General features: G+C 37.3%; 6 protein-coding genes and 1 long non-coding RNA gene across 14 annotated transcripts in view; 3 read left to right on the forward strand and 4 right to left on the reverse strand.

Moving 5' to 3' along the window:
• Nucleotides 1-1,698: 1,698 nt before the first annotated feature.
• LOC135479031 (phospholipase B-like 1) lies at nt 1,699-10,348 on the reverse strand. Its single transcript, XM_064758743.1, has 10 exons — nt 10,263-10,348; nt 8,972-9,191; nt 8,475-8,700; nt 8,099-8,260; nt 7,549-7,693; nt 7,115-7,315; nt 5,168-5,308; nt 4,535-4,720; nt 3,691-3,794; nt 1,699-3,232 (listed from the first exon to the last, which is right to left on the reverse strand). Exons 1-10 carry the CDS (start codon nt 10,315-10,317, stop codon nt 3,059-3,061), a joined length of 1,614 nt encoding a protein of 537 aa, XP_064614813.1. The 5' UTR covers nt 10,318-10,348; the 3' UTR covers nt 1,699-3,058.
• Nucleotides 10,349-15,643: 5,295 nt separating this feature from the next.
• LOC135468518 (polycomb protein suz12-like) lies at nt 15,644-42,406 on the forward strand. Of its 4 annotated transcripts, none has more exons than XM_064746813.1 (15): nt 15,644-15,780; nt 16,064-16,110; nt 16,262-16,326; nt 25,229-25,294; nt 25,628-25,680; nt 26,210-26,280; nt 26,974-27,196; nt 28,408-28,613; nt 28,978-29,137; nt 32,517-32,743; nt 33,667-33,824; nt 34,426-34,515; nt 34,897-35,002; nt 35,468-35,547; nt 36,060-42,406. In XM_064746813.1, exons 1-15 carry the CDS (start codon nt 15,681-15,683, stop codon nt 36,262-36,264), a joined length of 1,857 nt encoding a protein of 618 aa, XP_064602883.1. In that variant the 5' UTR covers nt 15,644-15,680; the 3' UTR covers nt 36,265-42,406. The 4 variants fall into 4 exon arrangements, with proteins under 4 accessions (XP_064602883.1, XP_064602892.1, XP_064602900.1 ...); XM_064746822.1 differs by having other exon boundaries at nt 25,634-25,680; XM_064746830.1 differs by lacking the exon at nt 16,262-16,326.
• A 2,684-nt stretch (nt 42,407-45,090) lies between these two features.
• On the reverse strand, nt 45,091-52,767 carry LOC135482301 (methyltransferase-like protein 22). The gene is made up of 10 exons (XM_064762218.1): nt 52,407-52,767; nt 51,230-51,404; nt 50,694-50,935; nt 50,274-50,314; nt 49,488-49,632; nt 49,104-49,250; nt 48,344-48,421; nt 46,464-46,563; nt 45,854-46,022; nt 45,091-45,476 (listed from the first exon to the last, which is right to left on the reverse strand). Exons 1-10 carry the CDS (start codon nt 52,558-52,560, stop codon nt 45,441-45,443), a joined length of 1,287 nt encoding a protein of 428 aa, XP_064618288.1. The 5' UTR covers nt 52,561-52,767; the 3' UTR covers nt 45,091-45,440.
• Nucleotides 52,768-57,026: 4,259 nt separating this feature from the next.
• On the reverse strand, nt 57,027-67,668 carry LOC135473447 (ubiquitin carboxyl-terminal hydrolase 22-like). 2 transcript variants are annotated; one of them, XM_064753308.1, is made up of 13 exons: nt 67,449-67,668; nt 66,697-66,829; nt 66,081-66,209; nt 65,452-65,553; nt 64,820-64,992; nt 64,326-64,473; nt 63,659-63,761; nt 62,866-62,960; nt 61,924-61,981; nt 61,237-61,363; nt 60,852-61,015; nt 60,242-60,391; nt 57,027-59,852 (listed from the first exon to the last, which is right to left on the reverse strand). In XM_064753308.1, exons 1-13 carry the CDS (start codon nt 67,566-67,568, stop codon nt 59,810-59,812), a joined length of 1,545 nt encoding a protein of 514 aa, XP_064609378.1. In that variant the 5' UTR covers nt 67,569-67,668; the 3' UTR covers nt 57,027-59,809. The 2 variants fall into 2 exon arrangements, with proteins under 2 accessions (XP_064609378.1, XP_064609370.1); XM_064753300.1 differs by having other exon boundaries at nt 66,054-66,209.
• A 109-nt stretch (nt 67,669-67,777) lies between these two features.
• Nucleotides 67,778-88,979, forward strand: LOC135481778 (uncharacterized). The gene is made up of 5 exons (XM_064761482.1): nt 67,778-67,982; nt 70,556-70,939; nt 80,061-80,087; nt 84,469-84,495; nt 88,885-88,979. Exons 1-5 carry the CDS (start codon nt 67,844-67,846, stop codon nt 88,977-88,979), a joined length of 672 nt encoding a protein of 223 aa, XP_064617552.1. The 5' UTR covers nt 67,778-67,843.
• Nucleotides 88,980-110,577: 21,598 nt separating this feature from the next.
• LOC135475976 (uncharacterized) lies at nt 110,578-114,993 on the forward strand. Its single transcript, XR_010445083.1, has 3 exons — nt 110,578-110,728; nt 113,263-113,430; nt 113,955-114,993. It is a non-coding gene; the product is annotated as an uncharacterized LOC135475976 (long non-coding RNA).
• A 10,468-nt stretch (nt 114,994-125,461) lies between these two features.
• The window catches only part of LOC135479356 (heparan-alpha-glucosaminide N-acetyltransferase-like), a 35,764-nt gene continuing 17,046 nt past the window's right edge, over nt 125,462-144,179 (reverse strand). For 2 of the 4 annotated variants that reach the window (XM_064759200.1, XM_064759183.1), the window contains exons 16-18: nt 144,086-144,179; nt 142,531-142,725; nt 140,349-140,480 (exon numbers count right to left, since the gene is read on the reverse strand). The exon at nt 144,086-144,179 is cut by the window's right edge and continues 19 nt beyond it. In XM_064759200.1, coding sequence (XP_064615270.1) covers nt 142,547-142,725; nt 144,086-144,179 — 273 coding nt within the window. In that variant the 3' untranslated portion in view covers nt 140,349-140,480; nt 142,531-142,546. Of the gene's footprint in view, nt 126,084-139,222; nt 140,481-142,530; nt 142,726-144,085 lie in introns of those variants that run through there. The other 2 variants (XM_064759207.1, XM_064759192.1) reach the window with 2 other exon arrangements.

The raw sequence follows: 144,179 nt of genomic DNA on the forward strand, positions 1-144,179 counted from the left end.
TAAGCGCACCAACATAGTCTATAGAATATCAGCGCAAATTGCTGATGGTAATTTGTGGGAGTCCGCATCGCCCCCCCCCCCCCCTTCCCGATGTAGATAATAACTAGGTCAGGTTTTGCCTCCTGAAGGAGACTTTCCAATCTTCCAGAGTATCTAAGTGTCCCAATTCTAGCTCCCACAATGCCAAAGAGCCGAGTGTCCTGGTCTGTTCTAAAGTCGATTCTAGAGTTTGGGATCGAATTTCGAAGGATACTATTCTCCAGCCTATGGACGTAACTGCTGCCGATAATTAAAATTTTCATCCTTGTTTTTTGTTCCTGAGAAAACAAATATACAATATAGTTGTTGTATTTTTGAATAGCGAAGCGGTTTTGTTTATAAGATAATGTATATCTTAAGCAAGAAGATATTTTATCAAACAGATACTAAGGAGCAACTTAGTGTTATAGCTACCAATCAAAAATTGATAGAGGGTCTGCCCTCGTATGATCATATACACATTTATAAATAAATAGGATTTAAATATCAACTAATAAGAATAGATAAATAACCACAAACAAGTGGGCAGATTAGTAAATGGAGAATTGTTATTAATCACTACAGTCATCAGCTTTTGTGGTTACATTGTTTTCGTTTGCTATATTTTTGCAGATCGGTTTCATAGACGTTTTATCGGCCCTCAAGATCAAGATATCGCCGTTATAGTCGGGGATAATTGTAGGAAGGAATTATTTATAAACGGCCTTCAAAATCAAGGTATCGCCGTTGTTAGTATATATGTTTGGTAATTTCGGAAAATGCAGTCTTAAATCAGAGAATAGTGACTTGTTGACCAGAGCAGGAACGGCCCTCGGGACCATTCAGGAGTCCTATATAGTGGAAAGTACCGAGTCAGATTTAGCTGAAGCGGGAATAGATTTATTTTCATTAATCAATTGGTAGTTTAAGGAACTGGGAAGAATCAAGAGGAATTAACCATGCGCTATTGAAATCCTCTGGCATAAGCTAGGAGATGCCACCGGATTTTAACTGTAAACGGCCTTACTGTTCAACATGTCCACTGGTTAAATCATGGAGGTATATATATATATATATATATATATATATATATATATATATATATATATATATATATATATATATATATAGCTATGAGCTAATTAATACTCATTCAATCATCGTTTAAGAGCAGTGATTCTGAACGTAATAAGGGAGTCTATTTCCATGTACCTCTTCCTCCAATGATGGTACACAATGATGAACCTCTTCCCCCCAGCGATGGTACAAAAAGTAGGTATACAGGCTTTTCATTTAGAATTAAAGCAGGAGGTTAAAGTTCAAAAATAGGCCGCTGATTTGAAAGTAATTGTGTCACAATTACTATTGACTTGAATAGAAAGCATATCCAAAGTAGGCGGCTACATGGACGGCAGTAGACAGCCGTCTGCAGCTTGCTACTTGCCCTTTTTGAACACACTGGGTATAGGCGCCGATTAGCAGAACAGCTAGTGCATTGCATATGCTTAGCTGTGAGCTATTCTGTTTTTCACAAAACTTCGCAAGTCAAATTTCTCGTATTTTTTTCGTAAAAGACGTTAAGGGCGAAGTCATTTACGAGAACAATAAAAACTGCTTTCGCCTCATACAAATGAAAAATAACCAAACGAACAAAAAAAACAGGACACTTGATAAGAAATTAAGGGAATTGTATTTTTGTAAAGTTTTGAGTTGTCGAACGTGCAGAGGAGAAAAATTATCAATTATCACAGACGAATTGCCATTTTGCAAGACTGCCATCGCATAAACAGAACTATTAAATACAAAAAATTACCATCACATAACCAGAGTTATGAAACAGAACACAAGCCACATCATGTGATTTATGAACATACAGATGTGTTTCAAAAATATTTACTACATAAAAATTAAAAGAACATTACATAAAATCCTACAATCTCCAAAAACTTAAGAGTACTGCATCGATTGGCTGGTATAAACTTGATTTAACAGAAGTCCAGCTGGTCATCTCTTTATTCTTCTATAGTGCCGCGAAGTTTAAGTGTTGAAGGACTCGTCCGTTAGCATTGTCAAAATAGGAAAGCGTGCAGATCAACCTTAATTTTATTATTTACAATCAATTTACAAATCATTCATACAAGTAACATTCAAGTGTTACAAAATACAGTCGTGATGAATATGTATATTCATATCCTAATTCGTCAACCTTCTTATCACATTTCAAGGCATATAACTGAGGCATATCCTCGAGGCATCCTTGGCATTTCTTTAATAACGAAAACAAAGACACAAAAACAGAAGAAAAAAAAACAACCCCCCCCCCCCCAAACAAGTCTTATGCAAGTTGTTCACTTCAGCACTAGAGCCCCAGTACAAACATATGAAATACATACCATCTGTATCTGACATACAGTTTCGTCTATGACGCAAATTCATTTTACCTGATTCTGAGTTCTATTGATTTTACAAAGGCGATTTGGTGTTCATTTAGAAGACAGGTTGGCGTTCCACAGGAAAAATATAAATTTTTCAGCTCCAAAAGAAATTTTATGACCTTTATACGCCTCAGAGAAGCTCACAGAGTGAATTTTTAAGGCCAATGCATATAAAAACATATCTCTGCAACAGTTTAATTCCCTCAAAATACGTCACAATGCATTAAATAACACGTAAGCATATAGATTAGGTTCATTATGTTAATGTATTTTACTGGTGTCCATCACTATACTCAAGATTATGACTGCTGTCAGATTAAACTGGAGTTCACAAAGTAAACCACCACGTTTTCCCTGGTACCTGACAAACCCTGGACTTAAAAATGCAGCTGATATAAGTAAGAGTTGAATTCGAACAAACACCTTCATTACTCAAGTGGCTGACAACAGCAGCCCAAGTATGATGAACTCCACATGGTTTTAATCTTAAATCATGATCACAGGCTCTTCATCTCATATGGTAGAGTACCCAGTATACAAGTCTACAGCTGTTTAATGTAGATTTATATACATGTCACTCCTCTTCTTGTTTGACATGAAGGTTTCTAAACCATATTTTTTGGCTTTGTGTTTATAAAAGAGAAGTTATACACAGGAGGCAGACCTATATGCGAGGCATTGGCAAACTCGGACCAGCGAAATGGCGGCAGATCAGTTCCTAATGTAGGGCCGTTAATAATGTCTGCCGAAAACATCAAAGCATTCCAGAAGTCTGTAACCTGTAACCAATACAAAATATAAACTTTGCTATAGTAAAAGAAAAAAAATCTGTATCATGCAAGGCCTTAATTAATTTGGAAATGGTGCATAATCTCATGTGTCAGACCTATAAAGTCAAGAGTAGTTATTTCTTATTCTGCTGGGATTGTAGTTTGAGGACATACTGGACACAGTCGTGTAAAGAAACAAAACTTGTAAGTCAATGTCCAAGATCAGTAATAGTCACTGGTAATAGTCAAGTGGGTATATTTTGGAATGAAAACACGCTTATGTATATGTTCGAATATGAAACACTGAAAGCCTTCAAAGTAAAAATAACCTTCTTAAGAAGTTTTTATCTTTCTAACTTTCAAGCATTGAGAAAAAAATCTATTAATTATTGTATGCATTTTCAGACAGTACAGATACAGCTGTACACAACTTGAGATCAGGCTGTCTTTTGACCTTCCAAACTTACTTTTGTGTCATAACAACCAAGAGGCTCCGGCTGGCCTAGCAAATCACCACGGCAACAGATTGTATCGCAGGCAACGTTCTCAGAATATTTGTCATGCTTAAAATCTGTAAGTAAAAGGGAAATATTTTTGAAAAAAAAAAAGTATGACTTACTCAAGAATGTTTCATTTACAACATAATCAGGTTTATGGGTGGAGGGAACTGGACAGATCTCAGGGGATGGGGTGGGGACACTGACTTGATGTAATGCTGCAGGTGAACCTCCACACCATTCATCATGAACTACATGTAGTTGCTTTGGTAGTATTGATTTGATGCCATTGTTCAAACAACCTTGGTTGACAACTAATAGCTGAGTGGATGGCCACTGACAGACTACTGTCATAAAGTAGTCAGCACAATGTATTTTATTGTAATAATTTATTTATTTGTTTATGTATTGATTTGATTGATGTTTTACACCGTACTCAAGAAATATTTCATTTATATGACCATGGCCACCATTAAGCTTGGAAGAAACTGGGCAGCAACCAGGACAACCCATGACCTTACGCAGGTTGCTGGCAGACCTTCTCATGTAAAACCAGAGAGGAATCCAGCATGAGCTGGGCCTGTGGCTAAAAAAAGTAGCTAATTTATAAACAATGTATTTCCAAAACAGACCCAAGGAATTATTTTGTCAAGTCTAGCTCCGCATTGCTCAAACATAAGCAGACATATGGCTATTGAACTTGATTTAAAATACCATGTTAAGAGAGAGAGATGATCACAAATTTTGAATGATTTGAGTTGTTGTAGCTGACTTTTGATATAAATGAAAACACACAGTGTCACATACAACTTGCCATTGTATCTCATGATGCGTTTCATAGTCTCCATGTCTACCACCTTGTCGGCATCTCTGCGGAATATTTTGGCCCTGGGTGCCAGTTGATATGACATGTCCACACCCTTCTCAGCCACAATGTCTGGGTAGCCGCTCAGGTTGTACACGTCTTCAAAGAATGGTACGTTGTACGAGGGCCAGTAACCTGAGATCAAAGGGAGTTAATTACTACATCATTCTCAGCAGTCATATACTCCAATTACGACTAAGGGACTGGCCTCCCTTTATGAGTTCCCAGGATGAGCTATTTTTTAAATTTTAATATGATATGAACTGCACTAAGATGAAGACTACTTAACACCAAGAAATGCTTCATGAAACTGGGACCAGGGCCAGAAATTCCTGATCCTTACACAATCATAAATAATCTTATCTACGTTCAGATTACATGATAGTAGACTAAAATGAGGAGTGACTGATCCTAATATCAGCCACTTTAAAAAGTTCAAATTTGGTTATAAATATGTCAAATGCTTTAAATTTAAATGAAATATTATTACAGGTATTTTATCGCTTAAAAACTGGCAGGAGATTTGGAGAACTGTTAATTTCATCAGAATACAGTAATACAGATCACAGACAATACACAAACCTGTTCTGAGAACGTCTGTCTTGTCAGCAGCAGCCACCAGAGTAGGGATCTGTTCCACAACCCACAGGGCATTGTCATGGAGGGTTTTATTCAGCTCAATTTGCTTCAGATCTATCACCATGTACTGGTTATTGTAAGTACCTGTGGAAAATCATAACATCAAACTAAAACTGAGAGGCACAAATATTTCGTTTGGTGTGCCTTAAAACAATGAAAACAAAAGCTACATATATTAGGGGGCAACAGTTCAACTTAATGCAAAGTTATCAGTTACAAGTATCATAAAAGACCACATTATCAGTTTTGTATTAATTTAATCAGACAAACATAAAAACAAGTGCTGAAAAAAAATTCTTTTGGAAAACGTGGATTTTATACAGCACAACAATAAGAAAAATGTACTTGTTTATTTACTTGAATGCTGTTTTATGTCAAATTCATGAATTTCAATATGTAAAAGGAATCAAGAAAGAACCACAAAGGAAAGTGTTATTACATAAGTTGGTGAAACTGAACATATTTTAAAGGGATACAGAATGGATTCTGATTGGCTGGCTTGAGAGATAGGCAAACCCAGGCTATGGCGTCTCTAACCTGAATTTCAGCTTGGTATGGTACATTTATTCCAGCCTAACTAAGGCTACAGGATTTAACCCAGGAAATCCTATCTCCACTGTCAGCCAATCAGCATTGATTCAGTATTCCTTTAAGCCTGAACAGTCATACCTGAATAAAAATATATCTAAACCTTAATCAATGTTTAAAAAGACCACTTTAAGACAGGTTCTCTGGTGTTGCAAAAACTAGTCTAGAAAGCCCTTTTCAATGTACAGACCTGCCCCAATAGCACAGTTGATAGAGCGTCCACTTTGGGAGAGGTAGATCCAGGGTAAATGCTGGGTCGAGTTACACCTCAGACCTTAGAAGAGGAAGTTGTACCTTCCTTGCTTGGCGTTCAGCATTAAGGGGCGCCATAGTGCAACGACTGGTTGACTCGTATCAGTATAATGGCTTGGGTGGGGTGGCTTACTTGCCTTCGGTACAACGTCTCAGTGAAGCAGCACTAGATAAAAGACTGGTGGAAATCCGTCCTGCACCAAGGAGGCACATTACGTACACTCTAAGGATTCCTTCATCATCATAAGACTGAAAATTTGATAAACGTTAAACCCCAAGCACTCACTCACTCAATGTACAGTAGTTATGCTGCACCTGCTTCCCACTGTTCATTCGTAATACCAAAGAGTTTGTTCACCTACATGGAAGTTTTGCTTTGCTTGCTGTAATAACCTGTCTTGGAATACCTGCTCGCCTTAATTGTAGTGAACTGTAGTGAATGAACACCTGCCAATTACTCTACCTGTAATACCTTGTCTACGAAAACTTCCTCACCTGAGTTGTACTGAGCCACAGCCTCTGCTCACTGTTTACCTGTAATTACTTGTCTATGAAGACTTGGTCCTCTGAATCGTAATGAGCCACAGCCTCTGCCCACCGTTTACCTGTAATTACTGGTCTATGAAGACTTGCTCCTCTGAATCGTAATGAGCCACAGCCTCTGCCCATTGTTTACTTGTAATTACTTGTCTATGAAGTCTTGCTCACCTGAACTGTACTGAGCCATAGCCTCTGACCACTGTTTACCTGCAATTTCTTGATTATGACAGGTAAAAGCCACAGCCTCTGCCTTCTGTTTGCCTGTAATTACTTATCGGTGCTGAGTTGTATTGAGCCATAGCCTCTTCCCTCTGTTAGCCAGTAACTACCTGTATACAGATATGACGACTTGCTCACCTGAGTTGTACTGAGCCACAGTCCCTACCCACTGTCTGCCTGTAATTACTTGTTTACAGGTATGAAGACTTTCTCACCTGAGTTGTAGCCTACTGAGCCACTGTCTCTGCTCACTGTTTGCCTGTAATTACTTGTCGGTGAAGACTTGCTCACCTGAGTTGTACTGAGCCACAGTCTCTGCCCACTGTTTGCCTGTAGCAGCCATCATACTAGCAACACGGACCCGATGCCAGGCTAGCAGAGACTCTGGCTGTACATAGTTATACAAGGTGGTGTTGAACACATTATTAGTTGTCTGCAACATCACCATCTTACTGCCCAGAATGTAGAAGTCATCCAGAGACTCCAAGAAACCTGCAAACGAAAAACGGAAATCAACTGCAGGCACCAAGCATTTTATTAGTGTCATCAAAAATATCTTTAAGCATATCTGTTACATTCTGTGACAATAAACATCAAAATAAAGACAAACCATAGTCATGATTGACCAGGAGAATTGAAGTAATAATAGTTTGATTTAAAAAAATTATACCAACAAAGCTACTCACAGAATTTTTGCTAAAGTAAAGTTTTAGGTCTTTCAGTACCTGGATAGCTGGAAAAGGACATTTTTTTGGCACTGGTGGCTGGGTCAGCAACATTGAGATCATAATGTTTGTAAATCCTCATTGTGGCAGAGTAAAGAAACCAGGAAGAATGGGACATAAATACATTCTCATATCCAGGCAGCACCTACAAAAAAACCCCACCTACTTTCACTTACAGTAAAAGTATCACAATTTTACAAAGTAATATCCAATATTTTTGTTGTTGTATTTTTCACTTTTTTTATTGCTCTTCTAAATTTTCATTTTCCTTTCTTTTCTATGAAAATAATCAACTTTGAATTGAAAAGGAAACCAAATCATAGGCTTTCCAGCCTAAAAATATATTTGATTGGTTTTGAAACACCCTACTCATGAATTCTTTGCACACATTAAGGTGGGAAGCCTTATGGTTTATGGGTGAGCCCAGGAAAAATACTTTTACTGGGTTTACCAACTTTGAATGATCATATTTAAAACATTATCACAAAACTAAAACTTGATCAGGCTTGCTACAACAAAACAAGAAAACAATTTAGATTTTATACCTTACCTTAACAAGCGCTGAACAGCGACTGTTTTTGAGAACATAATCCTTGAGCTCTGTCTTGGTCATCTTGGAGAAGATGGGTCTTCTGCTTAAGTCAACAACTCGTAACAGATCTAGCAGGTCTCCATTTCCATTCAGCACTTGGAAAGCAAACACATCTAAGCTCTGCAGAAGAGAAGCAACATCATGGGTGTAAGAATTTCTTCACTGAATCAAGTCAACGTTAATGAAAATCAATGAATCAAGTCAATGTTAATGAAAATCGATGAATCAAGTCTATGTTAATGAAAATCAATGAATCATAAAAACATATGCTACAATATCAAGGACAAAACGGCTTACATATTACAGATGTAGAGAAACACTAATCCCCATTCACCTGATTTTTGAGAGCGTTGTCCCTGTAGCCTGCCACTAGCCCATCAAACTGTGCCAGAACGTAGGACACATGTCTCCATAGAGGATCAGAATGGCCATGTTTCTTAATCATCACTCTCATCCACTCATCCTGAGCATCCAAGAATTTCTTCAGTTTGGCTATAGTGTCAGCAGAAACCGTTCCCAGCAGAGCACTTCTCAGGTTAATGTAGTGTTGGTAAATGCGCCTAACACAAAACAAAATTTTAACTGAATTTTAAAAATATGAAAAAAAGGATATTTTCAGTTGCTTACTTAAAGTAAATGATAATAAGTTAATGATAAAAAGAGTCAAGAAAGGCTTGAATTCTGGAAATTTTAAATACCTAACTTGCTGTTTGACAAACTATCATGAGTTGTGGATGCTTAAAAAGTTAAACTTATAATGTTAGCATACATGAGTGAAATTGTGCACAGATTTGTGTGAAAACAAAAAAACAAACTATGTTTAGTACTGACGCTGCTGTCATGGTACCTTCCAAGTACCCAGCACCGAACATGATGTCATCATTGGTGGAGGGGCGTCCATTTCCTGCGTTCACGTTAAGTATCCCCCAGCCAGTCTCCAACAGTCTGTCATCATAGGATCCTGTTGCTGTAGAGCCTTTCACATCAACTTTACCTTCTTTGTATGTACACATCCGTGACGAGCAGTACACACTCCCAGAAACACCCCAGGCTGGGACATATATAAATACACAGATTAACACCCAATATGTAATAGACGGAAGATTTACTCTGTAGGTCACATCAGGATTTGAATTCAGACCTTTGCAGCCAACGCCCAGCACTACCAACTCAGCTAAAGGGAAATTCATGCTAGCCACTGCTGATATAAGCATAAAAGGACTACTCCGGTTACACTCTTTCTCACTTACATATAAATCCCTCCCCTCTCTCACAACGTATCCATGCTCACAGGCCTAGAACATAAAGCTTCTTCGAGCCTGTTTGGTCAGGCCGCAAAATGGGTGAAATATCTACCCCAGGATTATACTAGGAGTTGAACTCAGATCTCCATGGCTGACGTCCAGCATTCTACTAACTGAGGTAAAGGGAACTTCCCACTAGTTACTGCTAGCATAAGCACCGGAAAGCTGCTCTTGTTTTGAGCAAATCTGAAAGGGCTTTGCAAACATACCATGCATCTATAACAACTTGCTTTGTTGGAATGTAATGCCCCCAGCCCAATATGATAAATCATGATAAATCAGTACAGTATATATAGAATGATCCTATAATCACATATAATTATAAGCAGCTAGTGTTATGTGGCTATCAATACCAGGTCAGTGTAAATGGTTTGACAAATCTGGCAGCTGATCATTCTAAATAACATATGGCGCCATTAAAATTACATCCACAAGGAAATTCAACAAATGTAAATCAGATCACTGGAACCTGTTATATTAGTACCAGCTGGAAAATAAAGTTATAGGCTTCAACACACTTTAGCCTCTTATATATAGTACAGAGTAAGCTACCACGCAAAAATACAGTTTATTTTCAGTAAACCTTAAACTTTTTTTTTCAAATAAGGTCAAAAAGCCATTAGGCAAAAGAAACAACTGTTCATCTCTGAACAAGAAGGTCTAAGGTGGACTCAACACTGAAGACTAACATGTAATCGCGTCAGACATCAGTCCCAATTTTTCGTGTTCTGTCTTGCTACTTTCACAACAGGCTACAACCATTTGCTGAATTTTGATTACTTTCCAAATGTAATAGTCCAGTGACTTAATTTACAAACCTTTGGCGCTTCTAAAACAAATGCTGAAAAACAGAAACAACAAGTAGACATTCATGACTGCAGAAGTTTGTTTCCGGTTTACTGGCTTTTCGTACGACCACGAGTCATCTACCACATGATCTAGTATCGCACGTGACCAGGTCACATGACCGCACATGCACACAAACACACTCAAAGAGGCACATGGCAAAGGAGGACAGTATCAAGCTTCCCAGCCGACACACCCATCTGTTCCCTATCTATTGATAATCAACACACATTGTGGTTACTAAATCACTGGTAGTAGGCCCCTACCTAGTAAAACTAAAGAAATATTTTACGATGGAACCTGATGGGATTTGATCAAAATACTTGCACAATTTTGGCACGTGCGTACCAGTATCATGAATTCCACGAAATTAGTAAGCCTTGTCCAAATTTTATATCTTTCACAAATATGTATGTATTATATACCAATTTTTTTTCAAATTGCACCTCCCCCCCCCCCCACACTTTGTGATTCTATTTCTCATTTCGGCTAACAAAGCAATTAGGCCTACTCGATCGTCACCTCACTAGCGTCAAAAAGAATTTCACAATGTGAAAAGCGTTGATTTTTTCGGACTTGGAGATCAAGTCTTGCATCAAGTCTTGCAAGCATTCTATATATCAAACTAAACGTTAAATCTTACATAATGTAGAAAATAAAAAGAGGTTTTTTATTAAGATGTTAGGGATTAAAAAATTCATAATTCATATCCCAGTTGGCCTACATTTTTCTCAACACCAATTTAATTCCTTCACGAAATTTTAACAAAGCTGCTACAAAATGTTCGATTTCTGTCAGATTTTTTGCGCAAACCTCCTGTGAGAAAGTCAGATTGTACATAAGAAGCACAACTTTTCAGGATGTATACAAATTCACTTGTAGGCCTAGATATGCGTGACGGATTTACATTTTCAGACATGACGGAGTTACATACATACGTAGTTCCGTCACACTCATGCTAATAGGATGAAAATGTATGTAATAGATTGATTTCGTTCGAAGTCACTATACAAAGAGTTTTTCCCCCTATACTGCAACAGAGGCAAAAAGAATGTCCCGAATGAGTGAAAGCTGATCCAAGCTATGTAAACAACAGTTAGAAAACGAAACGGAGAGAAAATCCAAACCTTGACTGACTGTGACCTCGTGCAAACTTCCACATACAAAGTAATGTTTAAATTGTCTACTCTTTACCATAACTTGCAAAAAAGCTCACTGCAGAGTGCTTCACCAGGAAGCGAAAATGAAGAGAAAGGCTTTGAAACACTAACCAAACAGATCAAAGCAAAACGCTGCCCTTCTCTTCTTCACGTCTTGAAGATTTTTCAGACTATCCGACTATTAGTGTGATGCTATCCACAGCCATGACGGGCAAAATGAACTACCGGTACTGTAGATGTCAGGCCCTTTAAGACATAAGAATGGTAGCAAAACACGTGTTATTGTCTGTTAAAGGGATGGGAATCAAATTACTTTGCAGACGAAAGCATGATCTGACAATATCAAAACAGTTCTTTTTATTGAAACAAAGGAGAGTGGTGAAAAAGAGCTTCACTGAAGACTGGGTCTGTCAAAAAAGAAACGAAATTGGTGATGCAAGCGTTGAGAGATGACTGGGTCGGACAACACCTGAACAATTTCAATGGTGATGACGACGTCTGCAGTCTGAGGAAGAATAAGCACTGGAGAGATAGGCCTACTTGCGCAGAAACTTCGCTTTCTATCGCTTTCACAGCAGCTATACAAGATCTGCTTCAGCATATAATTAAATATAGGTGCTTCTAGCCAGGTTTTATATATTCAAGGCATGATGCAAATATATAGTCTCAAAGAACAGTATAAGGTAGATAAGGCAGTAAATAACAGTCTCTTTTACACAGTTTTTTCAAATCATGATCATGTACTTTCAAATGGAAGCATAGATGAACATTGTTATCTGGTCAACTCCATTCCTGGGCAACATCTGGCCAACTTAATTTTCCACACCAGATTCAAAGCTATCTATAATTTCCCACGCTATATATAATTGCAACCAGTTGCTACCAATGTCATCAGATACAATACATTTCTTTAGATGTTCTAACGTCAAATCGGACGCTATTAAAGCAGAACAGTTGTTTGATATGCACATTTTATAATTTCATATATTTACCTTCAACAATTCTATGCACATTTAAATGTACATGGAAAAAATAAAACTGTGTTAATCCAGCACTTCCTCGGAGCCTCATTTAATAAATGGAACATGCACTCCAGTGAAATTTTTAGATGAAACTTAAAACTGAAACCAGCCATGAACATAAAAAACGAAAACCGACCATTTTCACTCCACTCTTCGGTATATACGCGTTAGGTTACTTTTTTGTTTCAGGGCTCGACAAGTTTGTTGTAAATGCTGTCTTGGACATTCGTATTGCGATAATATTGCTCAGGAGGGTCACCTTATATGCATAATTAATTCTCATCCAAACCAGTGCAGCTGTTAATTAAAACCGGGGGCACAATACTCGATGTTAGACGCTTATCGGCGTCTGCATGATGATCATGAATGTTCATATTCATGCGTATAGTCTACGGCTTTCACTCGCGATTTTGATTCCGAATATCAAATATATTCTGATACCGGCGATCAGTATGGCAACAGCAAAGGTATTAACGTATATTGCGCACTATCAACCTTGCTGGTATAAGGAAAATGGGCAAGTTCATGCAGTTGCCGGCGATCAAAATCGCCGTGGTCACAGCGGGTATACGCTCTGTGATCTTCGGCCGCTCGCCTTGCTTACCGAGCTTTTGAAATATATGACAAATATCGCCTATGTATAGTACCATAGGGTTAATGCTCGATTACCAACACCAGCGCTGCTATCAATCAGTGCTCGCACACGCCGGCTTTGTTTGGCGTGTTATTGGTCACCGATATACTAGCTCTGCTATATTAATGCTCGCCCAAACCGGTTTCCCTTATGGTCGCCCGAAACGGCGCTGCTGTTCGATAAAGTTCGGCCAAACGAACGCTGCTCAACAATGCTCAGTGTTTGTGGACTCTGTAATTGACATTATAATGCTCGCTCAAACCGGGTGTTGCTATAAGCCCTATTAATGCTCCGGGCCAAATAGGAATTGTTACCATGCATATAACGTTCACCTATAGTGATGCTGCTATAAATGCTCGCCCAGGTCCGAGCTGGCTATATTAATGCTCACCCAAACCAACGCGTGTCTTTCCGGCATAACTGAAAACGGTTGATACGCAAACTAACTTCGATTTATTTACTTATTTATTTGATTGGTGTTTTACGCCGTACTCAAGAATATTTCCCTTATACGACGGCAGCCAGCATTATGGTGGGAGGAAACCGGGCAGAGCCAGGGGGAAACCCACAACCATCCGCAGGTTGCTGGCAGACCTACCCACTTACGACCGGAGAGGAAGCCAGCATGAGCTGGACAAACTCACAGCGACCGCATTGGTGAGCCTGGGTCATTACGCTGTGCTAGCGAGCTAACCAACTGAGCCACGGAGGCCCCAACTAACCTCGAAGAATTCTGCTGGGGATGAAAACATGAGATATCAATGGTAGTCAAACTGAATTTCTCTGGAATTATTTTGCTTAACTATTATGTTAAGCTGTTCAGTGAATCCAACAGATTCTGACTTAAAACAGTTGATTTCGTGCATGCTTAATTCTTTTTACACCATTCTCTGCATGCCATTCCCTTACTCTATGTATAGATCTGCATTTCACCGGTAACGTACATGTGACCATTTGTCAATCATCTCACTGTCGTCACTCAATAATGCTTATTATAATAATATAATGCTCGCGCCCATGCAAACCGGCGCTGATACGAAGTAATGCTCACCCGTGTAATCGGCGCTGATATGAATTAATGCTCGCCCATCATGCAAACCGGCGCTGGTATGAATTAATGCTCTCCCATCATGCAAACCGGCGCTGGTAAGAATTAATGCTCACCCATCATGCAAACCGGCGCTGATATGAATTAATGCTCTCCCATCGTGCAGACCGGCGCTGATATGAATTAATGCTCTACCATCATGGAGATGGCATGAATTAATGTTCGCCTAAACTGGCGTTGATATTCAACAATGCTCACCCAGACTAGTGCTGGTATATTATGCTGTAGCCAAAATCAGGTCCGTTACTGTGTATGTTCGCTCATGCACGGCACTGTTTCTATAGTGAGCGTGCCAATGTCCACGCAGTCAGGTGCTAATATTAGTGATCGCTCAGACCGACGTTGTTTTCACATATAGGCTATGCTGTTAGTCCAAACCGGTGCCATATTATATAGAGCCTATAATAATGCTCAACTAAACCGGTGCTTGCCCCTTGCATGTCACTATAATGTTTCCTTATTTCCAGTTGTGCTTTGATTACGTCACAATGCTCACCCTTATAAACGAGCGCCACACTGTTTAATACTAGCCCCGTGCAATGCACATACAGATCGCTATTGCTATTCCGTAAAGTTCGCATATTCAGTTCCATTTGCTCCACAAGGCTCACCCAAACTGGTACATCATCTAGGCCGACACTGTGCGTAGACCCATATCATTTCTCGTCCGGTTATAGACCTAATCGGCATTTGTTTACTTAGTTTTTTATTTGATTGGTGTTTTACGCCGTACTCAAGAATACTTCACTTACACGACGGTGGCCAGCATTACGATGGGAGGAAACCGGGTAGAGCCCGAGGGGAACCCACAGCCATCCGCAGGTAGCGGGCAGACTTTCCCACGTACGGCCGTAGAGGAAGCCAACATGAGCTGGACTTGAACTCACAGCGACCGCATTGGTGAGAGGCTCCTGTGTCATTACGCTGCGCTAACGCGCAAACCAACTGAGCAACGGAGGCCCCTAATCGGCATTTGAGATGTGGGCCTACGCACATTAGGGGCTCCATAAATATTGTACAGTTTTCATATGATTGCTGCGTGATTATGAAAGGAATATTTACATAAAGTATAATTCGTTTCAATTTACTTTAAAAGCTTTGTTCCGTGACCGATGAATAGGCTATGTGCGGCCTATATAATACCATACGACAATAAATATCTATCACGTCTCACTCTCAACAAATTGCTCATTGTGCAATATATTTATCATATAAGCAAATGTAGAACGCCTTCACATATCGGCCTTAATTTTTTTTTTTTTTTTTTAGGTTGAAGGTCCGCAGACACTCGGCCAACATTCACGGTAACAGCTATTCGATGATATTTAATTTATCGGTTGTATATGCCTGCCGAAAGGCGTCTGTGATTACCTCCCATGCTTCAGCGGTACCAATGTGCTTTGTGTACGATTAGTTCCCGCGGAATTGGAGAGGTTGTTGGGTCGGATCGTACGATTTGAAGAAGTATGCGGCCCAGAAAGCGAGCCAAAGAGGGCCATGATGCGGCGGAACAACAGTTCGAAACAGTACAGGCTGATCATGAACTGTTCTTGCAAGCTTTTGAGAGTAAGCCATGTGTTTGTGTAAGGCTGTTTGCCCTGTGTTATAAAGGGGACGGTCATGGTTGGATGTACAGTGATCCTTTCGGCCCAGTGACGCCGTGGCCTTAAAATAGTTTAAAACATGGCCTTAATATGTGGCTACTTGACCTGCGAAATACCGGATCACATCATGTCAATTTTACCCAATCAATTTTACCAGAGTAACCCATAGTCTTGTATCTGGAATTACAATCCCAATGATCGTATTAATGCCCCTGGTTTTTCTGTGTTGTTTTTTTTTTTTTCAGAACCCACCCAGATCTATAGATATCTCCGCACACGTAACGCTGTGTCTGTGAGTATGGTTTGTTACAGTTTCATTTAGTACTTTAGTTTAGTTTAGTATAGTATTTTAAGCTTCTGTTATTTAAAAGATATCTCAAAAACTAGTGATAACAATCATTATAATGGGGTGTTGAATCAATTTCTCTATTTTGACATTTCAGCCTATTTTCTTAACTCGAAATCTGTGGTATATGAAACACAGACGATCTCTCAACAACACGAAAAGGTGAGATTTTTGTTCAGTATAGCACAAAGAGGCTTATAATGTGCATGTATCTTAGTTAAGTATTAACATATATGGAGAAAGTGTGAGTATGTAATTATTTGTGCATCAAAAAGTTCGTTTATCTGTTCTCTACTAGCTTAGAACTAAACTTTGACAGGTTGCTTATTTAGCGGTGAATAGCCCTGTCAAATTCTATAAGGAAGTAGCAAAGCTATTGGTGCATGGTATTCAGTGAAGTCGCATATTGATGTACATATTGAAGGAAATGTTAATCTCATATTAATATCAGAGGATGTTAAATGTGATCTTAATGGTTTAGGTTATGGCATTCTTGTTATGTTGGCCAGGAATGTTTTCTGTATCAAATGAATAAAAACTCTCTGAATACCTCAATGATAAGCCATTTCCTGTATAAAAGAGATCATCTGATGTACTTAATCTTTTGGTATATATAGATTTTAGGAAAAACTGGAATGGCTGTAGTAATTGGTTTCACTTGACAGATAGGTAGAGGTTTTCAAAATTTCATTTATCTGGCATATCAGATGGAGCAGTTCATTTGAATTGTTCCTTAATATTATTTGGATGTAAAAATGTTAAAAATCTGGTAATTAAAACTGACAGCATCAAGATGTCATCTGCTTAAATTAACAGACAAGCAAGCAGAGATGTTTGTACTGATCAGGCACCAGGATCATGAAATGATCTTGATCTTAGGTCAGAATTTTAGTTATTAAATGTGGTGTGCTCTTTCGCGTTATTTTATTTGAAATTTATTCTACAAAAACCTACCCAGAATTTATGTTGTCAGGCAATATTTTGACTCTGTTTCATCAGAAATAACAATTTTAAAGTGGTGTGAAATTTTGACTTAAGCCTAAGATCGCTTTGTGATCCTGGGGCCAGCCTCTCAGACAGCTTGACATTATTCTGTAAACATTGTAATCCATAATACATGAGAAGACAGATAAATATTATTTAAATGTAAATATTTGCTTAAGGCCAAGAGATTGAGTGGTGGTCACATTTGATTTAGTACTTCTCAGTGATCAAGATCTAATGCAGTCTGGCATGTCACATTTAATTTCGCACTCTAAGAGGGCTATTGAGTTTTGTAAGCTGTTAAAAGTGGAATTGTATTTTTAACACACGTCAAATGTGTCCAGTCTTGTCAAATGTGCCAGTATGTAGACCCTAGCTAGGAACCAAAAGGGGTAGGGTGCAAAGGTACATTCTTTAAAAAAAATGACAAACGACAATTCTCACTGTCTGTCAGTTACTGTTGTGACTGACCAGAAAGTGTCTTAGGTTAGTGGCAGGGTGCGGCATCGCTGTAAAAATACCTAGCTAGAGGTATATAGTGTATAAAAAGTCCACTAAAGAATATTTATTTAAAATCCATGATATAAACTAGTTCAAAAAGAGGTACAGGTTGTCTGATTCAGTTATGGTTTACAGAGGTTGCACACATAGGTTTAATCAGTAAAGGTGACTCAGTGTCTTTGAGACGCTATATTAAGACAATATAAAATGGGAAAGATCGGGTCAAGAAAGAGAAAAAATGAAGATAACAAGCTGATTTTTTTTATTTTGGAGAATTTCTTAATCACAGCAAAAGTCAGGGCTATTTTTATTTTTTTATTTTTTTGGTAGTGGGGGAAAAAGTATTGTGCACCTGCCCTTGTACTGGTCTTTCTATGTCTTGTGTAGACTTATGAGACCCTAATGATTCTGCTTACTCTTGAGTTACCCGACCACAATTCTAATATGCAAGAGACTAAGCTAAATATGTTTATGCATCCCAAGAACTGGTGTTCAGTCAGTTAACTTTTACTGTATTCAACATATTCAACCCATTTTGAATTTAAAAATATTGAAAAGACATTTTTGCAGTAGTATATCATCCTCCCTTTCAAAGAAACCTCAGTTCACCTTTTTTAAGATCAGTACAACGTTCAGAATCAAGAAAAATGAATAATTTAATCATGAACCAAATTTTGGGTCAAATGTAGTAAATGTAGAATCATAAACTTGGCCTAAATTTTTCGTCTCAAACCTGATTTCAAGTGTGTACTGTTTAGCACATGCCCTGGGCACAGATCATGCTTTTGTTGCAGACTTACAATTATTTACATTAAATATTTGGTAAGACTCTTGAGATAGGTTGCTAGGCTATCTCAATGTTTTCCCATTGTAATGAACAGAAATTGACCTACCAATGAGTAACTTGGTTATTATTTGGTATACTTCACTCAACTGTGCAGAAAAGAAACACTTAGTATTGTGGAAACTTCTGTTTAATCATTAGTCAGTGCTGCCCATTGCTTTATTAATAAAGAGTATATACCTTACTGTACTAGCATTCATCAATGGGGTAGCTGTGAGTTCAAGTCCAGCTCATGCTGACTTCCTCTCCTGTCAGCAGCCTGCAGATAGTCATGTGTTTCCCCCAGCCTCTGCCCAATTTTGTCCCATCATAATGCTACCCACTCTCAAACAAGTGAAATATTTGAGTACGGCCTAAAATAGCAATGAAATAAAAAAAATAATCTCATACTGACAAACAAACATGCTCAGCTGTTACAGTAACACACATAAATAAGTTTATTGATGACTTGAGCTCCATTTGTTTGGTTCTTTTCTGCAGGTGATTTACCAGATAACCCTTAGGGGACACTTGTTTTTGCCTTCTTTTGGAGGCCTGTTCAGTCCAACTAAAGAATAGATGAGTAACTTCATCAAGGTGAATCTACAAAAATAATAAATTTGCAAGACAAAGTATGTTGAGCTCTGTTCACAGAGGAAAATTAAAAAGGACCCTGCTGGAGAATGTCTGAATTGAGGTAGTAAGCCATGAAAATCACTATATCACTCATGCTGGCTTCCTCTCTGGTCATAAGTGGGAAGGTCCTCCAGCAACCTGCGGATGGTCGTAGGTTTCCCAGGGCTCTGCCGGGTTTCCTCCCACCATAATGCTGTCTGCCGTCATGTAAGTGAAATATTCTTGAGTACGGCATAAAACATCAATCAAATAAATAAATAAATATCATTATATCAATTTTGACACATTAAACCTGAAAACCTTTTCAGGACAATTTCCCAGAAACAAAGTTACTAGAACCAATGTGTGCTTGTCATTTGAAAGGATTTCCTAATGTTGTAAAGTATAATATATATATAAATTTTTTGCCTTTGACCAGTGAGGTCAAATGGTTAGTCCAGCTCTTGGTAGCCTTATTAAAGCTGAGAGTTTGGTGGTGATTTCCACATGGCAGGTTCTCATGTGTGGATCTACAAATATGAGTGTCCCTATGCATGACTCGGTTAGCTCTACAGGAAAGGAAGAAAGAACTTGCTATACCCAGAAGTCTTGTTTGAATTTTGCTGTTACTATGCCATAGTCAGATGCCATGTGAAATCAGAAATAATTTAGAAACTATTTAGAAGCTTCATTAAATTGTGCCGATATGCTACATAATTATGTTGACGTGACACTCAATGATTTTATGGAGAAAAACTGTAATGTCGCTTGAAAACTGCTGCAGTGGAAGTTTATGGCCTCGGATTGCAGTTAATTTTACAGTTATTTAGATATTAACATTCATTGCCGCTGAGCAATCCCTATAAAAACGCTCCTTTAGCCAGTTAATTGTCAACCGACTCGTGAGAAATTACTGCACCGATAAAATTTCAAGGGACCATGAAGGGTGAAATTTTTTAGATTGAGCCGCGCAAGAGAGGTTTTGAGGTGTCAGATCGACAACCTGACGGAGACATTTGACACCACCTGTGAAGGTGTATGTATCCGCCTCAACTAAAACTCACCAGAACGTACCATGTGGTAAACGTTCGTAGCTTATCCCGTAGAATGACACCCAAAAAAGAGAACAGTAGACCCCCCCCCCCCCCACCAAATAATAAATCCCAGAAAAATGGTGTTAAAGTAGCTGAAACTACAGTAGCCCGAACCAGAAGTAGGTAATGGTAATTGTGGTCTTGATTCTTTTTTTCAGTTCCATGAAATGAAACCATTTTTGGAAGATAGAGTATAGGGTCGTGTCCATCGTGCAACTCGAACCTGGCCCACTGGGAAAGTGGAAATTTGCAGCCGGTTAATTGTTACAAATTGTCTTTTTCTGTCATCGCCATACCCAGAATCCAAACAAATCATACACTTTATAAAAAAACAAACATGATCGGCCATGAATTGGATGTGCATGTAGCCGTCATTTGACGAAGGTCATTTAAAGCCGTCAAGGAAAACGTTAAGGTCTGCAATGGTTTACGTTTGACCGATTTGTGCCGGAAAGACGCATGATTAGTTAACTTCTATTAGGGTAAGGTGTAATTCTTGCCTTGCATGTTGAAGTCGGTCAGCTGTTGATGATGTGTGTGTGTGTTTACCTGACTTTTCCAAGGCCAAAAGTGATCGTGTAGCCATAGTAACGTCCCCGAATCACTAGTCTACCTGTATGGCTTCTAAAAGGCAATGAGTACAAGACGCGGTTTATGAGACGGTTTATGTTATTTGGTCATAATGGGAATAGTTAAATTTAATAGAATTGATATTTTTCCAGAGGATAAATATTGCATGCTTGGGTCATGGTTTAAAGGACAAATTGTTAGTGCTTCATGTTAAGATGCAAGGTGATGAACCTTTTTTTTTCTTTTTCTGTACGTTATTTGGGAGTTGTGTTACTTCATGGTAATCTAGCTCTACTTGACGCTCCTTTCTCTCCAATATGATTTTGACGTTACCACACCGCACTGTATAGTGGTTTCAAAATCATATCGGAGCCACGGTGCCGTAAATGGTAATCGTGCTTTGAACAATAAACACGAGAACTTGGATTTTGTAGGAAAGTATCCACTTTATTTTGGCGGGCATGAAATCAAGAACAACCCAACATGGATGGGAGGATATAATTATTATAGTTACACGGATGATATTCTAATAATCATTTTTTGGAAGCGTCACCTGTCCATTGAATGCTACATTGGTGTCAAGGTGGATAAATGTACATGCTCCAGCCCTCCTCTAATTTAATGCTGAAGTGAAAGTGAAAGCGACGTTGAGAAGGCCTCCAAATCGGTTGTTTCTATCGAATCATTTGCCATGCAGGAAGAGCATTTCATATTCTTTGAAATGTTACTCTTTATCTGTATATATATACATTTATATATAGTATACATTTGGTTGTAATGTGAAGAATTATAAAATGCCGTGATAGACTCGTGAAGTCCCATATGTGAGTTGGTGTAGGCTTGACGTCCCTATATGTAAAAAAACAGCGTGGAATTGTACATTAGTTTTGGGCGATTAATCCTTAAGTAGGACACAAAATGTCTGGGAGAACTGTCATCTCCCCTGATCTTTATATACCACACACGCGAACTTCACCAAATCTGTTTTATGCCAATTTCGGTGGCCGCCTGAGCATTTGGAGATAATGTGTATTGCGTATATTCCATTTCAGTTGTACTACTGGCTCGGTTTCACGGACGACTGGTCGTGTAAATATGCCTCTACATATATGGAACACGCAGCCTTATAAGTCAAGATCAGGGATTGCACGTGGTACTGTTGCCAACGTGCAAATTAAATATCGACAGCTGAAAACTCTTAGTTAATAGTGAATATAAAGAAATAGTGGGAATATATTTAAAGTAAAAATGAAATGAACAGAATTCATGGACGCGTGTAAAAAGCACATGACATGCATGCCGACGTTATTGGTCACTTCGAAATGCCGGACATTCCTGTAAAATTATTGTCATTTGTATGTAGTATTACTCGCTACTCTGCTCCGGCCTTCATTATAGCATCAGAGTATACTAGTATAATATTAGATCATGATGTGTAACCCGTCTGTGGATGCTCATTTTGTCGAAGAAAAGAATGCATTGTAAAAACGGCCAAACTTTTGTCGTCGTGATTCCTATAGTGGACAGTCACGAGTTGGAATTCTGAGACCATCATTTTTGTATCCTCCTTTGGCGCCACATCCTGTAGGCATAGACCAATACTTCAGTAATGACTATACATGTCGGCTGTATCAGAAATGAAGTGGACTAAATAATGAAATGTTAGGTGAATATCACAGCAGTAATGTAATAGTATAGCCTACAGTGTATACACACTGTAAGACATCCAGTTTTCGTGCGTTTGGAGTTCTGAAGCAAATCGGTACCTTTATAGTTCATTGAATTAGTCCGTCGTGTATCCATACATCACATGCTGTATGCTCTAAAGTTTTCCGTATGTATGAGTATAAACCAAAGCTTTTACACATATGTACGAATTGTTATACTCAGAAGATTTCAGAATATGTATAATTATTTTTTTCATATTTTTATGTAATGAGGCATAAATAATGAAATGTTAGGTGAATATCACAGCAGCTATTACAATATCAAGACGGCTTGTCATACTGTTCATTCTCTGAGAAATAGAAGCATCCGGTGTATACATACATGTAATTAAACGATCAAAGAACCACTGACGTAAACACATGCATAAATGATTATTGAGTCGCATTAGGGGGGCCTCCGTGGCGCAGTTGTTTAGCGCGCTAACGCAGCGTAATGACCCGGGAGACTCTCACCAATGCGGTCGCTGTGAGTTCAAGTCCAGCTTATGTTGGCTTTCTCTCCAGCCGTACGTGGGAAGGTCTGTCAGCAACTTGCGGATAGTCGTGGCTTTCCCCCGGGCTCTGCCCGGTTTCCTTCCACCATAATGCTGGCCGCCGTCGAATAAATGAAATATTCTTGAGTGCGGCGTTAAACACCAACCAAATTAATTAATAAATGAGTAGCATTGGTGTCGAGAAATTGGATGAGATAACATACTTCAGCTACAATGTCTGCTAATCTATCGCAAAAGCATATGTATTATTGAAATATTCAAAAAAGTCATTTTCGTGACATTCTGGATAGAAATTTTCAACCAATTTATATTTAGATGTCTATAAGCCACACGGTAGTTCCCGCATTTAAACCATTGAAGAGAGGTAGTGGTAAATGCACGTGTTATGTGTGGTGTCAAGTGATCGTACATGCCAATGAAAAATATCGTTTCCATAACGCTGTCGGTATATAGGGGACTAAATAAGTTGTACCATTTGTCGCCACCGATCGATATAACAGCGCGTGCGCTCGTTTTATCCGTGGAAGCGACTGTTAAAATCCCTCGATATGCTGATGCGTCTGTTATATATAGGCCAGCCTCTAAACCGGAAAAGAACGCAATCGTATTTGTTGTAATTTAGAGTTGCTTAATTTTGTTTAATGTTTTTCTTCTCTGAAAGAAAGAAAAAACGAGTTTGTGTAAGTAGGCCAGCCACTACATATCAATCGAAGGATACACGATATAATAGATGTACTCATAAACATATAATCTGAGTGAAGGCGATATCTTGTGAGTGAACAAACGTGTAACACGTATATACCAACACATCGGATATAGGACTTGTGTATATAGCATAATAGCTGTATAGGCCTACATGTTTGTGTACCGGTAGGTGAACTGTTGCGTGTGGGACCGTGTAGAGTCCGCCGACTCCATAGATTTTAACGGCTGGATTGGCACTGATGTAATATGCTTACAGGCCCACAAGGCGGGCAGAATAGGGAAAAGTCCATTTACAAGTGCATCCTTTATTACCTTGTGCAATGCAAATCCACTAGTACACTATACGTATAACTTAGGAACATTTACCGGAAGCATATACATGCAAGGGGAATGTACAGATTTGTGTGTGCATGAGTGGTGTTGGTTTAGGTTGCCTAAGCCTATAAGCCGTAGGTCCAAAAACACAGTCGACGTTTGCGATGTCGACCTGAGGCCAGATAATTTCGTTTTAAATTTGAATGTACATTTGAACTGGGTTTCGCCCAGTTAAGAAACAACAAAATATAAGAATGCTGTTTTTCCTCGTAGCATACTGTGGTTAACACAAGGAGTCCTACATTTGCATGGGGGCCTACAACGAGACCTGAGGACGGAGATTTTAAGTTTTTTTTTTCTAGTGTAGGCCTAGGCCTATCTCACTGTTATGTACAGGGCTCTTCCCATACATCATCCATGTGCTGTATTTAAATTGTACTTCTTCGATCTCAGGTGTCAACACATGTTGAATTGCTCACGGAACACAGGTTGAAGTATAGATACAAAATTGAATACCGACCGTAGGCTTGCCATTAATCCAAACGTGTGCTTGTTGGCGGAGGCCTACTTTTGTAACCTCATGTCATAAATTTACACGTCACCGCAGGCATTTAAAACGTTGTTGTGCCGAAGTTGTCGTTGCCGAGAAAGCACGACGTACATGACGCATTTCAAGGTAACGTTTTGCCTTTTTTTTTTTTTTCGATTTATTAAAATAAAAGATGCCGCGATTTTCTGAAGCCAGAAGCCATACTTGGTCCGTGCACCTGCCGACTCGTGGGTCGGCTGCTTGGTCATTTCAGTCTATTTAAGTTATACAAAACATCGGACAAATAAAGTGTGGCATGCATGGCTTTTGCTAGGTAAATATTGTATTGTGGACAAGCGTTCAGCGTTCAACGTTCAAAGCCGAAAGTTCAGTGTGCATGAAGGCCCAAACCGAGATCACGTAGATCTAGATATGTTCACGTGCTCTTCCGGCATGGAGTATTTTGATTTATCGGTTGTGTTAGCCTGGCAAGGGAGCAGTCAGTGATTTCATAGTGTTCCTACATATTAGTTTGGAAGGGGCTTCCCTTGAGGGGATCGAATCTGGCATTGGGTTTTATTGAAAACTGAATGTTTTTTTCCCCCCTTTGTTGTTGAGAAAATCTGAAGAACTATCACACAGCAATTGACATCTTGTTTTGTAATGTTATTTGTCCAAAATTATATTTATATATGTTTTGTCACCAGGAAAAAGTTCAGTATAGACTCTATCTTGGAGAAGACAGAAGCAAAGCAAAAGGCTTCCCAAGCAAGGTGAATGGGTTATTTTAGATTTGCATTATATTCTTCTCTTGTGTTCAAGCAATGACAGAGATTTATAGATGCAAGTTGCAGTTCATATGAAACAATACTGCCACTTGAAAATCCTGGATTAGGAAACAAATCCTAAACTATGTTTGACTAATGTATAACCTGACTTGAATGTTCAGCTTAGTTCTGATGACAAAATGCATGCAAATACATATAATATCAAATTAAACTGTACTCATTTTATTGACGTTATATACACTACATGCCAGAACATGCTTGATGAGCAGAAACAGTATGGTGATGTGAAAGTTTGTTCTATAGAATATTTTTGATTAGTTACAGATCAGAATGCATGAACATCCTCTTCACTGGTTTTATGGACAAACATGGTAGGTTATCCTGTTTTAAATATTTTTTATGACTTAATCAGTATATTGTTTTATGTGTTAATGAAAAGTAAAATAGGTAATCTTACTGTTGTTCAGATGAATCTTTTGTTATCTTCACTTTTGCAAGTGTTTTGTTCGGAGGTATTTAAAATATTGTTGAAAAAATGCAATTCTAGGAATTATGAGTTTCGATGTTCGAAAATCCTGGCAATGTCATTGCTTTACGGCACATGCAAAATTGAAAAATATTCATAAAAGATCACTTTTATTCATTGAATTACTATTGAAAACTCATTGAACTAAATATTTTAGGAAATTAGTCCTCATTTGTGGATAATATTATTTATTGTACGTACCTTCTTGAAAACCACTGATTAGTTCTCCAGTGCCAGAAAGCATCGTAACTGCACAAAGGGATGTTGCCATGCATGTTTTCATGTGTTACTATCAGTGAAGCAGTGATTGCTTTGCAAAGAATATTAATGAATGTTATTGACAGAATGTAAGAAACATTTGTTGCCTTTTCCAGCATTCAAAACAGATGGTGATAGGATTGATGTGGAGGCTTGTTTGCTGAAAATGTGCCACAAGAAAAGAAAGGTTTGAATTCAAATTAATCCTTATATTGTTTTGATAATCAAGTGCACCATAAGGATAAACATAACATATTTTGCGTGGCTTCATACATTGGTAACTCTTGTATCAGTCTGGTAAAAACTGTATAAAACTCCTTTTTTTCTTATTAACTTTGTCACGTTCCTAACTTTGAAATTTTCCTCCACCTGTAATTTGACTTTTGTTTAAGTAAATTATTATTGAGTATATTAGAGTACTTTATAGTTTATTGATGTATATATTTGATTTGTGCTCTACTCCAGAATATTTCACTTATATGATTGAGGCCACCTTTATGGTGGGATAAAGGTTGGGAAAAGCTCATCCATAGGTTGCTGGCATACGTTCCCACGTACGACCAGAGATGAAGTCCATCTCAGCTGGCCTTGAACTCCACTACTGCATTGGTGAGAGGCTTCGGAGCCATTATGCTGCGCTAGTACATTAAACCACTCAGTATATTTGTGGGTCATATTGATTCGAAAACATACTGTCACATTATAGCTGCTTTGATATTATTGTAGTTAGGTGTCCTATCTATTTGTCGGTGACATGATGCACCATGGTAAATTCTGCTACAATGTGACTGTTCTGCAGTAATGATACTGAAATGAATGTTGAAGCCTTGATTCGATCAATTGGTGATTGAAGATAAGCCCTTGTGTCTCTCTTCTATAGGAAGTTTCATCTCCTCAGCAGACAAGTTTAGGTAAGGTACAAGTATGTGTCAACCCTAGTCCTCATAACCCAGACCTCCCTGATCCTATCTCCGTGGGACCCGAAAACTTTCAGAACAACAACGGCCATTCTGTCAAGTCCGATGTGCTTGTGATCCGGGTGTCGTGCCCGGTAAGACGATCTCTGCCCAACGGGTTGTGTAATGGGGATGCTCTGGATTCAGGTGAGCTCACAACATGTGGGAGTTACTCAGCATCAGCTTCACCCATAAGTTTGAAAATTTAAAGACTAGGCCAATTGAAAAGTACCAGCCGTGAGCTTGTAGAGCAGTGTACCGTAATGTGGGAGTTGAAAGTACCTTGTGCTTGCTTGTTATTATTCCTTGGCCCGTTCTGGCTTACCCATCGCTAGTACTGATCCAGAGGTGGTGTTGTAGTGGTGTGCTTCAATCCATCTGTCTATTTTATATGCAGCATCTTCTGGGACTCGAGTGAAATCATATATACCAAACTTAGGCAACACATCCATAGAGGTATAAGTGACCTTGACCTAGTTCTTTAAGGTCATTGTAGGTTGTTCAAGTTATACTTCAACATGTGATCAACTTGTAAACATTTATCTCTCACAGTCATATTTGACTTTAGGGAAGAACGTTATACATTTATTATTGTGACCTTGACCCATTTTTTCAAAGGTAATAAGGACTGGGGTATCCATTTTTTATATTGTTTTCTAAACACTTTCTTGAACTGTTTAACACATGTATATCCAACTGTAGCACAACCTTGGGAAAGAGCCTTTCTAATGTTAAGTGACCTTGACCTTTTTTTTAAAACCATGAGGAACAGTACATGTATTTCCTTAGTACACTTCATCTCTAAACATCCTTAGCGATTTATTTATTTTCAGTGGCCTTGCTCTATTTTCAAAGGTCACCATGGTCAGTATAGTAATTTAATGGTTAAGACACCATGGACTATGAAAGGGATGATAGCCTATTTACACACCAACCTAATTATGTTGAAGAACCCTATTGGAAGTTGTGCTGCACCCAGATGCTGTGGTGCATTTACTTCCTAGTAAGAAAAAGGCCTAAATGATACCATTAATACTGTTGTCCGACTGTAGTTATGTCGAGAATATTTGATTGATTGTATTTTGTTTCTTAAAAGTCTGTTTAGGGATTTAAGAAAATTTACTGTTGTCAGCCGATTGGGTAAAACCCTGATATATTTTGAGTAACCTTGATGTCCTTAAGTCCATCAGGTAAATAGGTACGATCATATATCTTGTATGTAAGTCATTAGTTTCAAAACATTCTGGTAATAATATATAAAGATAAATGTCAATCCCTGTATGAATGGTGTTGTATATTGTTAAATTCAGGTTTGGTTGGTTACTATTTGCTTTTCTGTTGTATCCTGATGTCATCAGAGGAACCTCAAACAAAGAGAAGACGAAATGGCAGAACATCTCCGTTTGAGGAAGATGTGCTGCTGTTTGGCTCAGAACTAGTCATTTATGATCGTCACAAGCGATGTCAGCTGACAGATGGAGAGTATGAAATGGCCCTCCGCGATCTCGGCACAAAGGCCTTGCCTAAGAAACAGGCAACCTGGGAGACAGTTTTGGACGGCAAGGTCTCCCATTCTTTTGATCCACTATGACCCACTCTTATTTTATGTGTAAAATACACACACCTTCAGGAGATTGCAAATAAGCAAGAAATTTATTGTGTAAAAATACCTCACAGTTTTTTTTGTTTTGTTTTTTTTTTCTCCACTACTGACTGGTTTTAAATGTTTGGATACATGGTTTTGTATTTTTTATTATCCACTTTTCAAGGAAAAAGAATAAAAGTGAAGATTGAAGTTGATTTCTGAGTGTTAAATATTTCCAGTGACTTTATGTATAATAGTACTATGGTACTATTTAGTACTTACCTTGATGTTATTGCCCAAATGACATATTAATAGTAAGAATTTATTTCATATCCCCTTGCAGAGCGTAGGACCATTTGAGGTTTTTAACAGAGGGCCGACATTAAAGTTCACGCTGGTGTGGAAGGATGTGGTGGAGAATGAGCAAGGAGTGGAGAGGACAAGCACTAGGAATCATTATAATAATCATTGTATAAATAACAGTATAGCCAGAGATGGCAAAGGTGAGACATCCAGGCCAGTGTGTCAACATCTAGTTTGGTCATGCTCAGCATTTTGCACTCTAGCACAGGACAGAAATAAGCAAGCTATATTATATGTTTTTTCCTTAAAGCATACACGAAATGCATAGCACCCCATTCAGTGGTCACCTCAGAGTTTTACTGTCATCATTGACATTGGTCTGCCAGCAACCTGCGGATGTTTGTGGGCTTCTCCCAGGCTCTGCTTTCCTCCTATCATAATGCTGTCAGCCGTTTTATAAGTGAAATATTCTTGACTAAGGTGTGAAACACCAATCAAATAATCATTGACGTTGAACTGTTGCATGTATGATTTAAGCATGTAATAGTATTCAGCATTATACATGCCCACCAACACACCTGTCTTAGTGGAACCAAATTTTGATAGCCACTCTGTCCGTGTTATGTTCCATTTGATGTGCAATCAAGTTAATGGCATGGAATAATTCGGTTTGCTGAACATATTCATATTTTGTGAATATGTCACAATTAATGTTAATGTATTTAATGCTTCACAAAGCACCTGTTCTCATATTACATATATTGTCTGGTAAAGTAATTTCATGAGATTAACAGGGCTCAGTTTTAACTGTTGTCCGGTCGTCTTAGGTGACTGAAATGTCCAGCGGGCAACTGTAAATGCCTCATTAGACAACCAAAAAATTGCTTCTACTGTAAAATCAAACACCGGCTGGTAGGCCTTTGGCATAAGTCAACGAGCTCTGTAGCGGTGAATGCCCACTCTCCAGATGTTAAAACAGTCTGTCCTCATTAAAGTCTGGCAGTCATCGTATCTGGACTCAACCTTCTTTTGACATCAAGTACCGCCATTCAGACAACAAGCTTAGTTTATCTGCTTTATGGCCTGTTCTTTGTTGGCAAACTGGACAAGCTCACTGGACTCCTGCCCCGTTATTCCCCGGTGACGACGACGTCACATTACACACGGCGCCCTTTAAGTTTTTACAACCGTATGTGTCGCACTCAAATTAACCGTGTCTGAATTTAGAAGTCAATAATACTTCTGTTCCTTGTGTGTAAACTTAAGTTCAGAAACTTGAATGCTGACTGTTATGGACATTTCATTTCAATTTGGAAGAGAAAAGCCTTTTAAACTTGCTACGTTGGTTCACAGGCTCCTGCACTACATTGTAATATGAAAGTTTGGAGGCATGGGGTCTAGAAACTAGCTACAATGTGTAATGTACATTAGGTGTGGAATGAATATAAAAAATACAGAAATGTTACACTTAAAACGTAACATTGTACACATTTTACTAGAACAGTTTGGCAAATATTTTTAAAAGAAAAAAATGTATATGTGTTTTTAGAGCTACACCCATAACTGATAAGCCTACAAGCCTGAACACTGTTAACTAGTTTCTGCTTTTCTCTTTCTGATCAGTCTAAAAAGTCAGCAGGAGGTTGAGTAGATGTGTTTGTCTTTAGAAATTGGTAGCTTACCCAAGGCTTACTATTGTTGCCTTTGTGGCACAAAGAATGAAGACGGCTGGTAAGCTGATCTTTTAATAAGCTCACATGGTGTGAAAAGGCCTCACAAGTTCAAAGTGTCTTATTAAAAGCCTACGATTTCATCTCTGTCATAACTAACCGCTGTCCTGTGATAATTGATGCTAATCTTTAAGGATAATAGTTGCAGTGTTTTGTACTGTCACTTCTATGACAAAATCTGTAAGTGAACGTTTGCAGTAGTTTCACTTTCACCCGCATGCGGCAGCAACAAACATGCTACATGCGCAGAGACAGTAAAATCACTCCGCTGCGCATACGGACGAGTCTATTTTTTCCGCGGCCAAAACATCTACACACGCACATGTGTGAAAATGTAAAAGAGTGTGTTGAACATCTATTTGGACAACGACAACGTGCAGTTCCATCCGCTAGCCTACAATATGTGACGATATTTGCAGAATGTGAATGAACCGCAGCCAAACCGAAGATAGACTACAGTGGAGAAAACAGCGCTAGAAAAGTTACGAGAATAATCAACGGGTATGAAAGTTCCAGATGTCATGGTTATCAAGATGCCAGCCATGGTTGCGGTTTGATAGGGACAGACAGCTTATGTTTTGCACAGTATGTGAAAAACATGCAGCAGCAGCAGATCGAAACTTCACCAAGTTGGTTGTTCATTGCGTGTAGAAAGCTTAAAAGTGCACGAGCTGAGCAGAGTTCATGCCAATTTCTTGCAGGCTGCTGAAGCAGCCTCTGTACAGCATGGATGTACCCCTGTTGAGAGGGCAGTCAGAAAAATGAACAAGATGGCCCTTCGGAAATTGACAATTTTATTCAGAACATCTCATGTCGTCGCCAAGCATTGTCAGCCGTTTACCGACTACGTGTGGATGAGCAAATTAGACCAGAAAAAGGGACTGGAGATAGGAGAGTCCTACCTCATTGATGTGAAGTGCAGAGAACTTGCAGAATTTTGGAAAGACATCAGTATTAAGTATGGTGAAGAGTGTTCAAATTTCATGGCACTCGTAGAATCGGTGGTCACCTTCCCTGCCCATTCAGTGGAATGAGAGAGCGGATTTAGTCTCCGGAAAAAGGTGAAGTCAGACGAGGAGTTCCCTCAACACTGACACCCGAAAAGATGTTTGACCCTGAGCCAGCTATATATCACTGGAACAATTTGTCAAGCAGGAAACGGGGGCCACTCCAGCCTCCATACAGAAAGGCTACGACAGAAGTCTTATCTGAACATGACACCGAGAGTGAGACAGAGAGCGATAGCTGCATATTCCAGGATCCATAATCCAGTTTCTTTTCCAAATTTGAAAGCCTACCTTTTCTAGAAAAGCACAATCGCCCAAGGGCTATTACATTGCTTATATTAGCATATGTATTTCACTTATGACATTAAGACACTACCTGGGCCTGTTTTGTGTTGATCATATTCGTATTTATTATTTTTTAAACCCCTATCAGAAGACAAGGAGTGTGATCTGTACACCTACATCTATACTGCCTACAGTCTTGCTTATCGTATGTCAGACATGGAATGTTATTAGCAGACCTAGATTTTGTTTCAGGAGTGGTTAGGTGTGGGAGTGTGATAGTTCGCCTCGTGTTTGAAGGCCTGGTCACCCAATAAATCTCTTGATTTTACAAACTGCTAAACCTTGCTGTTTGTTGGTTGTTCACTTAACTGGAGTTTTGTGTCACATCAAGGATTGCTGGTTGGTGGTTTTAATACCTATTTGGGAAGGTATATGTATTTCATTGAAAATGTTGAGACATACATGTTAGAACAACCAAATTGTGTGAGGGCAACCTCAAAGTCGGGTCATCCTTAAAATTGAGCGGTGATTAAAATTCAAGTTTTGTTTCTGTCCAGGCTACCTCAGGGATATACCATCCAGCAGATCACTGAACAATTCACACTCGTCACCAAAGAAACGACTACGTATATTTTATCAGTTTATGTACAACAACAACACGAGGCAGCAGACAGAGGCCAGGGAAGACCTGAGGTGTCCCTGGTGCTCCATCAACTCGGGGACCTTATACAGTCTACTCAAACACCTCCGACTGTGCCACAGCAGATTCACCTTCAACTATGTGGTCAGTAAGATTATTTATGTGCTACAACTACCTTTTCGCCTCGCTTGGCTTTCAGCATGAAGGGGATAGTGCAACCACTGGTTGACCCGTACCAGTAAAATGACTCGGGCGGAACATTTTATTTGCCTTCGGTAAGGCGTCTCAGTGAAGCAGCACTAAATAAAAGAGCGGTGCAGCAAGGAGGCACATTACATGATCACTAAGGATATTCTTTGTAGTCATATGACTGAAAAATTGTTAAGTACGACATTAAACCCCCAAGCAAAAGAGAAAAAAAAAAGATACCTTTTTACAGATTTCAAACGATTGGCTGAAGGTTGGATTGGATTGGCAACTGTGGGTCTTAAGTCATACTCGCATTTTAATATTCCTGATTAAAATGTTTGTGAAAAAACACATGTACCTTGTATGTCATTAAGAATCCTTGTTAAACTTTTTCTTATTTTCATGGATGATGGAGTCCTGTTTACATCTCTTTTTTTTATTTATTTATTTATTTATTTGATTTGTGTTATACACCGTACTAAAGAATATTTCACTTATACGATAGCGGCCAGCATTATGGTGTTGGCAGACCTTCCTACTTACAGTCTTTTTATTTAATTTTATTCTTTTATAACTGACGTTCCTATCTCTTTTTTTTTTGCACTGGAAGGAGATCCACTGTCCTTCGTTATCATTTGAGATAGTATGGAAGACTTATTATTTTTGATGTTGCGAGATGGTAAATATGTTTTAAGAAATATTTTATCATTGTTAAAGTGTTTTTGTGTCTTAAAACCTACATAACAAGAAAATTTTACCTATATAAATTTCATTCCAAGATATTGTCGGGGACATTTCATTGTTATCAGTATATCCCATTGTTTAAGGATGGAAAGATGATGCGAATTGTATTTATAGAGGATTGTTTTGTTTTGAAGCCTCATCCTAAGGGTGCTAGGATAGACGTGTCCATCAATGAGCGGTACGATGGCTCCTACGTGGGCAACCCTCAGGATCTCCATTCCCACGTGGGCTACGCCTTCAGCCGAAATGGCCCTGTCCGTAGAACACCCGTCACCCATGTCATCGTCTACAGGTGCATTGTCCAGGTTGACAGTTGTGTGTGTGTGTGTGTGTGTTAGGGGTGGGAGAGGCATGGGAAACAGTGTGGTGTATAAAGTGCAACTGGAGTTCCCTTGAGAAAAATCTGTGCAGTTGACTGCTTGGTGCATGATTGCACGCTAACCGTGAAAAGAATCCCTGGTCTTAGTTTGTTCATAGTTTCCTCTGTTTAACCCACAGTTCAGTAATTTTTTCATTGTCATTTGTACAAGCATTTTGTACTGTTATAGTTCAGTTTAATTCAAGATTACAACCTGAAGTGGAATAGGTTGCCTGTCAACAATTTCTCATGACAGATTCTTGTTACTTCTAGAAATGGTTTGTGGCTGAATATTTATCAGTCAAACTTTTTTGGGTTCTCTTGACATTCAGGTTGTGTAACCTGTACATAGGCAGAACGCGATCCTTGCCATAATATGTTGCCTGCGTTTCCTTTACAAGTGGCTACCCAAATGGCTACCAGGTAAAAAAGTATTTTATGAGCACATGGGTTCGAACATTCTTGTCGTTTCATACTATTGTGTTTATAACCTGCTCAGACAGCATGAAAGTATTACTGTTTTTCCTCCCCTCAGACCAAAGCGTCACGAGCCATACCTGGCTGAATTTCTGGAGCCAGAGTCTGAGAACCGGCCCAGCAGGCAGCTGTTACAGGGCCACAACAGGTATGTGCAGGTCAGCTTCTCTGACTGACAATCATGATCACTTGACATGGAAATTCACTTCAGACATTAGGAATAAAATTAAGCATTAAATTTCATGAAAGGTGATTAATTTTGAACCATATTGTATTAATCTACCAAATGACATTGAAGTTTTTATAACTAATTTTTTTGATGATCCTGTTTCATTGTTTGTGCAACAAAACATTGGGACTGTTGTTGTCCACTCTATTTAAGATATCAGTTTACACTTTATTGTTGCCCCTCTCACGTGTCTGTGACACTTGTCTGATGTGTTACTGTTACTCTTTTGCTTAATGTCTTACTGTTACACTTGTCTGTGTCACTGTTACTCTTGCTTAATGTGTTTTCCCCCTGTTTCAGGTTGTACTTCCACACCAGCACCTGTCAGCCTATCAAACCCTGGGAAATAGATTACGACAGTGAGAACGAAGAGGACCCAGAATGGCTCCGACAAAAAACCATTAACGTAAGAGCATCCTGTCACAAAGACTGTGTTCAAACTGCTGGTACACTAGTATAGTATGACAGGCTTTTCATAGATAACAGCTTTTAGGTTTATTCATGGGTTTTGAAGTATTAGTTAACAGTGTCATCATGACTGACAGATGCATAGATAACGTAATAATTGGTGCAGATGCAACCTGAGCGAAAATGTTTGTGATTCCCTCTCGGGCCTTAGTTGCAATATTTGGTTAATTATTTGATTGGTGTTAAACACTGTGGACAAGAATCTTTCACTTGTATGACTGTGGCCAGTGGGGATGAGGCAAAGCACACGACCCTCCACAGGTTGCTGGCAGACCTTCCCATGGACAATCGAAGAGGGAGCCAGCATCAGCTGGTTTTGAACTCACAGCTACCACATAGAATTATAGGATACAGAATAAGTATACGAAGACCTACATGTGATGGAGATATGTTCTGTTCACAGATGATAGATGACTTCTCTGATGTGAATGAAGGGGAAAAAGAGCTCATGAAACTATGGAACGTCCATGTTATGAAACACAAGTAAGTGTTTTTTTTTTGTTGTTTCTTGCACCTAGAGAAAGGCTGCAGTTAAGTGCCTTATAATAATTAAGTGATTGTTAAGAGCATCTGCTTAGTGAGTTTGAGACCTTTAGACACCTTGATACAATTCTGTCGTGGATATCAGCATATGGGCAGGCCAAGTGCTGGTTATCCCCGTGTCCATATACTGTGTATACTTCATTGTCATGTAAGAGTTGGGGTCTCTAGGAAGGAATGCTGTCATGTAAGAGCTAGGGGCTCTAGTGTGGAATGCTGTCATGTAAGTGAAATTTAGTACTGCTTTCAACATCAGTGACAGCAAACAAAAGCCTGAAATGCATAGGCACTTGACTACTATTTATACAATGTTCCTTTTATGCATGGATTGTAGTGTTGCATACCAGACTCTCATAACCGTGGTCCATGATATAAGTACATTTGTATTGTGTGGTTTTTTCATGTAATTACTGATCATTACTGATGTGGACATTCTAACTTTTCATGCATTTCAGTTACATATCAGACTGCCAGTTGCCCGTGGCTTGCAAGGAGTTTGTTGCTGAGCATGGACCAAGTATAATACAGAGAAAACTATGCAAGAATTTTTTATTGCACTTAGTAAACTTGTTTGACTTTAGTTTGATTCGACCTGAAGTGGTGCACAGGACATATGCTATGTTACAAAACCTGAGAGAAGAGATGGGTGTGGATGAATGAGGAGCCAGGGAAAGCAGCACAGTGTGACTGCAGCAAAACCGTGGAATATGGATCACAGAGACACCAGTTAAGGGTTGTGTTTGAGCTGAGAAACCATGGTTGTCAAGAACATTGTGGAGCCCGTTAGAATTATTTTTTCGTGTGATGGACTGCAAGTCCTTGCACAAGAACCAGTACACATTTAGGAATGTGTCGTCAGTTTTTACAAGGAAATTTCTCTGACTTAATAGTGTTTTTGTGGGATGAAATTGGTAAAAAAATGAATAATGTTTATTGGAAATGAGGCCATGGGTCGCAGAAGTTTATCCTGAGGGATTACTTTTGTGATAGCATGAAGAGAGTGGGCAGAGCTTAAGCAGAAGTGGAAAAGTTTCTTAACAGAGGAGTAAAAAGTGTCCGAGAATTGTGTGAAATACCATATTGTAGATGTGTGAATGTTGATGGCAGAAATTGTTCATCCAATGAGAACTGATCGACAGATTAAGAAGAATTATACAAGCATTGAGAAGAAGTGGACAGCTAGTCAGTTTTGTGTGTGGCTTGGAGTGCCAGGTGATATTGAAGGACGGAGACGTGTAACTGTTGTGCCAGTCACAGGTCATTCAAATGAGGAATTGTGGACATTTGCATAAGGTACTGATATTGTTTCTTCGTTTGGAGTATGTAAATTCTTTTTCTCCAAGAGTATGCTCAAGACTGATCCCAGAACACCGTGATTTCCTGAATATGTCTTGTTTATACCTCGCTCAAATGTAACTTCCTGAGAAATGAACTTCAAAATCATTTAAGGCGAAGATAGTTACTGACTTGGTTCCAGACTTTTACTTGAGTTAAATGTAAGGAAGAGGTTGAATTCAGCAGGAGATGTTAAATGTGCAACCTGTCATAGGAGTAGTGTGTCTTTGTCTATTATCAGAACAGGAGTGAAATGACTGATGCATATTGCAGTCAGTTTTCAGGTACAGCTAATACCAGTTAAAGTTTTGGTGTCGAATGATACCATCATCAAGGAAAACCAAATCTCTAATAGGTAAACCAGTCGTGAGGTGTAACCAAGGTTACACATGCAGCTATATGGTGCGACAAAGTGAAGAGTGCAGCGAAGACGGGCACAACTGGCTGCATGGTACCACAAAGTGGATACTGCGACAAAGATAGGCACAGTCAGCATGGTACCCCCTAGTAAACAGTACAACCAAACAGGCATAACCATCTTAATGGTGCCGCCAGTTGAGGAGTAAAATCAGAGACAGACAACCAACAGCATGGTGCCCGCCAATCACACAGTACAACCAAACAGGCACAACCATCTTTATGGTGCCACCAGTTGAGGAGTAAAATCAGAGAGACTAAACCAACAGCATGGTGCCCCCCAATTAGACAGTACAACCAAACATGCATAACCATCTTTATGGTGCCACCAGTTGAGGAGTAAAATCAGAGACAGACAACCAACAGCATGGTGCCCCCAATTAGACAGTACAGCCAAACAGGCACGACCATCTTTATGGTGCCACCAGTTGAGGAGTAAAATCAGAGAGACTTAACCAACAACATGGTGCCCCCCCAGTTAGACCGTACAACCAATCAGGCATAACCATCTGCATGGTTTCCACCACGTGGAGAAGACAAGTTTTGTGCTGGGATCTTGGACTTTAGAGCAAAGTTATGAGTTAAATTGAACCTGGGACTTAATATGCAAAAGAAGTGGTGTGATGGTTAATGCCTGGTGTTAATTCCATCAGCAAAATACCTCAACACAAACTGTGCCATACTGGGATCAGTTGTGTATTCGATGCGGCATTCCAGCAAATCCTGCCATCGCTTATGACCACTGGCTGTGACTTCTCTGCTCTCATAGTTCATCCTCAAAATGGCATGCCCACACCTACATCACATTGTTCAGGTGGTAACTCAGGAAGCAACACTTCCACCTTTAACCTTTGTCCTATTTTTTTAAATCACCCACATGTACAGGTTACATGGGTTTATAGTAGATGTGGTGGTACACTGTCATGGCTGACACAGCCTCAGTTTAATTTGTTTATTGACCAACATTACCAGTATATTGTACACATGATCATCATGAAGAAACGTTCATTAAGGGTTCAAGTTACACTTACAGTTAGCTGTGGCAAGCAGCTCTATAGGTCACCTGGTTGGTCAGTCTGTGTGTTGGTTGGACCAAATGTTGTGTTCTTGAATGCAAAACCATGACTTTCTGTGGATGTCTTGAGTGTTGCAAATTTGCATTTTGTTTAAAAGTCTGACAAGTTTTTCTTCATCTTGTCTGGAATTCTTCATCAGATCTGCTGGTGTATGTATAGATATTTTGTGGGTTCATTTTACCTCTTGCCTGTCATTTTGCATTGGAAAATGTCTGCTATTTTCATGTATATCTACTTGATTGAAATCAGATGTGACTAAGTCCATCTTTTTGTTAATCAGTCCAGTTTTTGACATCCTGTCTTTTAACATGGGCCCCATATCTTTTGGTATGGGCCATTCATTGGACGAAGGGCTCGGTGAAAGGCGTAAAACAATAATGTCGTGGCTATTGCAGATTTATTCTTGATTTCCTAACAATGTTAAAAAAAAAAGAAGTGTGAGTTTAAGCACTGATTATTCCATACATGAATAAAGAAGGTCTGGTGTCAAACTATCAAATAATGGTTAAGTTTATGTAACACTGCTCTTACAAAGTTTAAGGTCAAATTTTGTAAATCCACTTATAAATCAGTAAACCTCTGTCGAAAGCAAATTCCAGATATGCCCAATTTCCCACAGTGCAGATTGGCTGGTCAGAGCATCGTTGTGCAGATTAATGAAAAAAAATCTCCTCTGACATTTGTCATTTACAAAGGGTGTCTGCGTGGATCATTTTCAGAGGACATTGTCCTGGTTCATTTTCGGAGGGAACCTGCCAGGGTTATTTTGGGTGGTCATGTGGCAATGTCTGATATTTACCTGGCAGGATATACTCAGGGATGCTTGGTTCCTTGCCAAAAACAAACCATTTGGTTAACAATCATGAACAGATATACATCTGAACATCCATATTCATGATAGGAGATGTAAGATCAGATTAGCCATTTTAAGATATTTTTTATCTCGTTTTTATATCTTTCTTACAGTACCAGATTGTCATATTATTATTTAATAGCACTTAAGATAACCTTTTTAGCTGTGAAAAGTAGGTAGGTGCACATTGTATCATTCTGCATAAGGCTGAAAACTAACGAAGTTTTGTAAAAGTGGCTCCTGATATTGTTGCTTTGAAATCTGGGGAATGAAATGCCTAAGGATGATCTTGCATTGAGTTCTAGATAATGACAGTATCTGATATTTTTAGGTACTAAAACCAACAAATTTAGAGCATGGCAATGTGCTGTAGATATTAAAGATTTGCAGCATCTTGCACCTCTGCTTGCTCCCTACATTGACAAAGGCTAATTGTTTTATGAACATGTAGGATTTGGATATTGATTTATGTCTTTGATTGGTGTTTTTATGGTGTAATGGGTCAGGTTTGTGGGTGGAGATAGCTGGAGTAAACCAGCACTATTTACCAGAAATACCTAACAAACCTCATGTTTCCCAGCTGCAGCCAGACCAGTAAGCTGGTCACATGGTCACAATGGTTGATCTGTTGTTTCATGATGCTGTAGCGGACTAATCCAACAAGAAATCAGATGCGGATATTTATGTACACAAATAATAATGCTAGATGCTATCGTGTAATATCTTAAAAAATATTTATTAATGTTTGCCTATGTCATACACTCATAAAAAAAGGATGCAGGCAATATGCAGACCCTGCTCATCAAAGTGACTTTAACCCTTTATTAACTTGGACCACACTAATTTAAATTGGTGCTTTACAGACAGAATGAATCTTTTTTTTTTTTTCAATGTCAGAGGCAGGGGTATAAAAATAAAACTTAAAAATCATCTAATCTGTTGGAAGTGAGGACTGTTGTGATCATTTTTCTTGTTAAGGAAATACTTACATGATCAGAAAGCCTTAACGTATAGGAACATCCTAAAAGCATTAAGATTGGACAGAAGAAAAAGGTGGATTTTCAGTGTTACATTTATTCCATATTTGTTCCAAAATTGTCGCTTTAGTCAAAATTGTAACATAATTAACATTATCCAAGTTCAATGTTTTATTCTGGTACTTAAGGTGGTCTTTGTGTCAGCGTCTTTGTATAACAAGGCCTGCAATGAGAATGATACCTTAACAGGTACAGAAGGTTAATGTACGTAGTAATGTTAGTCGCGCATTACAACAGTTTACAAATTACAACTGCCAGTCAACTGTAGGTCTAATTGCTGTTACCTTGCAGAGTTATATGTTAGTTTTTTTTTTTTTCATGTTACAGTACATGTAATGGCATGGTTGCCTGAGTTTCATATAACATCACAAGATCACTGTACTTTCACTTGAGTCATGACTGATTCATTATTCATGCAAACTTCAGCACATGTACACGGCCGGCAATTTTACTCAGGAAAAACTCTGCGAGCAACAGTTTGATGGAATATGGTAGAGTATTGTATCGGTATAAACCTGGTACAAGTATAAGCTGAAAGTACTACACTTCTCACTAGTGTCAGAGTGAAGTGAAATCATCACCCAGGAAATAAGGTCTGGTGTAAGGGAAATGGTATGACTTGACTTAAGTGTTCAGGTTGTAGAGGTACAGCTCTTCTCACATGGAATAGAATGACTGTGTATATTACAGTAGCAGTATAACAATACCAGCTGCATGTATATCGTGGCTATAAAGGAGGAAGTGGAAAATGTTCATTTTTGTCAAATATCCTCAGAATCGATTGGTCAGGTTGTGGTAAAGAAGCTAACACACCTCTTCTCCAAGATATGTCTGTCGTATTGCCAGTGTGATGTTAAACCCTTATGGTTCATCCATTATGTTTCTACGTGTTGAGCATTTCTCCTTAATTTCTGTCCGTCTTTACATAGGAATTGAGGATGACATAAGCTGGCATGATAAATTGAAAAGATATACATTATGTGACTAATGTTCAACTACCTGCTTACAGTAGTAGTGTTAAACATTTTCAGATACATGTATCTGTCCTTTGTTAAGTAAATTTAGTGTAGTTATTTTTTGACACAATATCTAACCTGCTAGTTGTTTGTTGACCTGGAAAGTCCATGTTCTCTTTGGTCTTGTTGCTGTTTGGATTAATACACTTAATACAGATGTAAAGTCAGTGGTGAATCAACTAGTTTGCTAGTGGTGTGCTAGTGGTTTGCCAGTGGTTGGCTGGTGGTGTACCAGTGGTTGCTAGCAGTTTACCGGTAAATGCTATCAGCCACCTGCCACATTGTTGTACCAGGGCCGTCTTCTTATCACATAAAGGATATACACCACAGTATTTTTAATGCAGACAAAGTGTATTGCAAAGTGTTAAATGTACAGGACACACAATTCATTGTTCACAGATGCCATGTATGCTTGTAATTTGATTTCTAGGGAATGTACATTGTATATTTGAGTAACATTAGCATTTAATTTAATGCATATCTTTTGAATATGGCCTACTTGAGAAGGCCCTGTTTTATGCTTAACATGTTAGCACTGTTACTATACTTTAAAATTTAAGAGAAAAGAATTCAGTTTGACATTGTAATCAGATGTCCAAACAGCTTTGGAGCTATGTATAAAGTGTATATAAATTATGAGACCAGGGACCATTTGCATGCATCAGATCAGTTTGGTTTGGCATCACCAATTGCTGCTGTTTCTTCATTTTTATAGTCTGTTCTTATTATGGTCACTTGTGAATCTGTATGAAAAAAGAAATTTGCACATTTTCATTTTTGATATGTATATTTAAATAAGTATCTAAATGGAGGAGGCTTGTGTGATAGAGAGATAAGCTGATAAGGTGGGAAGGGCCTGTAAATTGACAAAGTTTGTCAAAGTTTGAAAGTAAACATAAGAAGGGCAAAGTTATGGGTTGCTATTTTGAAATTGCAGAGGGGGAAGTGTACAGAGCTTAAAATATTTACATTTTATGATTTAGAATCCATGTGTGTTTGAGGGTTGTTTTATCATTTTATGCACAAACTGTAATCATTCAGAAATAAACAATTTGTGGCCAAGCAATATGAAGGAATGTGCAAGACTCAATTTTAGTTGATCAATCCTACTGAATTCAGTGCGCTGATCTGTATGTATAGATTTGCCCGACAATATAGTTGATATAAGACATTCTCTCGTTATTAACCTCAGCCACTGCTAGCTGTAAAAAGACTGATTGCTTGAAATTTCTTTTGCCTTTCAACGTTATTGTATAGTTGAATCATACCAATCAAAATCCCTTTGCTCAGACAGCAGTACCTTCATCGGGAACTGGATGCTACATTGTGCACGTAGTAATCACAAGTAAACGATACAAGGTACATCTGCCTGGTTTCCTCCACCATGATGCTGGCCGCTGTCTTAAAAGTGAAATATTTTTGAGCACAGTGTAAAACACCAATCAAATCCATCAAATCAAATCACATCTGACTGCCACTGTGTTATTGCCAAAAATTCGGAAAGTGACAGTATGCTGTCAGCACAGATCACTCACATTAAGCTCTATGGAAGCCATGGTGCCACTGATCTCCCATAACCAGTGGAAATGCATCCAAGGTCACCGGGGAATCCTTGCATTCCCTAAAAGGCATCAGACGCTTGTGTTCTGGGGTTAAGCTCTAGGTCCTCCTTTTAATGTCATCTTCTGGTGCCCAAGTTAACATTCCCATCCTTGCATTAAATAAATGAGAACCATGGTATTAATACAGGAGACACACCATATTAAAAGTCACAATGAGAACTTATTCCGTAAAACTTTTATTCACTTCAATTCTGATGTAATAACAATTCGTTATTTGGGGGAAGCTGACAAGCTTGACCTGCATGAATGTGAAAATAGAATCGGCCCACTGCCTTCTCCTAAGAGAGGTGGCTTGAATAGTTTACATAGCCAACTTGTTTTTCCAACTGAAGTGCTGCCCATCAAGCAGATCCATATTTACTGAACAAAAATGTGAATGCAACACTCAAAATCAACTGCATTATCAAATTCCTTTCACTACCGTTTTTCGGTGGGGTGGCATGAAATGGGCTCTTAGCAATACATTTCCATAACTGATGGCAACGGACAACGGATTGTAAAGCTGAGTATGTCCGCCATTTGCCTGCTGCACTGCTACACATCGTCGACGCATAGACCTGATGAGATGGTCAGTTGTGACTTGTGGAATGTTTTCCCACTCCTGTGAGAGGGCTTAAACCGAACTCTGCGATGTTACCCAGAGATGGAAGTCGCCGATGAACATGCCGGGGCGAGGACATCTCGCAGGTGTTCGTTTGGAGACAGTTCAGGTGAATACGCTTGCCAGTCCAGCACTGAGAGTACTGAGAAGTTGAGAGCGATGGCTTATCCTCGCCCACACAAGTACCCGACCACCTCCATATTGCACCCTGTGCATGAAGGCTGTGTTAGCACAGCGCTCACCGACCCACCACCAATACCGGCTGTCTCCCTTCAGCTCTGTTTTGATGCACACTGGATTCAGCTAAAAACATAACATGCCGCCATTGTGTCAAAAGCTAACGAACATGAATGTTATGCCAGTGGTCTACGGGCTCGCAAATTCGCTTCTCTGAAGCGATTCCGAACTGTTTGAGTGGAATCCGGTTATTATGGAGCCCGTCTGTTTCATTAGCTGTGGCTGTCGCTGGCCTGAAATGGTCGCCGAAGAAGCGAATATGGCGTTCTTGGTCGGGGGTAGTTACACGCGGTCAGCGGGAATGCAGGCGATTAGCTGTCGTACCGAATTCTTCATGACGTCTTCTGAGACGACCAATCATTAATAAATTAAGTTTAAGGGCTCTGGCGATAGCTCTAAGGGTCATGTCAGCGTTGGCACAACCCGTTGGTTTTGTCGCACCTCTGGCGTTGTACCTTTTGACTGAACTTGTACCGTAGGGGTGGCCTTGTGTACACCTGAGGGTAAGAAGTGCCAGGGAAGACCTTACAGATAACTGAATACTACAGGTAGGGCCATACCTGTCTGACAGGTAAAAATGGTGAACAGACTTGAAGTCAACATTGGTTTTGGAGACTGGAATGTAAACTGGGTAAGGCGTAAAACACCAATCAGATAGATAAATAAATGAAAACTGGTGTAACATTTTGGTCTTAGCCATTCCTCCGGTATTATATTGACAAAAATCACAGCATTATCTTGTGAAACATCGCAAAAACAAGAGTGTTTGCATTTATATTTTTGTTCAGTATATTTAACGAAAAGTCAAATGGGACAAACCTGCATTTGTCTGGTTGATTGAAACAAAAAGTAATTTTCATCACACTGTACCATTTGTGTGGATTTTTAGCTTTTTAATCAAATTTAAATGCTTGTGATGTCACTCTATTCAGAAACTCTAATTTATCTGTGAGGAAAGAACGGCAGCCTTACTTTCTTACATTCGTCTGGCAGATTAGGTAATACATGTCGCTGTACATAAAGAATCACAATTAAAACACATCCTCAGTGCTGTCTGTGCACTTCCTATTCCCTGCCACCCCTAAACACAGAAATGCTTTATTATGTAACACTAATGCAACTGTTTAAGTGGCGGAAAGGCCTTGTAATTGTGGGTTCCTGGATAACTGTCCTCGGTGCTTTGTGCCTTGTATTTTGTCATCCAGGATTGTACAGTTACTTCTCCTTTCTCCACACCAGAACACCTTGAAAAACAGGCAAGTCATAAAAACATGAAGATCAGACAAAATAAATAGGTGGATTTTCAGTTTTCTTTTTATTTCATTTCTGGATTTTTTTTGTGTTGTCTTGCCGGTAAAAGTGAATACAAAATTGGTGTCACATAATGAGAGACAAATAACTGTGCACAATATATCTCCATCAATGTCAGATAACCTTACTATGAGAAGTAAGAGTGACATCACACATTCTTACGGCCAAAGACATTTTCCATGTGACCATATATAATAACTACTCCATTAAGACAGAACAATTCGGTCCATATCAGCGCAAATAGTGAACTCCTATTCTTCCTCCCCTTGGTCAACTCAGAGTTATCTCCCCTTAGTCCACTTGAATTTGGTACACACGTGCATAGATAGATCTAACGTCTAAATGTTGATGAGATTTTCCAAATTTCCTGTGAAGTTTAAGATAGCATTGTTAATAATTATATTTTTATAACAAATAACTGCAAAGGATCTAAAATTTCGCCCCAAAATATTTAGAAGCAAATAAATGTCACAAAATACAATATAATATTTAGTGTGCCGAGCCTTACGCTTTCCAGTGGAATATCATCCTGCCTTTCAAATAAACCTCAAGATACCTTTCTAAGATGAATGAAAATCTTAGAATTGGTAAAAATGGCCAACTGTGTCATGGTCAATATTTTGAGTTATTTAGAGTCAGTTCAGAGATGAAATAAAGATAATATTGTACGAGTAATGACACATTCATGAAAGTTTTTAGTCTGCTTCAATACATACACATAGAACTACCTCATCACATACCTACCAGCTGAGGTGTTCTCTTATACTGGAAACACTGGGGGAAGTTTATCTCTACTTGTTCTACTTCATATCGCAGTCCGTTGTCTGTACACAAGTGCAGGTCCTTCAGACACTGCCTGAAGTGATCATAGGCTGGACACACCACATCACAGTCAGTGATGGTGAAAACTAGCCTAAAAAGCAGAGAGAATATGCCCAATCCAAAGTAACTTTTTAAAAATATTTGTAATAAGTGAAAACTACATTGGATGATGTTTATGCTTCTCGCCTAGTATTTTAAATTTTGGAAGATTTTGATAATGGCCAAGATATAGCAATGATCTGTGAAAAGAATTTGCCCAGTTATGGAGATGCACTTATCAGAAACTATGTGAGACGAAGCAAAATACTGAAGGAACACAAAGCTTTCTCCATTCACAACATTCAAATGAAGCCATAACTCTAATAAATCATGGCTGACCATGTCTCCAACACAATGTGCTAAAAGCAAGCCTTATGATAGCAACCTATAGCAATACCTAAATATTGTCCACATCCTGTCTGTCACTGATAGCATCTTTAGCTATACTCTAAGTAAGCATAAAAATAGCTGCCAGACATTGACCTAAACTCACCTTTTCTCCAAACTCAGGTAGAGTACTTTAGCAGGTGGTTGTGACATGAAGTGATGGAAAGTGCGGAAAAAGCCTTCTGTGAGATCCTCGTCATATACAACTGTGAACGAACCATATGGCAGTGTAATGTGGCTTAGCTAATTACTGTGTCGTAAAGGATACAGGAAACATTTGGTGTTTACTTCATAATATTCAGCTTAAGATGTGCTATCATAACATATAATTTATTCACTCATTCGATTTATCTGATTGGTGTTTTAAGCCATACTTAAGAATATTTCACTTATACGATGGTGGCCAGCATTATGTTGAGAGGAAACGTAGAAGTATACCGTGGCTCTCGAAACTCACTTATAAAAACATGCATATACACTACATACTGGGTAATAAATGTATATTCTTTTTATCAGTTACTATTATTTACCAATATATTCTGTAACCCTCGCCTGTTTTAATATTGCATAAGACTCCCATTAGTGTGCATGCAAATCGCTTGTCTCATAGAACTGACAAGTCTGTTATAAAAAAGAATGTTGTTAATTATAGTCATTTACAGGTAGTAAATCTCAATGGCTTATGGCATCATTATGGTTATTTACATGTAGTAAATCTCAATGGTTTATGGCATCATTATGGTTATTTACATGTAGTAAATCTCAATGGCTTATGGCATCATTATGGTTATTTACATGTAGTAAATCTCAATGGCTTATGGCATCATTATGGTTATTTACATGTAGTAAATCCCAATGGTTTATGGCATCATTATGGTTATTTACATGTAGTAAATCTCAATGGCTTATGGCATCATTATGGTTATTTACACGTAGTAAATCTCAATGGTTTATGGCATCATTATGGTTATTTACATGTAGTAAATCTCAATGGCTTATGGCATCATTATGGTTATTTACACGTAGTAAATCTCCATGGTTTATGGCATCATTATGGTTATTTACATGTAGTAAATCTCAATGGCTTATGGCATCATTATGGTTATTTACATGTAGTAAATCTCAATGGCTTATGGCATCATTATGGTTATTTACACGTAGTAAATCTCAATGGCTTATGGCATCATTATGGTTATATACATGTAGTAAATCTCAATGGTTTATGGCATCATTATGGTTATTTACATGTAGTAAATCTCAATGGCTTATGGCATCATTATGGTTATTTACATGTAGTAAATCTCCATGGTTTATGGCATCATTATGGTTATTTACATGTAGTAAATCTCAATGGTTTATGGCATCATTATGGTTATTTACATGTAGTTAATCTCCATGGTTTATGGCATCATTATGGCCATTTACATGTAGTAAATCTCAATGGCTTATGGCATCATTATGGTTATTTACATGTAGTAAATCTCCATGGTTTATGGCATCATTATGGTTATTTACATGTAGTAAATCTCAGTGGTTTATAGCATCATTATGGTTATTTACATGTAGTAAATCTCAATGGCTTATGGCATTATTATGGTTATTTACATGTAGTAAATCTCAATGGCTTATGGCATCATTATGGTTATTTACATGTAGTAAATCTCCATGGTTTATGACATCATTATGGTTATTTACATGTAGTAAATCTCAATGGTTTATAGCATCATTATGGTTATTTACATGTAGTAAATCTCAATGGCTTATGGCATCATTATGGTTATTTACATGTAGTAAATCTCAATGGTTTATGGCATCATTATAATGGTTATTTACATGTAGTGAATAATAAAATGATTTGATGGCATACACAAACATACACCGGCCATTTACAAAGGGGACAAACCATTTTGCAGACAGCTTTTTGTCAGAGGAGTTTCAAGATTTGTTTTCCTGTGTACAAGTCTGCTGAACACTTACTACACTTACCATCAGCGGCTGTCAGAACCTTGACTGCCTGGATGTCCTCAAGGTCAGTGCTAGTCCAGCCAAATTCATCCTCTGGATCTACACAGACAAACATAAGTGTTGTGTACAGCAATAGTTTGGGACCATATAAGCAAATTTGATAAAGATGGTAGTGGTGAGGGAGGGTAGAGTCTGGAGCCAAAACGCTCTCTAACCTTTTACCAGTTAGGTGATCTGTTTAAGTCCAACACTGACACATTCTCCAGAAACCTTTCATCAAGGGCCTAGGCTACTATTTATCAAGCAACTTGAGACTTAAGTCATACACTGCAAGTACTTAGAAAGATGTACATACACTGTACTTAAAATAACTCACACATTGTGCAGAGATAATTATAATCTGTGTATACAATTGCAAACTTACTAGAGCAAAACCTTTTAAGTGTAGCTGTGTTCGTAGTTCTTTAGTATTTGCTGAATGTCAACTGAGGTAGTTCCAACACTGGCAATTTATTCATTAATATTTATTTATTTAATTAGAGTTGTGATCCGTACTCAAGAGTATTTCATTTATTTGATGGTGTGAACCATTACAGTGTGAGGAAACTTAACAGAGCCCGGGGCACACCCACAGGTTTCTAACATACATTCCCATGCATTAGCACTCCTATCTAGAGATTGCCTACCTCCAGATTCAGCAGTTTTTTCTTACTAACTACACCTGCATCATGCAATGTGAAGCAGACTCCATAGAACTCCACATCACACAGCTAATAATTACCTTGATCAGCTCTGACAGGGAACTCCCAGTCCCTCATCCAGTCTAAGTGCCGCACTTTGACAGGTGCAATTCTCTCTGCCCTCAACAACAGCTGACTGTTTATACCTGCATTATGCTCAGCCAATCTCAGAATACTGTTATGGACATCTGCAAAACAAACTAACTTTATGATCTGACATAACATATGGCCATCAACACACTAAAGGCCATCCACTTCTCAGTGGGCTTTTTATATTCAAGACAGAGAAACTTTTACAAGGGCCAGAGTTGAACCCATAATCTGCACTTCTGAGGGGCTTCCCAAAATGCTGAGACCAGTGCATAAGTACTTGTTTAGTTGGAGAATTACTGACACAAGTAAACTACTGCTACAAGAAGGCTTACCTGTACAGAAGACCTGTTTAGCAAACAGAGCTGTGACAATGCTAGTCAGTCCCACCCCTGCCCCCAGCTCCAGTGTCACATGACCAGTAAACAGATCTGCATTTCCAAGAATGTACTCGCATAGTAACAAAGCTCCTAACCAAACCTGCAAAGTGTACGGTAGATGAGGAGATTTACTTGGAAACTATGCATGTACATGGACACAGGTATATTTATTTATTTACATGGTGTTTCACACCATACTCAAAATTTTTTCACCCCTATGATGGCAATTAGCTTATTAATGAAACTGACCCAAGAAAACCACTGCCCTTCAATATGCCAGATGTGTACCTGACAAACCTCCGGAATCAAACTATCACATATAACACACTGAATGCATATGTGGTATCAATTAAAGACACTGACATGATTGTATCCACATTAATTCATGACAAAATATATGCAGAGGGCATTTAGATATAAATTATTTTCCCAGTTTAATCCAGTTGCAGGTAATAATCAGCTCCATCTTGAGTCTCTTCAAATGTAGCTTGTAAAATTTCACACTTACAGATGCAAATATCTCCTAGAGAAATAAGACTTTATTTTTTTAAACCTTCATATAAATGTGACATGGTTACACGTCACATGGAAATAATCAAAATAATTGAAAAAATGGAGGACAAATCTGTGGTATGAGAAGACCACCAAGACCACTAGGGAATGTAATAACATAACATAACAGCAAAGGTGTGGAAGTAGAGCGAGAGAGAGAACTGAAGTGGTAAACCTTTGGAAGCTTACCTGATGCCCCACATCCCCTCTCTGTGTGGCTAAATGGTGAACTAAAACATAAACAGATTAATGATTTTATTCTGAAACTGAAGACAAAAACACTAGAACATGTCTTTTTCAGGATCCAGGATACATTTATTAATACTGAAATATAGTGATTATAACAATAACAGTATGGGCACTTAGCTTAATATTGCTTCTAATGAGCAACCACTTATCTGGTAACCACATTCATGCCACACACAACAAAAATTGAAACCTGTCCTCAGGAAAATGACATTTGTTATTGTCTGACATTGTTTTAGGTTGTGTTAAATTAATTCCAGAGGTTTAATGTTAAAAGTAAACATCATGTATAAAACAGTTGTAACAGTAACTGATTGTGAAGAAAATAATTGATGTAACAGGTCGGGTCTGAAATGAGTTTACCAATTGTTATGACAGACGTGTTGGATGTATCAGACTGCAATGGTCGCTGCAGGATGAGGTCACCTTCCTCATCTTCCAAAGAAGCCGTCAGGCAGTGGGTCTGTTTTTTGAGGTTAGGGCTGACAAGATCTAAATCTTCACAAAGCCTCGGTTTCTTCACAGCTGTGTTCCCTCCTACATCTACATGTACATCTGGGGTTGTCACATTTTGTGATTCATCCCTGTCAATTTCTCCTCTCTCGCTTGTAAAATATGAATTTTCTTGGTTATTTGCACATAAATTTATGTTTCAAAATTTAACCAGCAAACAACTTTTCGTAGAATCATTTGCAACTTGCAAGTTGGTCATTTGCATATAAATTTATGTTTCAAAATTTAACCAGCAAACAACTTTACGTAGAAGAGCTTAATGACTACACACGCACATAAGATTAATTAACATCCTTATACCATGGTTCTGTTGTAAAAATAGTGAAAACTAAATTAAAAGCTAAAGCATTTCATTGTCATTATGACCATGGTGGGGCCGTACTAACACTGATGAGACTTTCCCTTCATTACTGCATGCTTGGTCTGTCTTGTCTGTAGCTGTCGGAGCATTCGCTATTGCACGTCCTGAGTAAGTTCTATGATTGTCGTCTCCAGATTCCCCAGGTCCTGCTGGTAAACCTTCTACACCAAATACAGCTGCTGATACATCAAACCTGGACACTGCAAATTAAAACCGTCATAAGTTTAACAATATAAATATATATCTACAACAGACAACATAACATGGGAATCTTTACATCTAGATCTGCTGGCACTACTATCATAACGCTGGGTGCAGGTCGACTTGTGATTCTAAGTAACTGTGTCCAGCTTGACAGAGTCGACCTACGTGTTCGTCAAATAGTCTGATGAAGCCTTCTGAACATGAGCAATTAAACGTGACCATGCAACTGGTTGCACAGGTGCCTAGATCGGACACTAGGTACACAACTGGATGTTACAAGAAAGTAGATCATGTTCAATTTCAAGGAACTGCTGAGTCAACAGTTGTTGGCGATCTCAAGCCCGCATGGATCGACTAGAAACAGCACCTCATGGGATACCCCCTTCAAAGCTGATGTTTCCAGTTGCTTCTAGTCACCCAAAACCCAGCTGTTCCCCCTTCATAATGTCACTCTACACCCGACAGTATAAACAGGAGGCTATTTTACAGGGCCTACCCATACAGTACATGCCAAATGAAACATGATTCAATTTGTTCTGGCTAAAGTTAATTATTTTTTTTTTAATCCAAAACTTACTAAACGACTATAATAAACAATATTTTGTTAGAAAATAAAATATTGGCATAAGGATTTCAACATTATTTGTAAATAGTTTTTCATTATCGTTTCTAACAGTAACATTGTGTGTTGGAAAGTAAATTGATACCGTATTGCTGGATAAGGCACAATTAATGAATTATTAGGTTATTATTAGAAATCTCTAGGTATTGGCTCTGTAGTTGCGCAACACTGTATGGTAGGCCTACAGGTGAGCTTTGCAGCTACCCATTAATTATAATACACTGTCGGCCTATATCCGATGAATAGCAGTGCTTGCTATCGTGTAATTTGGTGAACTACTCAGTAGTTACATGTAGCAATAGTAGGCCTACCGTACACGAGCTTCTGTTGGCCCTATTGATAGCGGTACTGTCAACATTTATTTTTTATTTTATACCTGCTAAATTCTGTAATTCATCTGGAACTCCACTTTCAGCAGCCTTGTAACTGAATTGGGGATAAATAATACAGGCAGACGATTCATTCTGGCTCAGGGTATTAAACGGTGTTGATATATGAACATCTGACAACACAACTTCATTCACTTCCATTGGTACAGAGAGAGGAGTTACTTCCCCTCATCCTCCAAGTTTGATATAAAAGACCTCATTTCAAAACAGTTTCACATGGTCAAACAGTATTTAAAGATATGCTTATCACTGAATATCCTGCTCAAATTGCTTGCACTAAAAAATCACCAGCTGAGCCAAAGACAGAAGGTCTAGTCCTTTTGCCTCCTCTTAAGCGACTTCCCAGCTGCCGCCATTTTTTACCAGAGTTATCTCCCCATTGATTAGTTGCGATTTCGCAGGGAGAAGTACATTTTCAGTGGTACCGTGATTATAAAAATAGAAAGTAAAATATCTCGATGATCATTTATTCACAGCCTGTTAAAAAGGTATGCGCTTATGCACTTTTAATAACTTGAGTCATGCCCAGTGATGCCATTCTGTCGTCACGGTTCAAACCCAGATGCGGTCAAATATCCGACGTTCCAACATTTCAGTGTACCGGTAATAGTTTTCCTTTCTGGTGCACTTCATAAAATAATTGTAAGGTACATTGAACTAGTGCAGGCTTGAAATTACCTTCTGTACCACTTACATACAACATAATCAATGCTAGTCCGAATACCCGACGCCATGGACAACATATATTTCGTGCTGGGGTTGCCATTGGCCAATTCTATGTCAATGCTTTCCATTAGGCCTACAGAGGCCTAATTTATTTATTAGGCATATTTATTCTTCCGTGTGCAGACGATATCATTTAAATTTTGTTTACAATCACCATGCAGCACAATGTTTGAACAGCTATATTCCTAACTTTTTCATCTCTGTGTTAAAATGACCACATTTCTTACTTTTCCATGTCCGGTATATAGTTCAATACTGGACTATATAGTACCCATAACTCTCAGACGAATTGATGTTTCAAGGTTTGTAACCACCAGTCCAAACATAAACATCAGTTCTTTTACTTGGATAAAAAATATCCACTGAGTCTATTCCCAGTCCACTTACTGGTTATTCCCTGACCTCCCCAAATTCAACCAATATTTATATCCCACACTTTTAAGCCTACAGCTATTGTACCATTTTGTACAGAGTTGCAAGGGCTCTTATAGACTGGGTGCTCATAAGTTCCTTATAGGGATTACCCTAAATGACCTTAAATTTCACCCAAAACAGTGCATTTCTAGAGGCAAATAAATGTCACAAAATATTATATTTGGTGCTGAAATTAAACTTACAATTTCCCAGTAGAATATGTCCCATGTTCCAAGCAAACCTCAAAACACCTTTCTAAAATCAATAGAAATCCCAGAATCAGAAAAAATGGGCAAGTTGGTCATGGATGAAACTCATGATGATTTAGGGCATGTACTCTCTCTCCACCAATATTTGCTTGAATGCTGCCTTATTTCAGATGCCTTGCAGGTACAAGGCAAGACAACCGTTTCTCTGGTAGGGCCCTGTCCAGTTTTTATTCTCTCAAACACCAGATCACGGTCATATTGTAGCAGATATTGTTGAGTGAAGAATAAAACTAACACATTATCAAAATTATGTGCTGGTGTTTCATTGTTGTTTATTGCCATGCTCAAAATTTTTATTTATATCACAGCAGTCAGCTTTATGGTTGCAGGAAAGTGAAGCGTCTTGAGCAAACCACTACATGGTACTTCCACACCCAAGGCTAAGTTTATCTTCACAAACCTGGTCAATTTTACTCCCACATCTCCACAACCCATACCAACTTTACTCCCACATCTCCACAACCCATACCAACTTTACTCCCACATCTCCACAACCCATACCAACTTTACTCCCACATCTCTACAACCCAGGGTAACTTTACTCTCACATCTCCACAACCCAAACTAACTTTACTCTCACATCTCTACAACCCAGGGTAACTTTACTCTCACATCTCTACAACCCATACCAACTTTACTCCCACATCTCAACAACCCAGGCTAACTTTACTCTAACATCTCTACAACCCAGGGTTACTTTACTTGCACATCTCTACAACCTAGAGTAACTTTACTCTCAGATCTCTACAACCCAGGGTAACTTTACTTGCACATCTCTACAACCTCAACCAACTTTACTCCAACATTTTGTGTACACCATTCAGACTTTTGTCCCACAATCCCAGTATAATCCTACACACATGTACTATACCTCCACAACGCATTACATTTATCTTCAACACCATAAAATCTAACTGTCTAACATTATTTATACCATAATACAGTAGAAGTACACAACGGTGTATCTTTTGCTGTTTAGGGTGTATGCTGTTGGAAAAAAATAACGCTTAGAACAATTCAAATTCAATATACAATCACACCAGCCTTTAATCTTCAATTCTCTCAACACATGGCCAATACAATTTTCACATATACATGTAACAAATTCAAAATTTAAAAAGACAAAATTTAAAACAAACTTTCAAAAGATCTTTATTTATACACATTTGGAAGATAATCCCAATGCAGTGATCAAATTTTGAACATATTTTCACAAAGAATAAAATAAAACTGTCGCACACACATACAGTATGCCACATGAAACACTTCCCACAAATGTGTCCACTTTAAATCTGCATAAACATTTAGTCCACCATTCAGATAAAGCCTTAAAAATATATGGAAATAAATAACAGCTTGCAGTATTGGCAGATGAACTGTAAGGTCATAGATTTGGTACTCTGAAATTGCATACTGGGGTGGTTGAGTTGATATAGTCAGCTGGCAGTTGTATAGCAATAATCCTGGTCATGGTACAGTATAAATCTGGTGGGAGTCATTCTTCTAACTTGGACAACTCCGTCTACATGTTTTATGATGTCAAATACTATCAACGGTGAGTCACATGGTATCCCAGGCAGAATAGAACTGGCCGTATTTTGCACTACAGGCCACTGCCAGCTGTAGAAACCCTGCCACCCACTTGTACATACATGTATATATACTTATATATATATATATATATTACACTGATCTACACTACCCAGAAGTGAAACCGCATTGTGACAATGACGTACCCTTGAATATCGTTAATATTATCACAGTTACACATTAATCAAGAGGTCATTGGAGTTGAGCGTGGGGTTACAGGTGGACCAGCAACCAAGATGGTTAAATATCTGTATATGTACTTATATATAGAGACCAGATGTATGCTACAAACTGCTTACACCTCTACTGAAGGCCAATAACACATGTCAATGGCCACAGAATTGTGAGAAGAATATACATATTTTTTCCTAGACATCCGTATAGCGTATGCCTTTAATGAACAACCACTGCTTTTATATGGGTACTAAATATACAAAATATACAACATTACTCACACGTCTCATCCTGACAGCCTTGTAAATCAACTAAAGTAAAGAATAATTTTACAAGTACTCACAGTAATACACAGTAAGACTATCACCTATAAACATGCCAGAAGAATGGAGAAAACTCCAATACTAAAGGCATCATCCATGCTGAACAGACTTGTGCAATATTACTGCAACATCAGCAGTAATATGTCCACCACACCACAGAACTACCAGACAAATATCCGAGGGTTAATGAAGAGAGTGTATAATAAAAACTAACAGCATAAATACAACACAACGCAGGTGTGAGATTACATTATCAAAAGTAGTAAATTCCTCATATAAATACCCTCCCTCAGAACAGGCCGTTTAATTCACTGAAAGCAATGTTATAAAAATTAGCTAGATTTAAATATGCCCGATTCTGACTGGTCTCTCCATCATGGGAACTGTCGCTGTCTGGTCTATGCCAGCAGCCTATAGAATGACAACAGTCTTTATTCAAGACAAAGGCTCTAACCTAATATCTTTCAAATGAGTGTAATTGTTCGTGTTTGAAGCTAAGTTTCACTAAAAAGATCAACAGGTCACACATAAACGAAATTACCAAGACTAAGTGACCCAAAAGTGAAAGAATAAGAACTCTGATCCAAGCATGTGATCTGGAATAAAGTGCCAGTGCATCAATAATACAGTTTTGTCCATTACCTGGTACATAATGAGGCTCACCAGTCCCCTGCAAAGGGAAGCAAATGTTGTAACTGATGGAATAGCAGTGCCCTATCTGGTCGGGGCTTCTTGCATAAAATGATTGTAGGATAATTTGACTGTAATTACCATGTCCACACATGAACAAAATTACCAAGATTAAGTGACCCAAAAGTGAAAGAATAAGAACTTTGATCCAAACATGTGATCTGGAATAAAGTGCCAGTGGATCAATAATACAGACTTGTCAATTACTTAAAGCCTCATTTTTTAAAATGTGTCTGCAGTTACAATCAACTTAGCCTATAATCGCCAATGTGCAAGAGACAATCATTTTCTGCACACCACAGTCTACATGTACACTGGACCAGCACTCGGCCAAAATCAGAACATGTTTGTTTTTCATATGTTAATCAGATTCTACTTTGGTTTAAGCCAACAATGTAAATCTGCCATATTAAAAGAATGGTGAATTGATCAATAATTTAGCTAATTATAGTACCCTCTTGTACTCTATTCAAGATGGCATCATTTACACAACTGTGGAGGAAACTATGCCAAGGCTAAGAGGCCAGGACTTTGTCGAGTATATGTAATCATTTTACAAAAATTCCTACCTCAATTCCGTAAGTGTTTTCCCTACTGATTCAGCCTTCATGCCATTACAACAAAACAAAAAACAGCATTTAAGAAAAGTTGCAAAAAGATGGATTAAAGACATTTTGTGAAGGTGACCCCAGCACTTCAGAGCCCTTGTAGTAGGAGAGCTCTAAAAAACCAGAGATTTAGGAAACATACCAGTGTCCATGTACGTCAATAATATGATCACATCTGAAAATTCCTACATCATGACCAACTTTCTTTTCAGCTGAGTGGAGTAGGGCACACATTACACATGAGTGATTTAATCAATCTGAACGCTAAAAGGGCTAAGTCAACCACATTGGTAATGCTAAGTTTCAGGATAAAAGCTGCGTTATGGAATACTGCAATGCAGTAATTTTGACTATTTGGAGACGAGGGGCCCATTTAAGGAAGCAATCCAATCGTGTCAGAACGTGTAACTTCCATGACATCACTTAGGTCCCAGAACAAATGACACTAAAGCCAATTATTTTTGCGTGCACACTGCAAATAGTGTAAACACCAGTGTCCTTCTCTTGTATATAAAAAAAAACAATATTTTTAATCTCATTTTAGGAAACACCACTGGTGTCAGGTCTGTCAAGCATGAACAGTCAGTTTTTCATTGTAATCCTTCAATGATTAGTCAGCCAAAGGTGACAAACACAGTGTTTCTACCAAATCATAAATGCCCTTCTCTTATTAAGACAATTGCTATATTTGACTGCAAATTGGACTCATGACTACATTACTCATTTAGCCCCATTTCTGGGAGTTTGCTTTGAAGGTAGGATAATATCTAACCAGAAAAATGTGTTACAACTATAAAAGTAATCTTTTATCAGCTTTTCGTGCTTCTAAGAATGCTTTTTTGGGAGAAGTATTAGAACAAATACAGTCCTTTGTTGCAGCCGTGGCCTGATTTTGCGGGTGTGATTTCAGACCTGACCCTCCTTACTGTCTTATTTTGCAGATGTGATTTTAGACCTGAGCCTTCTTGCTGTCTTATTTTGCTGATGTGATTTCAGACCTGACCTTCCTTGCTGTCTGATTTTGCTGGTGTGATTTCCGACTTGACCCTCCTTGATGTCTGATTTATAGGCTATTAGTATTTAATAATTCGATCACAAATTCTCAAACCAATACAATGCATAAAAAATGAAGCAACATTTAATGCCTTTGGTCAAACTGACAGATTAGACAATGTCCCACACAGGATCAAACCATCAAGTCTCAGCTTGGATTGACAACAGGAAAGATGGGCCGCTAACTAAACATCAATTAAGACTAAGATAAACAGCAAAACAAGCTGTACTCTAAAATTGCTATTTCTGATTATGTTTGATTACTAGATTGTCTACAACAGGCCTATGATTTTACATCGGTGAAATCCTTTTTTTAAATTTTTTTATAGTTTTACTCTTTTTTAAACTTGTACAATCATAAATATGTATGTACACACAATACTGTTGGGAGTCAATAAATTATGTATTCCCAACTACAGACATGTGACCTATAAACCGATGTAGATATATTTACTAGCCCTGCTGTCACACAAAAAAAGCCACAACTGAAATGTAAATAAAAATAAAAATTTTTCTGATTGCTTTCCTGTTTTTTTTTTTTTTTCGAAAATGAAAATCCAAAAAATACACTTATCAAAATACACAGCCTCAATTTAAACCATATTCAAAGTCATGTAATGTACTGACAGAAATACACAGACAAAGTACTCTTCTGTCTGGGTGAAATAGTGAACCACCAAACACAAAATAAATGTTTGTACACGTCATCCAAAATGAAGATACTAAATCACAAGAAAAACACAAAATTGAGGAAGGTAAGCACCAGTTAAACATACAGGTGGGATAAATAGTTGTCCTCTTCTTGAAGGACAATATTCCTCTGGTAATACAAGCTATGCTAACCACCTCTCACAAGGAGAACTATACCTCATAGACACAGAATTGTCCAAGCTATTTCTCCAACAAAATATCAAAACAATATTCTGGGACATAAAGATATGTGTGGTAAACAAAGCCATAGATATCCCCTCAGTAGATCTGTCACAAAAAAAAACATAATAATAATATTTTGACACCCTTTCTAAGCAACAGATATGTTAGAGGACTGGACATTTGTATCTCTGCGATTCTGTGTTTATTCTGTAAACAACAATTTACTGTATAAATCTGATTTCATTAAGTACAATGTTAAAATGTGTGGACATTCCTGTTACTTAAGATCAATATCCCAGTAAAGCTTATTCTAACTTCATCCCTTTTTTTAAATACAGATATCCTAAATGTGTCCATGTTCTCTTTGGATAAGCTTTATTGTAAGAGTCTAGCCACAAAGCTCAATATTAAACACACATACATTTACCAGAGGTTAAAATTGCACCATTGGTATTCAACCATACTGCATTACACTTGTACACATAGCCTGGCAAGCAGGGCCTCATCACACCCTGTGAGCCAAAATTAAGACTTGTAAAAAAAAACAAAAAAAAACCCAAAAACCCCTCCGGTTTAATTCTTTCATTTGTACAATTACCCAGACAAACTTGCCACACCTATTATGCTACCAAGATTAAAACACACTACCAGATTTAAGCAGAGCTCAACCTCATTCATACTCCAGTATCTGTTTGTGGTAGAACAGCAAATACCTGAAAAATAAAGAATAGCAATTTCCCAACCTCATCTGGCAACAAAACATCGACAATTCACAGTCATATGTTTATAATGTCAACAACATTTGACTTGATACTTGTAATCTCTAACAAAGGCCATGTTTGTACAGTTAAGCCAAAAGATCAGAACTATTCCGTATTTGCCAGAGGCAGACATTCATATCTGTGCACATATGTTCAAGGAAACATGTTGCTCACCTAAAAAACACTTGGTACAAATCATGTCTGTCATTCCAAAAAAATAAATTTAAGTGAAATTTATATCAAGTATTGGTATTTATTTACTTGATGGTGTTTTTATCAAGTACTAACAATAGTAGATTATCTTAAAACTTCAAACTGATACTAGTGAACCTGTAACTTACCCTTCGCTGTTCAAAACTTCCTGAGGTACGGCCTTAGTGATCATATGGTCATCACACTTAAACCACTGGTTCTTGTGCTGACGAATGAAGCATGTGTAATGGCCGGCCTCAATGGTGCCACTGTGGTTGACCACAGCAAACAGTGAGTATCTGTTAGAAAATACAATCCACTTTTATGTTCTACATATGCCTCCCACACCTACCTACCTGCCTGATGCATTTATTCTTTCACTTTCCAATAAAGGTATACATAGATTGAAGCGCTGATTAATAGAGTGTCCTCAAAGGTTCATATGAGACTAATTTACATATTTATTTGACTGGTGTTTACGGAAAGCCAGATATTCTTTGTCCAGTGTCTTTAATGACAAAAGTAGCATTTCATAGAAAACAAATCACGCCCTCAAATTTTATCTACAAATTACAAATTAACAGACTGATCAAATATTTTGCACCAAATGCCCTGCTTCAAATTTGTTAATATTTGTGAGAAATAGAACATGTACAAAGATATATAACAATGTGTTGTTAATCTATTAAACTGAAACACAATTGTCCTGGTGAAGGGATTGGACACATGATTAGTATTACTGAAAAAGGAGTAACCTACTTGTTGTCACAGGACAGACTGTTGGTGGATTCTAGTACAATTTGATTAGAATATCCGTTGTTGTTGTTTCTGGAGGAAGACATGAAGGGTGTCATGTCCAGTTCCTCAGGGAATGAGACATATGTTGAGATCTTCTTGTGGTAGCCTGTGGAATGCTCAAATCTCTGAAAGTTATAACAAAACTTCAGCGGTAACAAGACTTACAATACATGTTTTAAAATTTCCTGTTTTAAAGTAAATACATAAAATCAAGAGACTGAAATATCACATGACATAAAGGTATCACATGTGATTTACAGGTCGTTAAAACACAAAACTTCAGCATTTAAAGGGTTATAACAGGGTAGAACTTTTCCTCATTAACCATCTTGCCTAACTAACTTACCTTCAAATGGAAACACACTACCACTGGAAGCTTTTTCATCGTTAGCTGCTTTGTGGACTCCTGATAACTGTGGCATTTGCTACATTTTATCTTGGATGAACTGCCCAGATGTTCAGGCTTTGTAAACCTAGAGAAATACAGGCAGGATTACGACTCAATGACCTTGCTTTAATGCCTTCAGTGACACATTACACTGCACTTACACTAAGCTGAACCAACTACAATTTCGGATTCATGTAGCTGACAAGTCTGTTTTTCATTTTAGCACATATCAACCAGGAAGAACATTCATAACACAATTTTTAGCAAATTCCCTTACCCAGAAAAAAGTATAATTCATCAAGAGATGTTTTCATGAAAAATAAATGCACAATAATTCAGCTTAAAACACAGTGTTAAAAAATATTCTTGGTTATCAAGTAAACTCTGTCAGGTTTAGGACTAATTCCTTTTTTCTTGTGAATGTTACAATGAAGTAATGGAAGAAGTCAACACATAACACTATTACCAATATATATTAATAAAATTTGGATAGAATGTTGAAAAATAAAGGTCTAATTTTAACTTAGTTCCAGCAATAGTGTAAAAGTGGCCTTTAGCTTATTTTTGCAAATTCTTTTTTCTCATCAGTTATAGGTAATTCAGTGATCAACTTAACATTCGTTTAAGATGCTTAACTCGCATTACCTTTTCAAGCAGTCAACTAATGAGGTAGGTTCATAGTTGCCAGGACTGTTTGAGCTTCCTGTAACAAACAATCATTGTAATATACATTAAGAGCTTAAGTTTATAGTTATTTGTACGTTAAAGTAAAAATAGGAGAAGTTTATAATATCTATAGCGGATACAGATGAAACACATAAATATCAGCAGTTTGAACACAAAAATGAAAAGATTTAACTTCACAAAATTACAAATTTGTAGGTTTAGCCTTGGTCCATTGTCCTGCTAGGGTCATCACTTAACATATTCATGTCCAGGCTACACCCACTGCCTGTCTGCTGATTCATGGTATTGTGGGGATGGTATTGTGAGGATTAAAAACTTTAATGGCTCAGAACACACTAAGTTCCCAGGTAAGGTATGTGACCAGTATGGAATCATGATAAATCAATTCTAAAAGGCAAAATAAAAAAATCTGATAAAAGGTACATGTAGGTGGTCCATGCAAAATGCCACATGACATGAAAAAGCATGTCACTTCAGTTACATAGCAGGCAACATGTTTGACATCGCACAAAAAAAAATTTGCGACGTTGAAGTCCTAATTCACTGCAGAGCCTGCTATTGTTACAGGAAAATCTGTCAGCATCCCATTTCCAAGCATCTGCAAGTGTGTTGTTTATTAGAGTTCAATACACATGCATCTGATACATGTTAAAGAACTGTAGCATATTGCATGAAAGTGTAGAGGGTTATGTACCAGATAGGATTTCCTTCACTGATAAATCAAGACCAGTCAAAATACTGTATTTAGTGTGACTCAAACTTGTGAGTGAAACCATTCCCATGTGGTTAGACAGCTCAGTTGGTAGAGCAGTGGGGCACACACTGTAAGTCATGAGTTCGAGTATCACTTGAGCCAGTATTTTCGCCGGTCAGGATTTATCAATGATAGGAATTATGTACCAGATCCTGGAGAAGAATCACTGCCTGTTGTCGGAGGTCCAGGGCCCAGGTCTAAGGAGATGTCCCAGAACGGATCAATCGTCGTTGACACATTACTACCAAACAAATCAAAAAATAAACATATTCATATATGGGTTTTTATTTCTTATATTTATTTGATTGTTATTTAATGCCAAATTAAGAATTTTTCACATGTACGATGGCAGACTTTTTTATGGGCGGAGTAAATTATGGTCCCTGAACACATCCTTGACAAGAATTAAATTGCTAAATTTCCCCACGTCACATATCTCAACACTGCTGAAAGACCAACAGTCTTCAATAAAGACCACACAAGAGAGCACTGTTGTCCACTTCTTGACACAATGTAGCCAAAAACAATGGAAATTGAGAATAATTGCAAATTCCCTATCAAAGACTGGGATTCAACCCACATCTTGAGTGAACTAGAGATTGAAAGGCCTTAAATTTAACACGCAGTCAATTGTAATACAAATTAAACCAAAGTAGTGTAAGCAGAATAATTTTCATTCACCTGAACATCAATTATGGCTACTCAACTTCATTTATCGTTTGTGTTTCTTCTGACTACAGATGTACTTATTCGTCTTAGAGGGGGTTACTAACATTTTCTGCATGCCCCCCAAAAAGGGGGAATATTATGTAGGACTTCTATCTACACGCTAAAGAATCAAGTCTGATTTATTCCTTCCTTCAATCAGAAATAGTGTTCTGGTCACAATATAACTGTTATCAATTAACTTAACACAAATAAATGTAAACACAGCCTTACTTGCACTGTTGACATGTGACATCTGATTGTAAGCCACCTGTGAAAATCTGGTCTATGATACAGTTACAATGGTGAGGATTCGTCGTAGACATGCCATTTGTTCCTGACAAATAAAATCATCTTGCAGTTAACTAGGTATTTGGTATTTCATCAGATCAACTCACAAGTTGAGATCTTTATTTATCTGACTGGTGTTTTACGCCGTACTCAAGAATCAAGTTGAGATCTTTCAATATACTTGAAAACATATATTCTACAATTTACAGCATAAAACCAGAAGGCATTCAAACTCTGCGAACTCAGAATCAGTTTATAATCAAACTTGCCCAACATCTTCACTGTATTTTTAATGCATTTATAGCCCATGTGCCAAATCAAACTAAAGCAATCATTTCACCCACTCAATTCTCAATGCTTATTCTTGCTGCCTTGATTCCTGAAACATTTTGAAACAAGATGACCAATGTTTGGAGAAAAGTTCTGAAAGCTGAGTTTGCAGGTGATGCCATTAAAACAAAGCTGGCTTGTAAACGACAGATTATGTCAGTCTATGCAGGGAAATACTCTCATAAGTTGCCTAAATGTGCATTAGGTTTCACATTTCTCAAGACAGAGAATTAAGACAGATGTAACATCCTGAACCTTCTGCATCACCACCAAATGTTACCTTTACAGTGTCTGTGTAGAACATCCAGGGCTGCGATGAGGAACTCATGAGCATCCTGCTGCTCGTAGCCAGCCAGATGCCGTGCATTCGTCCACACAAGGTGCAGCAATCGGTATGGTATGTGAGGAGTACGTACACCCGAATAAAACTGCACAACATGTGTTCACACATTTATTTTACACTCAACGATTTTCTTACTAATAATACACGTAAGTTACAGTAACAACTCATTTTGTTTAAACACCTGGGATCCAGTAAGAAAACATCAAGAGGCCTTTAGCCCCTTGAATGTACTTATTTCAACCCATGATTCCAGACAGACTGGCATTTTGAAAGAAATTCCATATTGAATACTTGCATATTTGTTACACATTCACTTATGTACATGTGTAACTTCATTACATTACTCAAGTTTAATTATTACCACATAAACCATGGCAATCCATCAATATTTACACAAAGAATCATTCGGCAAAGTAGACTGCTGTACAAACCTCCTGGAATAAGCGGGCCATTTCACAAACAAGGCACTTTTGGGACTGAGTGGCTTGGGGGCAGTGATGTCTGTCAGCCAGAAAGAAGTCCCGCAGCAGTGGTGTATGAGTTAGGGCTTGGACTATACAGTTCATAAAGCAGGTGTTCCCAAGATTGATTAAACCACGCAAACCTGCAAGCATTGCAGATCTTCATATCAAGGGACGACCAACAAAACATATGTCATGGGTGTTTTTATGGTGCAAGACAGAATGAACCAAAGGTAACAGGAAAATGTGGCCAGTATTATAAATCATGAATGAATAAATTATGAATAAATTATTGAACTCAGCAACTCTTCAGTCTAAATATGATCAGTGTATATATGTTACTCCCATACTTTATCAGATTGGCCTTTCAGAGGATTAAAAACAAGGAAACAGTCGCTTCTTGAAGTCATATCAAAACAAATTCATGCACTTACAAACTCTTCTGGTAACAGATGAAAAAAAAACTGAATATCTGTAAATACAAACACTTTTGGTTTCTTTGGCAGGGCTTTGTAAGGTTGAAATCTAAGAAAATTGACATGTTTGTGAATGATACAGTCTAAACAGGGTTGAGCAGTGATGGAGCTTGTGGTACCACCTACCTACAGTAGAGGTGCCCTCAACCTTCCTTCGTTTGGGATGCTGAATCAGAAGGTCAACTTCTTCCTGTGTTGGTTCCCATGGAGATAGGCGGTGACCTATACCTTCACAAATTCAAAGTGTTTCAAGGTTATACAAACCTTAAATAGCTTGGAAAAGAGTGCATGGAGATTTATCAAACCGATGATTAACAGTTCAGAGGGACAATAGTCTTTTATATTTGTTCAGGGTGATGAATTCACATACAGCATCTTTACATGTACATGCATATGTTGTATTCAAAATCTCTTTACAGGTGTCAGGTTTGTGGGTTGAAAAGAAAAAACTGAAGTGACTTTAGTAAACCACTACCATTTGCCAGGTAGGTCTACCTGACAAACCTCAACGCTTAAAGCCACAGACGAAGCCATGGGAGATGGCTACTGAACATGAATCATCAATGATCAAGAGCCTGACAGTTGCAGTCAGCCAATGGTTTAACTGTCTGAGCCAGTGAGGGCTCCTTTCTTCTCACTTCTTTGATAAGCATCAAAAGAAACAGTTTGGCTTTAATTGTTGTTCAACATAGAGTAGCATTAAAGGATACCATAGAAAGAGTATATACCTGTAGTACCACTAAAGCTGCACTCACGTTTGTTAATGGGTCCCACCTTGGGGACTGCTTGTGTGACCTGTTTTTGAGCAATATCTTCCAAGTCTGCATCGTAGACATAATCACCACAAGCTATACAGAAAACAGCACCATATGTCAGGTCTACAGCTACAACAAAGGAAATCAACTTATTACTTCTCAGGAAGGTAAGATTTATTTATTTATTTGATTAGTGTTTTACGCTGTACTCAAGAATATTTCACTTACACAATGGTGGGCTGCATTTAAATTGACAAGACCAGGCAGAACCCAGGGGAAAACCATCACCATTAGGATGCTGGCAGACCTTCCCATGTATGGCCCGAAAGGAAGCCAGCATGATCTGGACTTGAATTTACAGCGACCACATTGGTGAGAGGCTCCTTGTGCCACGCTGGCACGCTAACCAGCTCGGCCATAGAGGCACCAGGGCTCTCTTAATGTTATGAGCTCGCAACTATCATGACGACATAATGCCTACACTAATGGTTGCCATGGTAGTTAAGTGAATGTAACATTAACAGTGTTTCGTGAAGCTGGGCCCAGAGAGATAAGAAAAAAGTACATTTTATGTGACTTACATTTTATTCCGCAACATTTACAAGGGTTGACTTACCTAATGGATGTTTACTAGTTTTGGCATGATCGTGGATATGTCCAGCACCATAACATCCAAAGTATATACAGTGTAGGCAGGAGTGGAGGCGTGGCACTGGTTGATGACACGAGTAACACAGACAGGATTTTGCCTGAGATATGATAAAAAGCATGAGTTAAAGTAAGATACTGACAGAAAATTATCAAATGAAAAGGTATGCTGAATAGTGACTAGTTTTTAAGACAAGTGCATATACAATGAAAGAATTTAACAACTGTAACATTAAAAAAACCTTTACATCTCATATATTTCATGCACAGGTTGTACATGGGCTTAAGTTCGGGTGAGAGAAGCGATCTTGTATTACAATGTGTAATTTAGGCCTACACAAGTGAACCAGCTATCTTGGACCAGGCACATGTTTACTTGCTCAATAATTCAACGAGATAAAGGTGTAACGCAGGTCCTTAAACAGCTTTGACATTCTTTACAGAGATAGTGTTAACTTAACAATAGTACCGTTGCTGAACTAGTCTGAAATATATCATCACAAAGCCAATGGATAAGGTGTCTTAACAAGATCAAACTGGTTACACTGCCGTCTAAAACAAAACAAAAAAACGTAACAAAAAAAAAATAAATAAAAATAAAAAATACGCTAATGTGATGGATACATGTTGTAAGGGCAAACGACATCGACACAACTACAATATATTGTTTTGTTATCATTCTTCAAGTTAAAGCTCTGTGGCAATCAGACGCTATCACACCTTTCGTCGAAGAGCATCGGCTGACGTGCAGGCGATGAAGTGGGCATGAATTATTCGGAATGGTTCTGTTCCTTGGGCTGCTTTGAAGGCACTCAAATGCTGGCAGCCATTTGAAGTCATTTTTTGGAGACCACCGAGTCTCTTCGATACACTTTCATCTCGAAAACCTGATCTCAGTAATCCTGCTCCGGTAGAAACACGACAAAGGCAGCCTGTTCAACCGTCCATTCACAACGACAGCACCGCCAAAAGTTCCGTTTCCGGATAGTTTTCATACAACCCACCAGAGGGCGTTCAAGTGGGTTCTGTGGACAGCGTGACAACTACGACATCACAGAGGGACAGTTAAGCTCAGCTCGACCAGCAAACCCTTGGTATTTCCTAAATACGCTGCAATGTTTTACAGAGAAATTGAGTTTGTGTTTTGTGCTCTTTGTTTGATACAACTGTCATTACTTTCAGTATCGACAAATTCGCAAACTAGCAGCACAACACCTCCCGGGAAATACAATGTCACAGGGCCCAAGCCTTCAGGTATGACAATATACGAATGTTACTTATGTCACGTGTAGGAGTAAGAAATGATCCAGTGTGGCAGTAGTAGACATATTCAATTTGATCAACTAAACTACATGGCATTGGACTAATATTCTTTATTTTATTTTTCTGATTCTTTTTTTAATGACACTGTACCACCATTTTACTTTTAGACATTGTATGCTCGTCTGATTGGCTCGACTCTGTACATTTACTCTACTCTGTGCATTTACTCTTGTGTATACTTCTGATAAACCATACTTGTTCTCTCAAAGTTCTAATATTTTTGAACCGCCTCGAATAATATTAAATCCCTTACACGAAGGTACATGTACATATCAGATCTTGCTTCTGAGTGAAGGGAGATTCAAGTGATATCGCTTCTAGAGGATGGCAGACGGAGCGAAAACATTTTATTTAGACATTAATGTTTTAGATTGATGCTCTGTACCGAGGCTGACATGACCAAATTTTGAAACGAGATATGTGTTAAGATTTGTGCGTGGGATTTGTTTTGATTTGAGGCGGGTGAAAATACTGCAGACTTTGAGCGAAATATGACGCACATGTCTCGGTGACGAGTGGGAAAGGTGTACTCAAAATATTTTCGGTCTTGGGTTTTCCTCGGGCTCTGCCCGGTTTCCACCCACGATAATGCTGGCCGCCGTCGTATAAGTGAAATATTCTTGAGTACGGTGTAAAACACCAATCAAATAAATAAATAAATAAACAAAATATTTTCACTAATGTGATGATGGCTATTTTTATGAGTGGAGCAAACTGAATCATCAGTGGCAAGTTACTGACCTTCCCCGGCTTCCGTGGCTTAGTTGGTTAGCGTGCTAGCGCAGCGTAATGACCCTGGAGCCTCTGACTGATCTGGTCGCTGTGAATTCAGGTCCACCTCATGCAGGCTTCCTCAAGTCTGGCAGCAACCTGCAGATGGTCATGGGTTTCCTCCGGGCTCTGCCTGGTTTCCTCCCACCATAATTCTGGTCACCATCGTATAAGTGGAATATTCTTGAGTACGGTGTAAAACACCAATCAAATAAATAAATAAATGAATATTGACTTTCCACAAAAAGTATGGAGATGTGTGCACTCGATTATTTGTGGAAGTTATACATGAGTGGTCTTTAATAACGTTATATTGTGCAACAGCCACATGAGCATCATTGAATGTTTTTTGTCACCAAGGCCCTACTAAATGTGAGAAATTCCCTGTTTCAGGCCACTTTTGAACTTTGACTGTATGTGTCTTACAAAATGACCTGATACCTAAACTAGTATGATGTACTTGGTGTTTTTAAAATTTAGCAGAGTTTATCTTGTGACATTTAAAATATGCTCATAACTGTGGGATTTTTAATGCCAGCGGCCAATATAGCTGTAGTAATATGGTTGACCTTTCAGTTAGGCAAGTTATTGACAAAACTTTCCACATGAAATGTACACATGTTCACACTTGTATATTGGTGAAAGATAGATTAAGTGGTCTTTAATGAATGTTAGATTGTGCAACATCTACATGAGCATCTTTGACCACTTAGTGTCACCAAGGTCACCAGGTAGATTGGGGAATTCTGCACCGTGAGTAATGTTGACTTCCAGCATAGGGAGTGATGTACATTGTCAGCATAGAAAGTAATGTGGACTTCCAGAATAGGGAGTGAGGTACATTGTCAGCATAGTGAGTAATGTGGACTCTCAGAATAGGAAGTGATGTACACTGTCAGCACAGTGATTAATGTGGACTTCCAGAATAGGGAGTGATGTACACTGTCAGCACAGTGAGTAATGTGCACTTCCATGAAGGATAGGGAGTAATGTACACTGTCAGTATTGTGAGTCATGTGGATTGTCAGAATAGGGAGTGATGTACACTGTCAGCACATTGAGTAATGTTGACTTCCAGAATAGGGAGTGATGTACACTGTCAGCATAGTTGGTAATGTGCACTTCCAGAATAGGGAGTGATGTACACTGTCAGCACAGTGAGTAATGTTGACTTCCAGAATAGGGAGTGATGTACACTGTCAGCATAGTTCGTAATGTGCACTTCCAGCTTTCCACAATACTAGTTTGGCTGTTTGTGCAGTTTTTGAACCAATATGGTCTCCCTCCGTATTTTTCAGGTCCTCTTGTTCACTTTTATTTGTACCGTAGTATGGTTTTGTCAGGACATAGGAAAGCATACACAGTTTGGTCTGTAATAAAAAGCCAAAAATATTGCTGTGATGTCACTGATACCCTCCTATGTTTTAAATGCATTTAACTCGGTTAGAAAAAAATTAAAAGAAATAAATGAAACTATTTTCCTGGACAGTGTTTAATGGTCCTTATTGTGTTTTTGAAATAACAAGTTCAGGAAATTTACAGTGTACATGTGATGGTGTACATGTTTTTATATTTTGATTTGATTTATATAATTGGTGTTTTACGCTGTACTCAAGACTTTCATATTTTGAACACCTTTAAACCAGCTATTGTGATAGTATGTATTCAGTTTGTTGCTGAATGTGCATATGAAATGAAATTAAGAACATGTGTCTCCAAATTTCTGATTGCAGGTTTACAGCAGGTTGTGGACCCAAATGGAAACTGTTCTCTGAATACTTCTGATTATTCTGCAGTTTATAACGAGAGATGTGGATCTTCGAGACCACTACCACCCTTATTGCAATATTTCTGTGGGTATATTGTGAAGATTCTGCAAAAAGTTTGTACGGATCATAATCCACAGCTGAAAATAACTGTACCTTCTGATGAACCCTGGCCTGAATCTAGATGTGAGGACCTGAGAAAGCTTGCTGCAGAGATTGAACAAATTCATCCCTCAGAAACAAATATCACAGATTCAGATTATAGATATTGTCAGTTCATCTGTGCAGGTCAAGACGCATTCTGTCAGTTATTTCGTGGATCTTTGTTACTGTTGCAACATTCTGTTACAGGTAGTTATACATTTTCTTGCTTTGCAAAAATACTTTATAGACATTTACATGCTGTTTTATTTAGTAATTTATTGTTTTTGCTGTGATTCATTTTGTTTTTATGCACCTGCCATTAGGTGGCATTATGCTACAGCGATTTTGTCTGTCTGTCTGTCTATTGTCATGTCTGGCTATATCTCAGATTATTTTCCGTGTGCAGGTTTAATTTTTGGTTGCTACCTTGATACTGAGGTAATGATGTGTACGACTCCAATCTGTTTTCCACGTTGAATTTTGAGTTTTGAGGATACATAGATACACAGATGACGATGTTTCACAACTCACATTCATCTATTTCCGCGATTGTCATGGTAACCGGATCGCCATTTTCCATATGTATACTATGTAAATAGATACGATTTTGTGTCCGAGCTACATGTACTACACCTAGTGTTTTCACGTACGTAGATTTATTTATTTGTTTGATTGGTGTTTTACGCCAATGATGTATATGATGGCAGCCAGCATAAGAAACTGGGCAGAGCCCAGGAGAAACCCACAACCATCCGCAGGTTGCTTGAAGACCTTCCCAGGTGTACCAATAGTTTTTTGTCACTATTGTAGCTATAGTTTAGACCGAAACAATCTGTAGGAACTGACACAATTTACAACCTGTTTTAACCATTGCATCGCTTTTCTTGGCAGCTGTATATTGTAGCTGATTTTCACATTCTGCTTTGCAGTTTGATCCCTTCAGTCACTATCCACAACTAAACATACCTAGGAAACACCTACTCCTGACAAGAAAATGACTACTCCAACACTTACTACCCAAAACGCAACTGTTCCTTCCAAAATTTCAACCATTTTCCATTTGTATGCTATGTAGATAGATACAATTTCGTGTCGGAGCTACTACTCCAAGTGTTTTCACATACCAGTAGATTTATTTTTTTATTTGATTGGTGTTTTACACTGTACTCAAGAAAATAACTACTCCAACTGTTATTACCCAAAACACAACTGTTCCTTCCAAGAATTCAGGTGGTTAGCGGTTGCAGTAAAATAAACACTATAGGGACTTGGATTCTTATGGGCAGCTCATTTGAAGCGTTCATTCTATCCAACATTGTGCTGATACACATGTCCTATTACTAGATGCGATGTACTAAAAATTGTTGCAAACTGCATGTTTATCGGGTAGCATGCTTACAATATTCATACATTCATCCTAGACATGAGAACATGATAAATGCATTATATGGCATGTGGATCTACATGTAATGTGCCAAATAAAGTAAATTGTCGTTTGGATAATTTTTCCAGCACTGCAAGTTCTGCATTTATTCACACAGGTCAACAATTTTCAGCACACATGCAGTACATACATAGCCCTTTGCCATTTTCAGCTTTACATGTGTAATGGTTTTCTGTCATGTGGCCTCCAAATGTGGGGATTTAGCGCTTTTACCAACTTTATTTGCAACCTGCGTCAAAACAATCCATCGCAGAAAAGAATAGAAAAGACCAGAGTCGTCATGAGAATATCAAACTTTGTCTGGTAGCATATGTAAAATATTTAAACTCCGGAAATTTTGGTTAGGTGACAAATTTGGTAATCGGTACATTTCAACAGTTTTGAATATATTGAACTGATTCTTTTATGCTTCATTTCCCCCAACATGTTCTGTCAGCATTCTGAAAATTAACAGTTGTGGATAAAAATATTTCCAAAGTGAGCTGGATTTGAACCTCAAATTGCTAAATATTGTATGCAAGAAAAACATAAAAAGGAAGAATGATGAGGAATAGACTGGACTTGAATCACAGACTGCTAGGACTGGTAGTGTAATATCTGTTAGTTTTGTGAGAATGAAAAAGAACAAAGTAAAAATATGGGCAAGAATTAACTGGATTTGAACCGCAGGTGACTGTCAGTTACAGCTTCTGTGAAGACCAGTGAATAGAAATTAAAGATTGTCCTCTGCTAACAGTGCTAGATTGCATGTATGAAGAGATTATGGCTTTGATCACGAGAGTGTTTCTTTAATTTACTTCCCCTGGCAGCAGACAAATTTAGAATACATGTCCTGTAGCTAGAAAAACTACATACAGTCTAGCAGGAAGCTCCCATTTTATTTCAAAGGTAAGGTTGGGTTGTCAAATTTTTGTTGCTTTTTTGGTGGATTATAACATGAAAATAATACAAAGTACATGTACAAAAACAATTCTGGTAGATTTGTAATCCTGATGTAGGGGAGCACCAGCCTGTGTGTTTTGTTAAAAGCATTGGTTTGTTGGCCTAGTTTGCATACCAAACCGAAAGTCTTTTTACCAGCAGAGTATGATGATAAGCGTGGAATCAGCAAGTGAAATTTTGTATTGAAAGCTTTTGCTGTTTTTGAGGAGAAAATTTTTTAAGCTTATGAGTAAAATTAAAAATTTGATATTTTAGTGTTATCATATATATGGTCATCAGAAGCTGTTTCATGATCACAAAAGTCTAAGGCTTTCACTTTTTCTTTTTCAGGTAATGGAGGGACTAGTGAAAGTCCAGGTAATCCCATTGCCTTGTGTTATGAAATAATGATAAATTGAAGCTGTTGCCATGGTTGCTGTCACTAGTCTTTTACCACTTCTGGTAGCCAGATGTATATAAAGCTCATGATAATTGAGAAAAAAATGTGGAACAAAGATGGTATTAATTCACCAGGTTTGAGTGGGAGACTCTTAAAATGTACATTCAAAACAGAAAGTTATCAAAGAGGAAAGAAGATATATGTGAGCAAATTGTTGCAAACTACATGTTTATCGGGTAGCATGCTTACAATATTCATACATTCATCCTAGACATGAGATCATGATAAATGCATTATATGGCATGTGGATCTACATGTAATGTGCCAAATAAAGTAAATTGTCGTTTGGATAATTTTTCCAGCACTGCAAGTTCTGCATTTATTCACACAGGTCAACAATTTTCAGCACACATGCAGTACATACATAGCCCTTTGCCATTTTCAGCTTTACATGTGTAATGGTTTTCTGTCATGTGGCCTCCAAATGTGGGGATTTAGCGCTTTTACCAACTTTATTTGCAACCTGCGTCTAAACAATCCATCGCAGAAAAGAATAGAAAAGACCAGAGTCGTCATGAGAATATCAAACTTTGTCTGGTAGCATATGTAAAATATTTAAACTCCGGAAATTTTGGTTAGGTGACAAATTTGGTAATCGGTACATTTCAACAGTTTTGAATATATTGAACTGATTCTTTTATGCTTCATTTCCCCCAACATGTTCTGTCAGCGTTCTGAAAATTAACAGTTGTGGATAAAAATATTTCCAAAGTGAGCTGGATTTGAACCTCAAATTGCTAAATATTGTATGCAAGAAAAACATAAAAAGGAAGAATGATGAGGAATAGACTGGACTTGAATCACAGACTGCTAGGACTGGTAGTGTAATATCTGTTAGTTTTGTGAGAATGAAAAAGAACAAAGTAAAAATATGGGCAAGAATTAACTGGATTTGAACCGCAGGTGACTGTCAGTTACAGCTTCTGTGAAGACCAGGGAATAGAAATTGAAGATTGTCCTCTGCTAACAGTGCTAGATTGCATGTATGAAGAGATTATGGCTTTGATCACGAGAGTGTTTCTTTAATTTACTTCCCCTGGCAGCAGACAAATTTAGAATACATGTCCTGTAGCTAGAAAAACTACATACAGTCTAGCAGGAAGCTCCCATTTTATTTCAAAGGTAAGGTTGGGTTGTCAAATTTTTGTTGCTTTTTTGGTGGATTATAACATGAAAATAATACAAAGTACATGTACAAAAACAATTCTGGTAGATTTGTAATCTTGATGTAGGGGAGCACCAGCCTGTGTGTTTTGTTAAAAGCATTGGTTTGTTGGCCTAGTTTGCATACCAAAGTGAAAGTTATTTTACCAGCAGAATAGGATGATAAGCATAGAATCAGCAAGTGAAATTTTGTATTGAAAGCTTTTGCTGTTTTTGAGGAGAAAATTTTTTAAGCTTATGAGTAAAATTAAAAATTACCGATAAATCACTTTTGCTAACAACACAATGAATACACAATCCATAAAATTGTACATTTGTGTCAAATTGGTTTTTGGTGTTGGGTTAAAAGAAGCGAGATAGGTTTATACTTGATGGATTTAGCTATAGACTAGACTTTTCCTTAATTTTAAACATTTTGGGGTTTAAAAGTATTGACAAAATGAACTTGAAACAAAAAGTTCTTCAATTGAGTTTTGTGTGGTTTAAATTTTAAATAGGAGAACCACAATTTGCAATACATTTTAGTAGTGTAATTTTATTTTCAAACTGTTATGATGGTATATAGAAGTTGAGTTAAGCTATTTAAGTATTTATTCTTGTCATGTCAGTAGCCATTGAAATGAATATACTAGGTATTAGGTAGTATTGGTATTAAACGATAAACTTTGCTATTTGATTTCTTGGTATTTTTTCTGTGGCATGTCAGTATGTAGGTATTCAAACAAGGAAATATACAATTCTGAAAATATATAAGTATTTGTCCTTGCTATATGTGATTGGAAATTGGAATGATATGAGTTGATTTATTTTATTGTAAATTACGGTGCAACTTTGGGCATTAATCTTGATATTTTAGTGTTATCATATATATGGTCATCAGAAGCTGTTTCATGATCACAAAAGTCTAAGGCTTTCACTTTTTCTTTTTCAGGTAATGGAGGGACTAGTGAAAGTCCAGGTAATCCCATTGCCTTGTGTTATGAAATAATGATAAATTGAAGCTGTTGCCATGGTTGCTGTCACTAGTCTTTTACCACTTCTGGTAGCCAGATGTATATAAAGCTCATGATAATTGAGAAAAAAATGTGGAACAAAGATGGTATTAATTCACCAGGTTTGAGTGGGAGACTCTTAAAATGTACATTCAAAACAGAAAGTTATCAAAGAGAAAAGAAGATATATGTGAGCGAATTGTTGCAAACTACATGTTTATCGGGTAGCATGCTTACAATATTCATACATTCATCCTAGACATGAGAACATGATAAATGCATTATATGGCATGTGGATCTACATGTAATGTGCCAAATAAAGTAAATTGTCGTTTGGATAATTTTTCCAGCACTGCAAGTTCTGCATTTATTCACACAGGTCAACAATTTTCAGCACACATGCAGTACATACATAGCCCTTTGCCATTTTCAGCTTTACATGTGTAATGGTTTTCTGTCATGTGGCCTCCAAATGTGGGGATTTAGCGCTTTTACCAACTTTATTTGCAACCTGCGTCAAAACAATCCATCGCAGAAAAGAATAGAAAAGACCAGAGTCGTCATGAGAATATCAAACTTTGTCTGGTAGCATATGTAAAATATTTAAACTCCGGAAATTTTGGTTAGGTGACAAATTTGGTAATCGGTACATTTCAACAGTTTTGAATATATTGAACTGATTCTTTTATGCTTCATTTCCCCCAACATGTTCTGTCAGCGTTCTGAAAATTAACAGTTGTGGATAAAAATATTTCCAAAGTGAGCTGGATTTGAACCTCAAATTGCTAAATATTGTATGCAAGAAAAACATAAAAAGGAAGAATGATGAGGAATAGACTGGACTTGAATCACAGACTGCTAGGACTGGTAGTGTAATATCTGTTAGTTTTGTGAGAATGAAAAAGAACAAAGTAAAAATATGGGCAAGAATTAACTGGATTTGAACCGCAGGTGACTGTCAGTTACAGCTTCTGTGAAGACCAGGGAATAGAAATTGAAGATTGTCCTCTGCTAACAGTGCTAGATTGCATGTATGAAGAGATTATGGCTTTGATCACGAGAGTGTTTCTTTAATTTACTTCCCCTGGCAGCAGACAAATTTAGAATACATGTCCTGTAGCTAGAAAAACTACATACAGTCTAGCAGGAAGCTCCCATTTTATTTCAAAGGTAAGGTTGGGTTGTCAAATTTTTGTTGCTTTTTTGGTGGATTATAACATGAAAATAATACAAAGTACATGTACAAAAACAATTCTGGCAGATTTGTAATCCTGATGTAGGGGAGCACCAGCCTGTGTGTTTTGTTAAAAGCATTGGTTTGTTGGCCTAGTTTGCATACCAAACCGAAAGTCTTTTTACCAGCAGAGTAGGATGATAAGCGTGGAATCAGCAAGTGAAATTTTGTATTGAAAGCTTTTGCTGTTTTTGAGGAGAAAATTTTTTAAGCTTATGAGTAAAATTAAAAATTGCCGATAAATCACTTTTGCTAACAACACAATGAATACACAATCCATAAAATTGTACATTTGTGTCAAATTGGTTTTTGGTGTTGGGTTAAAAGAAGCGAGATAGGTTTATACTTGATGGATTTAGCTATAGACTAGACTTTTCCTTAATTTTAAACATTTTGGGGTTTAAAAGTATTGACAAAATGAACTTGAAACAAAAAGTTCTTCAAATAAGTTTTGTGTGGTTTAAATTTTAAATAGGAGAACCACAATTTGCAATACATTTTAGTAGTGTAATTTTATTTTCAAACTGTTATGATGGTATATAGAAGTTGAGTTAAGCTATTTAAGTATTTATTCTTGTCATGTCAGTAGCCATTGAAATGAATATACTAGGTATTAGGTAGTATTGGTATTAAACGATAAACTTTGCTCTTTGATTTCTTGGTATTTTTTCTGTGGCATGTCAGTATGTAGGTATTCAAACAAGGAAATATACAATTCTGAAAATATATAAGTATTTGTCCTTGCTATATGTGATTGGAAATTGGAATGATATGAGTTGATTTATTTTATTGTAAATTACGGTGCAACTTTCGGCATTAATCTTGATATTTTAGTGTTATCATATATATGGTCATCAGAAGCTGTTTCATGATCACAAAAGTCTAAGGCTTTCACTTTTTCTTTTTCAGGTAATGGAGGGACTAGTGAAAGTCCAGGTAATCCCATTGCCTTGTGTTATGAAATAATGATAAATTGAAGCTGTTGCCATGGTTGCTGTCACTAGTCTTTTACCACTTCTGGTAGCCAGATGTATATAAAGCTCATGATAATTGAGAAAAAAATGTGGAACAAAGATGGTATTAATTCACCAGGTTTGAGTGGGAGACTCTTAAAATGTACATTCAAAACAGAAAGTTATCAAAGAGGAAAGAAGATATATGTGAGCAAATTGTTGCAAACTACATGTTTATCGGGTAGCATGCTTACAATATTCATACATTCATCCTAGACATGAGATCATGATAAATGCATTATATGGCATGTGGATCTACATGTAATGTGCCAAATAAAGTAAATTGTCGTTTGGATAATTTTTCCAGCACTGCAAGTTCTGCATTTATTCACACAGGTCAACAATTTTCAGCACACATGCAGTACATACATAGCCCTTTGCCATTTTCAGCTTTACATGTGTAATGGTTTTCTGTCATGTGGCCTCCAAATGTAGGGATTTAGCGCTTTTACCAACTTTATTTGCAACCTGCGTCAAAACAATCCATCGCAGAAAAGAATAGAAAAGACCAGAGTCGTCATGAGAATATCAAACTTTGTCTGGTAGCATATGTAAAATATTTAAACTCCGGAAATTTTGGTTAGGTGACAAATTTGGTAATCGGTACATTTCAACAGTTTTGAATATATTGAACTGATTCTTTTATGCTTCATTTCCCCCAACATGTTCTGTCAGCGTTCTGAAAATTAACAGTTGTGGATAAAAATATTTCCAAAGTGAGCTGGATTTGAACCTCAAATTGCTAAATATTGTATGCAAGAAAAACATAAAAAGGAAGAATGATGAGGAATAGACTGGACTTGAATCACAGACTGCTAGGACTGGTAGTGTAATATCTGTTAGTTTTGTGAGAATGAAAAAGAACAAAGTAAAAATATGGGCAAGAATTAACTGGATTTGAACCGCAGGTGACTGTCAGTTACAGCTTCTATGAAGACCAGGGAATAGAAATTGAAGATTGTCCTCTGCTAACAGTGCTAGATTGCATGTATGAAGAGATTATGGCTTTGATCACGAGAGTGTTTCTTTAATTTACTTCCCCTGGCAGCAGACAAATTTAGAATACATGTCCTGTAGCTAGAAAAACTACATACAGTCTAGCAGGAAGCTCCCATTTTATTTCAAAGGTAAGGTTGGGTTGTCAAATTTTTGTTGCTTTTTTGGTGGATTATAACATGAAAATAATACAAAGTACATGTACAAAAACAATTCTGGTAGATTTGTAATCTTGATGTAGGGGAGCACCAGCCTGTGTGTTTTGTTAAAAGCATTGGTTTGTTGGCCTAGTTTGCATACCAAAGTGAAAGTTATTTTACCAGCAGAATAGGATGATAAGCATAGAATCAGCAAGTGAAATTTTGTATTGAAAGCTTTTGCTGTTTTTGAGGAGAAAATTTTTTAAGCTTATGAGTAAAATTAAAAATTACCGATAAATCACTTTTGCTAACAACACAATGAATACACAATCCATAAAATTGTACATTTGTGTCAAATTGGTTTTTGGTGTTGGGTTAAAAGAAGCGAGATAGGTTTATACTTGATGGATTTAGCTATAGACTAGACTTTTCCTTAATTTTAAACATTTTGGGGTTTAAAAGTATTGACAAAATGAACTTGAAACAAAAAGTTCTTCAATTGAGTTTTGTGTGGTTTAAATTTTAAATAGGAGAACCACAATTTGCAATACATTTTAGTAGTGTAATTTTATTTTCAAACTGTTATGATGGTATATAGAAGTTGAGTTAAGCTATTTAAGTATTTATTCTTGTCATGTCAGTAGCCATTGAAATGAATATACTAGGTATTAGGTAGTATTGGTATTAAACGATAAACTTTGCTCTTTGATTTCTTGGTATTTTTTCTGTGGCATGTCAGTATGTAGGTATTCAAACAAGGAAATATACAATTCTGAAAATATATAAGTATTTGTCCTTGCTATATGTGATTGGAAATTGGAATGATATGAGTTGATTTATTTTATTGTAAATTACGGTGCAACTTTCGGCATTAATCTTGATATTTTAGTGTTATCATATATATGGTCATCAGAAGCTGTTTCATGATCACAAAAGTCTAAGGCTTTCACTTTTTCTTTTTCAGGTAATGGAGGGACTAGTGAAAGTCCAGGTAATCCCATTGCCTTGTGTTATGAAATAATGATAAATTGAAGCTGTTGCCATGGTTGCTGTCACTAGTCTTTTACCACTTCTGGTAGCCAGATGTATATAAAGCTCATGATAATTGAGAAAAAAATGTGGAACAAAGATGGTATTAATTCACCAGGTTTGAGTGGGAGACTCTTAAAATGTACATTCAAAACAGAAAGTTATCAAAGAGAAAAGAAGATATATGTGAGCGAATTGTTGCAAACTACATGTTTATCGGGTAGCATGCTTACAATATTCATACATTCATCCTAGACATGAGAACATGATAAATGCATTATATGGCATGTGGATCTACATGTAATGTGCCAAATAAAGTAAATTGTCGTTTGGATAATTTTTCCAGCACTGCAAGTTCTGCATTTATTCACACAGGTCAACAATTTTCAGCACACATGCAGTACATACATAGCCCTTTGCCATTTTCAGCTTTACATGTGTAATGGTTTTCTGTCATGTGGCCTCCAAATGTGGGGATTTAGCGCTTTTACCAACTTTATTTGCAACCTGCGTCAAAACAATCCATCGCAGAAAAGAATAGAAAAGACCAGAGTCGTCATGAGAATATCAAACTTTGTCTGGTAGCATATGTAAAATATTTAAACTCCGGAAATTTTGGTTAGGTGACAAATTTGGTAATCGGTACATTTCAACAGTTTTGAATATATTGAACTGATTCTTTTATGCTTCATTTCCCCCAACATGTTCTGTCAGCATTCTGAAAATTAACAGTTGTGGATAAAAATATTTCCAAAGTGAGCTGGATTTGAACCTCAAATTGCTAAATATTGTATGCAAGAAAAACATAAAAAGGAAGAATGATGAGGAATAGACTGGACTTGAATCACAGACTGCTAGGACTGGTAGTGTAATATCTGTTAGTTTTGTGAGAATGAAAAAGAACAAAGTAAAAATATGGGCAAGAATTAACTGGATTTGAACCGCAGGTGACTGTCAGTTACAGCTTCTGTGAAGACCAGTGAATAGAAATTAAAGATTGTCCTCTGCTAACAGTGCTAGATTGCATGTATGAAGAGATTATGGCTTTGATCACGAGAGTGTTTCTTTAATTTACTTCCCCTGGCAGCAGACAAATTTAGAATACATGTCCTGTAGCTAGAAAAACTACATACAGTCTAGCAGGAAGCTCCCATTTTATTTCAAAGGTAAGGTTGGGTTGTCAAGTTTTTGTTGCTTTTTTGGTGGATTATAACATGAAAATAATACAAAGTACATGTACAAAAACAATTCTGGTAGATTTGTAATCCTGATGTAGGGGAGCACCAGCCTGTGTGTTTTGTTAAAAGCATTGGTTTGTTGGCCTAGTTTGCATACCAAACCGAAAGTCTTTTTACCAGCAGAGTAGGATGATAAGCGTGGAATCAGCAAGTGAAATTTTGTATTGAAAGCTTTTGCTGTTTTTGAGGAGAAAATTTTTTAAGCTTATGAGTAAAATTAAAAATTGCCGATAAATCACTTTTGCTAACAACACAATGAATACACAATCCATAAAATTGTACATTTGTGTCAAATTGGTTTTTGGTGTTGGGTTAAAAGAAGCGAGATAGGTTTATACTTGATGGATTTAGCTATAGACTAGACTTTTCCTTAATTTTAAACATTTTGGGGTTTAAAAGTATTGACAAAATGAACTTGAAACAAAAAGTTCTTCAATTGAGTTTTGTGTGGTTTAAATTTTAAATAGGAGAACCACAATTTGCAATACATTTTAGTAGTGTAATTTTATTTTCAAACTGTTATGATGGTATATAGAAGTTGAGTTAAGCTATTTAAGTATTTATTCTTGTCATGTCAGTAGCCATTGAAATGAATATACTAGGTATTAGGTAGTATTGGTATTAAACGATAAACTTTGCTCTTTGATTTCTTGGTATTTTTTCTGTGGCATGTCAGTATGTAGGTATTCAAACAAGGAAATATACAATTCTGAAAATATATAAGTATTTGTCCTTGCTATATGTGATTGGAAATTGGAATGATATGAGTTGATTTATTTTATTGTAAATTACGGTGCAACTTTGGGCATTAATCTTGATATTTTAGTGTTATCATATATATGGTCTTCAGAAGCTGTTTCATGATCACAAAAGTCTAAGGCTTTCACTTTTTCTTTTTCAGGTAATGGAGGGACTAGTGAAAGTCCAGGTAATCCCATTGCCTTGTGTTATGAAATAATGATAAATTGAAGCTGTTGCCATGGTTGCTGTCACTAGTCTTTTACCACTTCTGGTAGCCAGATGTATATAAAGCTCATGATAATTGAGAAAAAAATGTGGAACAAAGATGGTATTAATTCACCAGGTTTGAGTGGGAGACTCTTAAAATGTACATTCAAAACAGAAAGTTATCAAAGAGGAAAGAAGATATATGTGAGCAAATTGTTGCAAACTACATGTTTATCGGGTAGCATGCTTACAATATTCATACATTCATCCTAGACATGAGAACATGATAAATGCATTATATGGCATGTGGATCTACATGTAATGTGCCAAATAAAGTAAATTGTCGTTTGGATAATTTTTCCAGCACTGCAAGTTCTGCATTTATTCACACAGGTCAACAATTTTCAGCACACATGCAGTACATACATAGCCCTTTGCCATTTTCAGCTTTACATGTGTAATGGTTTTCTGTCATGTGGCCTCCAAATGTGGGGATTTAGCGCTTTTACCAACTTTATTTGCAACCTGCGTCAAAACAATCCATCGCAGAAAAGAATAGAAAAGACCAGAGTCGTCATGAGAATATCAAACTTTGTCTGGTAGCATATGTAAAATATTTAAACTCCGGAAATTTTGGTTAGGTGACAAATTTGGTAATCGGTACATTTCAACAGTTTTGAATATATTGAACTGATTCTTTTATGCTTCATTTCCCCCAACATGTTCTGTCAGCGTTCTGAAAATTAACAGTTGTGGATAAAAATATTTCCAAAGTGAGCTGGATTTGAACCTCAAATTGCTAAATATTGTATGCAAGAAAAACATAAAAAGGAAGAATGATGAGGAATGGACTGGACTTGAATCACAGACTGCTAGGACTGGTAGTGAAATATCTGTTAGTTTTGTGAGAATGAAAAAGAACAAAGTAAAAATATGGGCAAGAATTAACTGGATTTGAACCGCAGGTGACTGTCAGTTACAGCTTCTGTGAAGACCAGTGAATAGAAATTAAAGATTGTCCTCTGCTAACAGTGCTACATTGCATGTATGAAGAGATTATGGCTTTGATCACGAGAGTGTTTCTTTAATTTACTTCCCCTGGCAGCAGACAAATTTAGAATACATGTCCTGTAGCTAGAAAAACTACATACAGTCTAGCAGGAAGCTCCCATTTTATTTCAAAGGTAAGGTTGGGTTGTCAAATTTTTGTTGCTTTTTTGGTGGATTATAACATGAAAATAATACAAAGTACATGTACAAAAACAATTCTGGTAGATTTGTAATCCTGATGTAGGGGAGCACCAGCCTGTGTGTTTTGTTAAAAGCATTGGTTTGTTGGCCTAGTTTGCATACCAAACCGAAAGTCATTTTACCAGCAGAGTAGGATGATAAGCGTGGAATCAGCAAGTGAAATTTTGTATTGAAAGCTTTTGCTGTTTTTGAGGAGAAAATTTTTTAAGCTTATGAGTAAAATTAAAAATTGCCGATAAATCACTTTTGCTAACAACACAATGAATACACAATCCATAAAATTGTACATTTGTGTCAAATTGGTTTTTGGTGTTGGGTTAAAAGAAGCGAGATAGGTTTATACTTGATGGATTTAGCTATAGACTAGACTTTTCCTTAATTTTAAACATTTTGGGGTTTAAAAGTATTGACAAAATGAACTTGAAACAAAAAGTTCTTCAAATAAGTTTTGTGTGGTTTAAATTTTAAATAGGAGAACCACAATTTGCAATACATTTTAGTAATGTAATTTTATTTTCAAACTGTTATGATGGTATATAGAAGTTGAGTTAAGCTATTTAAGTATTTATTCTTGTCATGTCAGTAGCCATTGAAATGAATATACTAGGTATTAGGTAGTATTGGTATTAAACGATAAACTTTGCTCTTTGATTTCTTGGTATTTTTTCTGTGGCATGTCAGTATGTAGGTATTCAAACAAGGAAATATACAGTTTTGAAAATATATAAGTATTTGTCCTTGCTATATGTGATTGGAAATTGGAATGATATGAGTTGATTTATTTTATTGTAAATTACGGTGCAACTTTGGGCATTAATCTTGATATTTTAGTGTTATCATATATATGGTCATCAGAAGCTGTTTCATGATCACAAAAGTCTAAGGCTTTCACTTTTTCTTTTTCAGGTAATGGAGGGACTAGTGAAAGTCCAGGTAATCCCATTGCCTTGTGTTATGAAATAATGATAAATTGAAGCTGTTGCCATGGTTGCTGTCACTAGTCTTTTACCACTTCTGGTAGCCAGATGTATATAAAGCTCATGATAATTGAGAAAAAAATGTGGAACAAAGATGGTATTAATTCACCAGGTTTGAGTGGGAGACTCTTAAAATGTACATTCAAAACAGAAAGTTATCAAAGAGAAAAGAAGATATATGTGAGCAAATTGTTGCAAACTACATGTTTATCGGGTAGCATGCTTACAATATTCATACATTCATCCTAGACATGAGAACATGATAAATGCATTATATGGCATGTGGATCTACATGTAATGTGCCAAATAAAGTAAATTGTCGTTTGGATAATTTTTCCAGCACTGCAAGTTCTGCATTTATTCACACAGGTCAACAATTTTCAGCACACATGCAGTACATACATAGCCCTTTGCCATTTTCAGCTTTACATGTGTAATGGTTTTCTGTCATGTGGCCTCCAAATGTGGGGATTTAGCGCTTTTACCAACTTTATTTGCAACCTGCGTCAAAACAATCCATCGCAGAAAAGAATAGAAAAGACCAGAGTCGTCATGAGAATATCAAACTTTGTCTGGTAGCATATGTAAAATATTTAAACTCCGGAAATTTTGGTTAGGTGACAAATTTGGTAATCGGTACATTTCAACAGTTTTGAATATATTGAACTGATTCTTTTATGCTTCATTTCCCCCAACATGTTCTGTCAGCATTCTGAAAATTAACAGTTGTGGATAAAAATATTTCCAAAGTGAGCTGGATTTGAACCTCAAATTGCTAAATATTGTATGCAAGAAAAACATAAAAAGGAAGAATGATGAGGAATAGACTGGACTTGAATCACAGACTGCTAGGACTGGTAGTGTAATATCTGTTAGTTTTGTGAGAATGAAAAAGAACAAAGTAAAAATATGGGCAAGAATTAACTGGATTTGAACCGCAGGTGACTGTCAGTTACAGCTTCTGTGAAGACCAGTGAATAGAAATTAAAGATTGTCCTCTGCTAACAGTGCTAGATTGCATGTATGAAGAGATTATGGCTTTGATCACGAGAGTGTTTCTTTAATTTACTTCCCCTGGCAGCAGACAAATTTAGAATACATGTCCTGTAGCTAGAAAAACTACATACAGTCTAGCAGGAAGCTCCCATTTTATTTCAAAGGTAAGGTTGGGTTGTCAAATTTTTGTTGCTTTTTTGGTGGATTATAACATGAAAATAATACAAAGTACATGTACAAAAACAATTCTGGTAGATTTGTAATCCTGATGTAGGGGAGCACCAGCCTGTGTGTTTTGTTAAAAGCATTGGTTTGTTGGCCTAGTTTGCATACCAAACCGAAAGTCTTTTTACCAGCAGAGTAGGATGATAAGCGTGGAATCAGCAAGTGAAATTTTGTATTGAAAGCTTTTGCTGTTTTTGAGGAGAAAATTTTTTAAGCTTATGAGTAAAATTAAAAATTGCCGATAAATCACTTTTGCTAACAACACAATGAATACACAATCCATAAAATTGTACATTTGTGTCAAATTGGTTTTTGGTGTTGGGTTAAAAGAAGCGAGATAGGTTTATACTTGATGGATTTAGCTATAGACTAGACTTTTCCTTAATTTTAAACATTTTGGGGTTTAAAAGTATTGACAAAATGAACTTGAAACAAAAAGTTCTTCAATTGAGTTTTGTGTGGTTTAAATTTTAAATAGGAGAACCACAATTTGCAATACATTTTAGTAGTGTAATTTTATTTTCAAACTGTTATGATGGTATATAGAAGTTGAGTTAAGCTATTTAAGTATTTATTCTTGTCATGTCAGTAGCCATTGAAATGAATATACTAGGTATTAGGTAGTATTGGTATTAAACGATAAACTTTGCTCTTTGATTTCTTGGTATTTTTTCTGTGGCATGTCAGTATGTAGGTATTCAAACAAGGAAATATACAATTCTGAAAATATATAAGTATTTGTCCTTGCTATATGTGATTGGAAATTGGAATGATATGAGTTGATTTATTTTATTGTAAATTACGGTGCAACTTTGGGCATTAATCTTGATATTTTAGTGTTATCATATATATGGTCATCAGAAGCTGTTTCATGATCACAAAAGTCTAAGGCTTTCACTTTTTCTTTTTCAGGTGATGGAAAAAATGGAGGGACTAGTGAAAGTCCAGGTAATCCCATTGCCTTGTGTTATGAAATAATGATAAATTGGAGCTGTTGCCATGGTTGCTGTCACTAGTCTTTTACCACTTCTGGTAGCCAGATGTATATAAAGCTCTTATAATTGAGAAAAAAATGTGGAACAAAGATGGTATTAATTCAGCAGGTTTGAGTGGGAGACTCTTAAAATGTACATTCAAAACAGAAAGTTATCAAAGAGGAAAGAAGATATATGTGAGCAAATTGTTGCAAACTACATGTTTATCGGGTAGCATGCTTACAATATTCATACATTCATCCTAGACATGAGAACATGATAAATGCATTATATGGCATGTGGATCTACATGTAATGTGCCAAATAAAGTAAATTGTCGTTTGGATAATTTTTCCAGCACTGCAAGTTCTGCATTTATACACACAGGTCAACAATTTTCAGCACACATGCAGTACATACATAGCCCTTTGCCATTTTCAGCTTTACATGTGTAATGGTTTTCTGTCATGTGGCCTCCAAATGTGGGGATTTAGCGCTTTTACCAACTTTATTTGCAACCTGCGTCAAAACAATCCATCGCAGAAAAGAATAGAAAAGACCAGAGTCGTCATGAGAATATCAAACTTTGTCTGGTAGCATATGTAAAATATTTAAACTCAAGAAATTTTGGTTAGGTGACAAATTTGGTAATCGGTACATTTCAACAGTTTTGAATATATGTAACTGATTCTTTTATGCTTCATTTCCCCCAACATGTTCTGTCAGCATTCTGAAAATTAACAGTTGTGGATAAAAATATTTCCAAAGTGAGCTGGATTTGAACCTCAAATTGCTAAATATTGTATGCAAGAAAAACATAAAAAGGAAGAATGATGAGGAATGGACTGGACTTGAATCACAGACTGCTAGGACTGGTAGTGAAATATCTGTTAGTTTTGTGAGAATGAAAAAGAACAAAGTAAAAATATGGGCAAGAATTAACTGGATTTGAACCGCAGGTGACTGTCAGTTACAACTTCTGTGAAGACCAGTGAATAGAAATTAAAGATTGTCCTCTGCTAACAGTGCTAGATTGCATGTATGAAGAGATTATGGCTTTGATCACGAGAGTGTTTCTTTAATTTACTTCCCCTGGCAGCAGACAAATTTAGAGTACATGTCCTGTAGCTAGAAAAACTACATACAGTCTAGCAGGAAGCTCCCATTCTATTTCAAAGGTAAGGTTGGGTTGTCAAATTTTTGTTGCTTTTTTGGTGGATTATAACATGAAAATAATACAAAGTACATGTACAAAAACAATTCTGGTAGATTTGTAATCCTGATGTAGGGGAGCACCAGCCTGTGTGTTTTGTTAAAAGCATTGGTTTGTTGACCTAGTTTGCATACCAAACCGAAAGTCTTTTTACCAGCAGAGTAGGATGATAAGCGTGGAATCAGCAAGTGAAATTTTGTATTGAAAGCTTTTGCTGTTTTTGAGGAGAAAATTTTTTAAGCTTATGAGTAAAATTAAAAATTGCCGATAAATCACTTTTGCTAACAACACAATGAATACACAATCCATAAAATTGTACATTTGTGTCAAATTGGTTTTTGGTGTTGGGTTAAAAGAAGCGAGATAGGTTTATACTTGATGGATTTAGCTATAGACTAGACTTTTCCTTAATTTTAAACATTTTGGGGTTTAAAAGTATTGACAAAATGAACTTGAAACAAAAAGTTCTTCAAATAAGTTTTGTGTGGTTTAAATTTTAAATAGGAGAACCACAATTTGCAATACATTTTAGTAATGTAATTTTATTTTCAAACTGTTATGATGGTATATAGAAGTTGAGTTAAGCTATTTAAGTATTTATTCTTGTCATGTCAGTAGCCATTGAAATGAATATACTAGGTATTAGGTAGTATTGGTATTAAACGATAAACTTTGCTCTTTGATTTCTTGGTATTTTTTCTGTGGCATGTCAGTATGTAGGTATTCAAACAAGGAAATATACAGTTTTGAAAATATATAAGCATTTGTCCTTGCTATATGTGATTGGAAATTGGAATGATATGAGTTGATTTATTTTATTGTAAATTACGGTGCAACTTTCGGCATTAATCTTGATATTTTAGTGTTATCATATATATGGTCATCAGAAGCTGTTTCATGATCACAAAAGTCTAAGGCTTTCACTTTTTCTTTTTCAGGTAATGGAGGGACTAGTGAAAGTCCAGGTAATCCCATTGCCTTGTGTTACGAAATAATGATAAATTGGAGCTGTTGCCATGGTTGCTGTCACTAGTCTTTTACCACTTCTGGTAGCCAGATGTATATAAAGCTCATGATAATTGAGAAAAAAATGTGGAACAAAGATGGTATTAATTCAGCAGGTTTGAGTGGGGGACTCTTAAAATGTACATTCAAAACAGAAAGTTATCAAAGAGGAAAGAAGATATATGTGAGCAAATTGTTGCAAACTACATGTTTATCGGGTAGCATGCTTACAATATTCATACATTCATCCTAGACATGAGAACGTGATAAATGCATTATATGGCATGTGGATCTACATGTAATGTGCCAAATAAAGTAAATTGTCGTTTGGATAATTTTTCCAGCACTGCAAGTTCTGCATTTATTCACACAGGTCAACAATTTTCAGCACACATGCAGTACATACATAGCCCTTTGCCATTTTCAGCTTTACATGTGTAATGGTTTTCTGTCATGTGGCCTCCAAATGTGGGGATTTAGCGCTTTTACCAACTTTATTTGCAACCTGCGTCAAAACAATCCATCGCAGAAAAGAATAGAAAAGACCAGAGTCGTCATGAGAATATCAAACTTTGTCTGGTAGCATATGTAAAATATTTAAACTCCGGAAATTTTGGTTAGGTGACAAATTTGGTAATCGGTACATTTCAACAGTTTTGAATATATTGAACTGATTCTTTTATGCTTCATTTCCCCCAACATGTTCTGTCAGCATTCTGAAAATTAACAGTTGTGGATAAAAATATTTCCAAAGTGAGCTGGATTTGAACCTCAAATTGCTAAATATTGTATGCAAGAAAAACATAAAAAGGAAGAATGATGAGGAATGGACTGGACTTGAATCACAGACTGCTAGGACTGGTAGTGAAATATCTGTTAGTTTTGTGAGAATGAAAAAGAACAAAGTAAAAATATGGGCAAGAATTAACTGGATTTGAACCGCAGGTGACTGTCAGTTACAGCTTCTGTGAAGACCAGTGAATAGAAATTAAAGATTGTCCTCTGCTAACAGTGCTACATTGCATGTATGAAGAGATTATGGCTTTGATCACGAGAGTGTTTCTTTAATTTACTTCCCCTGGCAGCAGACAAATTTAGAATACATGTCCTGTAGCTAGAAAAACTACATACAGTCTAGCAGGAAGCTCCCATTTTATTTCAAAGGTAAGGTTGGGTTGTCAAATTTTTGTTGCTTTTTTGGTGGATTATAACATGAAAATAATACAAAGTACATGTACAAAAACAATTCTGGTAGATTTGTAATCCTGATGTAGGGGAGCACCAGCCTGTGTGTTTTGTTAAAAGCATTGGTTTGTTGGCCTAGTTTGCATACCAAACCGAAAGTCATTTTACCAGCAGAGTAGGATGATAAGCGTGGAATCAGCAAGTGAAATTTTGTATTGAAAGCTTTTGCTGTTTTTGAGGAGAAAATTTTTTAAGCTTATGAGTAAAATTAAAAATTGCCGATAAATCACTTTTGCTAACAACACAATGAATACACAATCCATAAAATTGTACATTTGTGTCAAATTGGTTTTTGGTGTTGGGTTAAAAGAAGCGAGATAGGTTTATACTTGATGGATTTAGCTATAGACTAGACTTTTCCTTAATTTTAAACATTTTGGGGTTTAAAAGTATTGACAAAATGAACTTGAAACAAAAAGTTCTTCAAATAAGTTTTGTGTGGTTTAAATTTTAAATAGGAGAACCACAATTTGCAATACATTTTAGTAATGTAATTTTATTTTCAAACTGTTATGATGGTATATAGAAGTTGAGTTAAGCTATTTAAGTATTTATTCTTGTCATGTCAGTAGCCATTGAAATGAATATACTAGGTATTAGGTAGTATTGGTATTAAACGATAAACTTTGCTCTTTGATTTCTTGGTATTTTTCTGTGGCATGTCAGTATGTAGGTATTCAAACAAGGAAATATACAGTTTTGAAAATATATAAGTATTTGTCCTTGCTATATATGATTGGAAATTGGAATGATATGAGTTGATTTATTTTATTGTAAATTACGGTGCAACTTTCGGCATTAATCTTGATATTTTAGTGTTATCATATATATGGTCATCAGAAGCTGTTTCATGATCACAAAAGTCTAAGGCTTTCACTTTTTCTTTTTCAGGTAATGGAGGGACTAGTGAAAGTCCAGGTAATCCCATTGCCTTGTGTTACGAAATAATGATAAATTGGAGCTGTTGCCATGGTTGCTGTCACTAGTCTTTTACCACTTCTGGTAGCCAGATGTATATAAAGCTCATGATAATTGAGAAAAAAATGTGGAACAAAGATGGTATTAATTCAGCAGGTTTGAGTGGGAGACTCTTAAAATGTACATTCAAAACAGAAAGTTATCAAAGAGGAAAGAAGATATATGTGAGCAAATTGTTGCAAACTACATGTTTATCGGGTAGCATGCTTACAATATTCATACATTCATCCTAGACATGAGAACATGATAAATGCATTATATGGCATGTGGATCTACATGTAATGTGCCAAATAAAGTAAATTGTCGTTTGGATAATTTTTCCAGCACTGCAAGTTCTGCATTTATTCACACAGGTCAACAATTTTCAGCACACATGCAGTACATACAGTCATGGAAAAAATTATTAGACCACTCATATTTTCTTTGGTTTCTTGTTCATTTTAATGCCTGGCAACCCTAAAGGTGTATTAACCGAAGATTACAATGAATACGACAAAAATCCAGCTGATTCCATAATACTTTGTCGTATTTGATATGCTTTAAGGTCAGTTGTATTCCTAGGGTGTATGCCAGGCAATTTCATGCTTTCCATTTACATGCAGACTTACATAAAGAGTGGTTTCCTGTTTACATGTAGGCTTACATAAATAGGGGTCTCTTGTTTATATATTAAGACGCAGCACAACTCGGTAGTTGTCAGCTCTCATAATGCCTAAAACGAAAGAATTATGTGGAGCCAGAAAGGCAGCCATCTTGGCATAGCTGGATACTGGATTGAGCGAGCGACAAGTGGCCAAAAAACTGAAGATCTCTAAGACAGCAGTTCATTACACCAAGAAAAAGCAAGCCGAACATGGTACTACAAAACTGCTAGCTGGTCGAGGCAGGAAACGTCTTTCTACCCCACGAGATGACCGAGCACTCATCCGGTCCTGTATCAAGAATCGTCGTCAGACCTCCAGAGACCTTAGAAATGAGTGGGCATTGTCAACAAATGTGACTTGTTCAGCAAGAACAGTTCGAAACCGACTCCTTGAAGCTGGTCTAAAGTCGCACAAGGCACGGAAGAAGCCCTTCATCAACGAGAGGCAGCGGAAGGCCCGCTTGCGTTTTGCGAGGGATCACAAGAATTGGACTGTTGATGATTGGGCTAAAGTTCTCTTCAGTGATGAATCCAATTTTGAGTTGATGCCTACTCCAGCCAACTTACTGGTTAGGAGGAAGCCTGGGGAAGCCTACAAACGAGACTGCCTTGCTCCTACTGTAAAGCATGGGGGTGGATCAGTGATGATCTGGGGTTGTTTCAGTATGGGTGGAACAGGACAGATGCAGTTGTGTGAAGGGAGAATGAACCAAGTCACATACAGAGCTACTCTTGAAAACAGTCTTCTTCCATCAGCTGCTAAACTCTTTCCTGGCTCGAATGACTGGATTTTCCAACAAGACAATGCCCCTTGCCACACGGCAAGGTCAGTTAAAACCTGGATAGAGAACCGGAACATTCGAACCATGAATTGGCCTGCTCAGTCACCTGATCTGAATCCAATTGAAAACCTGTGGAATATTATCAAGTTCAAAATGGAGAACCACAAGCCCAAAAACAAAGCAAATTTGTTCGAATTTTTGCAACAGGAATGGGCTGCTGTGACCGCAGGGCAATGTAACAAACTGGTGGAGAGCATGCCAAGGCGCATGGCTGCAGTCATCAAAAACAATGGGCATGCAATCAAGTACTAACTCCCGTGTGAGACTGAGAGTCATGTGACTACGTGACTAGGAGACAGGAGAAAAAATGAAATGCCAAAATGTTTTTGAGAATACAGTTGCCACATCTACAGATGTATGAACTTAAGTGATTTTGGTCATTGTAAAGAAAGTCATAGAGAACTGATAGATATCACCTCTTAAATAAAACCCTTATGAACTATTTCTGTTTTCATCACTTTCTTTGCCCAAACAAATGTTCCTTCAGTTGTGCAAGGTTTTAAAATGAACAAGAAATGGGAGAAAGCAAGGGTGGTCTAATAATTTTTTCCATGACTGTACATAGCCCTTTGCCATTTTCAGCTTTACATGTGTAATGGTTTTCTGTCATGTGGCCTCCAAATGTGGGGATTTAGCGCTTTTACCAACTTTATTTGCAACCTGCGTCAAAACAATTCATCGCAGAAAAGAATAGAAAAGACCAGAGTCGTCATGAGAATATCAAACTTTGTCTCGTAGCATATGTAAAATATTTAAACTCAAGAAATTTTGGTTAGGTGACAAATTTGGTAATCGGTACATTTCAACAGTTTTGAATATATTGAACTGATTTCTTTATGCTTCATTTCCCCCAACATGTTCTGTCAGCATTCTGAAAATTAACAGTTGTGGATAAAAATATTTCCAAAGTGAGCTGGATTTGAACCTCAAATTGCTAAATATTGTATGCAAGAAAAACATAAAAAGGAAGAATGATGAGGAATAGACTGGACTTGAATCACAGACTGCTAGGACTGGTAGTGAAATATCTGTTAGTTTTGTGAGAATGAAAAAGAACAAAGTAAAAATATGGGCAAGAATTAACTGGATTTGAACCGCAGGTGACTGTCAGTTACAGCTTCTGTGAAGACCAGTGAATAGAAATTGAAGATTGTCATCTGCTAACAGTGCTAGATTGCATGTATGAAGAGATTATGGCTTTGATCACAAGAGTGTTTCTTTAATTTACTTCCCCTGGCAGCAGACAAATTTAGAATACATGTCCTGTAGCTAGAAAAACTACATACAGTCTAGCACTAGGCTCCCATTTTATTTCAAAGGTAAGGTTGGGTTGTCAAATTTTTGTTGCTTTTTTGGTGGATTATAACATGAAAATAATACAAAGTACATGTACAAAAACAATTCTGGCAGATTTGTAATCCTGATGTAGGGGAGCACCAGCCTGTGTGTTTTGTTAAAAGCATTGGTTTGTTGGCCTAGTTTGCATACCAAACTGAAAGTTTTTTTACCAGCAGAGTAGGATGATAAGCGTGGAATCAGCAAGTGAAATTTTGTATTGAGAGCTTTTGCTGTTATTGAGGAGAAAATTTTTTAAGCTTATGAGTAAAATTAAAAATTGCCGATAAATCACTTTTGCTAACAACACAGTGAATACACAATCCATAAAATTGTACATCTGTGTCAAATTGGTTTTTGGTGTTGGGTTAAAAGATGCGAGATAGGTTTATACTTGATGGATTTAGCTATAGACTAGACTTTTCCTTAATTTTAAACATTTTGGGGTTTAAAAGTATTGACAAAATGAACTTGAAACAAAAAGTTCTTCAAATAAGTTTTGTGTGGTTTAAATTTTAAATAGGAGAACCACAATTTGCAATACATTTTAGTAGTGTAATTTTATTTTCAAACTGTTATGATGGTATATAGAAGTTGAGTTAAGCTATTTAAGTATTTATTCTTGTCATGTCAGTAGCCATTGAAATGAATATACTAGGTATTAGGTAGTATTGGTATTAAACGATAAACTTTGCTCTTTGATTTCTTGGTATTTTTTCTGTGGCATGTCAGTATGTAGGTATTCAAACAAGGAAATATACAGTTCTGAAAATATATAAGTATTTGTCCTTGCTATATGTGATTGGAAATTGGAATGATATGAGTTGATTTATTTTATTGTAAATTACGGTGCAACTTTGGGCATTAATCTTGATATTTTAGTGCTATCATATATATGGTCATCAGAAGCTGTTTCATGATCACAAAAGTCTAAGGCTTTCACTTTTTCTTTTTCAGGTGATGGAAAAAATAGAGGGACTAGTGAAAGTCCAGGTAATCCCATTGCCTTGTGTTATGAAATAATGATAAATTGGAGCTGTTGCCATGGTTGCTGTCACTAGTCTTTTACCACTTCTGGTAGCCAGATGTATATAAAGCTCTTATAATTGAGAAAAAAATGTGGAACAAAGATGGTATTAATTCAGCAGGTTTGAGTGGGAGACTCTTAAAATGTACATTCAAAACAGAAAGTTATCAAAGAGGAAAGAAGATATATGTGAGCAAATTGTTGCAAACTACATGTTTATCGGGTAGCATGCTTACAATATTCATACATTCATCCTAGACATGAGAACATGATAAATGCATTATATGGCATGTGGATCTACATGTAATGTGCCAAATAAAGTAAATTGTCGTTTGGATAATTTTTCCAGCACTGCAAGTTCTGCATTTATACACACAGGTCAACAATTTTCAGCACACATGCAGTACATACATAGCCCTTTGCCATTTTCAGCTTTACATGTGTAATGGTTTTCTGTCATGTGGCCTCCAAATGTGGGGATTTAGCGCTTTTACCAACTTTATTTGCAACCTGCGTCAAAACAATCCATCGCAGAAAAGAATAGAAAAGACCAGAGTCGTCATGAGAATATCAAACTTTGTCTGGTAGCATATGTAAAATATTTAAACTCAAGAAATTTTGGTTAGGTGACAAATTTGGTAATCGGTACATTTCAACAGTTTTGAATATATGTAACTGATTCTTTTATGCTTCATTTCCCCCAACATGTTCTGTCAGCATTCTGAAAATTAACAGTTGTGGATAAAAATATTTCCAAAGTGAGCTGGATTTGAACCTCAAATTGCTAAATATTGTATGCAAGAAAAACATAAAAAGGAAGAATGATGAGGAATAGACTGGACTTGAATCACAGACTGCTAGGACTGGTAGTGAAATATCTGTTAGTTTTGTGAGAATGAAAAAGAACAAAGTAAAAATATGGGCAAGAATTAACTGGATTTGAACCGCAGGTGACTGTCAGTTACAACTTCTGTGAAGACCAGTGAATAGAAATTAAAGATTGTCCTCTGCTAACAGTGCTAGATTGCATGTATGAAGAGATTATGGCTTTGATCACGAGAGTGTTTCTTTAATTTACTTCCCCTGGCAGCAGACAAATTTAGAATACATGTCCTGTAGCTAGAAAAACTACATACAGTCTAGCAGGAAGCTCCCATTCTATTTCAAAGGTAAGGTTGGGTTGTCAAATTTTTGTTGCTTTTTTGGTGGATTATAACATGAAAATAATACAAAGTACATGTACAAAAACAATTCTGGCAGATTTGTAATCCTGATGTAGGGGAGCACCAGCCTGTGTGTTTTGTTAAAAGCATTGGTTTGTTGGCCTAGTTTGCATACCAAACCGAAAGTCTTTTTACCAGCAGAGTAGGATGATAAGCGTGGAATCAGCAAGTGAAATTTTGTATTGAAAGCTTTTGCTGTTTTTGAGGAGAAAATTTTTTAAGCTTATGAGTAAAATTAAAAATTGCCGATAAATCACTTTTGCTAACAACACAATGAATACACAATCCATAAAATTGTACATTTGTGTCAAATTGGTTTTTGGTGTTGGGTTAAAAGAAGCGAGATAGGTTTATACTTGATGGATTTAGCTATAGACTAGACTTTTCCTTAATTTTAAACATTTTGGGGTTTAAAAGTATTGACAAAATGAACTTGAAACAAAAAGTTCTTCAAATAAGTTTTGTGTGGTTTAAATTTTAAATAGGAGAACCACAATTTGCAATACATTTTAGTAGTGTAATTTTATTTTCAAACTGTTATGATGGTATATAGAAGTTGAGTTAAGCTATTTAAGTATTTATTCTTGTCATGTCAGTAGCCATTGAAATGAATATACTAGGTATTAGGTAGTATTGGTATTAAACGATAAACTTTGCTCTTTGATTTCTTGGTATTTTTTCTGTGGCATGTCAGTATGTAGGTATTCAAACAAGGAAATATACAATTCTGAAAATATATAAGTATTTGTCCTTGCTATATGTGATTGGAAATTGGAATGATATGAGTTGATTTATTTTATTGTAAATTACGGTGCAACTTTGGGCATTAATCTTGATATTTTAGTGTTATCATATATATGGTCATCAGAAGCTGTTTCATGATCACAAAAGTCTAAGGCTTTCACTTTTTCTTTTTCAGGTGATGGAAAAAATAGAGGGACTAGTGAAAGTCCAGGTAATCCCATTGCCTTGTGTTATGAAATAATGATAAATTGGAGCTGTTGCCATGGTTGCTGTCACTAGTCTTTTACCACTTCTGGTAGCCAGATGTATATAAAGCTCATGATAATTGAGAAAAAAATGTGGAACAAAGATGGTATTAATTCAGCAGGTTTGAGTGGGAGACTCTTAAAATGTACATTCAAAACAGAAAGTTATCAAAGAGGAAAGAAGATATATGTGAGCAAATTGTTGCAAACTACATGTTTATCGGGTAGCATGCTTACAATATTCATACATTCATCCTAGACATGAGAACATGATAAATGCATTATATGGCATGTGGATCTACATGTAATGTGCCAAATAAAGTAAATTGTCGTTTGGATAATTTTTCCAGCACTGCAAGTTCTGCATTTATTCACACAGGTCAACAATTTTCAGCACACATGCAGTACATACATAGCCCTTTGCCATTTTCAGCTTTACATGTGTAATGGTTTTCTGTCATGTGGCCTCCAAATGTGGGGATTTAGCGCTTTTACCAACTTTATTTGCAACCTGCGTCAAAACAATCCATCGCAGAAAAGAATAGAAAAGACCAGAGTCGTCATGAGAATATCAAACTTTGACTGGTAGCATATGTAAAATATTTAAACTCAAGAAATTTTGGTTAGGTGACAAATTTGGTAATCGGTACATTTCAACAGTTTTGAATATATTGAACTGATTCCTTTATGCTTCATTTCCCCCAACATGTTCTGTCAGCATTCTGAAAATTAACAGTTGTGGATAAAAATATTTCCAAAGTGAGCTGGATTTGAACCTCAAATTGCTAAATATTGTATGCAAGAAAAACATAAAAAGGAAGAATGATGAGGAATAGACTGGACTTGAATCACAGACTGCTAGGACTGGTAGTGAAATATCTGTTAGTTTTGTGAGAATGAAAAAGAACAAAGTAAAAATATGGGCAAGAATTAACTGGATTTGAACCGCAGGTGACTGTCAGTTACAGCTTCTGTGAAGACCAGTGAATAGAAATTGAAGATTGTCCTCTGCTAACAGTGCTAGATTGCATGTATGAAGAGATTATGGCTTTGATCACGAGAGTGTTTCTTTAATTTACTTCCCCTGGCAGCAGACAAATTTAGAATACATGTCCTGTAGCTAGAAAAACTACATACAGTCTAGCACTAGGCTCCCATTTTATTTCAAAGGTAAGGTTGGGTTGTCAAATTTTTGTTGCTTTTTTGGTGGATTATAACATGAAAATAATACAAAGTACATGTACAAAAACAATTCTGGCAGATTTGTAATCCTGATGTAGGGGAGCACCAGCCTGTGTGTTTTGTTAAAAGCATTGGTTTGTTGGCCTAGTTTGCATACCAAACTGAAAGTTTTTTTACCAGCAGAGTAGGATGATAAGCGTGGAATCAGCAAGTGAAATTTTGTATTGAGAGCTTTTGCTGTTATTGAGGAGGAAATTTTTTAAGCTTATGAGTAAAATTAAAAATTGCCGATAAATCACTTTTGCTAACAACACAGTGAATACACAATCCATAAAATTGTACATCTGTGTCAAATTGGTTTTTGGTGTTGGGTTAAAAGAAGCGAGATAGGTTTATACTTGATGGATTTAGCTATAGACTAGACTTTTCCTTAATTTTAAACATTTTGGGGTTTAAAAGTATTGACAAAATGAACTTGAAACAAAAAGTTCTTCAAATAAGTTTTGTGTGGTTTAAATTTTAAATAGGAGAACCACAATTTGCAATACATTTTAGTAGTGTAATTTTATTTTCAAACTGTTATGATGGTATATAGAAGTTGAGTTAAGCTATTTAAGTATTTATTCTTGTCATGTCAGTAGCCATTGAAATGAATATACTAGGTATTAGGTAGTATTGGTATTAAACGATAAACTTTGCTCTTTGATTTCTTGGTATTTTTTCTGTGGCATGTCAGTATGTAGGTATTCAAACAAGGAAATATACAGTTCTGAAAATATATAAGTATTTGTCCTTGCTATATGTGATTGGAAATTGGAATGATATGAGTTGATTTATTTTATTGTAAATTACGGTGCAACTTTGGGCATTAATCTTGATATTTTAGTGCTATCATATATATGGTCATCAGAAGCTGTTTCATGATCACAAAAGTCTAAGGCTTTCACTTTTTCTTTTTCAGGTGATGGAAAAAATAGAGGGACTAGTGAAAGTCCAGGTAATCCCATTGCCTTGTGTTATGAAATAATGATAAATTGGAGCTGTTGCCATGGTTGCTGTCACTAGTCTTTTACCACTTCTGGTAGCCAGATGTATATAAAGCTCTTATAATTGAGAAAAAAATGTGGAACAAAGATGGTATTAATTCAGCAGGTTTGAGTGGGAGACTCTTAAAATGTACATTCAAAACAGAAAGTTATCAAAGAGGAAAGAAGATATATGTGAGCAAATTGTTGCAAACTACATGTTTATCGGGTAGCATGCTTACAATATTCATACATTCATCCTAGACATGAGAACATGATAAATGCATTATATGGCATGTGGATCTACATGTAATGTGCCAAATAAAGTAAATTGTCGTTTGGATAATTTTTCCAGCACTGCAAGTTCTGCATTTATACACACAGGTCAACAATTTTCAGCACACATGCAGTACATACATAGCCCTTTGCCATTTTCAGCTTTACATGTGTAATGGTTTTCTGTCATGTGGCCTCCAAATGTGGGGATTTAGCGCTTTTACCAACTTTATTTGCAACCTGCGTCAAAACAATCCATCGCAGAAAAGAATAGAAAAGACCAGAGTCGTCATGAGAATATCAAACTTTGTCTGGTAGCATATGTAAAATATTTAAACTCAAGAAATTTTGGTTAGGTGACAAATTTGGTAATCGGTACATTTCAACAGTTTTGAATATATGTAACTGATTCTTTTATGCTTCATTTCCCCCAACATGTTCTGTCAGCATTCTGAAAATTAACAGTTGTGGATAAAAATATTTCCAAAGTGAGCTGGATTTGAACCTCAAATTGCTAAATATTGTATGCAAGAAAAACATAAAAAGGAAGAATGATGAGGAATGGACTGGACTTGAATCACAGACTGCTAGGACTGGTAGTGAAATATCTGTTAGTTTTGTGAGAATGAAAAAGAACAAAGTAAAAATATGGGCAAGAATTAACTGGATTTGAACCGCAGGTGACTGTCAGTTACAACTTCTGTGAAGACCAGTGAATAGAAATTAAAGATTGTCCTCTGCTAACAGTGCTAGATTGCATGTATGAAGAGATTATGGCTTTGATCACGAGAGTGTTTCTTTAATTTACTTCCCCTGGCAGCAGACAAATTTAGAATACATGTCCTGTAGCTAGAAAAACTACATACAGTCTAGCAGGAAGCTCCCATTCTATTTCAAAGGTAAGGTTGGGTTGTCAAATTTTTGTTGCTTTTTTGGTGGATTATAACATGAAAATAATACAAAGTACATGTACAAAAACAATTCTGGCAGATTTGTAATCCTGATGTAGGGGAGCACCAGCCTGTGTGTTTTGTTAAAAGCATTGGTTTGTTGGCCTAGTTTGCATACCAAACCGAAAGTCTTTTTACCAGCAGAGTAGGATGATAAGCGTGGAATCAGCAAGTGAAATTTTGTATTGAAAGCTTTTGCTGTTTTTGAGGAGAAAATTTTTTAAGCTTATGAGTAAAATTAAAAATTGCCGATAAATCACTTTTGCTAACAACACAATGAATACACAATCCATAAAATTGTACATTTGTGTCAAATTGGTTTTTGGTGTTGGGTTAAAAGAAGCGAGATAGGTTTATACTTGATGGATTTAGCTATAGACTAGACTTTTCCTTAATTTTAAACATTTTGGGGTTTAAAAGTATTGACAAAATGAACTTGAAACAAAAAGTTCTTCAAATAAGTTTTGTGTGGTTTAAATTTTAAATAGGAGAACCACAATTTGCAATACATTTTAGTAGTGTAATTTTATTTTCAAACTGTTATGATGGTATATAGAAGTTGAGTTAAGCTATTTAAGTATTTATTCTTGTCATGTCAGTAGCCATTGAAATGAATATACTAGGTATTAGGTAGTATTGGTATTAAACGATAAACTTTGCTCTTTGATTTCTTGGTATTTTTTCTGTGGCATGTCAGTATGTAGGTATTCAAACAAGGAAATATACAGTTCTGAAAATATATAAGTATTTGTCCTTGCTATATGTGATTGGAAATTGGAATGATATGAGTTGATTTATTTTATTGTAAATTACGGTGCAACTTTGGGCATTAATCTTGATATTTTAGTGCTATCATATATATGGTCATCAGAAGCTGTTTCATGATCACAAAAGTCTAAGGCTTTCACTTTTTCTTTTTCAGGTGATGGAAAAAATAGAGGGACTAGTGAAAGTCCAGGTAATCCCATTGCCTTGTGTTATGAAATAATGATAAATTGGAGCTGTTGCCATGGTTGCTGTCACTAGTCTTTTACCACTTCTGGTAGCCAGATGTATATAAAGCTCTTATAATTGAGAAAAAAATGTGGAACAAAGATGGTATTAATTCAGCAGGTTTGAGTGGGAGACTCTTAAAATGTACATTCAAAACAGAAAGTTATCAAAGAGGAAAGAAGATATATGTGAGCAAATTGTTGCAAACTACATGTTTATCGGGTAGCATGCTTACAATATTCATACATTCATCCTAGACATGAGAACATGATAAATGCATTATATGGCATGTGGATCTACATGTAATGTGCCAAATAAAGTAAATTGTCGTTTGGATAATTTTTCCAGCACTGCAAGTTCTGCATTTATACACACAGGTCAACAATTTTCAGCACACATGCAGTACATACATAGCCCTTTGCCATTTTCAGCTTTACATGTGTAATGGTTTTCTGTCATGTGGCCTCCAAATGTGGGGATTTAGCGCTTTTACCAACTTTATTTGCAACCTGCGTCAAAACAATCCATCGCAGAAAAGAATAGAAAAGACCAGAGTCGTCATGAGAATATCAAACTTTGTCTGGTAGCATATGTAAAATATTTAAACTCAAGAAATTTTGGTTAGGTGACAAATTTGGTAATCGGTACATTTCAACAGTTTTGAATATATGTAACTGATTCTTTTATGCTTCATTTCCCCCAACATGTTCTGTCAGCATTCTGAAAATTAACAGTTGTGGATAAAAATATTTCCAAAGTGAGCTGGATTTGAACCTCAAATTGCTAAATATTGTATGCAAGAAAAACATAAAAAGGAAGAATGATGAGGAATGGACTGGACTTGAATCACAGACTGCTAGGACTGGTAGTGAAATATCTGTTAGTTTTGTGAGAATGAAAAAGAACAAAGTAAAAATATGGGCAAGAATTAACTGGATTTGAACCGCAGGTGACTGTCAGTTACAACTTCTGTGAAGACCAGTGAATAGAAATTAAAGATTGTCCTCTGCTAACAGTGCTAGATTGCATGTATGAAGAGATTATGGCTTTGATCACGAGAGTGTTTCTTTAATTTACTTCCCCTGGCAGCAGACAAATTTAGAATACATGTCCTGTAGCTAGAAAAACTACATACAGTCTAGCAGGAAGCTCCCATTCTATTTCAAAGGTAAGGTTGGGTTGTCAAATTTTTGTTGCTTTTTTGGTGGATTATAACATGAAAATAATACAAAGTACATGTACAAAAACAATTCTGGCAGATTTGTAATCCTGATGTAGGGGAGCACCAGCCTGTGTGTTTTGTTAAAAGCATTGGTTTGTTGGCCTAGTTTGCATACCAAACCGAAAGTCTTTTTACCAGCAGAGTAGGATGATAAGCGTGGAATCAGCAAGTGAAATTTTGTATTGAAAGCTTTTGCTGTTTTTGAGGAGAAAATTTTTTAAGCTTATGAGTAAAATTAAAAATTGCCGATAAATCACTTTTGCTAACAACACAATGAATACACAATCCATAAAATTGTACATTTGTGTCAAATTGGTTTTTGGTGTTGGGTTAAAAGAAGCGAGATAGGTTTATACTTGATGGATTTAGCTATAGACTAGACTTTTCCTTAATTTTAAACATTTTGGGGTTTAAAAGTATTGACAAAATGAACTTGAAACAAAAAGTTCTTCAAATAAGTTTTGTGTGGTTTAAATTTTAAATAGGAGAACCACAATTTGCAATACATTTTAGTAGTGTAATTTTATTTTCAAACTGTTATGATGGTATATAGAAGTTGAGTTAAGCTATTTAAGTATTTATTCTTGTCATGTCAGTAGCCATTGAAATGAATATACTAGGTATTAGGTAGTATTGGTATTAAACGATAAACTTTGCTCTTTGATTTCTTGGTATTTTTTCTGTGGCATGTCAGTATGTAGGTATTCAAACAAGGAAATATACAATTCTGAAAATATATAAGTATTTGTCCTTGCTATATGTGATTGGAAATTGGAATGATATGAGTTGATTTATTTTATTGTAAATTACGGTGCAACTTTGGGCATTAATCTTGATATTTTAGTGTTATCATATATATGGTCATCAGAAGCTGTTTCATGATCACAAAAGTCTAAGGCTTTCACTTTTTCTTTTTCAGGTGATGGAAAAAATAGAGGGACTAGTGAAAGTCCAGGTAATCCCATTGCCTTGTGTTATGAAATAATGATAAATTGGAGCTGTTGCCATGGTTGCTGTCACTAGTCTTTTACCACTTCTGGTAGCCAGATGTATATAAAGCTCATGATAATTGAGAAAAAAATGTGGAACAAAGATGGTATTAATTCAGCAGGTTTGAGTGGGAGACTCTTAAAATGTACATTCAAAACAGAAAGTTATCAAAGAGGAAAGAAGATATATGTGAGCAAATTGTTGCAAACTACATGTTTATCGGGTAGCATGCTTACAATATTCATACATTCATCCTAGACATGAGAACATGATAAATGCATTATATGGCATGTGGATCTACATGTAATGTGCCAAATAAAGTAAATTGTCGTTTGGATAATTTTTCCAGCACTGCAAGTTCTGCATTTATTCACACAGGTCAACAATTTTCAGCACACATGCAGTACATACATAGCCCTTTGCCATTTTCAGCTTTACATGTGTAATGGTTTTCTGTCATGTGGCCTCCAAATGTGGGGATTTAGCGCTTTTACCAACTTTATTTGCAACCTGCGTCAAAACAATCCATCGCAGAAAAGAATAGAAAAGACCAGAGTCGTCATGAGAATATCAAACTTTGACTGGTAGCATATGTAAAATATTTAAACTCAAGAAATTTTGGTTAGGTGACAAATTTGGTAATCGGTACATTTCAACAGTTTTGAATATATTGAACTGATTCCTTTATGCTTCATTTCCCCCAACATGTTCTGTCAGCATTCTGAAAATTAACAGTTGTGGATAAAAATATTTCCAAAGTGAGCTGGATTTGAACCTCAAATTGCTAAATATTGTATGCAAGAAAAACATAAAAAGGAAGAATGATGAGGAATAGACTGGACTTGAATCACAGACTGCTAGGACTGGTAGTGAAATATCTGTTAGTTTTGTGAGAATGAAAAAGAACAAAGTAAAAATATGGGCAAGAATTAACTGGATTTGAACCGCAGGTGACTGTCAGTTACAGCTTCTGTGAAGACCAGTGAATAGAAATTGAAGATTGTCCTCTGCTAACAGTGCTAGATTGCATGTATGAAGAGATTATGGCTTTGATCACGAGAGTGTTTCTTTAATTTACTTCCCCTGGCAGCAGACAAATTTAGAATACATGTCCTGTAGCTAGAAAAACTACATACAGTCTAGCACTAGGCTCCCATTTTATTTCAAAGGTAAGGTTGGGTTGTCAAATTTTTGTTGCTTTTTTGGTGGATTATAACATGAAAATAATACAAAGTACATGTACAAAAACAATTCTGGCAGATTTGTAATCCTGATGTAGGGGAGCACCAGCCTGTGTGTTTTGTTAAAAGCATTGGTTTGTTGGCCTAGTTTGCATACCAAACTGAAAGTTTTTTTACCAGCAGAGTAGGATGATAAGCGTGGAATCAGCAAGTGAAATTTTGTATTGAGAGCTTTTGCTGTTATTGAGGAGGAAATTTTTTAAGCTTATGAGTAAAATTAAAAATTGCCGATAAATCACTTTTGCTAACAACACAGTGAATACACAATCCATAAAATTGTACATCTGTGTCAAATTGGTTTTTGGTGTTGGGTTAAAAGAAGCGAGATAGATTTATACTTGATGGATTTAGCTATAGACTAGACTTTTCCTTAATTTTAAACATTTTGGAGTTTAAAAGTATTGACAAAATGAACTTGAAACAAAAAGTTCTTCAAATAAGTTTTGTGTGGTTTAAATTTTAAATAGGAGAACCACAATTTGCAATACATTTTAGTAGTGTAATTTTATTTTCAAACTGTTATGATGGTATATAGAAGTTGAGTTAAGCTATTTAAGTATTTATTCTTGTCATGTCAGTAGCCATTGAAATGAATATACTAGGTATTAGGTAGTATTGGTATTAAACGATAAACTTTGCTCTTTGATTTCTTGGTATTTTTTCTGTGGCATGTCAGTATGTAGGTATTCAAACAAGGAAATATACAGTTCTGAAAATATATAAGTATTTGTCCTTGCTATATGTGATTGGAAATTGGAATGATATGAGTTGATTTATTTTATTGTAAATTACGGTGCAACTTTGGGCATTAATCTTGATATTTTAGTGTTATCATATATATGGTCATCAGAAGCTGTTTCATGATCACAAAAGTCTAAGGCTTTCACTTTTTCTTTTTCAGGTGATGGAAAAAATGGAGGGACTAGTGAAAGTCCAGGTAATCCCATTGCCTTGTGTTATGAAATAATGATAAATTGGAGCTGTTGCCATGGTTGCTGTCACTAGTCTTTTACCACTTCTGGTAGCCAGATGTATATAAAGCTCATGATAATTGAGAAAAAAATGTGGAACAAAGATGGTATTAATTCAGCAGGTTTGAGTGGGAGACTCTTAAAATGTACATTCAAAACAGAAAGTTATCAAAGAGGAAAGAAGATATATGTGAGCAAATTGTTGCAAACTACATGTTTATCGGGTAGCATGCTTACAATATTCATACATTCATCCTAGACATGAGAACGTGATAAATGCATTATATGGCATATGGATCTACATGTAATGTGCCAAATAAAGTAAATTGTCGTTTGGATAATTTTTCCAGCACTGCAAGTTCTGCATTTATTCACACAGGTCAACAATTTTCAGCACACATGCAGTACATACATAGCCCTTTGCCATTTTCAGCTTTACATGTGTAATGGTTTTCTGTCATGTGGCCTCCAAATGTGGGGATTTAGCGCTTTTACCAACTTTATTTGCAACCTGCGTCAAAACAATCCATCGCAGAAAAGAATAGAAAAGACCAGAGTCGTCATGAGAATATCAAACTTTGACTGGTAGCATATGTAAAATATTTAAACTCAAGAAATTTTGGTTAGGTGACAAATTTGGTAATCGGTACATTTCAACAGTTTTGAATATATTGAACTGATTCCTTTATGCTTCATTTCCCCCAACATGTTCTGTCAGCATTCTGAAAATTAACAGTTGTGGATAAAAATATTTCCAAAGTGAGCTGGATTTGAACCTCAAATTGCTAAATATTGTATGCAAGAAAAACATAAAAAGGAAGAATGATGAGGAATAGACTGGACTTGAATCACAGACTGCTAGGACTGGTAGTGTAATATCTGTTAGTTTTGTGAGAATGAAAAAGAACAAAGTAAAAATATGGGCAAGAATTAACTGGATTTGAACCGCAGGTGACTGTCAGTTACAACTTCTGTGAAGACCAGTGAATAGAAATTAAAGATTGTCCTCTGCTAACAGTGCTAGATTGCATGTATGAAGAGATTATGGCTTTGATCACGAGAGTGTTTCTTTAATTTACTTCCCGCGGCAGCAGACAAATTCGTACAAGTGAAATTTTTTGAGTTGGGAGTAAAACATCTGTCAGAATCAAACAAAAATAAGAAACTAAGTTACTTGACTAGCCTGACAGCACAAAATGTCAAAAGTTGCTTCAAGTATTTGCTGTTCAACGTGCAAATTTTGTTTTTTCTTTGTACCTTTACCAGATTTCGAAATATTGCAGTTTTACAAGCTAAGAATATAAATCATGGTGTATTATTATCATTAGTACCCTGAACTTATGTTTTCTTTGTGGCGCCGTAGTGACAGTAAGGCTGAGGAGTTTATGGTGTTTGTGTGACCACTTGCACAGCATATTTTCATTAAGAGCACTTGTCTTCCCTCTAAAATACACATACATTTATCTGATTGTCGCATGTGGTAAGATTGTCAGTAATTTTCCAAAGTGGCATGAGTGGCATTAAACAAGGATCAAATAAATAAATAAATATACTTTCTAGTCCTCATTTGCACAGTCATTTTCTAGGCCATATGCAGGGTTGGTATTACATGTGTTATTGTTACTTGTTTGGGCTTTGCTTTCTGTGAAAATAGATCAAGGTCTGTATATTGTTATATTGTGTCCTATTTAGCATGACAGTCGATTTAAATATGAACCACAGAACCATAGTATAGTCATGTAAATTATTGAGCATGACGTTAAACACTAATCCAATAAAGTAATAAAGATTTGACTGAAATAATGTTGAAATCATAGTGAAATGTACACAACCATCCAAACTTGCTTGTTCCATCAACTTTCACTAATGTTCCCACCAAACACCTATTTGACAGTTTGAAATTAACTGTCGAACATCCTCAAATTTTAATAATTCCATCCTGGAAAATTATGGAAAAATCCTGGAATTTTAAACCCAGTTTTTCTGTATGACCCCTGAAGAACACATGTAATTTTTGATCCAGACAACTTTGATTTTGACTAGGACCCATTTCTTGATAAATGTAGGGATGGCTGTACAACTTTACTTGGAAGTCAGCCAATTCATCAGCTTATTTGGACATGCCAACATTTGGGGACCATGCTTGGTAAATTGTCCATTGATCACAGTTGTTGACAGATTACATTGATAATCTCATATCCGAGAACACTTAATCATATCGGTGTACTAATCTTCAGTTTTCATATTTCACACATGGGAAAGTTCATCGGTACCAATAAAACTAACTGCCACCATTAAGTTTATTTATTTATTTATTTGATTGGTGTTTTACACTGTACTCAAGAATATTTCACTTATACGACGGCCGCCAGCATTATGATGGGTGGAAACTGGGCACAGCCCGAGGGGAAACCCACGACCATCCGCAGGCAGCGGACCTTCCCACGTACGGTCGGAGAGGAAGCCAGCATGAGCTGGTCTTGAACTCACAGCGACCGCATTGGTGAGAGGCTTCGGGGTCACTACGCTGCGCTAGCGCGCTAACCGACTGAGCCACGGAGGCCCCGCCACCATTAAGTTAATAATTCCTGAGTAGAGATATAAATGAATATTTCAACATAGCACTTCCTATGAAGTTCTTTTCCATGACCTTTAATTTGCCACAGAAGGCTGACAAACTTTGCTAGTTTCACAAAACCTATAAACTGTCATGAATAGTGATGTGCACTACCTTGTAGTTTTATGCAGGTATTGCTTCATCAACGGTACATGGATGTTGGCTGTATGAAAATGGACACTTGTTGGTCATGCATGGTAGTTCTGAAAATGCAGTAGTACTTTTGAAGCTGAAATTTTAAGTCTACAACAATGACATGAACTTCGTTGTTAATAATTTTATATTATATGCTGTTTATCTCCCGCTGAATGAAGTCACATCCTCACAGGCTGCATTGTGCAAAGTTGTTGTTATTGTACTTGACTATGGAATGGATGGGGGAATTTTATGGGATTGCACTGTAGGGGATTAAGTGATGTCACCATCCAAATAATGACCACAAAGAAAGATCACCACTATATGGCTTTTAAACTTGGAAAGTGGAATGACATAATGAGAAGATGGCTTGGTGTAATTTTCAGTCATGTGCGTAAAATAATATAACCGCTGCTTTCATCTTTGTTTTTCAGTTGGTTAGTTTCATCTTGACAGCATAAGTTGTCTTGAACACCAGATGAATGTAAAATGACACAACCAAATGACCAATAAGCCATAGCTTGATCATCTTTTTGATCAGAGCTCCAAGAAAACCGTAATCTGTAATGATCATTTGATCATGCTATAACTATTACCAGTTTTGTAACAATTTTAACCTTTGCAACACTGATAGACAATAAAAAAAAATGTGCTCATTAAAATTACATCTCAGATGTTGATTGAAAATTTGATGTGTAACATTACTGTAATTCTTCAACCTTTGTGCAAGGTGTTTATTCAAGCATGTTCTGAAGGCATTGTTCTGTGTTGACTGATAAAATAACATTTTTGTGATGCCTTGAAATTGGCTAATCCAGCCAATGTAGTTATAACATAAATGTGCATGCATTGCTCTACAAGTTGCCCTATCATATCATGCATTGCGCTACAAGTTGCCCTATCATATCATGCATTGCGCTACAAGTTGCCCTATCATATCATGCATTGCACTACAAGTTGCCCTATCATATCATGCATTGCGCTACAAGTTGCCCTATCATATCTTGCATTGCACTACAAGTTGCCCTATCATATCATGCATTGCACTACAAGTTGCCCTATCATATCATGCATTGCGCTACAAGTTGCCCTATCATAACATGCATTGCACTACAAGTTGCCCTATCATATCATGCATTGCGCTATAAGTTGCCCTATCATATCATGCATTGCACTACAAGTTGCCCTATCATATGTGAAAAGGTTGTATCATGCATTGCGCTACAAGTTGCCCTATCATATCATGCATTGCGCTACAAGTTGCCCTATCATATCATGCATTGCACTACAAGTTGCCCTATCATATCATGCATTGCACTACAAGTTGCCCTATCATATCATGCATTGCGCTACAAGTTGCCCTATCAAATCATGCATTGCACTACAAGTTGCCCTATCATATCATGCATTGCGCTACAAGTTGCCCTATCATATCATGCATTGCGCTACAAGTTGCCCTATCAAATCATGCATTGCACTACAAGTTGCCCTATCATATCATGCATTGCACTACAAGTTGCCCTATCATATCATACATTGCACTACAAGTTGCCCTATCATATGTGAAAAGGTTGAGGAATTAGGGTAGGAAGGGCTGTTGACCATATTTGCTGGAGTGCCTTACGGTCTTGTGTTTTGGCTGTAAGCTATGCGTGGATCTTTGACACCACCCTCTATATGTGGCTGTAGTCTGCTACTGGGTTTTCTGCTTCAGGGGAGGATGACACACCAATCACAGGGAAGAAGGGTGACACACTCCCTAAAGGGAAGAAGGATGACACACTCACCACAGTGGAGGAGGATGTACCCACATCCAGCCACTTCCTGGCCTATTTCTTGACAGCATGTGTCATCTGTATTGCCGGATATGTGCTCTTCCACAATAAGCAAAAGGTAAACTGCATTGACTTCTTTTAGGAAATCTTGTAGGGTTTATGAATTCAATTGTCCTTTTATCTGAGTAGCTTTTCCCACATTTCCTATAAGCTCATCAGTGACATCGTTTGTGACAATTAATGGAAAATTTGCGAGAATAGAGAGGTTATTAAATGATAAAAAAATATGAATCAATAATGAACATTTTCTTTTTGCGTTTTTTTTTTTCATTACATTTATAAGCATAATCTTTTCTTTTTAACCTCTTTTTGATGGGGGCCTCCGTGGCTCAGTTGGTTAGCACGCTAGCGCAGCGTAATGACACAGGAGTCTCTCACCAATGCGGTCGCTGTGAGTTCAAGTCCAGCTCATGCTGGCTCCCTCACTGGCCGTATGTGGGAAGGTCTGCCAGCAACCTGCAGATGGTCGTGGGTTTCCCCCGGGCTCTGCCCGGTTTCCGCCCACCATAATGCTGGCTGCCGTGGTATAAGTGAAATATTCTTGAGTACGGCATAAAACACCAATCAAAAAAAAAAAAAGTCTTTTTGATGTATCCTTTAACTCATGGTATATGCTGGAATGATGTGTAATTTTTTGGTTTTATTTATGTATTTATTTGATTTTTGTTTACGCCGTACTTAAGTATATATCACTTATATGAGGGCAACCAGCATTATGGTGGGAAGAAACCGGGCAGAGCTCGAGGGAAACCCACATCCACCTGTAGGTTGCTGGCAGAACTTCCCACATACAGCCGGAGTGGAAGCCAGCATGAGCAGACTTTAACTCACAGAGACAGCATGGTGTACTAACCCCTCGTTTTTTTTTGTTTTAAAATATTAAGCTAAGCATCAACAGTGCAAGTAGTCTGGGTCTAGTGCTAGGGCTGCTTGTTTAAAGAGATTGTAGCTGCAATTGATTTTACACCCTACAATTGAGTTAAAAATTGATTGTAAAAATAAGTTACGCCGCTTGCAAGGAATTGTAAGGTGATTGCAAATTTTTGAAGTATTACAATCACAATCATAAGTCAAATTCACTTGTACATAAAAGTGGCCTGTCTAAATGGACAATGTCCTGTCAATAACTTTCCTTGCCTTCATTTTCAAAAGAGTTCTATATCATAATGATTCAGAGGTTATCAACAACAACATGTGAAAAATGCTCATAATATCTTAGTGGGAAAATTACTTTGCACATTTTTGCAAAAGTACAGACTGAAAGCATATCTAAGGCAGGTATTTGTATTTTTTGTTAATTTTGAGGTCACTGTAAATATTTACAACTAGATCAACCGAGTTGTATTTTCTGATTGTAAGTTACAACTATCGTAGCTTACTAGTCGTTTGTGAAAATGAGATGTTAATTGTTAGCTAAGACTACACGTGTGATCCTAGTGATTTCCATCAACTTAGGCTTACAACCCCTTTGTGAAGATGAGGTGTTGGTTGTTAGCTAAGACTACACCTGTGATCCTAGTGATTTCCATCAACTTAGGCTTATAATCCATTTGTGTTGATTGTTAGCTAAGACTACACTTGTGATCCTAGTGATTTTCCATCAACTTAGACTTACAATCTGTTTTTGTGTTGATTGTTAGCTAAGACTATGCTTGTGATCCCAGTGATTTCCATCAACTTAGGCTTACAATCCCTTTGCAGCTCATGCTGGCTTCCTCTCCGGCCGTAATTGGGAAGGTCAGCCAGCATCCTGTGTACAGTTGTTGGTCTCCCCAGGGCTCTGCCTGGTTACCTCCCTCCACAATGCTGGCTGTCGTCATATACTAATAAGTGAAATATTCTTGAGTACAGCGTAAAACACTAATCAAATAAATAAAAAACAATCCTTTGTGCAAGCCTCCCCAGATTTGCAATTTTGTATTGCCATGGTAAATTTAGCACATCCTTACTGTTTCCATGCTGAGAGACCATCCCTGATAACACGGTTGGTAGAACGTCCGCTTCGGGAACGGTAGATCCAGGGTCAATCCTGGGTCAGGTCACACTTAAAGCTTTAAAAGGGGAAGTTGTACCTTCCTCGCCTGGCAGCATAAAGGGAATAGTGCAGCGACTGGTTGACCCTTATCAATATAATGGCTCTGGCGGGGCACCTTACTTGCCTTCGGTAAGTCGTCTCAGTGAAGCAGCACTAGATAAAAGAGCGGAGGTAATCCGTCCTGCAACAAGGAGGCACTTTACATGTGCATGTACCCTAAGGACTCCTTCATTGTCATATGGCTGAAAAATTAAGTTAAGTATGATGTTAAACCCCAGCACCCACTCACTCACTCACTCACTCCAAGCTAAGAGAGCACATTGTTCTTGTACATCACATTGCAGTACATGTACATCCACTTTTTGAGTCCCGGGGTAAAATGATGCATATAAATGATGAATGAAAAGCTCTGAGCTCAGATGTTAGAAGCTGGGAATCAAGGCACATCACACAAGTCATAGTTAATAACTCATGAAATAGATTTTCTGTGAAGCAATTTTATCACTGAAATATTGTACAGTAGTACAGCTCATTTGTTGGTTTTCACCTCCTGGCAGATCGTAGCTTTCATTGTTGAGGGTCGCAGTCGGGCTGATGGACGGCGGTCTCGTGGAGGGGACTATAAGCTGTTACAGTCAAATGTGGAAGAGGCCATGTCAAGTCTGGACAAGTCTGTAACTACCAAGAACTACATCTACTGATATCCTCCTGGGAAGTGCTCCAAGGTTTGTCACCTACAAACATGTGTGTACATGTATGTATGCATGTATTGAGTTACATCTCTGATGGTTTTGTTTCTGTGAAAAATACCTAAAGCATGGTGTAAACAGCAACTAATAAATGTAGTAAAATAGCTGAAGCATTGGTTAAACCACAAGTAATAAATGTAATAAAATACCTAAAGCATTGGTGTAAACAACAAGAAATAATTGTAATAAAAAATTTCAGTTTTATACCATACTCAAAAACTAGTTGGAACTAAGAGATACCTTGCCGTGGTGAAGAATTGCATTGAGAAATTCCTTTTTCTACATCCGAATGCGGATCGCCGCTAAAAATTGAATTGGGCATTGAGCCACACTGTGCACTGTTTTAATCCAAATCCATCCCTTACCGTTTTGATATATAGTTTCAGACGGGCAGACGGACAGATAAACAAATTATTATTAATTAAACAAGTGGAATCCTAAGTAGTTTAATCACTTGAAGTGCAATACATGTAGCCTTGTTTCTTTCTAATTGCATGTAGGTATTGGTGCTTGGTCGAGAAGAAACCTGTCCCATAACTAAGACGTCGGGAAAACAAGTTAAACATGACAGAACTTAAAAAAACAAAACCGTTACCTATACATTCCGAAGTGAGACATGGACTCCTGCAAGAAGAGTTTTCTGCTTTACATATGGGTTTATCTGTATAGTGGTATAATGAAAGTGTTTTGTTGTGGTAGTTTTTAAATAACCACATTCAAGTGAAATTAGTTCAGTACTGTAACAAAATCAGGTAGCAGTGTCTTGTTCCCTTTGTTTTAAGATCATCATTTAATATAGATGTTCTTGTGAAACAAGATTGTCTCTTTTTATTGTCAACATTTTACCAGATTTGCTGCCTGTTTTACTAATAAGTGTTTTAACTACTGTTGGTTGGTGAAAAGAGTGTTTGGAAGCATTGTTTTTTCTTTCATTCTACATCTTTCATTGTTTTGATATTGCCCATATATAGTGCAGAACAACTGTTGCACCACTAGGGTTCCTGGCTGCTGTTTCAGCCAATGTCAGTGTATGGTTGTTATAGAATTACCATAGTAAACAGATGTTACATCTGACCAATATGTGAAGGACCGACTTGGAAAGTACAAGTTTGTATAGTTTAGATTTTAGGGTGATCTCTCATCTTTACTGATGTGTGTTCCTTTTTTTAGCGTGTATAGTTACATACATGTTAATAAAGGAGGTCATTGATATGTAAGCATACAAAGCTGTCACATAAATATGTGTATGTGAATAAAGGAGTCGATATGTAAGCCTACAAAGCTTTCTCATAAATATGTGCATGTGAATCAAGGAGGCCATTGATATGTCACGTAACTATGTGTATGTGAATCAAGGCAGCCATTGATATGTAAGCCTACAAAGCTTTCACATAAATATGTGTATGTGAATCAAGGCGGCCATTGATATGTAAGCCTACAAAGCTTTCACATAAATATATGTAAATAAATCATGAAGACAGTATACCCTGGCCACTGTACATGATTAGAAGAATTTTTTTTAGCTGTCCTGTGCATAGTATAGGTAGCCCCGACATCAGCTTCAGCATCCAATAACAGGGTATGGTATCTTATAAAGTACTGCATGTATTGAGCTGAGGTTTTCCACTTATAGGGTATGATGGGGATGTTTCAGTGTTGATGTACTGTGTGCATTTTAATTACAGTGCACTGTAAAGCACAAATTTACTACTCAAATACACAGTGTATTGTGTATTAGAATCAGTGTTAAGGTGTTATGGGGTGTACCTCAAATACCCATGACATGATGGGCATATTCCATTGGGGATGCTGTCTGTGCGTAGTAATTACTGTAAATTACAACATTCACAACTTTAGTTCTTTATGTTCCCTACGGGCAAGCTTTTTGGTAGTTATTCTTGTGTTCCCTACGGGCAAGCTTTTTGGTAGTTAGCTTTTTGGTAGTTATTCTTGTGTTCCCTACGGGCAAGCTTTTTGGTAGTTATTCTTGTGTTCCCTACGGGCAAGCTTTTTGGTAGTTATTCTTGTATTCCCTACGGGCAAGCTTTTTGGTAGTTATTCTTGTGTTTCCCACACGAATGATTCCCACCTGAAAACTCTCGGTTGGTGTGCTGCTTTTGTACAGCGTACATGTACTCATATGTGTGAAGAGGCTTATAATGTCATTGCTGTAGTTTATATTCTACGTTCACCTCCTGCATATGACATTTTCTACTCTTACATACAGTGTATTAAGTAAATATCCTTCAATCAACATCTGCTGTGTATATTTGTAACAAACTTGATATAATTTACCAAATTACATTAACATCTGCAAAAATAATATGAAGGTAATCATGTATTATCATGATTGAACTTTCTTCATTCTTAAAGAGCTACTTTAGTGTCGAGACTTGTATGTCCTAAAGCAAGGTTAAATGATAAGGATTGAGATAGTCAGAATTACTGTCTTACATCATAGAAAAAAGGCATTGTATCTCAGCGGCTGTTAGGTTGGGAGGTTAATATGGAAACAAAAGCTTTCTGTCACCTCCAATTTTTGCAGGAACACTTGACGTCACCTTCCCTGAGGTATAGCAACACATGACTCCGTACTCTCAAATGCGCATGACGTCATTCCAACATACTTGCCTTACTCAACATCATATCTGCCTGATTTATCGTCACAAAAGGAATGTCATCACTTCAAATCAGGAAAATCTTACAGAAACTGATATGGATTTTGTTTTTTGAGGACTCGAATAGGTAAATAGTGTTATTCATCGTAAATTTTTTTGAACCCTGATACTTGGTAGCCATGTTCCATAGGGTATCCTTCATATCAGTTTAATATTTCCTACTGGCCTCCCTTGGGACTGAACTTTTAACATATCAGTGCGTACTGTCTTGATTAGTTGCTGAAATCCATGTGTCCTAACAGTGGTATGTGTTTATCTTGATTTATGCGCTTCACAATATGTAGATGAAAAAGTGAGGAAATTTTTCCAGTGGTGAATGATCATGATGTAAGAAGAATTTTCCATAAGTATTATGACTGTTGGCTGCAATTGACGTGGACATATATTGACAGCTATTTTTAGATGTTATGAAGCGTTATATTCAAAGAATTGTATCGCTGCTTTGTAGGTAGGTAGGTAGGAATTAATTGCAGTGGACAAGGAGATTTTTTTCGTTTTCAAGTAATTAGCTAGCTAGGAAGATTTTTCAAGCTGTTGTGACTGATGGATGTTACATGGTCTTATTCCCGCCATATCGTCTCTGGTTGAGATTATTTGTGTGATTTGTGCACATGTTGTAAACGGCTATGGGAAGGTTTGGAAACAGAAATTGGTCATCCTGCCCAACCACGAAGCCTGATTGCAAACCTTGGGGTGTTATGACTTAAATTGTATGACTGAGAAGGAAACTCTGGATGGGTTTAGCTGTTGTGTGTCTTTGCTAGGGGTCCATGCTGGTGTCCTAGTGGGACACCTCTTGAAATCATTTCGATTATTATTATTATTCGTACGCAACTATTTGTAGAATTGCAATATCTCGAAAACTAGTAAAGGTAGACAAAACAAACTTTGGCGTCTTAACATATGAAGCAACTTGTTACGTCTTGTACTGTTTTACCAATGACGTGATTTAGCAGCCATTTTCAATTTTATTGATGAGGTAAAAAAATCTTCTTCTCCAAAAGAGCTAAACCTCACGAGGCAAAATTTTCGTTTACAGTTTTTAGGTGATTCGCCCTACCCATATTGTAAAAAAACTTTTAGTTTGGTATGCAAATAAAGCCAAAACTGACCAATGGACATGGCTCAGAAGTAGGTCCATTTTTAAAACTGTTTACAATCATTAAATAAACACACTATGTGGTGTTCCTTGGTGTCACGATTACAAATCTGCAAGAATTACTTTTGTATTTTGTGTTGTTTTCGTGTTATGACCCAAAACCGACAAAACCGTCCTATGTAAATAACACGGGAGCTTCGTGCTAGACTGAATGAAACTATTCACTGCAGTTTACTCTAGGAACGGGCATCAGGTCTGCAACAATGTATTCTGTCTGTCTTTTGTCCTCTGCAATCAGCAAAAGATCAATTCTCTATTGCTAGTCTTAAGTACTTGGCCAGTTGTAAATGATGCCTGGCAGTCTAGGGTTCAAATCCAATACATTCTTTTCAATTGTTATTTCATGTTTTTTTCCTAGTATCATGACCTTTATAGAATAGTAGCATGGACCCTGGCAACGCTGTTGGATAACAGCTTTAATTCATCTTGTAATGGACGGGAAAAAGGCTTCATATATCATCAGATGACCAGTGGCATCCAGATAAATTTGACAGTTTAACTGTTAATTGTCAAGGTAGAAGCTTATATGCATCTACTTGCGTGAAAAAAATCTCAAAAGAGAAGTGGAAGTATATAATGATACAGTAGGCACTGTTCTAGTTCAGTAAATCTGAGCCTGAATTTGTCAGTGATACTCAGAGCAAGTAATATTTATATGTTAAATAGTGATACACATTTGCATATTGAATATATATAATATAGCTTCACGTTAATTCAGGGGCCTCCATGGCCGAGGGGGCTAGAACGTCAGTGCGGCACAATGACCCAGGAGCCTCTCACCAATGCAGTTGCTGTGAGTTTAAGTCCAGATCATGCCGGCTTCCTCTCTGGCAGTACGAGGGAAAGTCTGCCAGCAACATGCAGATGGTCATGGGTTTCCCCTGGACCATTATGCTGGTCGCCAGTGGATAAGTGAAATATTCTTGAGTACGGTGTGAAACACCAATCATAAAATAAATTGACATTAATTCTGATGTTTTGAAAGGAAAAAAAAACGTATCATACTTCGTTGTTTTAAATGTTTTCTTACCTCAGGCTTCTTTCTTCTAATATTTTGACTCTGCATTCAAATTTGCTAGTGGTGTACATGTGAAGCTTCAAGGAACAACTTGATTTTGATTGTGATCCTACACAACCAAAATATCTCGCTGTTTCCCTCAAATCTTGTTGTAAATGTTAGTTCTTAAATATTAGGAGGCGTTTTGTTCAGATATTTATAGAAATTATGCTCAATGTAAATGGTAGTCTTTATTGATTTCAGATGAGAGTAACTATTTTGCTATTACGTATAATTGATCCAATACTATATGTTTACGTTAAAGAAGAGAATGATATGCAGCTAACCAGTATTTGCCACTCTTTGTTTTGAATTTTTTAATTAAATTGTATTTAAGCACAGTCAAGTGGGTAGGAAGTGAGGTATTGCATGTAAATATACACAAGCTTAGTGTGAGCACTATGCAGTTTGCTGTGTTGGTATCTTTTCTGTGTAGTTTGACTTCATTAGATCATGTGGGTTATGAAATAGCCATCAATAAAGATGTGTTCAAGGTAATGCTAATTCTTGGGGGGTTTTGTTTTGTTTTGTTTTTTGGTGGGGGGGTGGGGAAAGGGTTCCAACTGTGTTTAGAGGAAGAGTAAAAAATGGGGGGGGGGGAACAGACAATAAGAACTCTTTCCCTCTTAAAATAATTGGGGCAAAGCTGTACAGTCCATCATTGTTAATTTCTGCGTGTGAGTTGAAGTTTTGTGGCCTAAAACATGGTATTCAACATTACTACAGAACAGTAATCAGTCTGGCTTGGACCTGAAGTAACCAGCGTGTGTGGAATAGGTATTCCATTGGCTCATCTGTTTGATTGAGCATGATGTTTGCAGTTAGATCACGGATCATTGGAGATTCATACAATAACCTGATAGTAGAAAGTAACATATGGACATACAGCGGATTCCAACATAATCATACCTGTGTGAAAGAATTACTCTTTCAAATAAACAAGTTATATAAAATTTTCCCCACTGCTGGTTACAGTAGCATCCACATATTCATTCCTGAAAGCGGCATGCGCTCACTATAAACATTTACCCATGATCAGCGTATGAGCACCTCTGAATCACATGTCCGTGTACTAGTATTTCCACATGCATAACTGCCTATGCAGGTGTAGGCCGTACCCCAGTTGTTCAGTTAGAGGTGCTTGCTTTAAAATCACTAGAACACACGGGGCGCAGAGTTGATCCAGGCTTTGGACGGGAAGTTTATGGATTCCCCTACATATACTGTTGTGGGCAAGGTGACCTTGTGGCCGTTTCCGTGGCGAAGAACAAGTTAAAGACCACTTGTTTTTCACCTCCAAAGGTTCCCAATCTGTACGTCACACATGGAATAGTTCGTCAGTAGGTTGCCAAAGGTGGATGGTTTACTCCTGACACTTTGGTGTTCCCCATCCATAAAACTGATAGCCATAATATATTAGGAGAAAGATTCCAGAACTGTTAAATGTATCAGAACGAAAGCCTGTTGATAAACCAATGGTGTTGCGGCACTGCTCCAACGGTACACACAGGGTTTCAAATTGTGGGTTTTAACGAACGGTCGGCTACATCAGATTCTTCGTATTACATGGGTATAGAATCTACACATCATATGTATGCACAAGAAAACAGTGAAAGAGGGGAACTTCGCAGACACTAACTGCCTTTACCAGTCTCCTGCTTCAATAAATATTAACCGATCTTACTGCCAAACTTTTGCCTTAAACTTACTCATTATTAATTATGCTTTCTATTGGTAGCAATTAAATGGCACATTTAATTACATGTCTCTCCCAGATCACCAAAATCATACACAATGAATGCGCCAGCCTAAAGTTCTCACCGGTCAAGCACAAAGCGTCAACAATTGCACCAGTTAAATGCGCAAATCAATCATTGTGTATTCTTAACCAGCCATTTCGCTTACCAATCCACATGCCAGTTCACCAACCAGTTATTCTATTTTCTCAGGATCTGTCCACCAACCAATCCTCTAGATATTCCACTAATTATTCCGGCACCAAACTTACAACCAGTGTGCCGAGCAATATTCCGATGGCATCAAGCAAAAAGTTTGCTTCTCCAGGTAATGTCGCTAATCAATCCACCAGCCTATTCACCATCCTATGCATCAGCCTATCCACCAGGCAACCGTATCGACACCCGATAGGCTGATCTATGAACTATTTAGTACGAAAACAACCAGCCGTTTCAAACCAAGTTAAACACAAATATTTCCCCCAAACCAATCCACCCGAGTCCGCTTGACATTCTACCAAATATTTTGGCACCGAAGAAAAAAACCAGTGAGTCAACATAGATACCAAACCGTTGTTTCTGATATTCTATTAAACATTCGACCAGATAATCCAGCAAGAAATCCTCCAAAAAACCCGTCAGATACTGAACCCTTCGTTCCGCAAACAACCGTTCAACCATTCACCCAATTCATCCAACGACCAATCCGCCAATTTCAACCAACATCAAATTCGCTAGTCATTTCGCCATCTAATCCTCTAAACAGGTTTTCTGTCTATCCGCCAGACAATCCACTAACTGTCCTCCAGCCAACCCTTTCATCCCCCAACTCCATCATCAAGTCCGTCAATCGGCCCAGTCCTCCATCCAATTTGCCTATCAGTTTTCTATTCAATTAATCCGTTATCCGGCCCACCCATCAATCTTTCATCCGGTCTGGATCAATCTTCCGTTCAGTCCGCCAATTAATTTTCCATTCAGGCCGCCAGTCTGTACATCATCTGTTTATGTATGGAATACACCAACCGTCCCACCAATGAATCAACCAATCAACTCGCCATCAAAATCCGCCAATCAATCCAGCATCCTATCTGCCAATAAATCCATTAACCATTACCTCAACCAAATCCACCAACTAGTCTGCCATCAAGTCCACTTATCATTACACCAAATAATCCACCAACTATTACACCAAACAATCCACCAACCATTACTCCAAACAATCCACCAACCATTACTCCAAGCACTCCTTCAACCATTACACCAAACAATCCACCAACCATTACACCAAACAATCCACCAACCATTACACCAAACAATCCACCAACCATTACAAAAAAAAAACAATCCACCAACTATTACAGCAAACAATCCACCAACCATTGCACCAAACAATCCACCAACCATTACACCGAGCACTCCACCAGCCATTACACCAAGCACTCCACCAACCATTACTCCAAGCACTCCACCAACCATTACTCCCAGCACTCTGCCAACCTTTACACCAAGCAATCCACCAACCATTACACCAAATAATCCACCAACCATTACACCAGACAATCCATCAACCATAACACCAAACAATCCACCAACCATAACACCAAACAATCCACCAACCATAACACCAAACAATCCACCAACCATTACTCCAAACAATCCACCTACCATTACTCCAAACAATTCACCAACCATTACATCAAACAATTTTGACAGTCAATCTTCTATTCCGCCCCAGCAACTAATCCACCCACCGTTTTACCCACCAATCCAATGAAAGCAATATGCCAGACAATCTACCAACTCTTCCGTCAATCAACCAGCTGTTCAATGGACAAACAACTCCTTCAAACGTTTCACCAAACATTTGACCGATCAAACCACCAACCCGTCCCCCAGACATACCTTTAACCATTCCACCAACCACTCCTTGGCAAATTACAAGCAAGCCTGCATGATATTCCACAAATCAGACCACTCCGTTACGCAACCATTCCTCCAGTCAGTCCATGTACCAACTTTTCCGGTAAACAGAAATCAGACAATTTATACCATGATTTAGTCAAACAGTGTATCAGTTATTCCGCGAATCAGTCTACCAACCAGTACGCCTGGTAATATACCAGCCATTCCGCCAATTTTACGAACAGTCGTCTCAAATGTCACTAATATATGTCGCCTGACCATACACCGCTTATTCTACCAGAAATTGAATTGACTATTTTTCAAATCAATCCACTAAAAATTTTCCTTCTAAGTGTTCCATCCAGTTTATCTTTATCCACCAATTCCGCCAGACATTCTATGAATCATGTCGGTGTGTCAGACATCAGATGGTTCATAAAATCATTTTGACCAACAATCTTTACACCCATTATGCCAATGGAATAAACCAACCAGGTCGTCAGACATCCCGCCAAATATCTGGGGAAGAAAACCACCAGCCAGTTGGTCAGACAATACACAAACCGTTCCGATGAACTCTTCCGCAAACTATTTGATCAGCAAAATCTCCGAACAATCTACCAATCAGTGAGGGAAGTATTCCACTTACCAGTCCGCCAGTTAATCCACCGGCTAGTAAGTGAATCAGTCCAAAACTATCCATTCCGACTGTCAGCCCAGCTGGTCTGTTCACCATTAATTTTATTAGCCATTTTATAAACCAATTGACTGACCAATACGCCAACCAACTGGACAATCATCCACACTCATATTGATTTTTCCAAGAAAATATTTCTTTCCCCTACCTGCCCACGATAACGGGGAATTTGGTGTTTTGCCGTATCCAAGTCATTAGAGTACCCATTCCACAGTATTTCCACATTACTTGTATGCAGGTGGCACGTGAGAGCCACATTTCACAAGTACTGGCTTCACAAGTATTTAACAGGGTATTGTCAATAAATATACAAAGTTTAGTACGTCAGGTGCAATAGTTAGGGCTGTACAGGCCAAGCTCCCGCTTCGACATTTAGTTGAATATTCGCCCCCTAGCGTCATAGGACTCCCAATTATTGGTATCATCAGGTGAGGCATGTCACAAAAGTATGCCTGTACAAAGTTGAGTCCCCTTTAGATCTGGGATCTGTTTTATTCTGCCCAGCTAAGCTTTCCGTTAATGTGGAAGCTACGCTGGGAATATGGCCAACCGATCTCAGAGCTGGGCGCCTTATTAACGTATTTTATTAGATAGCTTACATGTTTGTACTGTTTTTTTTTTTCTTCTCACATTTCACAAGCTTTGTATCTCCAAACCGCTCGAACTAACAGGAAATGTGTATACAAAAGATATGACCGCATTGCTTGTTAAAATGAAATGACCCCTTGACCAACTTGATAGAAAATCGTCCCACTTCGGTGCAGCAGTGAGGTGTTCAAGTAGAACCTACTTGAATATGAAGTACAATAACTAAAGAACATGTGTGTGAAAAATTGGAGAGATGCGATTTATACTTTTTGTTTCATCAAAAGACAAAAGTCGATTCAAAAGCAGATTTTGCTATTTTAAGGCGTTTTCCTGCGGGAATTCCCTTCATAATAAAAATATGATTACGTGAAGCAAAATCATTTCCTCATATTTGGTGTCTAGTCAGGGAATTGTAAGTTTAAACGAAGTATCGTATTGGTTCAAGCAATCGTATTTTTATAACCTCCCCCCCCCCCAAAAAAAAAATTGGAAGTTCAGAGGAACTCTACATTCACCATAATATTTCTTGGCTCTTAACGCATTGGTCCAGCGGTAACATCCATGCCTTGAAACCGTTGGGTCGAATAGCATACTGCGTTCGATTCCAATAGTTGCACAAAATTTTTTTTTTCTTTAGTGCTTAAAAAAAAAATGAGGTAATGGAGGGGTCGGATTAATTTGAACCACACAAGAAATTCTCTTTTTGCATTTCTTTATATATTGTCAATCTATGTGTTAGACAAGTTTTAATACTTAATTGTAAATCCATACAGATTATATACAGTATTCCTCCAATGAAAACTCAACGCTATTTACTTCAGCTAACAGCATATCCCACAATTACTTTGAGAAACATCATCACTTTAGCTTCGTAATAAATGTCTATTTAGGACACTGTCATATATTCACTGTATAATTCGTAAAACAAAGCTTGTTTCAACTTCCAATATTAGACGGAAAAAGGATATTATCCTGTGCATTTAACGGCACAGCTGATGGTTAGTAACGAATATTGCGTCATTTCGCAGGAGATCTGTCACTGTGAGCAGGTTGGCAATCGACCTGAGCGACAGGGGCTGATTTCCCATCTTATTGCACGGGGTCCTTTATTTTATTAACTAGCATTCATGCTGGCGTTGCTATTATATTTACCTTTTCTCGTATTTTACAAAACCCCCTTCCGTATTAAGACGAAACTTGTTTTAATATTGAATGGTATTTTTAGTGAATTTCTGTGTCAGAATCCATTTTCCCGAAACCTTAACTATATGTAATGCAGCATTATGTACTGACGCAGTATACTGAATGAAACATATCTCTTTGGTTGACAGTATAATTTATTCAAAACATTTAATTTCCCTTTGTGTGAAAATGAACACCGTTACAGTGTCTAACATTATACCTGTATCGAAACTATTGTCGCGATGGGTAAGTTTAAAGGATATCTACTAGAGGTCAAATTATAGACACTGTTAATATTTCTGTATACAAGAACAGAATATTTTTATGTATTTTACCACGATGAAAAGTGCTTTAAATCGTTTATAACAGAGTACAGGCCCCGAGATCACGACGGGATATTAGACTTAAGTCCAAATTTCAAATGACTTTAAAATTGGGGTCAGATCTACACAGAGTACTGTACAAATACAAATATGCCGGCTATTTTATTTTAAAGTATTGACGCACCGTATTTTTTCATAACATTGGTGTATATTTATTTGATTGGTGCATGTTGGTATATCCATTTGCGGTACTTTGGCTATCAGAAAACATACGGTGATGTTGCAAGACTACAAGGAGAGGTTTCGTCAACAGACTCCTGCACAGCAGCTCGAACTATACCAACAAACTTTACTGTAAAAATAGACCATTTGTTACTACAGTGTATAAGTGTTGGCACTATAATTCATGTCGCCTTTTACACCATTTCGTGCTATGTAATAAGGTTATTCATGAGTTACCCTAAACCAGATCGGTTCCTGCTGACGGGTCAGTGATTACCAGAAATCTGCAAGAATTCTGCCATATTGATAGAAATCTGGCTGCCGAAGCGGTGGAAATTAAAAAGGAGATCAAAAGCCATTTATATCACCTGATCGTGGGTTCTATATCCGTAATTATCGATGGCATATGAACCTGAACGTGAAAAAAAAAACGATGGAATTTTACAGTTGAAATGCCGGGAATCTTTATATCAATTTATTCCACTATATGTTTACAGAGTAGGGTCTGATACATTAGTCCCTGGACAGACGTGGAGGAATGGATTATAGGGAAATACACAGGAACCATCATTGTGGCATGACCCTGCACATAAATACTGTACTTCATTTTACATAATATATAAAGATGAACAGGTATACCAAATTATTCTGTATATAGTGATGACTTCGGATGATTAGGGTTCTACGTGTAAGTGAAGACGAACAGTGCACTGAATCACAATGACTAAGATAAAACACGAATTATTCAAACTGGTATGTATACTGAAGACTTGATTAACGTTGTCCATATAGATTAACAGCCGTACAGACTCGCATCAACAGCAAATGTAGAATGTAGCGAACATGTAACAATTGGCGTTTCATGACAAATCTTGTTTAATATCCAAGGGGCCTTTGACTAAATCCACACAAACACAATTTAATTGTTCTTCGGCATTTTTGAAATTTTCTAAGATTCTGTGAGGAAAGTATACTGCTTGTAAAGGCGATATTGGCCATCTTCAAAACTCCCTGATCCCTCTCTCTCATGATCAGTCGGCAAGCATTTTATTTCCACACACGTTCCATTCATTTGGCGGCGTCTGTAAATAGACATTTACAAAAATCTGAATCAGGCTAAAACCTATACACCTTCAGACAAAACTATAACATAAATTTATTGAAAATCAACATTTATTTAATACATATATATACAGCAGGTCTGCCGGAAGCACCAGATGTTCCGATCTGTAACACCAGTGTAGAGGAATCTTGCCTTTCAATTTACGAACAGATGAACAAAATATACCAGATGTTACTATATAGCAAAAGACTCTAGATACCAACCTGACAAATCTAAACAGACCTCAAAATCAAAAAAATTGTCTGACGTAAAATTATACCCATAATTCAAGGATTGAAAATAATGACACGAATCGACACGAAAGAATGATTATGGCTTTAGGTATATTATTCCATCCGTGGCGACAAGAAAATGAAAGAAGGTAGGCCCTATATCCAATTTTCTTCGTCAAATTACAATTACACGAAATCTTCGCCAGTATTGACAGTTTACAGCAACCTATCTCATCACACATGTCTCAGAATACTGATTATGGGTTCTATATCAACGTCTCCAGAAAACAACTCGGGAATGCGACCGACACTGAAAAACAACTTATTTCTTTCACAAATGTATGGAGTTACAATTTAGCCGTTCCTTCTTAATTTTCTTGCCGCTGTTCATATACTTGCCCTTAAACATTATCCAGAGATTCTTTCTGGTTGGTATATGTATAGGCCTATACATTTTAGTCTGTAAGTAGTGTAGGCCTATTTGTGACTTTAACCATCAGGTTACGTTTAAAGCATATTTTAACATTTGTTAAACTTATTCACCCATTCTGTTTTGTTTTCGTCTTCAACAGCATGCAAACTTATACAGCATAGGTTGTAAGAAACGTGAAAGTTATTATGACACACTGAATCAATATATAAACTTGACCGTGATTAACACATTAATGATTCACATCAGTTTGCATTCTTTATAACCCTAACCATAAATCTGATCTCTTCAGAAATTAGCGACATTCGTATACCACTCATCCCACAATATTACCGAACGTAGTGAGGCGAGGCCAAAGGTCGTGCCGAGCGAACAGAGGCCTATAGGTAGCATGTAAGTTAATTTCATTTACCCGTCGTATTCGTGAGACACGGTAAATATGGCCGCCGAACTTTCGGTTTTTATGATAGCTGCCATGTTGAAAGAATTATGGGAAAAATAGCAAGAAAGTGTCATCCGCTCCAGAATGTAAAAATTATTGCCGTATTTTCACTGCCGTACGACACACAATAACCATCAATCTTTTAAACAGGGTATTCTTTCTAGGCCTTTTTTAGCCGAAGTGGGCGTAAAAGTTTGAAGGCAAAGATGCGTAAAAGTTCAGCGTCGAGGTATCCTAGCAATCACGTGCAAATCAGCGCTAGGCTAAGTTTGTGTATATAGGTGCAACGGGCTTTCAGTTTCACATGACTCAGTTGAAAGTAAATTGATGCTTTTGGAATGGAAAGTTTTATTAGATATTTTACAAAAAAAATGGTACAAAAATCAAATTGTTTAGTTACTTTTGCTATGTTGTGTTGTCAATAACCTTATATTTCATTAGCAACTATTTTTTTAGTTGCTTTTTCAACTATATCACAATTGATTGATAGCAATTACTAGTATCTGAAAGAAGTAGAGACATGAATACATGCAAACCTACAACTAATAATGCATGGTGCAGCAAGTGAAGTGTATTAGGACATCTGATTTCAGGCAGCAAGTGAAATGCGGTTGATAAAGGGATTTTGTTATCGGCATTTCTACATAGGCTAGTCATAATATGTTTAAGTTTTGTCTTGTTTTTGTATTGAATAATTCGATTACAGGTGGTTTTATAAAAAATAATAACTGAATTTTAATATAATTCCATACAAATATTCCGGTTTTCTCTCGTCCTAATCGTGATTATTGTCGTAGTCAAATACCCTTCGGTACAGTGTAAAACTCCAATCATATAAATATATAAATCAAATACACCCATTATATAATCAGTATAAATAGTATGCATGTATTTCATTTTATTACAAACTTGATTTCATCAGCTACTTCCTGTTTCTTTTTTTGTTTGTTTGTTTAACTTTATGAGCCATATACATTTCACATTTTGAAATCAAATAACAAATAATTATATATTACAAGTAGTTATAACCTAAATAATAAAATCTTTTTGAAGTGTATACATGTATCTCTAGTTTATGCCACATGGTCAACATGGTCGGAGATTGCAGTGCTGTCACTGTAAACTCTTTTGTTAAATGCATATCTTTTGCACATGCAGCGAATTTATGTGGTACATCTTGTTAAATTCTTTTTTAACTAATTAAGCAATTGTTTTTCATGCAGTATATAAAAATTGGTCATTTACATGGTGTCCGTCAGTTTCATGTTTAAATGAAACCAGATATAGAACCTGGAGAAAACAATTCACGAGGCTGCCTAGGTACCTGCCAACCTGTCACTTTGTATTGCGAATTGCATCTCTAAAGCAGTTCTGCCTGGTTTCCTCGCGCAATAATGCTGGCCGCCGTCGTATAAAGGGAAATACTCTTGAGTACTGCTTAAAAGATCCATCAAATAAATAAATACTCATTCATCATAATCATGAATGACTTTTCAAATTATTATATTTCCCCTGTCGGCCCCATTTCAATTATCCATGCTGTAGGAGGGTGTAAGACTGATGGAACAGCCAATTATAAGCGAAAGCCTCTTCCGTGATAATAGCCTGGTAGACAGCGTTGAATGAATGAATGAATGAATGATTATGGCTTAACGCCACATCGGCAATATTTCAGCCATATCTTGGCGACAGACAGCGTTGAAAAAACACACAAATTAAAGAATGGAGAAATGTACCTTATGCAACAACGCAAATACATATTTGACATATTCTTTGTCTACTATTTCAGCTACTGTAAATTTAGATAATATTTTAGTTATCAATTTGCCTAAAACTATGTAGATGTATACGTTCGGTCTGAGGCTTTGTCTATTTTATATAATGTATAATTGGAACCTGTCAAACGACTGCAGTAGCACCTTGACGCCATTTTATTAACATCAAACATTTGTTCTTCAACTCATCATTATATGGCGTCAGAATAAAGCCAGAACGACGTTACATTAGAGTGAGTGAGTGCTTGGGGTTTAACGTCGTACTTAACAATTTTTAAGTCATATGACGACGAAGGATTCCTTGGAGTGCCTCCTTGTTGCAGGACGGACTTCCACCGCTCTTTTATCGAGTGCTGCTTTACTGAGACGGCTTACCGAAAGCAGGTAAGCAGCCCCGCCCGATCAATAATACTGATACGGGTCAACCAGTCGCTGCACTATTTCCTTCACGCTGAGCGTCAAGTGAGGAAGTTACAATTGCCTCTTTTAAGGCCTTACGTGTAACTCGACCCAGGGTTGATCCTGGATCTACCGAAGCGTTCGCTCTACCAACTGTGCTATCGGGGCCGGTTGTTACGTTAGAAACTGATACATTGTAACATTGTAGACGTTATGCAACAATAATTTTTAGACGTAACAATGCATCGGGGTTCTGCTTCAAACTAGCGCCACCTTACGTGATTAAAAAATATGCTGCCTTAATTCCAATTAACAAAGGCAGGAGACTTTTGCTAAGAGAGAAGTAGTCGAAGAATGGAACGCCATATTTTAGGTGTGACATAGGCCTACATCCAATCCAAATTTCAGTCTCAGATTTGCAACAGAGAGGAATAAGGATTTTAATAACCTAAATACCATACCAAAGGAGTTTACCTGTTACAGAAACATTGCACGCTCCTTGTCTCAGTTCATGATCAGGGTCTAGGTCTACGGATTGAACAAGCCGGCCAAGTTACACAGGAAATGTAGCCAATGCCTGGCACGCAGCTGCATATGGTGCACGGTCCAAAGCGTTTCCTGTCGCCTGCAGGGCAGTTCTCGTCGAACTTGTTCCACCGTTTCACACGTAGATGGTGGCCTTTGTTACAGGCTTTCTCTTGACAAGAGAATAATCGCTGTTCAGTGCAGTAACACGAGATGCAGTCATTCTGCAGTGTTTTCCCTGGTTCGCATGACGCTGGACCAATGGGGGGTTTAGCGAAGATTACGACTGAACAGATGACTTGCAAAAGGAGAACTAAGGCGACTAACTTTCCCATAGTGATTGTACATGTGTGCTGTCCTGTTACACACTTATATATGCCCAGATCGGTAAGCCATGCACACTTAACAGCCCACTATGCTGGACTGATTAGGTCGAACTTCTACGAATACAAACATCCCGTTCCAGGAATCTTTTTCATTTCGTCACTCGCACTGTGAGCGAATCACGTGTTCAGAATCCCGACCATGCAGTATCATGAGCATGCACGAAAGATCAGCTAGGATTTCACATTATCTTAAAATGCATATTCCGCTTATCCTGTTTCCACGAAGATTGTACAATAGCACTAAGACCAGTCTCCGTGCAAGAGCTAGACTTACGATAGCATATGACAAAACAAGGCGTTAAAACCAATGCCTGCAAAATTTAATTAAATAACCGTTTACCACATACTTAAGGGGCTGTATAAGAGACATAGTGAAAAACAAAAACATTTGAACGAGAAAGAAACGTTACGTGGTGGAAAAAAAATTGGGAAGAGAACATGTTTGTTTGTGACAAAGTTAAGGCCTTCGGTCCTAACGTATATATGGCTTGCCTTAGTTCCACCCTAGACGGATCAAGATCGAATAGTGTTTCACCTGGGATTAAGACAGACTGTTAATCCCAGATCTCACATACAGTTGTTGCAGTTGAGATTGAAAGAGATCAACTAGACTTTATAAGGGCGGGGCTGCACGCTGTATTTTGTACTTTATTTATATTTAGTCCGTATATGTCCCTTTGAAATCTGTTTATTAATAAGCTGCCTTGTTGATATAGGGAATGCATTGTCCGCCTAAAACAAGTCGGTCTAACGCGTTGTACTCTTCCATTTATTCAGTACGTCTCTGTTTCTGCCTAGACCTATAGTCGTACATATACGATGTACATTCAGTTCAAAAGCACTGCGGCGTGGCAGCGTGAGAATAAGTGTTTTTAAACAGATTACAAGCAAATGATCTGTGCAGGCGATCATGCCCATTGTAATCCTTGTTCTTGATTTAAAATACGAGTTATTTATCTCATGATAAAACTCTAGTCAAAATATGTAGTTATTGGCTGTTTGATTCCAAACGACCTGTGATTGCCCATTTAAGTCGGGGCTGCGATTCGACTTTTATCCATGCCTTTTTTTATCTTCCAAAAAAACTTTTTTTTCTTCCAAAAAAGTTTATCTTCACGATGTCACTTTTACGGCTCCGTACATACTTTTAAGATCGCAGTTTACCGTCTCTATAAGTGTGGACATAAAAACTGCCTAACACGTTCACTCTTGTTAGCTCAACACCCCAAATAATTTCAATTCATTTCTGACTGGTCATATTGTGCTGAGTCTAACGTTAATCTTAGTTATTACGGTACATATCAATTTATTTCTTTTCTTACAAAAAGTGTGGTCAACAGTGAAATGGAAAGACCACCAAAAATCTAACGGCAATTTATGGCCATAGAAAATCAGTTAGGAAAAAGCCACTGCTAATACTTATTTAAACATTTTTCTCCCTCCGGTCATGAATGGTTGGAGCCACCTCAGCAAACAAACAGTCATGATTTATCCTTCATCTGTCAACCACACGATTCTAACACAACACAACTATTCAAATGCTATCAGCGATTTCAACGCAGCATGCATAGATTTATTAATTTATTTAACTGATTGGAGTTTTACTTCGTACTCAAAAATGTTTCAAGAATGTATAAACGACTTGGCGGCGAGTATATTGTGGGAGAAACTGGAAGAGCCGGGGGAAACCCACACCCATCTGCAGATTGCTGAAGATTTTCCTACGCCGGAGAGAGTCTGTGCTGAACTTGAACTCACAGCGAACTCAGAGTGCGGCCCTAGCACCCTAACCAGTGGGTCACGGAGGGCCCCGCCATCATGATAGGAGGAAGTTTAATAAAATGTCAGTCTAAAGTAACATAACTGCCAACTACCAGGTAGGTTTGTCTAAAATAGCAAATGTATATAGTATGGACGCTCTACACAAAATCTTATATATACACCTCCTCTTAAAATGGTCACAGAAGTCCGTAGTATGGAAAAAGTGAAATGGTCAAAAATTTTTTTTGCCTGTTTTTTAATCTCCAACTTTCTACGTCCTACGTCCTTTCTACGTCCCAAAATCTCCTCTTAAACGACGAGCAACGTCGACACAATCTCGATTTATAGTATAACCTCCAACAATCCTGGATTATTATTAATAGAGCGAGCATTCAACCAGATAATACACTCCTGGATATATAAATCGTACGGTTTCAGCTTATCACAGCCGTCTGTCCACATGTGTCACACAAAGTTAGGCCATTTGCCAAAATCTATAAGCTCAGCATTCTTATCACGTACAGCTCTCCTTGTTTCCACCCGTGCTGGATCAAGCACATGCATGCATATTCGAATAATGCCTCTTACATTTAGCTCTTGCCGCTGAGATTGAAAGAAGAAATCAGTGTAGGCGGAGGTGGAGTGTTTTTATTTTATTGTGTTTATTTATTTTCTGTTTTGACAGTCCATATATTTGTCTCTGAAATCCATTTATTAACATGCTGTCTCGATGATGAACTTGGGAATTGTGCACCTGAAAAAAAGGTCTGTCTGTAGCGATGTACTCTTGTTCCTTAATTACGTCACTGTTTCTGTATATAGCCCTATATATATAGCTGTATGTGCCTCTAAAGCGAAGAGATACATGGACAGGTAGATCACAAACATTGCAGCGTAACAGCTGAGAATGATGGATTTTTTTATTTGTGAGAGACGCCCGTCTGTGGCTGCCATATTGGCTGTTTGATGTCAGACGACCTGTGCTTGGCCAGTGACATGATGACATGGCCAAAAGAGGAGCGCCTATTTGACACTTGGTTTTAGCTAGTAAAGAAAATGGTTGCATAAATGAAATACATTATGTTAATACTAATGCTCATGTATGAACAGTTACGATCAAATTGCAACCGAGACACGTATTTTGATTTGGGGCAACTTATAAACTAACATGATACTCTATTTTGGATACTTGTTCAATTAATTCACCGATAGAACATTAATTGCATCATCATTGAAAATTGTTGACTCCTTCTTTTCGCAGGAATCTCTCCTAATTTCTCACTTTATATACTATATATAACTATATATGTAGTTATTATACGAATGCCTTATTTGACGCCTAGATGAATGAGTGTTTTACATGTTGGAATTTAAAGCATTCGTGACGCATATAACTGCTAAACAGAAATACAGAGAAGTATACAACACTTTATTCCATACATTTTCAGGGTTTTGGTTAAACATACATCCTCATTTTTCAAAATGAAATAGTAGTTCGAAGTGTTTCAAGTCTGCCTGTCATCGAAAAGCGATGCTTTTCAGACAATTTTAAGCGAGCTGCTGAAAATAATTGCCATAAAAATTGAACTACGCGAGTATAGCATTGTGGATGCAGACTGGGTGAACTGCATGTCAAGGACCCTGCACGCGGGAACACTGCTTCTTTGTGAGCACTGACTGTGTCTGGGACTTTAACTTTAATAAGATGAGACTTAATTTGCCTCAAAACCTATATCCAGTATGCAATTGCAGGACGTTTTTATTTAACTTATATTTTTATTTCACCTATATGATACATTCGAAGACTGTACCTGCATGGCACCATTCCTTCTTCACTTGACGCTAGAAAGCTGAAGAGAATACTGGAGCACTGACCTATATTTTGCCATCTTGAACGTATGTCCTGCCCCTGACCCTTTGCTGTTGTTTATAGTTCCCAGCCGGACAAGATATCAACAGAAAAGAAATGTACACCCTCATATAAAGAGAATAGAACATAGTTCAAAGTAAACAGGCAGAATCCTGTTTGTATTCATGGAAACAGGAGCCTTTGCTTCATCGTATTTCTTAAGACAAATCCTCTATGGTATATCAATAATAGCTTATGCCGTGATATTAATTTGGTACATTTCATTGTGTATGCTCACATGTCGTATATTTATTTATTTATTTATTTACTCACTTACTTATTTATTTATTTTGACCGCTGTTTCACGCCAGATGGTCAAGAATAGCTTACTTATACGATGGTGATGTGTTCTATGCATGGTAAAGGAAACCGGTATGTCCGGGGTAAACCTCCCATCTTTAACAAATTACTGACGATCTTTTGAATATGTGACGTATGTGATATTCTGCGCATGGAGTTCATGGCCCAGTTGTTCGAAAGTGTATTAGCTAATACTGGTATAAAGTCATATTTTATATATAATTTTTTAGCCAAATTCAGCAGCGAGTGTAGTTCTCAAAAGTCAAAGTATAACAGCAGCAGTTTTAGTTCATATATAATGTAATGTTACACAATTTTCTTTAGCCTTAGTACAAAATTGAAGACTTAGCTTAAACTTAAATTGGGTATTAAGTCTTAAACCAGTTTTGAACCTGGTTTAAAGTTGTTTAATCTGCCCAGTCAGCAACATGATCGTCGAAGTAACAGCTTATTTTAACCACGGATGGCCCCAAGAAGAGCGAGTCCGGAGAAACATGCATTCTCGTAGATCTAATGTAGAACGTCGGCTTTCTTGACACAAAACAGTTTCAAACCGAAATATTATATATATTATAAAATGTCAGATGGAATATATTTTCGCGTGACTATGTAGCCAAAGAAAAAAAGTCTTGACCTACTCAATCTATGACGAACTCGACAAGTTTGTTTCCGAAAAATATTACAAATAAATGACTGCTTGCCTTTTGCAAGCTTTATCTTTCACAAATGCTTAATTTTGGCATGGGAATTTTTTTTGCCCAACGTGCAAGAAACAATGGACCTCCGGAAACGAAACTGACTATATATACGTAGCTTTCAGTGTAAGCTGCAGGCACACTCGTGAGACCGCTTCTTTTTTCAGATGTTTTCTCCTCTTTTCCTGGTATATGACAAGCATGCAACTTAAACGTAAAATTCCAAATATGCACTGAAGCAATGTTTAATTCATAAAATCGAACACTGGTAGACAAACTGGAATGGGTGTTAGTATCAGACACCTTATATAGCTTGGAAAATCACCACAAATGTGTCTTTCTGAAAAATTCTCGCGCACGCTGTTGAACACCAATCAATTAAAGAAATACATTACAAGCGTAATTCCGTTACAGTGATACCTGTAGCATGACAAGTTAATGATAGACGATAATATTTCCCCTCAAGCAGGATTCATGTACGATTTTGCTATAGTTACCCCTTGTGACGTATTACTATATATGGATGTCTTTATTCTTTATTCTATAATTTATGATAACGCCTATTTAGTGCAAGATGGCCCATATCTTTACTCACACAAAGGTATGTTTCAAAGAAAAAACAACGATTAAGACTCGAACTCTTATCTCAAGTTTCTGTACTCGTCCTCCACAGTAACTTTGTTAGTTCACTACCCTATGAAAGAAGCTTTACAGATTCGGCAGAAATACGGATTTTAAACTTGCCAAAATGTGACAAAACCAAACACACTATAAAGTTTATGTTTTACATATCAAGACAGCCGTTAACCAAAACGAAACTTTAATACGCAAAGTTAAGTAAAAATATTTTTCTGGTCAATGTCAATTTTCATATACAGTAAATGAAAAACACAATGTCTCGTATGTTCCAAACATGGTGCTTTTGGTCGAGAGTGCATTCTCGTCAGATTAATAATGAGCAACCATCTCTTATAGCTTCGACCAAGGGTTATGCTTCTGATAGGGAAATTTACAGAATTGTGCTGGGATTCTAAAATTTACGCTTTCTTATCATGCTTCTCTAGGGCCGTTCTTCGCCTCACCCTACTCGGCCCTTTGGCTTGCGTTTTAGAAAGCCCACCGAAGTTTGGTCTTCACGTGGCCATGTTATTACAAACAGCATGCGTTAGGTTCAATCCAGGGCAATTATGTGCACATAACCCTTTAGTCATATACAAACTATATAGGCTCAAAAGATTTGATATTTGCACACCAAAATGTAACTCGGAGACTAAATTCGCAAATGATCAAATCTTGTAGTAGAGCCGCCAATTCTGTTTCCAGCTATATGACCGTGAACAGATGTAGCTACTTTCTCAATTTAATATACACCTACAAAGCCCCAAAACGTCTCACAGGTCTGAAGACAATAGAATGAATGAGTATGGCGTAACGTCACATCGGCAGCATTTCAAGGCAAAATACTTTTATAATTTATCCCCATGTCATTGGTATTGTGAGATTGTCCCAAAAGAAATTTTAATAAATCGCGTGTTAATCAACTCTACGGAGAAAGAGTAACAGGACATTTAATCTAAATAGTAAAGCTAGTTCCGTTTCTCTTGGTATTAAGTTCGCTTACATCCGTCCTGCCGGACACGATGAAACATGAAACGTGATACCGATGACGCCAGATACGACAGCAGATCCTGCAACCACAGCTTGCTATCTTACTGACCAATGTTATTACCAATACTCTCTTAGTAATAGCAGAAAAGATTATTCTACAAACTATTATAAGCGATATATGACAGGTTTGTCCTGTTACTGCAACATAATAGTTTTGTTGGTGCACCGAGGCATTGTACGGTTCGTATGGTTGATAACACAATAGTTGCAGTACCACAATCTATTTTTCATCATCAATGAGAAAGCATTAATATGTTGAATTTAACAGATTACTTCAGATTGAACAGATCAGAGTGTTGACATGCCAGGTATAATTCTGTTTTCTTTGTTTACTATTTATCTACCCGCAGACTACTTACATAGTTTTATTACAACCCTTCCCTATGTCCATTCTGGTTACAGGGAATGATTGTATCGCACACTGATCCATATGCATGGAGTGCTGCAAGCACCAGTAAAACCACATGTATATAACAAACAAGAAACTTATATATATATATATATATATATATATATATATATATATATATATTAACAAAACAATGAACTAATCCGTAACAATAACAGATTTATTGCGATACAAAATCACGCATGTTATAATGTTTACACTTATAGTAATCTTTAACACCAAGACAAACTAGAGTTAAAAATATATATTTGTACCTTGGATTCTTCTCTGACTTACCCACAGTAACACAGCCCCTTAGCCCCATGGATCCAGTTTACACCACTTGCACACACACACACAGCAGTTATACAAAACACAGTTCGGTAATATGGGCCCACCAAACATAAATTAATTATTACGTCATGCATTTTAATTCTAGCATGGGGTAACTGACTATTCAGTTCAATGAGAACACAGTCATGCTCATGCTTGGGAAATAATGTTTTGTGACTTACGTGAAATAACTGCTGTATATTTCAGATCAGCATTGATTTTATGAATGGATCAATGTGACGCTATTTTCCTTCACTCATTATTGAATTCTTAACTGGACATGCAAAAAGCAAATGGATGAATTCCAGAAGAAAAGCGATCAAAATCTCTACCACATATATAACAGGTATACGCCTAATAATGACTAGATAATAAAGACTATCTAACTTCATATAACTAATCTTTGTGATGGAGACACGGTAAGTAGTACCGCCAATACCGCTAATAAGATCACTGTATACGTACACAGAAAGCTTCTACTGCCATCAGCAACCAAAAACACGGCCAAAGAGAAATAAAACTTCAAGATACATAGCCTTCGAAGCACACTAACTCAAGTAATCAGAATGAAATGTCATATAACATAAACATGTAACAAAAATATAACACAGAATGAACATGACAAAAAAAAAATCATGTTAACATTGTTCTTGATTTAACACATTTCTCAAAACCCAGTGGAAAGAATGTCTAAATGTACATTTAATGTGATGCCAAATTTTAATTTCACTATTAATCCAATCTAACTCTCAAACAACGAAATGAACTTTATTTACGAATACAACAGCATGTAAAGGCTGACTGGAAACACCCTTGATCCACAGCACTGACAGATTTCACTTCAATGCATCTATGGCTGTATTTATGTATTTATTTATTTGACATGTGTTTTACACCGCACTCAAAAATATTTCACTGGTGGTGTGAGGAAACCAGGCTAAACCCATGACCATCCGAAGGTTGCTGGAAGACTTCCCCACGTATGACCGGAGAGGAAATATCCATGTATAGTTCTAAAGCTCACACAGAAAAAAAATTCCAATACAGTAGACTTTGTAATGTTATTTATTAAACTGTATTTGCAAACATACAGTTGAGGAGCATACTGTGAGAACAGCGTAAATGGAAGTAATTATGACTAAACAAAAAACTGCATCCACTACAATTACTATTTACCTATATGACAAGAATATGTCTACAAAACCTGGGCAATTTTTTCACATTCTAGTACAACAACAATAGCAAACCTACGTGCAAAATCAATGGGCACGCAAATTTGTAACAAGTATGTCACCAAGCTAACTACCAGCAGTTATGAGATTCCATTTGTAATCAAGTACTTCACAAATGATACATACTGATACTGTAATACAATTTCTATTCAATGAGACTTAAAAAGTAATCAACATCTGGAATAGCTGGTGTGTAGTATTCACTTCTCACAGGTATTAACCTGGCACTTCTGTAATTTTGATCATACCATATAGACGTGTTTGGTTGAGTAGCATCAGAACTTGTAAATTAACCTGGCCTGGAAGAGTTTGGCTTTAACATGGATTTATCAGGTGGAAGTGCTTTGGAGAGGATAAATAATTTTATTCATCAAAAAACAAAAAAAACAAAATCAAAACAAACAAAACCAAAAAACACAACAACAACAACGAATATAGATGTATGTATAAATTTAAACATTCTGAAGGCCGTTCCACAACTCTCACTTATCCATTCAACTTGGGGACTTAGTAAGTTCACCTCAAATAAATGTAGGATATATATAGATCAATAAGGATATATATATATATATATATATATATATATATATATATATATATATATATGTTTATATGCATATACATATGTGAATAAATGTACAATTACAGTTAGGTGTACAACATAATGTGCTGCATGTTTTATTATTCAAAAGTTTTACTTCAATTTTTGTAATTTTCTTTTTGAAAAAGTTCAATATTAACAATTTTTGTAATGATATTACATATGTTTTGACATTACATCATATTGTAGTAAATGTACTTTTGATGTACATCAGACGTGAACTTGGTAAACATTGTACAACAAGTAAGTTGCCCACAGAACTTTGTCCTAACCAAGTTTGATCACAGTCCAGAAATTATTTTACACGATTTTTAACACATTTCTCTCAAGCTCCTCTGTTGACAATCCTCCTAGGATTGTCTCCTGTGTTCATATTTATCAAGCCACTTACGACTTAAGTCACAAATTGTAAGTCCCTAAAAAGGCAAATTCAGAAAAGGAAAGAATTCAAATTGTAGTTAGCATATTGTGTTCTGCAGTAAAAATCAGTGCACAAGGTTTGAACTTCATGGAGTGAGTGAATGAGTGCTTAGGGTTTAACGTCACACTTCACAATTTTTCAGTCATATGACGACTAAAGAGTCCTTAGACTGCATGTAATGTGCCTTCTTGTTGCAGGACAGATTTCCACAAATCTTATATCTCATGCTGCTTCTCTGAGACGATGTACAGAAGGCAAGTAAGGTGCTCCGCCCGTGCCATTATACTGATACGGGTCAACCAGTTGTTGCACTATTCCCTAAGTGTTGAACGCAAAAATGAAGAAGCTACAACTTCCTATGTTTTAAGGACGTAGGTGTGGCCTGACCCAGGTCTGACAATGGATCTACCGTCCCAACAAAGCGGCACTCTACCAACAGATCCATCAGGGCCGGTACATTTTAACTGTAGCTGTGTTTTAAATTTTTCAGTTAAGTCTTCAAACGTTTGATAAATGTGAGCCCAGTTTAATACCTTATAGCCTTAAAGTGCAAAGTGATCACATTGGTCAGCTGCTGCAGCACTAATTTAAACACATGCAAAATGGCAATTGACAAATGTATACAATAAATTGCCCTGGTTTACGACTTTGTGCAAGATTAATCCTCTTTGGCCTTGGTGTTTTGATTGCTGATGGCAAACCCCTATATGGACAGGAAAAGCTTCTTTCTGTACATGACATATGAGAGTACAACAAAGACAGTTGTTCCCCAAAATGCCATTACTGTCATCTGTGCATGTTCTCGAGGCACTTTGAAGTTCACAGGGAAATGATATTTCAACAGTTCATGTCCAAGATAGATCATAATTGAATTCATTCCTGAAAGCAAGACAAAACAGGATGCTGTTAATCAACAGTTTTGGCTTTAATACAATTTTTTTTTCTTATTACAATGAGCATAATCATTCAATTATCCAAATTATTTGTTAACATTCATATATCCTTATGCAGCTCAATATGTTTGTCTTACAGCCGGTCACAAACAAATTCTTGTGATAATTCAGCTGCAACCTGGGGGAATAATGAACAATATATAGGGTGGTCTGGGGAAATGATGGCCAGGATATAGACTGGTCTGGGGAAATGATGACCAGGATATACGGTGGTCTGGGGAAATGATGACTTATATATAGGAGGAATGATGACCAGGATATAGGGTGGTCTGGGGGAATGATGACCAAGATACAGGGTGGTCTGGGGGAATGATGAGCAGGATATAGACTGGTCTGGGGGAATAATGACCAGGGTATAGGGTGGTCTGGGGGAATGATGACCAGGATATAGGGTGGTCTGGGGAATGATGACCAGGATATAGGGGGAATGATGACCAGGATATAGGGTGGTCTGGGGGAATGATGACCAGGATACAGGGTGGTCTGGGGAAATGATGACCAGGATATAGGGTGGTCTGGGTGAATGATGACCAGGATATAGGGTGGTCTGGGGGAATGATGACCAGGATATAGGCTGGTCTGGGGAATGATGACCAGGATATAGGCTGGTCTGGGGGAATGATGACCAGGATATAGGCTGGTCTGGGGGAATGATGACCAGGGTATAGGCTGGCCTGGGGGAATGATGACCAGGGTATCAGGTGGCCTGGGGGGACAATGACCAGGACAGGGTGGTCTGGAGCAGTGATGACAAGTATATAAGGTTGTCTAGGGGAAGGATGACCAGGATATAGGGTGGTCTGGGGGAATGATGACCAGGGTACAGGGTGGTCTGGGGGAATGATGACCAGGATATCGGGCAGTCTGGGAGAATGATGACCAAGATACAGGGTGGTCTGGGGGAATGATGACAAGGGTGGTCTGGAGGAATGATGACCAGGATATAGGGTGGTCTGGGGGAATGATGACCGGGTATAGGGTGGTCTGGGGAATGATGACCAGGATATAGGGTGGTCTGGGGGAATGATAACCAGAATATAGGGTGGTCTGGGGGAATGATGACCAGGATATAGGTTGGTCTGGGTGAATGATGACCAGGATATAGGGTGGTCTGGAGGAATGATAACCAGAATATAGGGTGGTCTGGGGGAATGATGACCAGGATATAGGGTGGTCTGGGAGAATGATAACCAGAATATAGGGTGGTCTGGAGGAATGATGACCAGGATATAGGGTGGTCTGGGAGAATAATGACCAGGATATAGGGTGGTCTGGGAGAATAATAAACAGGATATAGGGTGGTCTGGGGGAATGATGACCAGGATATAGGCTGGTCTGGGTGAATGATGACCAGGATATAGGCTGGTCTGGGGGAATGATTTTTTTTTTTTTTTTTTTTTGATTGTTGTTTTACGCCGTACTCAAGAATATTTCACTTATATGACGGCGGTCAGCATTATGGTGGGTGGAAACCGGGCAGAACCCGGGGGAAACCCACGACCATCCGCAGGTTGCTGGCAGACCTTCCCACGTACGGCCGGAGAGGAAGCCAGTATAGGCTGGTCTTGAACTCACAGCGACCGCATTGGTGAGAGGCTTCTGGGTCACTACGCTGCGCTAGCGCGCTAACCGACTGAGCCACGGAGGCCCCCTGGGAGAATGATGACTAGGATATAGGGTGGTATAATGGAATGATGACCAGGATACAGGGTGGTCTGGGGGAATGATGACCAGGATATAAGGTGGTCTGGGGGAATGATGACCAGGATATAGGCTGGTCTGGGGGAATGATGACCAGGATATAAGGTGGTCTGGGGGAATCATGACCAGGATATAGGGTGGTATGGGGGAATGACGGAATGACGACCAAGATATAGGGTGGTCTGGGGGGAATGATGACAAGGGTGGTCTGGAGGAATGATGGAATGATAACCAAGATAAAGGGTGGATGGAGACCAGAATAGGGAAACCCTTACCAAAGAACAAGAGAAATCATAGGGCGAAGAAGATCTTTTTGGTGTACATAGCGAAGGCAACCACAACCCAGAATACGACCCCATAGAGGTCTATCAGCAGTTGACCCCAGTGTTGATTAGGCAAGTCAGAAATTTGGGCGGGAAAGTATGTGGCGAATACCAAATGGCTGATATACACCACAATGGAGTTCATGCCTACAATAGTCAGTCCAGAAGAAGAGATGGGTGTAGAACAACAGAAGTAATGAAAGTAGCAGGCAGAGAAAAACATCACATTACAGTCACAATACAACAGTAAATCTAAGATGCTTGTTAGCAATGGTAAAATGCTTGTTAGCACTACTAGCATGCTTGAGGTATCCCTAGAAGTCTACGGTATTACAAATGACTAAATATTCAAAATTCACAGCAACAGGAATGTGTCATGTATTGGATGTCATTCCTGGAAACTAAAAATATTTCTGCCAGTACACATAGCTTTTGTCGAGTAGAAATACCTCAATGCTGTAGATTAACAAACATTACAGCACCAAATGATCAAAAACATTACTTTTTGAGGAATGCCAGTTTTTCACTTAGAGTTGATTTTTGTCCCCTTTTAGTCCACTGGGTAATATTTTTCAAGAATTCATGATTAGTTAAAGGATTAGTGTCCACATTTATTATTTATTCATAATTAGTTACTCCTGGATACATTGTTAAATTGAGTTTAAAAAATATTTTAAAAAGGCGCATTAATCTGAGTAATACTGCACTTAAAATCACCAGATAATGATGCTCGTTTTAGGTAGTCTCTGCCGAATGACGTCATACAAGCTCAACCTTGGTCAGAACTTCACCATTTCGCTCAGTATTGACAACAAGCATATCAAAGTTTTCCATGAAATGCTTTGCTGTTCTGCACACAATTGTAAAAAAAGGTCGGTGAAGGACCCTTTTTCAAATTTCCAGACAATTTGACCCTCAGGAAAATACTGAACTACTATGGGAGCCATAGCCTACTAGAACCTGAAGATTAACTGACCTAAAAACTGACAGACAGCAAATCTAACACTAACCCTGACATCCAAATCATACAAGTATTTAAATTGCACCCAACAAATTTGAATGAATTTTAAATACCTCGAGGAACAAAATGATATTTATTATGGAAAAAGGATAAATACATCAAAGGTACAGTGTAACACAGGATAAAGCTATAGCTTAACTTCAACGTCGTCCACTATTCAATTGATATGGCAGTCCACTATTCAATTGATCTGCTTCTGTAGAGCCAGAATCCATGTCAAAAATGACATCCTTCCCAGGTTATACAGCACGGACAGCCTGGGGATGGCCATCTATGACGTCACCCGCTAGGGCAGTAAATCTGTTCTTTTTTATATTATTTATTGTCATTATAACGTTTCTCAGATAATACAGGGCATAATACATGTCAACCCTAGAAGAGATTATACACACCAGACCACATAGAGCAGAGTAAGTAGTAAGAACATGCGTGAAGACATATTGAACCTCTACCTAATGTAAAACTTAATCTGGAGCTGTAACTTACCTGGGTAGAAGAATGGAGCTCCAGACCAGATCTTCCACACATCTATGGTGAGGTAACACATGGTCAGGAGGAAAAAGGCAAAACCAGCCAACAG

This window comes from Liolophura sinensis, chromosome 1 (assembly GCF_032854445.1).
Source record: "Liolophura sinensis isolate JHLJ2023 chromosome 1, CUHK_Ljap_v2, whole genome shotgun sequence".
Lineage (NCBI taxonomy): Eukaryota > Metazoa > Mollusca > Polyplacophora > Chitonida > Chitonidae > Liolophura > Liolophura sinensis.

Bases quoted from the DNA above. Each gene is read 5' to 3' on its own strand.
- LOC135482301 (XM_064762218.1), bottom strand. From the start codon at position 52,560: ATGGAAGTGAATGAAGTTGTGTTGTCAGATGTTCATATATCAACACCG. The intron at 50,936-51,229 runs GTTAGTACGGCC...ATATTTTACAAG, and splicing joins GAAGGGAAAGTCTCATCAGT to CGAGAGAGGAGAAATTGACA. The intron at 50,315-50,693 runs GTAAACTCATTT...TTTATGTTTTAG, and splicing joins CACGTCTGTCATAACAATTG to TTCACCATTTAGCCACACAG.
- LOC135481778 (XM_064761482.1), top strand. From the start codon at position 67,844: ATGTTTTACAGAGAAATTGAGTTTGTGTTTTGTGCTCTTTGTTTGATA. The intron at 67,983-70,555 runs GTATGACAATAT...TTCTGATTGCAG, and splicing joins CACAGGGCCCAAGCCTTCAG to GTTTACAGCAGGTTGTGGAC. The intron at 80,088-84,468 runs GTAATCCCATTG...TTTCTTTTTCAG, and splicing joins AGGGACTAGTGAAAGTCCAG to GTAATGGAGGGACTAGTGAA.
- LOC135468518 (XM_064746813.1), top strand. From the start codon at position 15,681: ATGCGGCCCAGAAAGCGAGCCAAAGAGGGCCATGATGCGGCGGAACAA. The intron at 32,744-33,666 runs GTCAGTAAGATT...TTTGTTTTGAAG, and splicing joins GATTCACCTTCAACTATGTG to CCTCATCCTAAGGGTGCTAG. The intron at 33,825-34,425 runs GTGCATTGTCCA...TCCTCCCCTCAG, and splicing joins ACCCATGTCATCGTCTACAG to ACCAAAGCGTCACGAGCCAT.
- LOC135473447 (XM_064753300.1), bottom strand. From the start codon at position 67,568: ATGACTTCAAATGGCTGCCAGCATTTGAGTGCCTTCAAAGCAGCCCAA. The intron at 63,762-64,325 runs GTAACATTTGGT...TTTATTTGTCAG, and splicing joins TCTACACAGACACTGTAAAG to GAACAAATGGCATGTCTACG. The intron at 59,853-60,241 runs GTAAGTTACAGG...TTTATTTTTCAG, and splicing joins GAAGTTTTGAACAGCGAAGG to GTATTTGCTGTTCTACCACA.
- LOC135479031 (XM_064758743.1), bottom strand. From the start codon at position 10,317: ATGAATGTCTACTTGTTGTTTCTGTTTTTCAGCATTTGTTTTAGAAGC. The intron at 8,701-8,971 runs GTCAGTACTAAA...GTTTTGTGTTAG, and splicing joins GAAGGTACCATGACAGCAGC to GCGCATTTACCAACACTACA. The intron at 5,309-7,114 runs GTGAGCAAGTCT...GATTTTCCACAG, and splicing joins TGTGGCTCAGTACAACTCAG to GTACTTACAATAACCAGTAC.